The sequence below is a fragment of the Puntigrus tetrazona genome, chromosome 3 (assembly GCF_018831695.1).
Source record: "Puntigrus tetrazona isolate hp1 chromosome 3, ASM1883169v1, whole genome shotgun sequence".
NCBI classification, from domain to species: domain Eukaryota; kingdom Metazoa; phylum Chordata; class Actinopteri; order Cypriniformes; family Cyprinidae; genus Puntigrus; species Puntigrus tetrazona.
The window spans coordinates 21455929-21600107 of NC_056701.1; the positions used below are offsets into that span (position 1 = coordinate 21455929).

The 144179-nt window shown below is 37.0% G+C and overlaps 6 protein-coding genes across 8 annotated transcripts in view; all 6 read right to left on the minus strand.

Annotated features, from left to right (window-relative positions):
• The window catches only part of LOC122339981 (GTPase IMAP family member 8-like), a 6071-nt gene extending 4014 nt beyond the window's left edge, over positions 1 to 2057 (minus strand). Inside the window, exons 1-4 of one of the 2 annotated variants that reach the window (XM_043233989.1) lie at positions 1900 to 2057; positions 1281 to 1328; positions 425 to 1036; positions 193 to 261 (exon numbers count right to left, since the gene is read on the minus strand). In XM_043233989.1, the coding sequence (XP_043089924.1) occupies positions 193 to 261; positions 425 to 1036; positions 1281 to 1328; positions 1900 to 1915 (745 nt within the window). In that variant the 5' untranslated portion in view covers positions 1916 to 2057. The remainder of the gene's footprint in view (positions 1 to 192; positions 262 to 424; positions 1037 to 1280; positions 1329 to 1899) is intronic. The other variant, XM_043233990.1, reaches the window with a different exon arrangement.
• A 7948-nt stretch (positions 2058 to 10005) lies between these two features.
• On the minus strand, positions 10006 to 11526 carry LOC122330806 (titin-cap (telethonin)). Its single transcript, XM_043228133.1, has 2 exons — positions 11207 to 11526; positions 10006 to 10894 (listed from the first exon to the last, which is right to left on the minus strand). The coding sequence occupies exons 1-2, from the start codon at positions 11353 to 11355 to the stop codon at positions 10504 to 10506; spliced, it is 540 nt and encodes a 179-aa protein (XP_043084068.1). The 5' UTR covers positions 11356 to 11526; the 3' UTR covers positions 10006 to 10503.
• A 4041-nt stretch (positions 11527 to 15567) lies between these two features.
• Positions 15568 to 25872, minus strand: syngr1a (synaptogyrin 1a). Of its 2 annotated transcripts, none has more exons than XM_043231630.1 (4): positions 25731 to 25872; positions 18425 to 18662; positions 17917 to 18062; positions 15568 to 15929 (listed from the first exon to the last, which is right to left on the minus strand). In XM_043231630.1, exons 1-4 carry the CDS (start codon positions 25824 to 25826, stop codon positions 15738 to 15740), a joined length of 672 nt encoding a protein of 223 aa, XP_043087565.1. In that variant the 5' UTR covers positions 25827 to 25872; the 3' UTR covers positions 15568 to 15737. The 2 variants fall into 2 exon arrangements, with proteins under 2 accessions (XP_043087565.1, XP_043087573.1); XM_043231638.1 differs by lacking the exon at positions 15568 to 15929 and adding an exon at positions 17219 to 17389.
• Positions 25873 to 26847: 975 nt separating this feature from the next.
• fam171a2a (family with sequence similarity 171 member A2a) lies at positions 26848 to 55883 on the minus strand. Its single transcript, XM_043231621.1, is given in 12 exon segments — positions 26848 to 28648; positions 28650 to 28751; positions 28753 to 29794; positions 30079 to 30205; positions 30429 to 30542; positions 33092 to 33271; positions 33422 to 33453; positions 33455 to 33578; positions 41508 to 41600; positions 45915 to 46142; positions 55726 to 55852; positions 55854 to 55883. Coding segments are annotated over 12 exon segments (2574 nt in total). The 5' UTR covers positions 55869 to 55883; the 3' UTR covers positions 26848 to 28258.
• A 1029-nt stretch (positions 55884 to 56912) lies between these two features.
• itga2b (integrin, alpha 2b) lies at positions 56913 to 70913 on the minus strand. The gene is made up of 30 exons (XM_043231608.1): positions 70661 to 70913; positions 70087 to 70217; positions 69887 to 69984; positions 69141 to 69300; positions 68962 to 69011; positions 68711 to 68756; positions 68389 to 68511; positions 68235 to 68279; positions 68072 to 68115; positions 67892 to 67954; positions 67711 to 67763; positions 67415 to 67626; positions 66631 to 66816; positions 65723 to 65768; positions 64706 to 64813; positions 64344 to 64399; positions 62307 to 62458; positions 61904 to 62008; positions 61751 to 61818; positions 61530 to 61677; positions 60945 to 61037; positions 60767 to 60846; positions 60515 to 60595; positions 59533 to 59638; positions 59307 to 59459; positions 58867 to 58971; positions 58202 to 58318; positions 58008 to 58109; positions 57808 to 57930; positions 56913 to 57666 (listed from the first exon to the last, which is right to left on the minus strand). The coding sequence occupies exons 1-30, from the start codon at positions 70834 to 70836 to the stop codon at positions 57577 to 57579; spliced, it is 3120 nt and encodes a 1039-aa protein (XP_043087543.1). The 5' UTR covers positions 70837 to 70913; the 3' UTR covers positions 56913 to 57576.
• Positions 70914 to 72229: 1316 nt separating this feature from the next.
• LOC122341352 (aquaporin-1) lies at positions 72230 to 80626 on the minus strand. The gene is made up of 5 exons (XM_043234700.1): positions 80553 to 80626; positions 74716 to 75196; positions 73206 to 73367; positions 72776 to 72856; positions 72230 to 72578 (listed from the first exon to the last, which is right to left on the minus strand). The coding sequence occupies exons 1-5, from the start codon at positions 80624 to 80626 to the stop codon at positions 72408 to 72410; spliced, it is 969 nt and encodes a 322-aa protein (XP_043090635.1). The 3' UTR covers positions 72230 to 72407.
• Positions 80627 to 144179: the final 63553 nt, after the last annotated feature.

Here is a 144179-nt window from a genome sequence, read left to right on the forward strand (position 1 = left end):
CAAAAAAGCTGCATTGCAAAATTACTTGTGGACTTATTTAAAAGATTTATTTATTATATTTTAAAGACATCCCACATCTACCATAATGATATTATTTACATTCATAAATAAAGCGAGTAAAGAAATTCTGATTATTAAGTGCACAAGGGTCATGACTGAAGAATTAATACCATGAAAATAATAATCACTTACTTTCTTTGTTTCTTGTGCTCTGAGACGATGTTTGCACAATTGATGCAATTTTGTGTTTAAAGTCTGATGCTTGGAGATAAGATACAATATCATTAAAAAGCCTTTATTGTATACACATTCCTCAAAACATTATTACTGGATATGAGGCTAAATGAAAAACAACCGACACAGTAATTTAAAATTAATGTGCTGCAAATGTACAAAACAAAAGGTTGTTTTGTAAGTAACTTACAAAATCCTGCAAATTTCTCCATGGCTTTTTTCTTTTGTGGCATCTCTGGTGGTGATTCATATATTTCAAAGATGAGAGAATTCCATTCATTCTTCTTCACCAAGTTCATGATTTTGTCAAATAGTTCAGTGACTAAACTGTGTTGATCTGTCAATAATGCGTTTAATTTGTGGCATTTTTCTTTAAATAAATGTTGAAGCTTTTCCTCTTTAGAAGTACTGATTTTCTTCTCTCCCTCCATCACCACTACCAGAGTATGATTCATTGTGTGCTTTGACCAGGAGTTCATGGTGTTACTCATATAGTTCACCTTCTCTTTGGACGTTTCTGGTTGCAGAATTAGCAGAAGTATGTGTGGACCTGGAGCAGACATGGCCTCACATTTTTTTAGTTCATGAGTAATTGCATCTGCAAGAACATCTCTTTTAAACAGATTTGGTGTGATGACCACAGATATGCTTTGATCCTTAATCTGTCCTCTGCCTGATTCAGCACACGGATGAAGTAGGATTGAAGCTTCTCTTCCAAATTCATTTCTTCCCAAGAGCAAGTTTCCCACTGAACTCTTATCAGCACAGTCTTCTCCCAACAACCAAATCCTTAATTCAGACACTGAAAATAAATAAATAAATACAATAAAATGGTAGTATCAGTGTTTTTTTAACAGACCATGCTGTAATAATTTTTGTTGTTGTTGTTGTTGTTGTAAATAACTAGTAATACAATAATATGAACAAAGCTTAGTGAAAAAGTTGAAAAGTAAAAAGTTTTTCTTTCTCTGCAGCCCTGCATCTATTCTTTAGTGACAAATCAACTGCAAAATGTAAAATGCATTTCATGGCCATGTTACACTTACAGTTTGGAGGAGGACTCATGCTGCTTCTTTTCGTTGATATCTTCGTTTCTATACAAGATGGGGCTATTGGTTATTTACATGAAACTGGTTAAATCTAAAACAGTTTTTTTTTGTGGCTGAATTACTTGATAATGCACAAACGTTTATATAACCTTATAATTTCTTCAGAAATTTAGTGGGTAAAACATTTTTCAAAATTACTCTGTGACTCTTTCAGACAACAGCAATGATATTGTTGTCAATATATATTGATTGAAAAGTCAGCTGAGTGGAGCGCTCCTCTCCTCGAGAGACAGGTCTCTTTCCCCGTGCATGCACGCTGCTGTCCTCGTGGGTCCAGGAAGGGCGCGTGAGGGACTCCCCACCAGTTGCCCCGTTTATTTTGGACACTTTCCCTTCCGCTTGGACACTTTTTGTATTTTATTAATAAAAAGCCTCTCCGAGGACCAGTAACTAGGCTAACTGCTCAAACGTTGGACAAATCCTGTATGCTTTTACATATCTGTCAATCTGAGGCGTCACATGAGGTTTGCTCGACGGGTTCCTTAAAAGTTTTATTTTTAGAAGGTCTTATTTTCTGAGGATACGTAACATTTAAAATACAACGAATAATGCTTACCTTCTTGGGACGCCATTTGAAAGGTTGCGTTTCTCACGCGAAAGCGAAAGTCAATTGGACGGACAGAGCGGGACAGCTGTCGAGACGAGCCGGTCACATGGTCAGGATCCCAGTCACCCGATAACTAACCATCAACACCTGTAGCCACTTCATATACACGCGCTCACGTTCACTCGACGGCCGATCTCAAGGTTGAATCCCCATCCGTTCTCTGCCTGCCAGTCCGTCTGCTTACTCTCTTAATACCTACGTTTGGATTATTAAAGAAACCCTTACTTGGAATTTTCTCAGTGTCTGCCTCTCTATCAGAACGTGACGGTAGCAAAGTACAGCGAGAGCTACAGTATGATCGTTTCCAGGGGCATAGCCTATAGAGCATATGCCATATCATTAACATTATTTGTTATGTAAAATAACATGTGTTTTTAATTAAATTGACACTCTACCTTTGATTATTGATGAAAAAAAGTTTCAAATATTGTTTGATTAATTTTTTTCACAACTGTAAACGGTCTGTTTTTATTTGTGTGCAATCACAATGTCAACAAAACGTTGTGGTTTAAAAAAAAAAATGAAAGAAGAGGATACGTTTTATGTCGCCTCAGTCTAGAATAGGAGCGCTTCACAATGATGAACCGAAACTCAACTGACTCACAGATATAATAAATATATCTGTAGAAAGCTTTAAATACTACTTTCAAATTAGATTAATTAACTGAACAAACTGAACAAATGAACTGTAAGAGTTGAACTCTATTTCATGAATGTGCGCATAGCAAGGTTTTCTGTTTCTATTTGGCATAATATTTATTCACTTTGGTGTGCAAAAGACCAATAAATTCATAATTAATGGTATGGCTGGTTCAGTGGACAGAAATATGGGACCCACTGGTCTATAATTTACTGCTGACATGTTTGGGGGCAAATGTCAGGTCAGTCTGAGCACCCATGATAAGCACAGCGCCACCGCCTGTAGGCTATTTATATACATCTCAAATATGTAAATAAAACTTATGAATAAAATATCTGTACATTCTTTTAAACAATTATACTTTTTTCTATATCTTTGCTTCTGTATAAAGTGCATTAGGCCGATTTAATTTTCCATATTATTATAATATTCCATCTATGCTGTGTTATGTCTGCAGTAGGCTATATCACTTTTTTCCTACACTGGAAGCTTCTATCATCAAGTCAAATTCTATGTGTGTGTAAACATACTTGCTAATAAAGCTCTTTCTGACTTATGACATTTGTAATTGTCATGAATTCTGAATTCTTTTAGTCAGTTGTCCAGAGCAGACGTCACTCTTCCGCTATCGTCACTTTCACACCACACGGACTGTTGCAATCCACCCTGGACTGCATTTCCCATCAACCATTGCACTAATTGAGCAATATAATGCTTTGAGTAATGTATAGGTCAATTTGTTTTAATGTGCAAAAACTCTACATGGCAAAAAATAAATAGGAGAATCTTTTGTCTAACAATAAGCTGCAAAATGAACAATATGCATAACAATTACTTCTCTTTTATTTATATGAACATGCATGACAAAAAATAAAATTTTCGTCTCCCTGCCAGAGTTTGGCACCACACTGGATATTTATATTTTGGATATTTTCGGTTTGCGAGATTTTGAGTGTAAATCACTATTGAACTTATACTTTTAAAAACAAAATGTCCCATAATATCAAACTTCCACACCAACACAATGTCTACTTATCAAAATCTCGTCAAGGCCACAACACAGCCACCGATTAAAGCGTTATTAAGAATATATGTTTATCAAACTTTCTGATTTATAAATAATGTTGAATGTGTTTTTGTTATGAATGAAAATAGATTATCATTGATCATCATTGTGTATCATTCAGTTACAGCTCAAGAATAACAACAGAGAACAACATGAGTGTAGGTTTTTTTATTAGGCCACTGATATGGTGGAACATTTTCAAAGGCGAATGTCTCAACTGCTTCGGGCCTTTAGCTGTGTGATGTGTAAGGGAGATGACATTCTTGTCTTTGGCCTAGACAAACGTGAACATGAAAGCAGGACTCGTGCTGAATGAAAAATATTTATATTAAATATATAAATAAAATAAATATATTAATGTATAAAATGTTTTCTATCGGACACAAAAAAGGTTTAGAGGCAGACCCAAGCAAAGAAATGACTGGCTGTGGGATGAGCCACAGAGACAAGCATTTAACAGATCGTGACAGGAATTGAGTTCAACAAAATTTCTGGCCATATTAACCTGAAAGAGAGACAGTTGCTACAGATGCATCTTCCTATACGGCATAGGTGCTGTTGTTTCACAGAAACAGAAAGATAACACATCACTGACCATAAACCCCTCATACCTCTACCATACAGTGGTTAAATTAGTTTAGTTTAAGTTAGTGGGTTTTTTTCCCTTTAAACTTTAAACCTGCTTTGCCAGGTATTTGAGGAAATTAAAAGACAATAGTTCCACCATAGTTCTTTGATTATAAATTCCATTGTCGTCTGTGTGCAATGGATTGTGGGATAGGGAATGGTACAAAGTGCCCATCAGACGTACACTTAAATTCTCCTGGGAAATGCAGGGCACATTTGAAGTCACTTGCGGGCATGCAAAAAAATTAACAAGGATTTGAAACTTTGTTTTAATTTCGATATTCACATTTATGTTAAATATTCCCCTCTCATTAATGGGGATAAGCCTAATGAAAGCAAAAGGTAAAAGTGGTGAATTTGTGACCCATACATTGAAAATTAGTGCTGTGCATCTAACCCATCCAAAGTGCACACACACCTGAAACAGTGGGCAGCCAATGCTGCGGCGTCCAAGGGACAGTTACGGGTTTGGTGCCTTGCTCAAGGGTCTCACCTCAGTTGTGGTATTGAAGGTGAAGAGAGCACTGGTTATTCATTATCCCCATCTACAATCCCTGCCGGACCTGGGACTCAAAACCACGACCTTGGGGTTACAGGGCTGCCTCGTGATCCATTAGCCTACGACTGGCCCAAGTCATAAAGTCATTGCACAAAAGTTAAGTCAACAAAATGATATGGCTTTAGACATATTTGTAGTGGATGAATGCACTTGATCACTTTTCCTGTTGCACAGTTTTAATGACAGCGAGTGCTAATAGCGCACTGAAAATCTTTCCCTTTAGTTGCATTTTCTTATTTAACCACTAGAGGGCTTCAAGAGGGCTTCCTTTTAAGACGTGTTTTATACACAGCACTCTGATAAACAGAGCTTTAAGGCTTTTTCAACTCCTCTGGATACACTGTGGTTAAGTAGGCCTGTAACAGCAATCTTATTTGCTAAGGGGCAAAATGTGGTTGCTGCTTTTATGCTTTGGATTGGGAGTTTGATTGATGATTACCCTACTTATTGGATATTGTTTTAATGCTAACTGAGCTTTAATGTGGATTTATGACAAATTGCAGGATGTATAGTACAAACTCTTCTTGCACCAAAGTAAGTTAAATCCTGAGAGAAATTTTATCAAATGAATAATCTGAATAAATAATCTGCATCTTTTGTACTCTGATGTGGTGATGATTTCAATGGCAATATTTCTGTATGATCTTAAGTATCGGAGAAGATGTAGTGTCTTTGAATTTATATTTATGAGTGATAAATGCCTGTAAGTAATAATAAAACATGTTTATTGAGATTGTATTAGAGACGTTATAAGAAACAACACATTTTTATATAACAAAGTTTAAGACATGTCCAGAGTAGTAGCATTTGATATTTGTTTTTTAAGTAACATGTAAAACAAATAAGTAGAAAAAAACAAATAATAATTTAATTCTGCATATTTTTTTCTATGATTGTGGCATTTTGTCATTGTATTTCTGTTAAGCAACTGTCTATGTCAAAATAATCATTAACAAAATAATAAAAGAATACATTTATAAACATAAACAGGAGGAGAACTGGTAGCCATGAGATTTTTAGCTTCTGATAATAATTGATCAGTGCATGACAGCTAAAACGAGAAATAATGAACATATTTACATCCACATAATATAATGTATATGATTACAGTTTAAATGCAGCTGTGCAATGGAGAAGTGATTGCTGTGTAGAAATACCTAATCTTACCACAGGAGGGCATTGAGAGCTTTTAACTCAGTCGCATGCACTAGTCTTATGTGTCTGATGGAAGAATGAGTGTGTGTGTGTGTGTTCTGTAATGTAGTCCTTGCACTTTACTTGCAGAAATTGTGCACTGTCATCACTTAGACTCGTGCCCTGTGTATACACACACACACACACACACACACACACACACACACTCTTAATGTGGAAGAGCTGAGCAGTGGTGTGGATTACAGACTGTGTGTGTCTGTAAAGCCTGTTGCAGTGATGACTGATGTATCTCTATCTCTTATGCAATATAATTCTCCACGCAGCACCAATTAAACACATACAGTTTCCATTTGCAGTTATAAGCACGTGGAACATTTATTTAAAGGAGCAGAAGTCACGTTGATTTGTAGTGTCTTACAAACACTCGAAGAGAAATGGATATCTCTTTTAAATAGATAAACTTGCACTCTGGATTTTTAAAATACCTCATGCAGAAAGCATCACAACAACACTCATTCTCTGTATCTGTGTGTGTGTTGCCATGCAGTGACTCATAACACGTATTTGTTATGCGGGTTATCTGAGAGCCCAAGCACATTAATGATGCTGGCACATAATGGTGAAGATACTTCATGAGCTTCCAGGAGACAGACGGGGGTCAAAATCAGATCAGCTGACAAAACTGCACATGGACACACACGCTCTTCAAAACAAGATGAACAGCCATGCTACAGTCACTCCTAGAATCATAATATAAATACTTAAATAGACAAATTTAGTATAATTTAGTTTATAATTCAGTTTAAAATGTGTTCATGGATGGACCATGGCTGTATGAGGCCCTAGCTGCTTCTTCTTTTTTTTTTCTTCAAGCATGCAGCTAAAAATTCTCTTTGCACATTTATTTGCAATTTGTAAAATCCTTAGAATTACGTATCTCAGAAATTACATACTAGCCATACTAGCAATTTCTACAATATCATGCAATAAAATCATCATGCAACATATACCCCTGGTTTCACAGACAAGGCTTAAGCCTAGTTCTAGACTAAAATGTAAATCTGAGCTGTTTAAACCGAAAGCTGACTGATCTTATAACATTTCAGTGTCTTTTTTTGTGTTTCAAGACAATGCTTCCAGCAATGCTTTTTTTCTAAGGCACGTTTAATCCCGATCCCGACTCAGTCCTGTCTATGAAACGGGGCCGTTGTGTCTAATAATCAGAAATAAACTGCAAAGCTGAGTTTCCAAAGCTGGCATGTGGGGAAGAGTGTGGCGACATTTGGAGCAGCTGAAAAAACCAACAGCAGAAAGGACGAGAACACGCAGGATTAAAGGATCAGCCCCCCGTCACCACCGGCACCAGCACCTCTCGTCCCACTCGTCCTGTTAGTCTCTCGTCCTTTGGCTGTGTTCGTTTAGCTATAAATATCTAACAGCCCTCAGTGTGACGCCAGCACATGCTGAAAAGAAATGACCATAATTCTGACTGGAATAAAAGGAAATCTTTTAATTAGTGCGAGATCAGTGCGAGAGGGGAGAAGTAGAGAAAGAGAGAGAAACAGAGATACAGACGAATTCAAACAAGACATCGTGTCCTCCTGACGATGACATTTCTGGCACAAAGTCACGGGACGCTGAAGCAGACGGCATGTACCCGAGTAACAGCGCAGCTTCACCCTTCTGCTCTTTCTCAAGCGCTCACACTGAAGCTTCTGGAGGATTTCTCGTGACCATCACTAAATCTCAGCTCCCATTATTATGTATTTCAGGATTTTCTCAAGCAGAAAAGTACATTTTTAATTTATACATTGTAAAAATGACCAGGATTTGTTGTAATAAAATAAAGTAAATTGAGAGCAGAGCAGCTCTTACCAAAAAGTAGTATACTTCAAGTTCATTTTATTAAGTATACTTCAAGTTTCAAGCATATTTTTAAGTATATTTTATGTAGTAAGTATACAAATATCAGTGGACTGATATACTCGTAAAAGTGCTACTCCAGTACTTTTAAGTATACTTTAAGTATAACTTTGAGTACACAAGTTTTAAGCTTGTACTAAAACTATACTAAACGTGAAATTATAAGTGTACTGATAGTTTACTAATTAATACTTGTAGCAGCATTTTTGTTCACTTTGAAGTATAGTCTCAGTAAACTACTAGCTTAGTTGCTTTATATTGTAAGTAAACAGTTTTCTTTACATTCTTTTCTTTCTTTACATCATACTTTAAGTATACTACTATGTCTCTGTGTGTATATATTTTGTTATATTTGTTATATCAAAACATCAAAAGAAAGAACAGAGTATCTCCTTGTAAACAAAAACGTTTTATTGTAGTTCATGCATTCTTTTTAAACACTTGAATGGTAAGTTTACCATTGTTACCATTTACAAGTTTACCACTGAGTAAGTTTCGTGAATAAAAATAAAGAAATAAACAACATTTTGAACAAAAGATAAAAAAGACTATTATTGGGATTCAGAATGATTATGAGTTGATCAACACCCCAAAGCTTGCCAGTCATTATTTCCTCTTCATGGGTCGCAGTTATGATGCTGTTTTTGTCTGATTCTTCTTTTTGGTGCTGTTTTATGTCTTTCTGTACAAAAGATGCACACTAGTGCCCCTAACATTCAAGTTTAGCTCAAATATATTTAGACTTTTTCTAAGTATAAGTGTAGTTTCTGAGAAGTACATAAAGCTCATTTCTGAGAAGTACATAAAAAGTAGACTAAAAGTATGCTTTCCTATTTTAAATTTAAAAAGAAGTATACTGATAGCACACTTGAACAAACTTCTTTTTTTCGTAAGGGAGGTCGTTTTCCCTCATACCACTAAATGAAAACAGCCAGACGGCTAAAGCTGGAACACCCATAAACTGAAGTCTTGTCAGTGTTACTATAAAGGAAGTGTCAGAGATGCCAAAGCATTGCCCTACTGCCTCTTCACTTTCTCTTTCTCCCCTCTTTTCATTTCCCATCCCAAATCTGCAAGAACTGATAATCATATTACAGAACAAATGCACATACGCCTTGCTTTTAATAACCTAGGTGTAAAACAATGTAATATAAATGAACAAATTATCATAATCAGTGGCATATTAAGGGCACGTTGCAGCTGTAGTGCATATTTTCTTTAAATATTGTACTGCACTTTTTTGTGTTTCTGTGAGAAAAAAAATCTACTTGTGATGTAATATGTGTAAACTGTAAGCAGTTTTCTAGAACTTCTAAATGTGTGCCCTTATGTCTTGTAAAAGACGTCCTAACGTTTTCATACGGTATTTTCACTCAGAGTACGCACTTTAAAGCATTTGTCCAGTGAAAAGCTCTCAAGAAGCCTTATTTATAGACTTTGAGAATAGGGTTAGATTTGACAGGAAATTATTTTTCATTTCCTTCATTCTGTTGTGTTTACTTGATGTCCGTAAACAGAGACAGCGTATTACGTTACTTGTTCAGACTACATATTTTTCAGCTATTTGCCTTTCAGTGACTTTCTCATTGCTGGTAGTGGGGTCTCTTGGTCAAACTGGATTTCATATGTTTTTATGTATGACTGTGTAGACCTAAACACAACACAAATTAAGAACATTTATGTTCTATTGTGAATAAAATATTGCCTCATGTGGTTTGAAAGTTGTTTCGTTTGCATTTTATTCAAACATCCCAACATTTCTGTAATTGGGGTTGTACCTCAAGCCATCAGATTCCCTCACTGAACAACAGGGTGCTGGATTCAGATGGATTATAGTAGCCTGTTTGCTTTATCATTGAATAGGCAATCAGAAGAATTCCTTTGCAAAAAATAATCGGGCTAGTTTCATGTTTTGGCCACAGATCAAAAGATGCTCCAAATAGTGAACCTTTAAAGAAGAAAGTAGCGCCATGCTAATAAATTAATGTTGCCAATGTATTCTATTTCAGGGAAAATAGCATCCGTTCCTCCCAGAGTCTTTCTTTCTTTCTTTCTTTAATAGTAATACCAGCAAAACAAAACAGATTTTATACTATTAAACCTTTATTGAAGTCATTAAGGTAAACAGAAAATGTCACCTATCAAGGAATCCAACAACATATACCCACTGTCAATAAATAGTGCAATTGTCATTGGTTAAATAATTAAATTTGAACAAAAACGAAAGTTTCTTTTTTACTAAACTTGAACCATTTAGGTTGTAATTTTACTAATTGCACATTCACTTAATGGCGACTGAACAAAAAGTGCTTTGAACATACTCGATACAAAACAAGCAAATACTATTTACAACTCAGCTTCACTATACATAGCATTATTCTTGTCATCATCAGGACCATCATATGTCTTATTCCCATCATGAACATCATTTCATCATTTGAAACTTCACTCATTTGCACATGCCATTTGACTATCCCTAGAAACCCGTTTCTACTTGCTTACCCCCTCTGTTTCATCCCGCCTTTTGTCTCATTATTTAACAACGTCCATACAGTCTTTGACTTATATTTGTCTTTGTGCTTTTCAGCCCCTCTGGGCTTCCTGAGACATGGACCTTCCCAGGGCTCTGGGTGCTTTGGCGAACTCCATTCGCATGGGTTTGACGGGCGGCAGATCTCTGGTGATCTGTTCCACCGCTCTCTTGTCTGGACAGGCTCCGTCGGGAACCCTGGCAGGGGGCAGATCTTGCAGGGTGTGTGGGGCTCCACGGCCCAGGCGGACGCCCAGTTCAGCAGGCTTGAAGATGGGCAGGGGCAGGCTGTTCCTGTAGGGCAAGAGCTGGTGCTCCCTTACACCCGTCTCCACAGCGCCCACTCGGACAACACCCGATGGGCAGGTCTGATTCAGAGGACGCGCCTGCCAGTAACGGGACAGGGACTCCCGGCGAGAGTCGTCTGACATCAGCATCGATTGGCTGGAGAAAGAGAAAAATGTCGAATTAGTTTTGACATTTAATTCTGTTATTTCATGCAAAACCTCAATATTATTATAATAATAAACATTAATTACGACTATTTTTGTCAGTAAAAACATCTACAGATGTCTTAATAAAACGTGCAAGATACAAAGAGATTAAGATTTATTTTTAGCAAATTTTTTTATTGTTAAATAGTTTTTTGCCATATTAAGCACTGACAAAAATATTTACATAGTAATGTGTTTAATTTTTTTTTTTTTACTAATTATAAATTTAAAAAAGATTTAAAATCCTTTGAGTAGCTCTCACCGATCCTCATGTTGAGTCTTCATATTGATGCTGCGCCAGTTCGCGGTGTAACTCTCTCTCTTGGTTGGATTTTCCTCCCTCACGTTACAGCTGAGCTCTGCTCCGACCACACATCCACCTTTCTTCTCCAGGACAGTGCACATCTGCATCTTCGACTTCCGTTTGCGAGCGGCTTAAAAACTTAAATGTCAGTAAGTGATCTTAACTTTTTAACAATACTGTTTTAAAGCTTTGTAATTTTCTTTGCTCTTTATCCTGAGTTTGAGGGAGGACTCGTCCGTCTGTCTCCTGCTCCGTCTGGTCGTCTGTCTGTCTGGAGCGTGTGTCAGACTTTTATACAGCTCTGATTCTATTTCTGTCTGATGGAATCACTCCGTACTTTGTCTACAATGACACCTGACACTCGCACACCCACAGATCAAAACATTTACACACACACACACACACACACACACACACACCGTAGCACAGCACTGGAACACACATATAAGACCTAAGAAATCCCCAGCAACTCACATTTCCATGACACATTCTAAATACTATCTATCTATCTATCTATCTATCTATCTGTCTGTCTGTCTGTCTGTCTGTCTGTCTGTCAGATTTGGCTTAAACATGTTAGATTACTCTGAATGGATTCTGTTGCTGATGCTTGATCACACTGTATCAGCTTGACATTTGTTTCTCCATGGGCCTATTAAAAGACATCAAAAGGCTTTTAATGGAAAGTAAACAGTGTTCGGATCGGGAACCAGACAGGAGATTATGAACATGTGGCAGCAACTGTTCTTCTCTACTAATCTTCTTTCGCAAATATAATCTCGTAACAAAACATTGTTTAAATGTCACATCAATGAAAAAGACTACTATGCTGCTGTATTTATTTATGCATCCATCACATTTTTTTTCCTTCTCAAACAACCACTAAAATGTAGTTGATATGGAAAAGCATGGTCATAGCATGTGTTCAGTGACCGGCGGATGAGTATAGTGCTGCGTGGACAGTCATATTCTCATGTTACACATACATTCTGTCCCCTGTCTGTCATTGACCGCTCTCTCAGTGACGCACCGGGCGATTACAGGAACTGATCTCACCCTTGTGCCGTCCCTCTCCTGCGATGTGGCCACTCAGCATGCTATGGTATGGAAATGTAGCACCATGTAGCGTTACACAAGCATGAGAACCAGGAAATGTCACATCACTCCAGCAATGAAGCTGCTTCTGTAGAATATGACATGCACGCTAAATTTATTTCCTGTCATGCATATGACCACACATTATCTACAAAAACGTACGACTTATGAATTTCAATGCATTACCTTAGAAATGAGCGAAGTGACATTTACTTTAAAGTAGGATTCTTTTTATGCGTGGTTCAATAAATCAACAAATAGGAAATTAGGATTTTTACATAGTAGTATACAGTATAAATCGTTTTATAAGGTCGTATAGGCCTACAGTGTAAATTCTTACACTTCTTTATTCATAAACTGCAATCATTTGTGTATATTTATAATTCTAATTGTATTTTTCTTTGCAGTTGTTTTTTCATGAACTCTAAAAATCATAGTTTGTGTATTTATAAATGATAATAAAAAAAAAAAAAATTATAATAAAAATAAGCAACACTTTACAATAAGGTTCATTAGTTAACATGAACAACACTGTACTTCTACAGCATTTATTAATTTCAGTTAATGTTAATTTCAGAACTTACTAATGCATTATTAAACTCACAAGTTTTGTTTGTTAACAATGCACTAACAAGAAGAATTTTTGTAATGAACATGTATTGTACATTGTTTGCTCATGTTAACCAATATATTAACTAATATCAAATGACACCTTACAAAAAACATTCTTATATATATAAAAACGTTCTTATATATATAAGAACAATCAAATCAAATATTTTTTCTTAATGAACAGAAACAAGAATAGCCAACTATGTCCATCAGTCAATTTCTTTTATTTTCAGCTATATGAGACGTCTTACCAGACAAGCAACATACAAGACAGGACAAAATACACTGAGCCTTTTTAACCTAGTGATTCAGTTAATGGACAATCACCACATCAAAAGAATTTACACAATTTTTCCCCAGCTCCATAACTGCACATATATATTATATAAGAACACATCTGATACATCACCTATATAACATATTGATTGTATTGTAGCTTTTGTGTGTTTTTTTTTTTTTTTTTTTTTTTTGGAGTTACAACAAGAAATAAAATAAGAGAAAAAGCTTCCTGATTCAGAAAACAATGTCACGTCCTAAACAGAGAAAGGATAAATGTTATTCTACCACACCTTAAAATGCAAAATACACAATATTATTTTTTGACTGTTATTTTGGTAATAAATTTATAAAGATATTTTGTGTACTTGATTATATTACATCTTTGTCATTAAATAAAAATATGCTGGTTTTATATATTTAGGTACATAATTATGAACATTTGTTTATTTTTATTTTAAACTTCATTTAAAATAAAAATAATTTATCTGTAATGCACAACGCTGCTGCTCTAGTGCAAGAGATTTTACAGTAACTATGATCAAAAGTAAAAAAAAAATGAAAATGATAAAAAAAAAAAAGATTGCCAGAGAACAAAACTAGGGGTGCTACAAAGGAATTCATTATCATACATAATTATGAATAATATTTCCACAAGTGACAGACCATTATAATGACATTACCATTTGCTCTAAATATTTGACACATTAGCATTGAAATTAAGTCTATTAGTCTGTTCTTCCTAGCATAATTGTGAGGTATTGGCTGGGTTTTTCTTCTGTAGTCATTAGCACTAATTTGTCATATTTAGACAAGGCGCTAATTGTTCGTGCTGAGTGTCTCTGCCTCGTTTTTGTTCACATTTTAAAGCATTAATGTGAACGTCAGCCTGCCCGTTTCCCCTCTCCTAGTGCATTTGCGCCACTTTGTTTACATTCGTGATTAAAAGATATTAATGACAACGTCAAAGGTCATTATGTCTAGTCTAGATAAAAATGTAAACGTTTACCATGATGAAAACGACATGCACGGCGGCACTAAATCACATTTGAATGCATGAACGGACTCCGAGTTGATTGTAGTCTGTGTTGCCTAAATTCACACGTGCTGATTGAATTTGAGGTGCGTTCAATTTCAGCGGGAGAATTTTCGCGGGGGAAATTCAGTCGTTTGAAGAACAGTTGACGCGGATTCATGAAAATGCGTATGAAATAGCGCTCCAAATAAAAACGAACACTGTTGATACGCAAAAATTGACTTTGGCTTACATGACACTTGCACGTGCTTGGCGCAGTTTTCGCGCGCGTATGACGCGGTTTTTTGGCGTACATATGACACGCCACAACCCTATTTTTTTCCCCATCGCGTAGCACATACACGACAAAGCCCATTTTTTTGCGTAGGCCTATATATACCACGAGTTTTCATTTTTACTTGCTGTACTATTTGTTATGCACATTCATTCGACGCCTTAAATCTGGTAGTTAAAATGCCTTAAATGTGAAACGCTTCGCTTGAAAAGAGTACTTGTGATGCCTTTCTTTAAAATATCATTGATTTTTTTTGGCCAATTGAAATGATGCTTAAGAATCCAAATACTCAAATGTTTGAGTCCTCTGCGCTTATGAAATGTCACCTGTCTGTAAAGAAAATCTTAAATAATGCAATCATAGCTGCACAACTAAAACAAACAAACAAACAAACAACTTGCAGTTCAGCAGCTCTCGAAAATGTACCAGTTTTTTTCTCCATAATTTTTACTCTCTGTATTACATTATAGGCTATACCATTCAGTTCTCTTGGTATCTCTTGGTACAATGCAGAGACTGATTTAATCCCAAACATGATACTCTTAAAAGTGATCTTTTGAGATCCTTGGACATTGACAAAATGGCAGCAGAGAGCTATCAATGCAGTATCTGTATAGTGACAGGTTAAGGGTTACTATATACCATTGAAGCACCTACTCTTTACCAACAAAAAGACACTGTGGTCTTTAGAAATATTTAGTTTGGTCAGGTTTTCTCACACGTCTGACAAATATTACGCTATAGCTTCTATGACTGTTTTAGACACAAAGTTCCATTAGTTTAGTTTCGATTTCTGTTCACAAATCTGGATAAAGTGTACTAAACCAGGCTGGACACACATCTGTAGACCAATTGATCTGATCAAGCCCAAAACCAAAGGCATAAATTCCTGGTGGCACAAAACAAAACAATTCTAGCAATCCTGTGCCACAGTCTCTAAACTGCAAAATATCATATTTTATTATAGACTTAATAAAATTCTCATTAATCGTGTATTGTCACCAAAAGTTGATTCAACAAGGGTTCTTTTAGCACCAAACAAACCCCTGAATTCCTGTCAGCCTGCTTTGGTCCCCATATTCTACCCCCCAAAATAAGTTCCTGTTTGTCCTTTTCACCCTATATATTAAGTTTCCCCCATGTAACCCAGTCAGCCTAGCTTGTTAAGGCTGTTGTGTGCATCCTTACACTCGACCTTAGTAGTCTTGGTTCTGGTATCCCCCAGAGCCGTCATAATTAGCCTCCATGTCAGCGTTGTATCCAGTGTACTCTGTGCCTGCAGCAGGCACTCCGGCGGGATCCTGGCTGGGATCAGTGTAGTCCTGAGAGAAGAGGGACGAGCTCGCACCTAACTTGTACCTCTGGAAACCGAAAAAAGCTTGACCGGCCTTTAGGAAAATGAAGATGCCAGGAAGAGAGGTTTAGATGGTGGGATCAGGGGAAATTTTAACAAGAATTATAGGATATGGCAACAGGATAAGAGGAGTGTGGGTGAATAGTGAATGAAGTGGAATTAGTTAGGGAAACGAGGACGAATTAAATGAAAGGAGTTAGGAATGACAGGATAGACCAGAGAGGGAGAGAAAAAAGGAGAAAAGCGTTAGTTGGATTAAGAGAAAAGATTTAGATGGCTAGTCAGCTTTAAGCTTAACCGAGTCGTAAATATATTTAGCTATAACTTGTTCGAACTCTTCAAGCATATGTTCAAAAAACCTGAATCCGAAACAAAGCGTAAAACCGAAGATCGAGACAAACTTAAGACAATTTAATCAAACAACATCTGCGAGTATACATCACAATCACAGAGGATCGATATTCATCAAAGGTTTTAAGCAACAACAGCAGCTCAACTGTAAACAAACTGTATTAAAACGAGATCATGAAACGCCATGACCGCAACAGAGGTGAATGAGCGTGTAATGTTGTCAAAGAATCAGGCCACAAATCCTGCAAACAACTTTGCATAATGTTACAAAACAATTCTGTCAAGAGCTCAGCCAAACATTTAATGTACTACTGGTGCCCCCTAGTCAATTAAAAATGTAACTGCAATTAAAAAACAAACATTAAAAAAACCTAAACAAAACAATCAGCACAAAAGCATTGATTTTTGGGTTTGTGGTTGGTAGGATACGTTAATGTCTTTTGTAAGGAGGTCTCTTATGCTTAACAAGGCTGCATTTATTTGATCAAAAATATAGTAAAATTGTAATATTGTGAAATATTATTACAAGTTTGTCTAACTTATATTTTTATGCAATTTATTCTTGTGATGCAAATCTGAATTGCCAGCATCATAACTCTAATCTTCAGTGTCACATGATTCTTCAGAAATTGTCCTTATATGTTGATTTGAACAAGAAGCATTTCCTTTTATGATCAATGTTAAAAAACGGTGCTTTACCCACAGTAATGTAACAAGTAAAAAAGTATATATTTTTTAAAATCTTACTGACCCAAAACGTTTATAAAGTACTGTACCTTTAACCCCAAGTCTTTACTCGTATGATAAATGCTGGAATAGATCTAATTCCAGGTGGATATGTGTCATATGTTATTTAAAACTTTTCTCAATTGGTACAAGGAAGTTCAGGGCTTGATATGGCACTGTAACAAAAAACAAACCACACAGCACATCAAAAACATAACATCTTCAGTGGCAACCATAGCTGTTGGATTTTTGAGTGGTGCTTCTGTAGTTGGTGTCTATGGCATAGTAAACAAATAAGTATGTGTGCGGTAAATGCTAGACAAATGGAGGTGGCGTATGAGGGGTGAACAGTTTGTTGTATTCCTCTTCAAATGAGACTTTCTTTAGCCGCTCCAGGCCCAGGAATGTAAGAACACCCTAAAGAAAAATAGCCAGTGATCAACAGAAAGAAAAAAGGTAAAAAACATTTCACCAGCACTGGGTTAATCTTATTGATGCAGCTGGGTGGTTTCTGTAAGAGAAAGTGCTTCAAGGAATTAAAGGTTAAGAAGAAATCTGCAAACAGCGAAGCAAAGATTACTGGGGTAAATAGGTGAAATCTCTGAAAAACAAGCTAGAGAGCAAAGTACAGAAAGAAGATTAGTGAATGAAGCCATGTGGATCAGAAGCACAGGTCATGTACAGTGATTGAGGTTCACAGGTTCTTCATCAAGAAGAAAGCATGACATGCACGCACTCTAATAAAGTTTCATTAGAAGAATTTTTTAAAGTATTATCAGTGAAACTAACTCAAATAAATATGAACAAAAATGACTAAAACTACTGTAAATAAATAAAAAGTGACCCAGTCATTATTTACAATACAATTCTGACTGAAAAGAAAATGTAGACACTGGATCTCACAAAATTTACAGAAGAATACAAAATAATTAGTCAGTACAGACCCATGTGAATATGGAGAAGAAGGCGAAGGTGATGGCTGCTCTGGCTGCGTCTCCACCCTCTTTGAGGGGGTTATCTTCTGGTTTAGCCACCTGCCACTGATTGGCAAGGAAACAGAATCCCACAAACCACACGAAAGACCAGAAGGCTGGGGGGAAAAATGGAAATATGGAAAATTTCATATCAAAAGCATAATAATAAATGCCTTTGATAAAAAGCATAACAAAACAACAGCAAAGAGTGATGACATATTTTAATGTTGCTTTGATCAAAGCAGTCAAATTATATTAAGATATGCTATTGGACCACAAAATCAGCACAGCAAATCATTACGTTTATCAATACATTTTGCCAATAGAGGCAGTCTAGCTCAAGATAAAGCAGTAGTGAGAGTTCAGATTTAGACTCTAGGAGTGCTCTTGCGCCAAGAGTGCCTTAAAAACAATTGCATATGGGAAACACGACCTTCTTAGAGACACTTGAAAAAAGAGTGTAGTATCAGCAGTTTACCTGAAACGCCAATATCTGCTAACACAGCCTTCTTGCGGTCTTTAACGCTGCTTATCTGAGGAAAATAGACGTCCAGTGCCATAAAAGCAGCACAGCAGAGGAAGGCCAGGGATCCCATACCCACAGCATAGTTACAGGCATTCTGGTTGCGGTTAAAGATGCAATATTCCTCCACCTCATCCGGACGATTCACGTAGCCCTCGTTAGCAATGCAACCAAAGATCACAATGGAAAAGATCTGAGGAGGGAAATAAAAAGAAATGAAAATATAAGAATTTGTGTAAAGGTGATATGGACTTATAACACTTCATTTTATTTAGTCTTAGGTAGACAGGTTTAGAAATTCAAAATATATTAAGCAATAAGTCATGATAGCCAACGGTATCCATAGTATATACCAAGTTCTACGTGTAAGATAGATGAGTACTAAGTGGAGGTGAGGTGAAATGCAAGGTACTAGGTTAAGACAAGTGCTTTTGAGGAAGTACTAATCACTGGATTTGGAAAAGGTTCAGTTTAGTAGCATCAAATCTTTGAATGACAGACAGTGCTTTGTTTGAGCCACTTAACTAGATATCTACAAAGATATCTTTTCCTCTTGCTTTTCAAATTGAATTGCTGAAGTATTAGTAATTGAATCATAATTGAATTTTTAAAAAGCTGGGCAAATTCTTATACTGCTTAACTTCAGCTTTTTTAATGTTTGGTTATTTGTCAGCAAAAATTTGTGAGCACATCTTTAGTTCAGGGTTCAATCGAAACATTAAGCATTGTGTCGAAAGACCTACAGAGTCAATTGAAGTTGGTAAAATGCGATTTATGTCCACTGTAGTGCTGATTTCAGCTTTCCTAGTAAACAAACAAGCATTTTCTGCCACCGAATTAAATTGTTTCTTTGCACCCAACCACAAGGTCTTGCTAAAAATATTGTGTGCAGATGTAATCCATCACCACAAAAAGCACCAAACATGTGTATGTCTGTTTTTAATCTCACTTTCTTGCTGCTTGTTATCGAGTTTGTTTACTACAGGGAAGCTAGGGTATATACATATGACATGTTCATAATAATAAAGTGCCTTTTTTATTTCAGATGAGCCCGCGTTCGCTTTTTGGCTCCAGAGGAATAGACAAGAGAATGGAAGCAATTTTTGGCAAAGGCAGGGGTTTTAACAGCTGGCCTGTGCATCTGTACAATATGTCTGAATGTGTGAGAGTGAGAGAGACACTTCATTACTCCACTCATGCAATTAAGTTAAAATGCTCTTGGCTACCAGCAAACTGTTCCATAGTTGTTCCCTAATTGTCAGCTACGAGCCTATGATTTAATCCAGAGAATCAGCTTTATTTTAAAAGTAATGTTAAGGGGTTTGGCAACATCAAATCAAATAAACACAGAATCTCTAGCATACAGGTTCAATGGCTCATTCAAACCTTTATCTTTATCTTATCAAGCACATTTAAACGCGGCTGACTTACAGTTAAATTAAGGTAAAAGCAAGCCCTGCTTTATAATATAGGGCTGTTTATCACATTTTAACATTTAAAACCCATTTCATACTTTCAAAAACTCTGCACTTTATGGATTCTTACGAACCCAGTTCTTTTTATTGAATCAAAAAACACATGTACAGCACGGCCAAACTGATTCACGGAAGGAACAACAATGAATCAACATCTGATTTCAACATATCTTAATTCCTTTTCTTTTCCTTTTACATTTATTTTGTCCTTCCAGACACTTAAGTCAAAGAAAATAAGACTGTAAATGCAAACATGATTGTAAGGTTAGAGATGATAAAGCAGTATCATTGCTTTCTGATTGTAGATAAATAAAAGCGCTGCTAAAGGCACACAGGTTTTTTTGTAATACATATTTCTTGCTTGAGTCTGTGATTTCAAGTATGTGGTCTAGTGTTTTCCCAGCCTTTAATTAGCTCTCTGGATCACAAGGCCCCATGGCCAATGAGTGCATGAAAGCAAGCATTGTAACGGGGGCACGTGGGATCTGGATCTTGTGATTATCAGAGCAGAGCTCCTTACATGCTCCGTTTCAACCTGATTGGAGTGTTTTAGGCACATGTGTATATTTAAGTGGAAATTTGTAAAAACTAATTTATTCTTCCAAAAGTACAAAACAGTTCCTGTCCTAATTGTTTCTTTTTTTATAAATGCGACAGTGAGGTTTCTCTAATCTCCTTAAATGAAAGCATAAACTGACAAAACCATTCTTGTACATTTTTTATAATTTAAAATATACAGTGGTTTAAGTCAGTTATTTCATTTAGGTTGTTTAATTGGTATAATCCAGTGACATTTTTGTCAAATCAAACTCAGACAGGCTAAATTCATAAGAACTGTGTAAACGTCTCCAAGACGTTAAAGAAACCTACTAGCAAAGCTATCTGAAAATTATGTAAGTGCACCTATAGGGCAAAAGCTGCTTTAAACATAAAGGATGCTCACATCAAATGTGAGCTTTAATTTAGTTAATAGAAGTTAATTGATAAAGAAAACTTAATAGTACTGTGTTTCTTCATGTCATTCCATACAGACTGGATGATGATTAGATCAGATATCTGTGTGGAACACTGGCTGTTGTCAGACTCCTTGTGCAAATATCTCATTGGATCATTACAATTAATGCCAAAATAAAGGTATGGAAATAAAAAGTGATATTTCTTAATAACACAATACAGCAATTGGTACAAATAACTGACTTCTATCTGCTGAAAATACTAGTGTTCTAATGATTTTAGCCAGCACTGCACATTGATGCATTCACCAATTTCTTCTCTTTTTACCAGCTTGTCATGTTTGATATTAATAATACAATAACGTTTCCGTTTTGTATTGATATAAATTTCACTGTATTGTACTGAATTTACTTCCCATAGTGGATTAATAAGGTGCTACCGTATCCTAAATATTACATACACGTCACATTTTGAAGATTTTATCACATCCCACAAGGTCGATTGTGTCATATTTTATTGGCTTTCATTGGTCTTCACTGTAATTTACTGTTCTTCAATCACCCAGACACATCAGCTGGGGCTGCTTTGTGCTTGTACCATTTTAGAGCCAGCAACTATGGCTCACCCACCAATAAATCAATCAACACCTTGAAAGAAAGAGAAATACAGTGGAATAGAGCTGTCCAGCTATTCAACAGAGCTCTTTACACAAAACACAGCAGCCGCTTGTGTAATGTTAGATAGTAGGCAGGACAATGACAGGTTAAAGTAAACCTTCCTACTATAGAGTAAAATTAATCTACAGCTCATCAGTGACACTCTACCATCACTTAGTGTAAACAATGAAAAAAATTATCTTATGAACAAATCAATATTTTGAATGAATCATCTGGTCTAATTCAAATAAATCAGTGATGAATTCAAGCTCATCTGATTCTTGAGTGTATCAATTATTTTTTGGTGCACTTGATTTCACTTTGCACCCATTTATTTTAGTTGCATAGAAAAGAGCAACCATTCTACATCACTAATAGTCTGGATGGTGTAAGTTATTGTTAAAGGATGTCCACTAAAAAGACATGTCCCTCATCATTTTCTCAGTCTGTTACATGCCTACCGAGCTTTGCCTCTCTTTCTCTCTCTCTCTCTCTCTCTCTCCCCCCCCCTCCAATCCCTCGCTTTTAATCTCCCTGACCTTGTGTTCACTATGCGGGGAAAGAGAGATCACGAGAGAGGGAGAGAGACTGAGTCATAAGACTAGAGATGAAGACCACCTATACATCTGAAGTGCTCCCCCACAGAGTCAATATGACCACTGATTCACAGCATTCAGAAATCATGCATCCGTGATGGGAGAAACAAGATTAGGAAATTGGCAAACATCAGTCATATGTAGAGCAATAGGTCTGTTTTGCTATAAACAGAAAAAAAATTGAATTAAGCTGCACTGTAACTGCTCTGCTACGTTGGTAAATAGCATACTTCATGTCAGAGATATTTTAATAGCTCCTACGATAATAAAAAACTACAACATATAGTCTCATATGGGACCCTGATCCTCAAAAGCAGTGATAAGTAGCACAGGCATATTTCTAGCAATAGAGTCAAAATTATAATTTTTTTATTTTATGCCAAAAATCATTAGAATATTAAGTAAAAATCATGTCCCATGAAGATATTTTGTAAATTTTCTACCATAAATATATCACAACTTACATTTTGTTAAGTAATACTTTGGACAACTTTAAATGCATTTTTCCTCAATATTTAATGTTTTTTTTTTTTTTAAATAGTTGCATCTCAGCCAAATGTTGTTCTGTTCTAACAAACCACCCATTAAAGGAAAGCCTATTCAGCTTAAAAAGATGTCCGTTTTAAAAAACTGATTCATGACTTTGTATTATCACTCTATCATGTATTATTTTATATTACATTAGAACATTTATATGTATGTCTATTTTACCTATTAGTCTTCTTAATAAGAGTGCAAGATATAATATATTCGGATTAGATAGGAGACACGATGCAGGAGTTTACAGTGAGAATCCTTCCAGGAAATAAATGAATCACAAACTAGAATAATATCGTTAGAGGGATAAAAAGGCTCTGCAAACTATATTTTCCCTCTTGACGTAATGACTGTGCAGGAAAAAAGGTGGACATATGGAGAAGAGATGGAGAGTATGTTGCCCTGCAGCAGTATTCTGCTGTGCCATTAGTCCCAGAACGGACTACAGTAAAATGACCCTGCTATATTTAAAGCATCACATGCTCATTGTAAAGGACAGAACAGCCAGGGTTTTCACCATAATTCATATTCTCACAAATAAGGATAATTGCAACAGACGAGCTGGAAAATGATGTGGCAATTCTGTGTTTCAGAGAAACAGACTGCAGTTAGATGTTGGGTGGATACAGTGTGGCAGCTTGGGAAAGTAAATAAATGAACTGCTGATTCTTGCCTAGAGGTTTTTTAATGCCTGTGTTATCAAACTCTGTCTGTAAAATATGTGTCAGCGGGGGTTCCTGTGGGAAAAGAGACTGCTTACGTAAATCAGAGATCCAAAAGATCATCAATTTTAAAGCCAGACCCTGTTTACTAGCAAAAAACAAGGAAAGACTCAGGAAAATCCTGAATCAGACATATCATCAAGGTAGAACAGAAACATGACTAAGAAGTTTACTTCACACTAATGTTGAGATTCATAGAAAGAGCCAAAGAGATGATGCATGAAAGGTTCAAATCCTGAAATATTCTAGAGGCAATCCCATTATGCATTTTACTGTTTATCCATTTTCATTTTCCTCATCAGCCTGGTAGTATCCAGTCTGAGGTCTCAGATAGTTGTCATGCCAACGCAGAAGCAGCACTCACTCAGCCAATCAGAGTATGAATCAGACAAACACACCTCCAGTCCATCCTGAAGATTCCTCACAGCAGACTGCACACATGCAAATCAACAGTTGGCATGAAGGGTGGCATTTCTGTGCATATACAGGTATGGTGACAAACTGGATTCATTTATTAATGCACTATTGTATCTTATGCTCATTTGAACTGATTCACAATTTTCAAAAATTTTTACATTTAAACTAGTGCCGTCAAATGCTTTTGTTCGCCAAACGTGAACTGTTTCATTATTCTGCATTTAAAACATGTTATGCTTGTACATTAATATATATGGAAATGTATTTAAATATTTTAAAAAGCATACTGCATTCATTTGTAAGTATTTATTATATTGGATGTGACTGATCATTTGACAGCAATAATTTAAAAATTATGATTTAAATTTTTTTATTAATAATGTGATTTTTTTTTGGGGGAACAGAAAGCAGGACGGCACTCGGGCAGTTTATAGAGAACACACAGAGCAAACTTGCGACAGGAAAAGTGTTAGGAATGAGGCATGACCTAAGAAAAAAGAAGAATTCATTTTTAACCGAACTGTCACCTCAAGAACATCTTCTATATTGGATGGACAAAGAGGACATCCCATCTCAAAGTAGTGGATCTCAGGAGAGTCCAAAAAAAAACGGCAAAAGAAAAAGTAGCTCAGCTTTAATACTAACAATATCCATGATATATAAAAGACTTGGTCACGAGGATCAGTAATATATCACATTGCGTTTATCCAAAACACTAAACTTTCCCACTATATCCAACACAGCTAAAACCAATGAATTTCCAAGACTTTTTCAGATTACCGCAAATATTAAATGTAAATTCAGTGTAAATCAATGTAACTAACAGAAAAAAACTTCAAATACTATAATAGTATACAAATGTAATCATTCTGTAGAGCATAACCAGAGAAATGTTTTGCTACGTTTAGCTAATTTTTAGCTGGCAGTGAATGTCATTTTTTAATAAACGAGCACTGATCGAGTGTCAGTGCTCGTTTATGATATTACCAGTCCCTTGTATTTCGATTCCGATATGTACATCATTTCAGTTCTTGACTGATCACCAATTGCATAGTTGTGGCTTAATCAGCGATTCAGACACCTGCCCACCCTTCCCCCACCAGCCACCCTCTTCTAATCTCCCACCACCCCCTCACCATGTGTCTCTCCGCCAAACGTTTTTATCAGCAAATAGTGCACGCATGCAAGGGCCAAATGTTTAAACAAATCAGGAGCAACTCGATTGAATCGAGATTGAGGAAAACGGCCAAAGAAACTAAGTGTTAAACATTGTTTTGCTAGTTAACAGACCGAAACCTCCCCTGTAAATGAACAGGGCATTGCCAGGCTGCTTTATAAATATCGAGCATCTTAAGATACTGTCACAGCCTGGCTTTTGCTTTCCAAACCTCTGCATATTTATTAATATAAGATCCATTAATGGCGTGTTGTTTTTTTAAATAAATATATAGGCTACATTCAATTGCAATTACTATCATAACATGTATAGCTATTTAGGTATAAGATAAGATGTGTGGTCTGTGAGTGGTTTTAGCTAGTTAGACAGTGTTACCCTGGACAACAGTCATTACACAGCAGTATTTCTAACATTTCAATATTTCTACTGACCAGACATCAGATATTCCAGAAAACACAGTTTCAGAAAATCAGCCTGTATCAGTTAACGTCTCATATTAACAATACATATGTGACGCACATGCTACAGTACTCAAAGATAGTATTTTATCTCAATATTTCACGCGCACGTCTCTTTGCCAAAAAAAGAAGTAACAATACATCGCGAACGCGTACATTAGAGGGAGAGATTGTGCATTTAGGCGGCAAAGCTTTACTCGCCGTTAACGCGTCATCACATGACGCTCGGGCTCGCGCTTAAATTATGCAATTAGCAGAATGCCTCTCACCCATGACACTATTCGAAGAATAATCTGCGGCTGCTGAAAGAACGTGATTGGATCGAAGGTGCCGCCAGCCTTGCCAGCCCCGTATGCCTGCTCCATCCTCAGAGGTTCGTGATTTCTCCGTGTCTGAAGTTTTTTTATATAGAAAGATAATTGACCTTGGTCTCGAATCAATTTATCCACGCGCTACACCTCGACTCTTCTCGCTTCGCCCTCGCCTGTCGCCCGGTCTCGATCTCCGGATGTCCGTTCGTGGAGGTTTTCTTGTAAAACGATGTCCCTTCCACTCCGTACCTCTCTCATTTCCAAGGGTGGAGAGGAGACTGAGTAAACACGCATCCGGGGGAACACGGGAGCGCGCATTATGCTGTCAAGCTTGATGCGCGCTCTCGAGGATACTTAGGCGCGCCACCAACCACGTGCCCGCCAGACCCTGAGCAGATACTGTGTTTATGTGGCAGAAATAAAGTTGAACTAGGCGTTGATTACTTTAGTAAACATCAGCAGTGTAAAAAGCGATGTTGGAAAATTATAAAAATCCAATCGAAGGCAATTGCATTAAATTTTAAAATGATAAATCCTTGTAACATTGTGCCACCTAGTGATTGCCCATAGCCCACACCCAGAGGACAAATGCTTAGTCATGTGTAGACAGTATACATAAAATAAAAATGTTTTAGTTTATTAAAGGTCATTAAAAAAACGGATACGCCAAAAGGATAAGCCAAAGACTGCTATATAAAAAAATCTACTCTGCAGGTGGTGATAGATAAATCTAAACAAGATGTTTTTAATTAATATTAAACTATAACTTTTGTAATGAGATAAGAACATCTCTAAAGGAAAAATATACAGTAAGTTGAAGACGCTTGTGAAAATTCAGCAGTAAGAGGAATAGTGAGACTACTCTGGCAGATTCTCTTTAAATTTTAGGAATAATGTAGGCCTATTCAATAGAATTTCGTCATTGCTTCACATGCTATAAGGTAAAGTGAGTATTACAATAAAATGTCAACTACTGAATGAAAATAACAGGGACAGTGTGTTATGAACAATGTGGCTGGTAACCAGAGAGGACGATGGTGATTAGTAGTCAGAAATAAAATGCATAAGACTGAAGTGAGAGTGTAAATTTACTAAGGTGTTATTTACAAATAAGTGGTTCACAGAGTTTAGTAAGAGTGCTTAATCAAGCAATACTTGTTTTTAAAAAAATACTTGGTACAACATTTTTGTGTAAATTCATCCATGCACATCCATTTCAAGCACAATCTGTCTTCAATCACACACAAAAAGTCCATAAAAGAAAAAGGTTCAAAATTGTACTTCCACAGTTAACAGAGCAGAGTCGCAGTGTTTCTGATTTAAAGTTCTGATGCACTGCAGCAAAGATTAGTGCGAAAACATTATCACAGGTGTCCAAGGTAAGTCCCTCAAAACACAATTCCTATTGCTGCACTGACCCAACAGGAAAGGCTTATTCAGAGTACAAAACGAGTTCTGTAGAGCATATAAGCAGAACCTTTTATTCATATCTAAGAGCAGCTTTCCTAATCCAAACAGTCTCCTTAAAACATACTTAAAAACGGCAACACTGGTTTTAGATAAGTACAAAAGGGGAACTTTTACCAACAGTACAAAATACAGTGTCATTATGTGTCAACCACTAGGATTTGATAAGTCACATTGGAGTAAACACGCAAATTTATTCAGCAAATATTTCACTTCCGTTTGTGAAATGTAAGATTCCCACACATCTTAATGTTTCAGCTCTATATAGTAATATAAACAAATTAAACATTTGAGTAAACCACTATAATAAAAGTCATTCTAGACCGATAAAATCTTTCAAGCTCTCTTTTTCACCTATATCACATTAATGTTCATTTTCATTTATATTTCTTTTAAAAAGGAAAAGCTCTTTAAGGCTTATGGATTGCTTCCCAAAGTCTACCGTTTAAAATGGCTCATGGTCATTCTTACAAAAATGGGTATCACTTTAGGAAAGCGAGAAAACTGCTTGAGAAGAGTGCAGATTCAAAGTTATGGCCTCATGAACTGCTGTCAGAACTACAACAGATCTTTAAACCATCTGAAGGCCATCTAAAAGGGTGTGAGGACTTTAGATGCTTCTTTACAAGCGGAATTCAGCACTAATTCTTGGTACCTAGTCTTAATGGTTGGAACAGATGTGTATCACTCAGGTAAGTGCCATGTCTCTTATTGTGCTTATTGTGCTATTGTCATCTGACTATTTTCCAGCGCTGCATCTTCATCACTAGTAAGCGTCTAAGGCATTGGTCTCAAATTCAGTTCCTGGAGGATCACAGCTCTGTACAGTTTAGCTCCAGCCATAATCAAACACACCTGTCCCAGCTAATCAAGGTCTTCAGGAACATTAGAAACATCCAAGCAGGTGTAAGTTGGAGCTAAACTCGGCAGAGCTCTGGCCCTCAAGGAATTGATTTTGAGACCACTGATCTAAAGTATAGCCAAGATGGTGCCATAACCAGTCCTGGACAGCATGTGAGTTACTTGACGTTAAACACCATGAGGGGCCTCTCTTCACGCTTTTGCCAGGGGCTCTTCTTATTCTCTCCATCATCATCCTTGTCGTCGGCTTCATTGTCGTCATCAGGACTGGTGACAGAGTCTCTGTGGACCTCGCTGGCACTACTTCGGGTGCTGTTGTCCCGACTGCGACCTTTTACGAGGGAATGTCCTCCTCTGGATTCAGAGGTCTCATCAAGCAGTGGCGCCGTGGAGTTCTCCTCAGGTGAGTAGATGGCTGAATGGCTCTCGCTGCTCGAGTCTGGTGTTTCGATAACCGGAAGCTTGGAATAAATTTTTCCATGAGCTTTTCTTTCACCTCCCTCCTTCGCTTTGCCCTCCTCTTTCACTTTCCGGTGAGTAGATCTCGCTGAATTCATGGGAGTGCTTCAGAGCGGTGGTCCTGTGCTAGACTGCTGGGGCCACGGGTGCACGCAGGGCTTCATTGCTTAGCTCAATGTAGGAGTGTCTAACAAAGAGAGTTTGAGCGGCCGTCAAGGGAAACGAACCAGGCACGAGGGTGTGGCTTTACTCCAAGCTCCAGAAGCTTCTTCTCTGTCATTGCTTGCAGCTCTCCATTCATTTGCGCAATGGTGGAGTCATTGAAAAGGACAGGAATACGAACTGGGGCAGTGGACTGTTCAGATCCCCAGTTCTCCTCTGAAGGTCCCTCTGCTTTCTGGCTAGACTCTTCCTCTTCATTTTCTTGTCTGGCCTGCTGCTGCTGTTGTTGCTTTTGGTGCTGAGTTTGTTGCCGTGGCAGCGTCATGCTAACCTGGATGCCCTCCATATCATGCTGCAGTTGTTGCTGCCTTTCCATTGCCTGTTCCACAGCTGATAGGTCAGAGGACATATGCATATAATGAGCAGGGATGACCAACGTGGGCACCATGCTATGGTACATGCTCTCCTTCATCTGCTCCATGGAGTGACAGAAGATCAGCTGGCCAGGCTGGGTGTTAACGGAACTGGGTCGACTGAGGTGATCCCCTGCTGATGCATAATACTCTGGGGGCTTGCTATCCCGACTGTGATCCTTATAGTGGCCAGTAAATGGTGGCAAAAGTGGAGGTGGAGACGGTGGGTCTGATGAATAGCCCTGGTTGTCTTTAGCATTGTGTTGATGATATCTACGTTCATCAGAGTCCTCCGCAGAGCTGTAACCTTTGCTATAGTCATCCTGCAGGAGCGGGTCACGGGTTCCTGTGTTTGAAGAGCGAGTGGTCTTTAAAGGGAAGCACTCTCCTCGCTTTGTGTCTACGCTCATCCTGGAGTTCCGCTGTCTCTGGTTGAGGCCATGCCTGAAAAAGTCCTCTCTAGAGCTGTGAAGATCACGGTTGGAGGAAAGGTCAGATTTTATGCCGTCATGCTCGGCAGCTGAGGAAGCTGTTTCCATGTGTCCACCACTGATGAGATTTAAGTGGGAAGTGGATGTCCCCTGGTCTCTCTTTGAGCTTTCCAGAGTGGATGAAAGGTACATTTTACGGCGATGCTGCCTAGGTTTTAGACACCGCCTCCTGAAATAAAAATATCTTTTGTTAGATATATATGCCAAATTTACATATAAAGTTAAAGAAAACATTTTCTACTTGTTGACATAACTACTACAGTTTCGCTAAAATAACAACAAATTCAAATATAGTTTATTGTATTGCTCATTTAGCTCATGGAAGTGATCTTTAGCTCATGTGCTTGCCTATACAAAAGTCTTGCCATGACATGGGTTTTACAACTTGCTAAGGCCAAGCCTACAAGGATAAGCTAATAATCACTTTTTCAGGCACACACAGGGCAATGATACCTGCAGTAGTACAGCAACAAACACAGCAGAATAAGCACTAGCAGGGCCATGGCACCCAGAATCGCTAGCAGGAAAATAGTGTGATAGGTAGTGATGTCCCTTAGTCCAGAGGTGTTCAGGCCTGCTCCTTTAAGACAGAAATAAGTATTTTTGTTTTATCTACCCATCTCTTAAGCATTAAAAAAATAAACCAAATAAACCAGGCAGATTAAAATTAAGTAAGTGATGTTATTGCAAGATTAATATAGATAATAAACAACATTTTAAATTATTTTGATTCTGAAACCATTCTGTGTAATTTAATGGTTATTGATGATAAAAAATGTAAAAACTTCAACCGCTAGTCTCACCTGAGGTTGAGGGAAATGCTGCAAGCCAGTATCCTAAATTTGGAGCCACAAAACTCCATGTCATCTGAGTGCCTTCTTTTTTAATGTATCCAGCACCACTTCTGACCCACAGACCTGCAGCAAACCAGGACTTTATTACAAAATGAGCAGACAGTGATAAATGCAATGAATTCTTGCTTCAGCTTACAGAAAAAGCTCAATTAAATGTGAATGGGCAGTGCGCCAGGGACAGATTAGACCCAAACTGTGCCAAATCACACATTCAATAGCTTTTCTTCATTAAAATGTAATTTTAGGTCTAGGATCAGTCTAGGTTACCATTCAATATTCAATATCACACAGATAATGTAATATGGTGCACCAAAGCAGGACAGTAAGGGGCACAAATTTTGAATCAAGCCCTAAGGCCAAACAAAAGAGCACAGAGAGTTAATATGTTCTGACAGGGTGAACTCTGACAAATACGATTTCAAATGTCTCCCTCCACTAAAGATGAAATGCTCTCTCTGTGCTGGACTACACAAACTGGAGCATACAAAATGAACTTGTTACTATAAATAAATAGTATTTTACTGTATATAAAATCCCAAATAACACTAAACTGTTTTTACTAGAATCTGATGTTTTTATATTACCTTTTTAAATATTGCAATTTAGAATTGCATAGTTTGCAGCTTTGTACACCTTAAGCTCCACAGTAGAATCATAAGTACCAGCTACCTACAGCACAAAACTGCACAAGACCAACCCAGGCAGCTGCATGTGTGTGTGTAATTACGCACACTAGAAGGTGCTATATGTTCAGCTCAGCAGGGAGACCTGCTCTCCAAAGCAGGGGGCTTTCCCAATATAGTAAACCCCTCCTAGTACCATGTGTATAAGCATCGGCTGTCTCTGTATGGGCTGTTCTGTCTGTGATCTGTCTCCAAAGCAAACAGGGTCTTAGTAGCCACATGGCAAATTTCTGTGACACAATGAATGTTTTCATAATCTGAACACAGTGGGGTATTCAGGCCCCACCCTTTTTTTTAGATAAAACAGACGGCTGGGACTGAGTAGTCGGTGACATCATATATATTTATGCTGTGTTAGTAAAGACTCAGAGAGTGACTCAGGACTCTTAGCGGCTGCATTCTCACAGCACAGCTATCTCCACATTCATGTTTCTACAGTCTACAGAGCAAAGTCAGAGACAATACAGACTTTTGTAGTTTTCATCCATGTGCATCTATCACATGGTCAACCTCCACTCAGGAATACAGGCCCCTGTTTTCCCGAGCTGACTATTCTGTGAAACACAGTTCCTCTGACAACCCACACACTCTGAATATTCAGGGTTTTCTTTCTCTAAAGCTATCCAGCATTCTCTATCTAGATAGACGTATAATCCCGGTAACTGGTAGACACTGTTTGAGCAGCTTCAAGTATTAAGCTATAATATCCTCAAAAACCTTCTTGCTTTGGCTCTAAAACAAGCTCTTGCTTGCCTTATTACTTGTGTCAAAATTATTCTAATAAATGTCTCTCTTAGTTTAAAAGAGGACTGTGCAAATTATATAATCAGAATTGGGTTTGTTTGTAGAAATCAAAATATACATAATAATTAGGATTAAAGTGATATCCTATGACTTACATATTGAATTGCAAAATACTATATTTGTATCAATATCTGAACTATATCAAACAGAAAGTCCTGTAGGGGGCAATACACTGACAAAATATATCAAATCAAACGCTTCAAAAATAGGATACTGTTTAATAAAACAAACAGTACACAACAACTTCTTTAATGGCCATCTGTCAGAAAATTTTACAGTAGCAAACCAGCGAGTCTGTTTACATTCCCTGACCAATACTGCAATGGGTGGGTAAAAAGGGGAGTTGGGATTAGGTTGCTACAGACTAAGCTGCTTAGGTTAAAATCATTTGAGATTTCTCTTTGGAGCTAAGAGAGGCTAAATGATTCTTTAACCACACTTTAGGAGAGAGATCTAACAAGAAGCCCAGACATTGGGTTGAAGAGTTGCAAAAAAGTACAGAGATGTACTTGATAACCTGCAATGACGTGCAACTATATAAAGAGTAATCCATGGAAAAATAAGACTTGAATGTAAAGCCAGAAAGTGTGCCGATACCCTCTTTTAGTTCTATTGATTTTTCCACCAGAGCTGTTCTGTTTATTAAGCTGGCATCATGAAGGATCTAGGGAATTCTGTAAAGCTTGCCAGGCACTAAATCACATCCTGTTTTGGGAGCTATGTCATGACAGGGACAATGTCTGGAGATGATTTTTGCTTTATGAATTGGCAGGCCATTATCTCTTCAATGTGAGAAGACCTAACAGCTTTCTTTGATTTGCACTGCACACTCTCTTCACCTGCTGTCACTTTATTTGAACCTGCTTGAATGGCTCTCAGCTAGATTCTCTCAGTTAGAAATTTCTATATTTTTTCCACCTTCTCTCTGGCCTTCGCTCTGCTTCTTGTACACTTAAGGATTGGACACCCCTGACTGACTGTATATGGTACTGGGCTGCTTTAGAATCTGGATCAGTAAAAGTCTGAATAAAACAGTCAACAGTCATCCAAATGGGTGTTTGTGACCAACCTCTATTTGTGTACTGTTATTTAGGTTTACCCAACATTTTGTTAAAAGCTGTTTACCTGTCCTGTCTTCGAACCTCCATACTGGGACACTGGTGGCAGTCTTGAGAGGTGAATCAGAAGGAAGGGGGATGGAGATGTGGATGGGTTCTGATACTTGGACCTCAGTGCCGTTGGGCCCAGTGAGCTGAGCACACATTGCAGCTAGAGCAGTTAGCTCCATCCAGCTACTGTTGGATCCTTAATAATCAGAAATAGCAAAAATGGATTAACCTATATGGGTCTCTTTTAGTGCAGTATTTTATGAAATGATGGATGATTAATAAGACGGGGGAAATAGTAATGTTAGATTCATGAGTAACTCCATTAAAGGTGTTCAGATAAACTTACCTGTCGAGTTGTTCTCCAAGGCAAGGGGTAAGGAAAGCCCCAAGCTCATACTGACTGCGGGAAGAGGTGAGCATTGCAGAGAGGGTGATTTGGGAGGTGTTTAGGGGTGGACGAATGGCTCTTCTCTGTAGCTGTACCCACGGCTGTCTCCGGGATCCTAGGAAACAGGGATTTATAAAAAGACTTTAAAAATTTACAGGTACAGTGAATATGGATAAATCAGTTGTAAGGAATTTATGGTTTATGACAAAGAATGAAGTCATAACTATTTCCCAAATTGGACTACAATGTCTGTCCTGTATGACTGTTGTTATGAACAAGAACCAGCAATTGCTTTGCAAACCTAATAATGAGCTACCCTGGGGTTTGTTGTTTCCATGTGTTTAACTTGTGAATGCAGTTTTATAGGATTCTGTCAACAACCACTTCCTTTAACCAATGTTTCTATAATGAGCATTAGGGTGATTCAGTCTTTCTCTGCTGTAGCTGCTTTACTCTCTTCTCTTGCCCGACAGAGAGATAATTTTATCTGAAATATGTGAGGCAGGGCTAATAATTCTAAGAAACTGCTAAAAATATCTCCAGATTCCTAGTTTTCCAGAATGAAGGTAAGGTAAGTTTTTAAAAATTTTACAAGTAGAATACAGAGCTCAGAATCCACACTGCAGTAATCCCTTCCCCTCCTCCACTTGGCTTGCGAGAGGCAAATAGGAATAAGAGAGTAAGAAGGCCTAAAAATATAAGCGTGTATCTCTCACTGTAGGCTGTCTGCTCCGATTAGTGCTGGGTTAGCTGGTCACTGATCAGCCCAGACATCCAGGATAACGTGGCAGTGCTTGGGGACCAATGAAAGCAGGCAGGCTGTGACACTCCCTCCTGTATGCCAGTTATTCATTTATTTACTTGCCATATCCAGTTCCTGATGGGAGGATAAACTAATACATTCCAAATCATCCACAGGAATCTCTAAAATTAAAACAGATACCATTTGCCTAACCTCCTTTTGAGCAACAGAAACAAACATAAATACCAGCATTTAAGACAAGCATGAGATTCAATTAGGGCTATAAAAAGCCAGGCTAATGTGATAGCCTACTCACTGACTAATATCTTTAAGTTTCTGGCTCTTAGCCTAATTGCATACGGTGGCACTAGCAGTGATTTGCATCTTACATGATGACAAGTAGGGCTGCAACAGTGTCTGGCCAACAGAGCTTGCAATTCCTCTAGGATTGCACAAGGATTGGGCTGCAGATGGGATGATCCCCTGTAAACCTGACACTGAAAACTATGATTATGCAGTAAAAGAACGGAACAGTCTAGTTGGGACTGGTGCTTCGCCAACTGGCAAGCCTCATAAGGAGCTTGGGCATTTTGAATTGCATAGAGAATCCCCTTCATGTGCAGAATCATGTGGTTGGCGCGCCAAAGGGGCCGCCTTCTATCAGAGAGATGCTCAGTGATAAACATCACAAATGTCAACTGGCTTCATGAATAGCATAAATATAACTGCGTATAAAAACACATCACCTTAAAATTTACAGACTACAATTTAACATAACAATTAAATATTACATTTCTTATCCCCAAACTTTCCTTTATTCTCTTTTAGTTGGGCTACATGGCCTACTTTGAAATGCTACCAACATCGCCAATATTAGTTAAGCAAAGCCCCAAACCTTTCTGGTTCAAAGGGGAGTGTTCACTGACACATATCATTCTAAAGTCAGACAGAGAGCTAGATTGAGAAAATGAAAATCCCTGAGGGAGTCAGCTCACCAAAGAGACCACTCATGAAAAAAAATCACTAAAGTGCACTTCCCTCATAGGCACCAGCCAATTTATCACCATTTTCATGACAAAGCCATAGATGTTAGTAGTATCAGTGGGCCCTTTTGTACAGAGGGCTGTTGAATGCTGTAGATTAGTATTGCTGACCTTGAGGTCAAGCAGTCCGAGGAAGACAATCAGTTAATGCTGAGTGCCTGTTATCCACTCTGATATAGATACATTCAATTGTGGGAATGGTCAGCTTGGGGTTAGAGTTAAATGAATCTGTTTACAAATAATTATTAATATCAATGAGATTTATTAATTAGATGAATGATACATTTTTGTGAATGTGTCTGCTAAATAATTTAAGTAAGATAACTGTTACACAATATTACATTTTACCTCAGGCTAGTTAATCTTTATTATATTATTATCATATTATATTATATTATACATTTTATATACATTTGCAAGTATCTCATTCTCACTAGATTTTAATAGATTTTGTCACACAGTTGTTAATATAATTTTAACTGTCTGCATGTATATTTTTTGATACATATTATTACTGTGACCAATATTGTAATAAAAAGACTCCTATAAAATTAGATTTTGGTCACACCTCCCACCCCATACGGCAGCAGTCAGTTCATCCAAACAGGCACTTCTTATGTAACCTTTATCCGGTACTGGAGATTAGCTATCTATCAAAATGATTGGTGCACTTTCTGAGCATGTAGCAGTCACACTGGAAAACCACATTAAGTCACAGTAATTACCAACATCTGAATGATGTCAATTTTCAATGAAGATCACCTGCAGACTGCCATTTTGTCAATGGTTTGATTTGCAGCAGTAAGAATGACTCAATAGCTATCTGTATCTCAATAGGCCCTGTGCCTGGAAGCTGTTCGTGCAAGCAGGTCTCAGGAGATTTACATTCAACTCACACTCCCGCTTGATTCCCACCAGTTTATTCGCAGGAAAACACTTCCCTCCTCTTTCACCCTGCCTCTTTCTAGTCAAGGGAGCCGTTTCTCATCTCTCTCTTCACTGCACATGCTCTCAGTTACAGATGTGCTTGAGCTCTGTTGGGAGAGGAAGACATAATGCCCCTCTTGGCCAGAGAATAGAAAAAGAGAGGATGTTGGATGACTGATTTATGCATAGTTTTAAGGTAGATTTAACTAGAGATAGGGCTAACATAATAAATTGTTCTTTTGGTTTTGTAAAATGGTTGTAGCTATAGTAAATATTGACAAGTGTATCAAAAATTGCTGTTCAGTTACACAAAGCACAGCAATGACACACAACAATGCTTTTTCAAACATTCGCTTTCTGCATTTATATTTGCATGCTTCTAAACAAACCCTGAAGCCCAAATCAATAGAGTGACTTCTTTTCAGGCTGGCATGCTGTGAACACAAAAATCCTCCCACGCTTTGGCTCAGAGTTTAGGCTGTTTCTGTCTGTACATTCGCTTGACTCACAAAATGCGCTCCCGAAAACCATAACTCGACTCTGCAAACAAACACTCTGAAGTTGGATTAAGGCACTTTTTGTATTGTACATGAGTTCTCTCGATAGAGGAGAGTTTAACAAGATCTTTATAAAAGTGGTCAGCAGCAAACCTCAATGATAGACTAGCAGATCTTAGATCAGGTTTTACATGACACGTTCCTCCCACGAAACAGACAGAAATGCAACACTTTAATAATAACCCCTCCTGTTACAAAATGCACATTCTACTGCCTCTGCCAAAGTTGCCATGGTAATGGGTTTTGAGGCATGAAAAAAAATGTGCTAGTGTGAGTCTTGATATCCCTCTACTTCTTTCAGTAAGCATCATTTTGCACTCTGAGGGTGGATGGTGCAATAACCTAAACCAATGGATGCACAAACATACCTATTTATCTAATTTCATATATTAATATAGATCATTTCATGTCTATCAACAAAACATAATCTATTCCAAAAATATATAAAAAAACTTTATCTGCAATGTTATACTTAAACTTCTGCTCTAGTAAGAGTAATATTTAAAAATAGTATTTCTAGTATTTAAAACTGTAGAATAATATTTCCCTAGCTTTAGAAACATAGCTGTAGCCTTGATGCTTAAAAATTGTAAAGCAATGTTAGATTTAAAATTTCTCAGCACTAATCATCAGATATTAAACCAGTATACTGCAATTACCCGAGACTGATTTAAGTTACTATTAAAAAAATACTCATATTTAGTTTTTAGTCTATGAAATTAAGCTGAAAGAAAACATAAATTTTAGACCAAATAAATAAAACTAAATTAAAAATAAATTACAAATATTATTAAATTGTGTAATATTATATAAATACAACAGAAACAGTTTCAGAGTTGTGTGACTTTTCAATATAGTTGTTTATAGACAAACTTCAAATTTGTAAAAACTACTTAAATGTCCTAATTTAACAAAGGCCCAGTCCTGGCTTAATCTTATCCCTTTCCGAGAAACAGTTCCATACAATTTAATTTATCGTCTCTAACGTTTAAAATTAGATGAAAAGATTTAAAGGAATAAATAAAGCCACTTTTCACTCGCAATTTTCATGTATTCAGTTTCAGCATTACTCAAGCCTGGTACAGTAATGTACAATTACTCAAGGACTTTACATCCTTATTAAAATGTCTAAATCAGTCAGCGGGGCCTTTTGCTGTGCTGGGCCCAACAAGTTGCCCATTTATCTCAGGAACAGCTTGGAGACACTGATGGCATTCTAGAGCGAGAGCCTCTCTTACTAAATGTGTAGAGGGAACAAGAGCAAGCTGTTGGCTTGGCGGCAGAAGTGGGATTGTGAGGACACATCATTTTATTGCATGTAACTATAATCACTGAGCAATCAGGGATCCACACACACACCGCTGCATGCGGAGAGATTAAGCTCATTAAATTGATAAGGATCATGCAGAAAGAGCTGCGTCAGGATGCCTACACTCACAGAAAAAGAGCGAGGGTATGCAGGGCTTTAACAGTCAAGTTTGCATGATGCACATTACATCATACTTAATAGTCCATCAGGTAAAATCACTTCCCACCCAGAAAGCATTCAAATAAAAGTCACTTTCCCACAACCATAATTTGAGCCATAACACTCTCTATTAAACACTCTTAATGACATTTATTGCGCATGCAACGTGGTGAAACAGCTAGAAGGCACTGCATCCAGTCTCAGTTATATTGCGTCTGCTTATTGGCAGCTCGAGATACGACTATGGCGTTATCCTGATTATTAAACGACCAACTCAGCAGTTTCACACATCTGCACATGTAACCACCGCAGGATGTGTGTGAATCAATAAAGCTGCATTCAGATCTCAGATTCCAAGCTAACCATGTGGAACACAGCTTGGCCGAGCCTCCACAGAGTATCAGTAAGCCCGTATTAAAGATAGACATAAAGCGTCAGTGAAACCTACTCAAACATTGTGGTACTTATATGGGTATCGTAGGTATGAGCTCAGACTGTGATGTTCTGATCCCTTTCTCTCCCCGGTAATTCCCTTTCCCCTTTTCATAGCACTATAAATAAAAAAGATTAGGAGCGGTAAGAGTTGAGACTCGTACCTCGTTGAGACTCGTACCTCGTTTCCTCGTACCTGTTTACAAACAGAGGCTGAAACAGGAAGCCCCGGTACAGAGGGAGGTGTCACGCTGGACTGACCATTCGGTGGCCGCTCTGCAGGACGCTTTGGATGACGCAGACTGGGCCATGTTCAGGTGTAGCTCCGAGGACGTCAACGAGTTTACGGAAGCGGTGGTGGGATTCATCGGGAAACTAGCGGATGACACGGTAGAGAAAACCGTCATCAGGACGTTTCCCAACCAGAAGCCGTGGGTAGACAAAACTATCCGCGACTCTCTGAGATCCCGCTCCGCAGCCTATAACACGGGATAGTCACGGGGATATGTCTGAATACAAGGCTGCGTCGACGCGCGTGCAAAGCGGTAAAGGAGGCAAAGAGGCGCTACTGGTGGAAACTTGAGTCACAGTTTCAACACAGTGACTCTAGGAGCCTTTGGCAGGGACTGAGAAACATCACGGACTATAAAACGCCAACCTCCAGAGTGGAGAGCGCGGATGCTTCTCTGGCAGCGAGCTAAACACCTTTATGCTCGTTTCGAGGCTGCAGCTAATCACGCTAATCACGCTAGCGCCGCTAGCGCATGATTAACAGCACATACGCCGAGAGAGCCGGAGAGGAAATCGCGTTCACCATTTGAGCACGCAGCGTAAGGAGGGCATTCAGGAAAGTGAACACCAGGAAGGCAGCAGGACCTGACGGCATCACAGGTCGGGTTCTGAGAGCATGTGCTGACCAGCTAGCACGGTGTTCACTGAGATATTTAATCTCTCCCTGAAGCAGTCTATAGTCCCCTCATGTTTCAAAGAGTCCATCATTGTTCCTGTGCCGAAGAAACCTCAACCATCTTGCCTAAATGATTACCGCCCTGTAGCTCTGCGTCTGTAGTGATGAAGTGCTTGAGAGACTCGTCAGAGACTTCATCACCGCATCACTACCGGACACACTGGACCCACTTCAGTTTGCCTACCGCAAAACCGGTCTACGGAGGATGCCATCACACACCTCCTCCACACAACCACAAGCCACCTGGATTTTAGGAAGGGAACTATGTGAAAATGCTGTTCGTGGACTATAGTTCAGCGTTCAACACCATAGTTCCCTCCACGCTCACCTCAAAGTTGGAGGTCCTGGGACTCAGCCCATCCCTGCGTCACTGGATCACCAACTTCCTAACTGACAGACCACAAGCCGTACGGATGGGAAAACACACCTCATCCTCCCTCACTCTCAGCACTGGAGCCCCTCAGGGTTGTGTTCTGAGCCCCTGCTGTACTCGCTGTACACACATGACTGTGTGGCCACTACAAACTCCACCACCATCATTAAATTTGCTGACGACACTGTCGTGGTGTGCCTGATCTCCAACAACGATGAGATGGCCTACCTTCAGGAGATCAACAACCTGGAGAGATGGTGTCAGGAGAACAATCTGCTCCTGAACGTCAGCAAAACAAAGGAGTTAATAGTGGACTTCAGCACGAAGCAGGTGCGCTCTTACCATCCCATCAAGATCGCGGGACCCCAGTGGAGAGAGTGGACAGTTTCCGGTACCTGGGTGTTCACATCACGCAGGACCTGTCTTGGTCCTGTCACATCAACACCCTGGTGAAGAAGGCCCGGCAGCGTCTATACCATCTGAGGCGCTTAAGGGACTTCAGACTCCCATCTCAGGTGCTCAGGAACTTTTACACCTGCACCATCGAGAGTGTCCTGACGGAAACATCACCTCCTGGTTTGGAAACAGCACCATGCAGGACAGGCGAGCCCTTCAGAAGGTGGTGCGGTCAGCTGAGCGCACCATCCGCACTGAGCTCCCTGTGCTGCAGCACATCTACAACAAGCGGTGCTGTACCAGAGCCAGGAAGATCGTGGAAGACCTCAGCCATCCCAACAATGGACTCTTTTCTCTGCTGCGTTCAGGAAAGCGCTTTCGTTCCCTGAAGGCAAACACAGAGAGAATGAGGAGGAGCTTCTTCCCGCAGGCCATTCGGAGTCTGAACCAGAGAACACCCAGCACCTAATCACCGGGATTCCCATGTTTACCCCTCTTTCCCCAGATACTCACCACTTACTTTGGACAATTGCACTAGCCACTTTGCACTGGACATTCGCACAGACACTTTACATTTACACTTTATATTTTTATATTCTACACTTATTTACACTTTTTTTATTTTTAAACTTTGCACACTTTTTATACATTTTTATACATATATTTTATATTTATATATATTTAAATTCTGTTTTCTGTTTCTATTTTGATGCTGGACGGTTATAAAAAACATTTCACTGCATGTCGTACCATGTATGTATGTGTATGTGACAAATAAAATTTGAATTTGAATTTTGAATTTTTTTGACTATTTAAGGCTACGGTTAAAGGAACATTTATCATTTACACAACCTTATGTTGTTCTAAACCTTCTGTGAATCACAACAGAAATTTTGCAGAACTCTGGCATCCACTGAAAAAAAAAATCTCTTCTTGTATTTTCCACAGAATAACGTAAATATCTTAATGGAACTTGACCTTTATTTATTACCTTTGATTTGTGGCACAAAAGAAAAGGGAAAAAACTATTATTGCTACAAATATTCACTTGCTACTTATTATTGGTTTTGTGGTCCAGGTTCACAAATGCTGACAGAACTCTAATGGGTGACTTGTCCTTAAAACAGAAAAGAACTCACCTGGAGAACCCAACAGTAGCTGCACCACATCGTCATACAGCAGGAGAGTGGCTGGTCTCTGGGGAAGCAAGTACAGGCTTACGGAGGCATACACTGAAACACAAGTGAGAGAGAAACAAAAACAAAGGCATTAAATATTAAAAATAAATCATTTTTTATTCACAGGGATGCGTTTAATAGTATTAATAGACAGTAAACACATTTATAATATTATAAACATTTAATATAAATAAATGCTGTTCTTTTGAACTTTCCATTTATCTTCTTATTTGATGGCTTACAGCAGTGGTTCCCAACCCTGGCACAGGAGTACCTTAACTCTGCACATTTTATATTTTTCCCTTTTCAAAAATGTATGTTTTTCAGTCGATCAGATCTGGGCTGTAACCACCATATTGAAGCCCATTATTTGAAATTCTTGCACCGATCTACTGCCCTCCACTACAGTGCTATTTTTTAGGATGACAAAAGTTTACATTTTCATCCTGGTCTGCCTCAGAGGGCTAACAGAGCTCATCACTGTCAAAATGGCATAGCATCATTTGTATGCTATTGTTCTTCCTTGTCCATTTAGATCAGTAAACCGTCCAGCCTCTTTCATTTTCAGGGATCCTTGACCCTGGAGAATTCAAGGCTTTAGTTTTTTTTCCTTTGTAGGTAATCTACAGTAGTTCATCAGATGTAGCTGCTAACAGGTATGAGACATGATTCAGCACGCGAGAAACCTGTGATCTTGCTTAAAACAAGTCTTTAATAACAGTCAAACATCACCAGAACATCATCTCCTTTTAACCTTGTGGATCTCTGTTTTGGACAATATTGTTTATTGAGAGTTACGAGCATTAACTAAATTTCTTTCACATAAATCTTTTTTAGTTGTACATTTTCTTGCACTAAATCCACAGCACCAACAACATCTAAATGTACCTCACTCTCCAGTGCTCCTCTATGGCCAGGAGGACATATGCTGGCAGCGTTCCAGAAGACCGTTGCAAGCTGAGAGCAGAAATCCTCTGTGTCCATTTCCCATCTGCTATGGCACATTGAAATGTCCCCCCTGCCTACCCACACCTCATGTTTTCCAATGTTTATTTCATGATTTCAGTCTAATGGAAGCTTATTGACAAAAAAGTGTGATAAGATTCTATAGAGGTTGCCAGCTTAAATTATACAGGCCAACAGGGGATATTAAGATCCAAGGGATCAGTATACTACATTCATACTTCATTCCCCCATCTCTCAGATCAAAAAGCTTGAAGGTTGAAGGAGCAGACTGTGGGAAACGTGACACAGGCGATTCATGCACATTTACACCCGTGCAGTTCTGCATACAAGCACGCACACACATCACAGATGCCCTGAACAGAAGGGGCTCTGGTCTCTTTAATATTCTGCTTGGTAGGTGTGCGCACAAAACAGGGACAAGTGACAACAATACTGCCCACATTGCTTTAGCTAGAAGCTGAAAGAAAAGTGCGTATGAAGAGAGGGAGGGTACTACATTGGCATTGTGTGGTTTCATTTTACATCATTTGTAACCTTAGTTATCTTCTGCAGCATTGGGACAACACAATACACATTTATGCACCCCTGCTTTGATAATACAGAAATCAGCCAGAATGTACGGATGCACAATATATAATCTTTAAGATGCCAAAATATGTTTTATATATTACCCATCTCTAAATCCACAGATTTTGACTCATTAGAAAATGTTTCAGTTCAGATCAAAACTAATACATTACATAACCCCATAACTGTAAAGCAGTTTTCAGTTTTAATTATAATTTATTTTGACAAATACAGAATTGTTCTATTAGGTTTTAAAATTAAGATTTATTGGTCATAATTTTAAATAGGTGCGGCAAATTGGTGGCCTAAAAATTATTTCACGCAAAAATGAACACTTATTTCCCCCCTTATGTCGTTCTAAATTTATATGATCTTTTTTTCTAGGGAAATAAATACCTAACTTTGCGTTACAGAAAAAATAAATATAGAAAAAATTGATTTTGACTGTAGAAAGCTTTAAGCTAATATTAACGTGTTCTGAATGACATAAAATCCAATTCTGATATAGTGAGCTTTTTTAAAATAAGTAAAATGGATTTATTCAGTTAAACCATAATGGAATAAGAGAGATAGGCCAATGGAGGAAAGAACAAGTGTTCCCGACTTCAGTTGATTTAATCTGAGCCGCAAGCAACTGCTTCATCACTCCATGAGAATGACTCACTCTCTCTCTCTCAGAGTTCGCGTGACTCACTCAGATTATCAAAGTGCTGTGGGGACAGTTAAAACTCCACGACACTGTCAAGTTTTATTTAGAAACCCTTTTTCAGCATGGCTAAGAGACTAAAGGCAGGAGGAATGGGCTGCAGATGGCTTTGGTACCAATAGATTAAAAAAGATAACCTTCAGAAAGTGACGTATACAAAAAATGATGCCATTACTATAAAGATGTTCAGTGTGCAATCTGGGGCTGGAGTACAGTCCAATACACTGTCATCGGTCAAATGACTGGCATCCCATCACTTCTGCACAGCTGTCATACCCCTGCTAGTCATGTAATCCATCTGCCCTCTATTAAAACAACCTCCAGATGAAAACATTAATCTGCCGATTAAAAGGATTTTGTCAACTATTAGTACTATTACAGCCATCATTGGCAACTATATACATGTACATGCACAGAGCAAAAAAAAGTAATATTTATTTATTTAATATTCTACAAACAAAATGCAGAACCAGAGTAATCACAAATAAATTAAGTGATTAAAATATCCTAAAAATGAAACTGAATTAAAAAATTCTGACACTAGGTGGTGTTTATGGAACAGCAGTATTAGAGCAGTGTTAGGTTTCACTGTTACCTAAAAACTAAGAACACTGCTTTATTAGGTATTACAAGGAGTGAAGATAAAACAAAATGCTAGGAAATATTTTCTGAAGAGACTAAGAACCTTCAGAGGTACAACTGTTTTATTAATTCATGCATATATTCATGCACTTTTAAAACCTCCCAACTTTGCAACTAAACTACTCTGGGTGTATGTGACACTTAAAACTTTGCTTTATGCTGAGCAGTTTTAATTTATCCTGAGTTGTTCAAATATAGTTTTATTGATACTTAAAGTTGAAGCGGTAAATACTAACCGTGGGGATTCTTTTATCATGATTTATTACAAAACCGGTAATTGTTACCATCCATAATTAATGTATTGTTACAAATGTTTCAAATATTTTATTTATATATTATAAATATTCAATATCCCTCAGACCTCGGGCATAGTAACCGACATAAACTTTGTCCGATCTGTTATCATAATTCACTTCATTAAAAAAAACCTTCCTTTTATCTCTACAATCCTGGTCATCCACATTTCTGACAGCATTTCCTAATTTGGTGTGACTCAATGGGAATGTGTGTAATGCCCCCCCAAGATGCTAATGTCATACTAAAGATGCCTTTATGCACCAGCCCGGCTGGTCTGGCACGACATGGAGCCGCATTTGCTGGCTGCCTCCATATCTGTAACCCCAAAGGCTAAGTGGCTTCCAGCTGCTCGTACAGACAGCTTTATGCTGAAATACATGATTTCATTGCCTCCTCTCCCCAAGGGTCTGACCGCATAACTGGGTGGGGTTTTGGGTGGAGAGAGGGGCGGCGGAGAACACGCTGTTGTGCAAATAAATTAAACCAATCGTAGAGCGAGAGAGTCAAAAGAGGACATGACCGTCTGGGGCCCGACTCCGAACAGCTGCTAGGTATCACAACACGGGTCGGCACGATCCACACCCCAGTGAGTGTTGTTTAACATTCCTGTCCATTTCTGTGCAAAGCTCCATCTGGATTACAGATCTAGATGGTTCATCTAAATAATAGTACGTAGCCAATAGATTGCAAATCACTCATCAGATTTGGAAAGTTCACTGAGGCCTTAAGAAAAAATGTCATCATGCTAACAGTTGTAGTTAAACTGCAGTGTAATGGCTAATAACCAGTACTATGTTCACCTTAAATGCACTTTAAGATGCTTTGGATAAAAGCTTGTGCTAAATACGTAATATAAATCAGAGGTCATTGGAAACAGATTTTTGTGGTTCTTTTACTTAAAAACAACCTGATTAAATGGTCAAATTTGGGGCATCTAGACTGAAACCAGGGACCTTTTAATCTGCAGTCAAATGCTTAAGTTATACTCCTCATTTTTAATAAGGCGTTAACATGATTCTAGAGAAGCCTATAAACACCAACTGGTCTTGATCTAGCAGTTTTGACAGGAAGTTAATGTGTGTGAATTTCAGAATGAAACAGAATACTCTGTTTCTAATAATAATCTGCAGGCTTTCCCTGACACCATGTTCAGTGATGTTCAGTGTTATAGTAGTATAGGAAGCACTCACGCGGGATGCGGCTGGCATGCCAGGGCGCCGAGTTTGTGACAAATCCATGCTTTGATGCTGTGACGATGACCCATGTTCCGGGGCGGTACAGGAACGTAAGTGTGACAATCCCATCTCCCCCTGCAAGGCTGGATGCTAAGACCGTCTGGTTTCCACACACCTGAACTGTGGATTCCTTTAGAGGTGACAGGTCGCTGTTGTCAAATACCCGGACTTTAATCAGCACCTCTGTGGAAACAAGAATTAAAGGCTTTTTAAAAAAGCAGCATTTCTTTATATAAGAATATATTTTTAATACAAAAATGGACCAGACTTTGGTCTACAAGCTGTCTGTCATGGGTCTGCGCTGTGCTCATTCAAAAGGCCTACTAAGACAAAGTTTGAAGATGAATAATCCATTAAATATTATTCAAAGATGAAGAAGTCCAACACACACAGGGTATGGCTATATGAAGCCAAGGATCCGCAGCAAGTCAACGTCACAGCTGGTTAGCTGAGGGTGAGCGGAGAGGCTGATGGGATCTAGCAGAAAGGTTGTTGAGGAAGGGAAAAGGTCTATGAGAGGTGGTGAGAGAGGGAGGTTGGGTATATTGCCAATCCAACAGTTCAGTAGAAGGTTGAGGGAAGAGTATTTCCATATCAAAGTCAATTAACAGTCCAGAATCCAGAGGCAGGCTCTGGCTCTCCATCTGCGGTGAGCTCTGGCAGCTCTGCCCCGTGGGGGGGTGGATGACTAGGCTCTGGGTCTAGAGTGGGACCGGAGTCATTGTCCAACACACAGTTGGGGATGCAACGATTAGAGATTTTGTTGGTACGATTATTGTCTGAGGAATAATCATGGTTTTACGCATGAACACTTGAAATGAAAAGTGAAATGAAATGAAAGTGTTATTGCTGGCTTTTGAAACAAAAATAACACAGTAACCAACAATACAGCGCAAAATAATAATTTAAAAATAAATAACCTTTGCTCTGTAAACATTGGCAGTATTTCTCTTTTAAAAATAACAAATAGAAATAAATCACAAAAGTAGTTAATGTTTTAAAATTTTACATTCTTAAAATTTTTTTGAACCTGGGGTAGAGAGTTTTGAAACATGGTAAAAAAAATGGGCTCACCATGGTTTTTACTTATGAATAATACTACAACAGGGATAGTAAAAATAAATTTAATGAACTTTTATTAATATATGACTAATATTAACTTTATTTATCCACAAGCAATAAAAATGATGGAAAATTAATATAATCAACTGTCATCCATGGGCCTTTGTAGTCGTATAGTCCTATGTAGTATTCATTTTAATAAATGTTTTTGATAATTCATATGATTTTACATGTGGCATGAGAAGGTTTGTGGGATGATAGATAGCACTGTGCATGTATACAACCATTCAGGAGAACACAAACCTCTTGAGAACGCTGCCCCGTAACTTTTATTAATAAAATAAAGCCTACTGGAGAAATGCACAGACACAGGTAGACTAACTTACACAGGCAACAGTCACCTCTCTCTTACGCAATCAAATAATTAGATCAAGTAGATAATTAATTTAAGTACATGTGGACTTAGCGCACTTTCATCTCTTTCTTTTCCGAAGCTCACTCTTTAGCCGCAATTTTTTACAGCAATATTTATATGACACCATCTTGGTATACCTTAAATGGTCCCATTCTATCGACAGACATTTCTCTGGTGTAAATAAAGAATCTGTTTGGTCCCTCTGTCACAGTTAAAAATGTGTGAAATCTGTATTGTTAAAAGCGCTATATAAATAAAAGTGAAAAACCGGTTTATTGCTGCATCCCTACAAACAGTAAACAATAGCATAAGCAGTAACCGACAAACTAGAAATCAAAGAACAGGAACTAATATAGTGCATATAACGAGGGGTAGACAGGTGAACACATGCAGGTGACTAACTAGTAATAAGAGCAGGAACAGGAACAAATCCAAATATGGGCACAGAAGGAGAAAACACAACAAACAGTCCACGGGGGTGACAACATCCGTGTATGGAACTAGAATTTGTCAAGTCTCTTTTCATAACACACTTTGCTGAGAGTTTATGTTAGACTCCTCTAGAGCCAGTGGCCTACATTCAACAGATGAGATGACTATGTTTAGTTTTTGTCCTGATCCGACACGTTAAGTACTCTGGTTTGTTTACTTTAAAGACTCGAAAGTACGACGAGCCTTTGAGCCACTTTCAGTGAGCCAGAATGTCTGCCACCATGTTCGATTGACACTGGGCAAATGCAGCAAATCTGTCTAGTCGAGTTCCTGGACATGTGCTTACTGTTGGAAATGGATGACCTGGTTCATCGCCCCCAGAACTTTTGCAAGGGCACGTGTAAACAGGCCAGGAAGACAGCAAGTCTTTGCCCTGATTTTTTGGGGATCTGGATCTGGTGCTTCTTATGGGCTGATCAAATTGAATATCAAATTCAAAATTCAATATTTTTCTGTAAATACATTATAAAACCAGTTTTTAAGTTTTAGTGACCATTATGTTCTTGAAATATTTACATTTTACTTAATAAGGAAAGGTCTTGAGCAAGCCACGATTTCCCCACCAGAACCGTTTACTACTTACTACTAGTTCATGCAGTGTTTGCTTCGGGTCTTGTTCAAGCTCACATGCTGCAGTGTCCTTCAGAACCTCTCGTTCTTTTGATTCTAAATGGGTCAATTGATGCATGTTACCATGGTTACTAGGAGATGTCAGCAGGCTAACTGTGGGAAAAAAAATGGGTCCCTGCATTTCCTGGCGAGGGGGACACAAGTTCGCTTCAGAAAATAAGATCTTCTGAACCATTCATGCGCTTCAGATCTAATCGTATACGAATGATGATAATATTCAAGCAACCCGTATGAATCATACATAGGCAGAACCCACCTGCACAAACAGAAAAACTCATATTGCCTTACAGAAATGTTTGGCTGCCGTATTTTCATAATATCATGAAAAAAACTCAGTGAGACAAGAAGAACTGAAACAGAGAATAAATATCCAGAGAACAGCTGGCCTGAAAAAGACTTGTTCTTCACGTTTAAAGGACATGTCCATGTACGTACGATATAATATTACACATTCATGATCCCTAAGAGGAACATTAACAGAATTCAAAGAATCTTTACTTCCACTCAACCACCAGGATTTCCTGAACACAATTCCACTTCCTGTCTATTGTTTAAGCCGTAATGGAAGGCGCAAATAATCCAGGAAACTTTTCTGCGACATAAAAGTTCTCAGCCTCAGCGGAAAAATGAACTCACATGATAACTTTTATTTTACTAGAACTAAAGGTTTATTGAAAACTAAAACAAACGTTTGGCAAATATAAATATTTATCTGCTGTTGAGTGGAAGGTGAATGCGAAGCCTTTCCTCTCTCTCCTTTGCTTACTGCTTAAATCTCATCCACTCACTTCTCAACACAGTGGCAGTCAGGAGCAGCGTTTCTCCGCAGGCTGAGTATATGTTATAAGCCGAAGGGAGACCATAGCACTTCTGAGTGAAGCACTAAGGGACGTTTGCCAGAAGTTCACAAAGTTTCACTTCTGAATAATAAACATTTCGAACAACAACAAACATTTCTACCCTGCTGAAATCTCTTCTTTGCAGATTAGTAACAGCTAATGGACCATAAACATTTCAAATGGCAACATTGTCAATATTAGCCAAACAGTTTTGCATTTTTCTTTTGCCTCTATAGTCCCCAAAATGGTGCTGTTGCTACAGATTAACTGGAGGATTGCAAATCTCTTCCTTTCTCTATCTCTTGTAAGTGTGTTTCACCGCCAAACAATGACACCATTGGGTTTAAAATTAGAAAGCCTCATTGTTCAGGCAATGTGAATCTGTGGAAAAGTCAAGAGGGGAAATCCTACAAAACAAATATCTACTCTCTATCTCCATGTTAAACCAAACAAAAAGGGTGCAATTATTTCATTGACAGGTGGTCCTGGTGTCACTGATGGTTCCAGACCACCCTGTTGTTTTTTTCAGACAGGCAGATGATGTGTTAACAGCCAAGTAGGAATGTCTGTCTGTCAGGAGCCTTGTCAGCCAGAACCACTGGGATGCTTACAAAGCCGTAGACATATAAAGGTAGTATAGCCTTACTGTGAGGGCTGAATAAACAGCCACTGATGTATGTGTGGTAGCAGAGTCAAAAATTCCAAATGCAAGTAAAGATTTGGCCAGAACATAATACATTCATAAAGAATAATACAGAGATTCAGTTAATTTGTAAGAATAAAGCACTACTGTTGCTAAAGTCACGTGGACTATTCAAACTAATGTGTTCACATACTAAACCACCAAAACAAAAATATAAGAATCAAAATTATATGTTGTAAACATGATTTTATGAATGATTAATGTGGCAAGTGACAATTTTTTGTGCTATAAAAGGAAAAAACTGCAAAATAATTTACACAAAATAAAATGACATTATTAAAATGTTAATAAATAAATGAAATTAATAATAAAAATATACATGCATATACACATACATGCAGTAGTTTGTAAATTTAATATATTATATATATATATATATATATATATATATATATATATATATATATATACACAATATATATTTTCATCTGCCATAGGCAGGTGAGGCAAGGATCCCCACAATACCTTTGTGCGTTGTGAGGAGCAAATGCTGACCTCTCCACCTGTATAAGCAGGTTTGCAGAGTCCTGAATTAGAGATATAGAATAGCTCATAAATTATTGCCGAAAGCCTCACCCTCTCAAAAGCACCAGCTGGACAATGTCCTTAGTCCAGGAAAACAGTAACCCAGGTCCTGCTCAGTAGGACAAAATGTTATACAATAATCAAACAAAAACATCTAAAAAAATGCTGCAATTCATCCCCCTGCTAAAATTGGAACTCATTCACTCTTAATGTGATAACACTTGAGATGCATGAGGTCTCTGTCTCCTCTAGGCAACCTCATGAACCAAGATTCTGGCGCTTTAGTAGATATTTTCAGAATCTTGGATGTGGTGTGAGAAAAAATAACCAAGCAGCTAGGGGACGGTACTGCTAGGATCTGAGAAGAAACCAATGTAAGATCAAGTATCTCAAGGTCTACCTCTGTACACGTTTAGCTTGTACACTCTGGCATCTTTACAGGTTTAAAGGGCTGCAAAAACAAACCAGTCATCCAAAGTGCAAGATTTTGCTGGAAGGGAAAAAATAAACTTCTAAGGGCTCTAAAGGTGTTGATACAACCCTGGAGAGGAAAAGCACAGCAGAAATGTGTTGACTCAGCTCTAATGAAACCATTGTTGCTCAGGGAATTTATAGACTTCTGCACGGCTTGATGGCAGGAAATGTCTGAAATGTCGAGCCTAAAATTCACGAGACTGCTCACTTTATCTGTCAGTGGTGGGTACTAATAAATATAGACATATATATCTTGCCGGAGCTATATTTTATTTTTTCCACCCAAACATGCAAGCAAACGCAATGTATCGCGGTGTGACACAATCTTCTCATTACCGTATTTTATTTATTTGGACTAAAGAAGCTGCCAAACGGTAACTGTAACAGTCTGTTAAGAATATTGCATGACCAGAAGGATTACAAGCAAAATTAGGTACCCTTTCTAAAGCCTAATCCAGATTACGGTTTCAAAACATAGCTAAACTCTTATTACACACAATAAACTTAGCAAAACACAGACTTAACATTATAAACAAGCCTGGGCTGCTGCACTAGAAGATGTCTGGCTGGATTGTGTTTTATGGGCAATGGGCCATTTTGGGTTTAATGTAGATGACGTAATCTCCAATTTTTCATGCGTTCCTTTCCTAAAGCTTTTCACACCCACCAATCAAAATATGTGGACACACTGTGATGATGTGAAGCAGGATCTCCTCAGAGGTCAGGTTTACAGGGGCTCTGTTGCTGATAAATCTGCCGTTTCCTCTGAGCGTTAGGGTGTCTGGTGTCAACAAAGAAATTCCTACCTTTGAACAGCTGCCCGGGGAGTTCACGGTGGGCTAATGGCGAGACGCACACTCCTTAAAGTTGTGACGGCCCGCGTAACCGGAAAAACCTGCCAAGCTTTTCTGTACCCTTCCGCCCACAAAAAGTCCATGCTATAAAGAGCCTTAAATAAAAGATCTACTGTCAAAGCACATGACATCACCTCAGAAAGACCTTTCTATGACCTGCCAAACCACGTTCAGGTGCTTTGAATTTGCAAATTCACAGTAAAACTGAATTCAGTTCCCTTCAATGAGAAATGTAGCAGATACCATTAATGTTGTACGTGATTATTTACAACATTATTCAGTGGTCTGACTCAATGTATTCACTGCCTAGTCCGGACTGGACAAGAGGAGGAGCTGGGGATGGAGGTGGGTGATTAGTTCCTAATCACTTCGATAGCTGCTGAATAATGACCGAAGGGACCTTATGAAGGGTGTTATGATTGGTGTCGTGATCCTATAGATAGACGTGGATCACTGTCAGCTGATGCGAGCTTGACTTACATTACTTGCCAGATGCTCCATTTAATCATCTTAATCTGACCTTTTTTAAAGAACTGTGAAATTACACTGTAATGCAGGGCACTCATCTAAAAGGAAACCGTTGTTTAAAAGTGATAACATGCATGAACATAATGTTTCTACCATGCATCAGTACTGTGAATTCAATTATCACTTAAAAATATCATTAAAAGTCAATTCCTCTTTGGAGAAAATTAATGGGATACATTCTTCAAGAACTTGACTGTCGCACACTATTATAAACTGACCCACAATTGATATCACAGCTGACTTGATTCACTGGAGCTCTATGAAGTCATGCAGGTTCCAAAATTCAATGACATTTAATAAAAGCGTCATGCAGCACAATGCTGCAATTGTATCCCAAAGAAAAGCCTAGAGTGGCAAGCTGGGGCAGCACTCAAACAAGCGCTGTCATGGTAACATTTGCTTTTGCATGAGAGGAGGAGGATGTAATACCCCCTTAAGGGGAATCTCATGAAATCTCCTGGAAGTTGACAATGCAATGACTCATTTTGTGGTGACTGGACATTATCCTACACAATCGTGAAAGCAAGACAAAAGAGAAGAGCAAAACAGCTCTTTTCAAACGTTTCAATTAAACCACCCTGTTCTGACTTGAATATCAGCCCAAATCCATTATATGAGGAAACGTACAGCTGTTTTTCAAACTGTGCAAAACAGGCTGGGTCAACACCTGCCTAAAGGCACAGACGGACACACTAAAATCTCCAACAGTCAGTTTGTATTAGTGTCTTGGCTGGCCTTCCTTCGCCAGGCCTTTGTCCCAAATCAGAGGTGGCGGCTCTAGGTGTCAGCTTGATAAGGACGGTGAAGTGCATGCCGTGCCACTGCAAAAACCCATCAGGATAACAATTTTTCACGCTCTGGTTGATACTTTGCACCGTGTCAGTAGCAAACATCTGATGCCTCAATGCCATTCGCACAACCCTTTAGCTCACAGCTGTAAAGCGATGCAAGATCATAACAAATATATATCTATGTTCCTACAATCCTACATGTACACACAAATGTATGCTAAGATCAGTGTCAAAATTGCTGAACATCAAGATGAAACTGGAGAAGTAACAGGAAACTGCCCTGTCATCCTGCTATTGTGTTTAGACGCTGGGTTGACCACACTGGGATTGACTTAGATTCATAAATCTTGAACCTGAGAACAAAAGTATTTGATTCGTTTTAACATGGCAATATCACACTTTTTAAAAAGTATAGACTTTGGAGGAAAGAAGCAGGATACAGAAATTCTTAGAAAATAATGATGCTGGAAAATAAGTCATGTTGCGTTAATTAGCTGCTCTCTTCTCAGTCTAACTGCAAAAATGAATGTAATTATTCATAATAATTTGCATTACAGACTCTTCGCTCTTTGAAGCCTGGGACACTTTGATGTTGACATGATATAGATATACAGATAGATCGAGCGATAGATAGATATAGTGTGTTAAATAACATTATTTCTTACTGGTTAAGACAAATTCTGTCTGCTTCACAAGCAAATGCATTGAAAAAACAACTTATTAATATGTATGACTTGCTTAATATGTGCATAACAAGATCTCACTGGAAGGGGAATGATAATGCACTTTGGCACTTGGGGCCTTGACTCTATGATTGGCTAATAATTTCATTTCTTCATATGCCTAAAACTTTCAGGGAAACCATCACATGTTTTTGACTGACTCGGTCTTAAACGTTTCCTATCAGCACAATAAGGACAGCTTAGTCAGCAGAGCCTTTTCCAGTAGACTGCATTGCAATAAAACATGGATAAAAAGGATCCCAGACTTTTTAAAACGTCATCCCTGGCCCTTCTCAGCTCTACCACTGGGAACTCACACATGGTTTTATGATGTGGTTCACCTTTAGGTCTCTCTTCAAAGGGTCTCAGTAAAGACTGGAGTCCAGTAATGAACTTCTGATGTGGGTCAGAAAACCTCTAATGACTTCGCAGGATACAGATAACTAACCACGAAAATGTTTTACAAACATTTAGCACACAGACTTTCTTTAAATTTCTCTTTTTCAACAGTTCAGAGATAAGGAAGCACTCTTAGGCCTAAATATCTGTGGGTGATTTTGTGAGCAGCTTAGTGCAGGCACCAATGGAGTGCACGAGAGAAAAGAAGCTCCAAGCCCACATTAATATTCATTGGAAGTTGCTGAGGAAGAAAAAGGGGTTCACAAAAGAGTTTGCACAAACAGCTCCTAAAGATCCGCTTGGTCCTGGGGTGACAAAACTGTCCAGAACAAATCTAAATGTTCAATTTGCCTGTACTTTTTAGGATTGTAATTTAAAATAACACTAATGACAAACAAATAAGATTTTAATGTAAGTATAATATATATATATATATATATATATATATATATATATATATATATATATATATATATATATATATATATATATATATATATATACACACACACACACACACATATTCTCCTAAAATGGTATGTGTTGACCAAACCAATGTTTATATAGGCCGGACTATAATCTTTCTGTTTCATAATAGTAATAATAACAATAAGTCCATATTGTGCTGTGACAGGTTCCCAATCCAGCATGTTGTCACAAAAGGTTCCCCTTGGTGTAACAGTTAAGCAAAAGAAAAACAAAAGCCATTTTTCAGCAGCAAAGAGTTTAAAATAATACCTAATCAAATCTTACATTTTCAACCTACCCGAGAAACATTTACTGGGAAAGAAGTGAGACAACCTTCCCCAGTCTCCCCTATACATACATTTCCATAATAAACACATACTTATACAAATAAGTATGACCTGCCGAGGTTAAAGAGACCGGCAGTAGGTATCACTGTACCTCTCAGTGAACTTTTTTATGATAATAACAGTGTGGGTGGGCTTAAAATACGAAACGATGCTAGCTTTCCTAGCCTGGGGTTAGTTATTAGATAATGCGCGAAGTGTAAATCAAGATAGGACTGACGCATATTGATACACACAACTGTTTTTCTGTAGCTCGAGGCCCGTTTGAATAACTTGTTCACTTTACAGACACACCGCAGGGTCATCTGAGGGGCCGAACAGACTGAAATCCTTTGTTTCCAAACTGTAACTCCCATAAGATTCAAAAGTAAATGCGCACTAAAGCAACGGCGCGTAATAAATCGCAGCGAGAGCGAAATGCGGCAGTTACGTAATAAAGCGGCGTATAACGTCCCGTTCTTCTCGCGCTACACAAATATCACGTCCAAAGACGGATGCTACAGTCTCAAATCAAACTCACCGACTGCTCCCGGGGTCGGCAGGGATTTCGCCAGCGTCCTCCAAGAACTAGAGAGGAAAAGAAAAAGAAAAAAAGAGCGGGAGGTGTGCGGCGGACGCATTCTCACAGCGGCATCGTCAGATCCTCCTTAAGTAGCAGTTCATCCATGTTTCGTTGCGGGATGGCACAAGACCGACTGCTCCAAAGTGCGGTTGCCACGGGTGCCCACTCCCTTCCCAAGTATTGCTCCGCTTCTTTCAGCGCTGTTGTCCCAGATGGGAGGGGGAGATTTTGAAGCGCGGCGCTTCCACGCGCCCCCTGTCGGCCGAGGCTCGCGCGACTCGTAGGCCCTTTCCTCAGCCGTTTTACCCACCCGTAAATAAAAATGAGCTGAAAACGCAGCCGTCCACGATGCAGATGAGTTTGTTTCTTCATCAGAACAGACTTGAGAAATTTAGCGTTAGTATGCATCATTTTTTGCTCTGTTCCACACATAATCCACACAAATCCAGATCAGCGGTTAATGCCTTATCAAGTGAAAAGCGGCGCGTTTGTAAGAAACGAATCCATCAAGGCACGTGGTTTCTGGACAAAATATGTATCCGTAATACATTCTCACATCAAAATCTGTCAACATGTTTGTTTAGAACTATTTAGGACTGTTTTCATTGTGCGCACATATGCTCTCTTGAATCAGATGAAAAAACTTTTTCACCTAGCAATGCAATATTATGGATAGAGGACAGGTATTTCGGAACTGTTTACAGTTAAAATGCCTTATGATGAATTTGTTTATTACTAACACGCAAGATGTGTATTAATGGGCTGAAGTCACATGGATTACTCGTGGATTATTGTGAGGTCTTAATCAGTTATTTGGACGGCACCCATTCGTTGCACACATTTGATTTTAATCAGATTTTCATCAACATTTCTTATTTTTAATGTTATGCTTAATATTTTTTTATTTGCTAATAAATTAAGCTTTTCACAAATTAACAGCATGTTTTAGAAATATGACAAAACATAAAAACTGTCTCCAGATAAATGTAATCTACTGAGAAAGAGCCACCCTCCATAACTTTATGATAACCTGCGATCCTCATCTATACATGGTTCAATGTTTTGCCTCACTAGTCGTGTAAATGCACTCGCATCTTTAAACTGCTCACAAACAAAATTCAGATTTTTTACTCGAACCCAAAGCGTTGTGATCACACACTTCAGTGCAGACAAGACATTTTAATGACTGACAAAAACAACAAACACAACAACAATGAAAAAACAGCAGAAATGAAATGACTTGCAGTGAGTGAAACATATGCATAATGAATTTTGGTGGCGAAATGCTCATACGTTAGATTAAATGAATGCGACTGTTTACGTAACAATGCTTTATGAATAAGGCTCAGTGTTCATAGTCTGTTTGAAAGCTCAATGATCTGATTATAACTAACAATCAAAATGCATCATCAGCCATGTGATATAGATCAAATTCTACTAATAAGGCCGGTGGGTTGCAGACAATGCTCATTTATCTACATATTTATCTAAATTTCTTTAACATAAATTAAAATGCAAGCCACGAGCATGAGAGCACTTTTTTTTTAAAGCATATTAGAACGATTGTTGAATAACGTGACACCAAAGACCGGAAAAATAAAGCTAAAAATTCAGCTTTGCATCACAGGTATACAACTACACTTAAACAGTATTACAGTATTCACAATATTACTATTTTTACCGTATTTTAGGTCTAAATGTGGCTTTGGTGAGCATAAGCGATTTCTTTCGAATGATCCCAAAATGGTACCTTAACCATATGCAAAATTAATCTAATGCAAAAAAAAAAAAAAGGTTAGTGATGTCTCATCAAGATGTCTCGTTGTGCTCTCCACTCAGCTGCTGCATGTCATCGCCATCCTCGTCACACGGAGGACGCTTGCGTTTGAAAAACCCCACCTTAAAACATACGGCATTGTTTATTAAACCTAATGTAGATTTGTGGTAAGCACACATGTATCTCTTTTACAGCGAGGTGATTCGTTTGTTGCTGTCCTTTGTGGGACAAAGCACCCTCTACTGTTGACCATGTAGAAGTACCTTCCAGAAGATGGTGCTCAGAGCAGCCAGTAGAAGCAGTCCAGCGATGACTGACACCACTATCCACCACACAGGTACCTCCTCTTGTCCATCTGGCCTTCTCCATACTATATTTGTACGCGTCTGCATAGATTTACAAGGAGTTTTTAACGAGGAGTGGCATACATTTTACGATGCAAACCAAATAACCGACGTCTTACCTCTGCTTTTCCTCTGGGCAGCACATCTGGCTTGATTTTTGAGGGCACATCTGCCACCTCATACTGAGCGCTGGAGTGAAGGACGAAATTTACGTACGGTCTCTAGGCAGCGTAAAGAGACAGAAACAGAGGGAGAAAGAGCGATGAATATCAGATGATTTCATCTAATGCTAAGTGTGTGATCTTTTGCCCACCTTTAAAAAGGTTTGCACCCACAGTCTGCTCATCACTCTCACCACGGCCCTCTCATCTCTCTGCAGTCCTGCAGCCTCGCACTCAAACCGAAGACAACGCTCACCACCAGAGCAGTTCTGCACGGTAACACATATAACAAAATGTAACAGCAGAGATAGAGGCGCTTGTACGAGCTATGTGCTTAGACTGTTGAATTATCAACATTTCTGTGAATAAACAGCCACTGGTAGCAAGAGTGTCCAGTCTATAAAACAAAACCCTCTACTGGCAAAGAAGAATCACACATAGCAATAAATGACATTTATTTATTTATTATTATTATTTTTTTACAAAATATTGTTTTCATGTTTTGCAAATAAATAGTTTTTATTTTAAAATTTCATCACTATTCATCATATTATTCTGAAAAATAAAAATAAAAATTCTACAAAAATATTCATACTGTTTTCAACATTGAGAAAAATAAGACCTAAAAAGAAGACTGGAGTAATGGCCGCTTAAAATTCAGCTTTGCATCACAGGAATAAAATGCATTTTAAAATATATCAAAAATACAGAACAGATATTTTAAATTGCTATAATATTTGATTATATTACTGTTGATCAAACTAATAGTGAGCAAGAGAAACGTCCAATAGCAATAAAAAAATATTCCGAACCATACCACATGGACAGTATTTTGAAACTGCTGTTCATCTTCTGCTTTCTGTGACAAGTCACGTTTGTTGAAATGATGAACATGGTTACTGGAGGGCTCAGATTTTACAAACTGTGGACCAAGATGAATAGGAAAAGTGGCAGTTATTGCTATTGAATAAACTATATTATACTATGGTACCACTGTTATACCACAGTACGCTGGAATGATAAATAAATCCCATTAATTATGTTTACGAATATAGTATTAAATTCCATATCGTAATCAGTATCAATACTGTATGTATTAAAATAATAACAATTTATCACGTTACAAACAGAATAAATTGTTGTTAGGGTAAAATCCAATGGTTTTTAGTATAAAGTGTGTTAGGATTACATAAGATGTCATATTGCTGGTCCAGAGTGTTTAATTTAGAAATGACTGTCAGTAGGGGGCAGTCTCACCCCACGTGGGTCGATGTTGGAGTAGTCTGTCTGACAGGAGATGAGCTCTTCGGAGGCATTAGCAAACACGTACAGCAGATAGGACTCATTTTGTGAAACAGGAAACTCCAGTGTAAGTTTTACGTTGACTGGACTTGGGCCCAAGTTCCTTAGCTGAGACAGGAGATTAAAAAGGTAAGTAGTGAAGGTGAAGGTGTTAATTGTAATCTTAGACTGAGCATATTACCTCATATACATGCTCTACCAGTGGGCCTATTTCATCCAAGTCATCTGGATAATCCTTTGGCTGCCATTTGGCTATAGGCAGGACACAGTCTACCGGAGAAGAGACTCTGTGGTACAAATAATGTTAGTTTAAAGTACAGTTTTTTACCTTTTCAATAACTGTACCTTTAATGGTACAGTAATGACCTCTGATGATAATGTTTGGCACCTGTTTCATGCATGATTGGTTGCTGTTTTAACTATTAGACATAACAACAAGACTCTGATTGGTCAAAATTGCAGTGGCATTTACAGAACAGAGAGCGTGAAGAAGACTACTCCTGCCCTTTTATTGACAGAAAATGTCTTTGAGGGTGGATTTTAAGTGTTAATCTTAAAGGCGACGACATTTAAAGGTGAATTCTGACGATTTACGCTTATATTAAGTTCACAAGCTGTAAATGTTTTAGGAACTCAATGAGAAGCTAATGGCTTAAATTAGATCATGGAGCTGTGCGATCAATGGTTTTAGCCATTTGTGTAACTCTATATATAAATCTCTCTCTACATATATTTTAATGCAGTGAATGGATTTAGTAATAAATTATCATGCTCACATGTATGCCATTTCAAAACTGTCCATTGTAACTATTAATTATTAACGGTTAACTATTAGGCATCGCAACCGAAGACGGGATGGACCGAAGTCGCAGCAGAATTTTCAAACAGCGAAGAGCAGGTAGCGAAGCAGATATAACAAATATATAACAGATATTTTTACATGTTTTGTATTATGTGTTTTATTGTGTTTCATTGTGTTTGTTAGCTGGACTTTTTTTTAACCTCTTTTTCACTTCATCATAAACAAAAATGAGAATGTTGCTTTGATTCTACTTTTTAGTCGACAAATCATCCATCTCCCTTCAATTTCAGTTTAAATTTTTCATATTTTTTTTTTAAATGGGGGAAGCTAAATGATTTATGAAAATAGCAGCAGCACTAACCCACGCATCTCCAGGGAAGCTACAGCATTAACTTCAACCTGCAATTCGACCAGGTTACTGTCTGGGTTCTGGCTGTTCTTACTGAAAACAATAAGAGAGATCATTCAGAAGAAACAAAAGATAATGGTTGTTGTTATTATAAGCAAAATGTACCAGAACACTTTAGCGTTTATTATGGAGCAGACAAGCTAGCACAATGGAGACATCATTTTGTTCACAGCGCAGATGGTTTGTGTATATGAATGCTCACACCTTCGTATCTGCATTTGGAACGTGATGTGGTTGTCCACCTGCTCCAGTCCACCCATGCTGAAGTAAAGACCTGCTTTCAGCTGAATGAGAAAAAACAACGAGAGCAAAATGTTCTATAACAGGCTGAACACGAACGGTCGCCCAAGGTGGGTTATTACGTTGATTATGTCACCCTGACCTGATGTCCAGCCTCCATGGGGTTTCCCAGATCACAAACCACAATGACTGAGCCATTCTCCTTTTTCTGAGCGCACACCAAGTGACTGAAGTTCTGCACAACACATTTTACACTTTAATGTGACTCAAGCAGCAATAATGCTACTATTCACATGAACATAAAGGAAGTGTGATGACAGAAAGGGGACAGGCAGATGTTATTTGCTATGCTTGCTCTAGTTGTCTGGCCAGTGGAAGTTTTATAAAGCTTTTATCTGTTCGGAGATCTTGCGTTCATGAGGACTATATACACATATATATGCAAATGTTGTATGTATGTACATATATATTAGTGCTGCACACAAACACACTCACAGACAGACAGACAGATAGATAGATAAACATAAAAGCACATGAAATTGCTAAAGCTTACACTAAAACTAATCAAAAACGTAGAAACCCCACAAATATTGTTGCTTTTTGTCTAAGGAAACTGATAGTACAACAGCAACGGTCTCTTCACACGACAGCATGATTGGAATTGATGTGCTGTAACTTGTAACTTGTGATCCTGTCTGCAACAAACAGGAAGTGACTAAACCCTCACCTTCTGGTTGCTCACAACACCTTGATAATGCGTGTGTGCTGGTGGGATGATATACAGCTCCGTCTCATATGCTCCCTCTCCTTGATTCTCAGCCTCAATAATCAGCAGCGCTGGATTCTCATCTCCAATCAGGACTGGTTGTGTTGACCTGTTTTTTAAATGTTTACTGCTTTTTAACTGTTTTTTGACAATAACTTTAACAAGATAGCGAAGGAACTTACGCTACTGCCTTCAACTTCAGGTCTGGTATACAGATGTTATCTGGACCACAGTTTAGTATTATCCGTGTCTAGATAAAGCAAAAGCTTCCAACAGGTTCATATAAATGAGTAAACGTCACTGTAATGACAAAAGCAATATATTCCAGCCTTCACCTGTCCAACGGCGACGCTTTGTCCATGCAGCACTGCATCTTGGGAGTCAGCCAGACTGTAGTTCACTGAGATGAAGATTGGACTCAGCTTGTCCTTAAACTCAGGCTAAAAAGGAATAGAATGAGATGAAAGATTACTCACTGAAAATAAAAAAAACTGCTATGGCTTGCATTTTTAAGGAAAAAAAAAATGGTTACAACAAAAAAATCACAAAAGCATTTTGGTTTTGTACTTAGCACTAACTAGATCTAATATATGAGTGTATGTAGTCGTTGTACTCTCAACAGGACTCAATAACATTCAGTGTTTGCAACGTGAAGGACAGGACTTGTGCTTTTCATCCACAGGTCTCAGCTCCTGCACATCAATATTTTGAAAAATAGTTGAAGGGGATGAAACACACCAGTAGATAGGCTGTGAAGTTCCTGCAGACATCTGCTGAGTTTCTGTCCACTGACAGCTGGAAGAAAGAGTACGGCTGGTTGGAGTCCAGTAGGAGGGTTCGTCTGGCCATGCTCTGCTTCATCCTGTCCAGCTGAAGCTCTGTGTTTAGCACTAGAAGAAAATAGGTTGCAAACAGCTAAAAAAATATCTGTTATGACAACTCTCTGATGATTTTAGCATGGATATCACAAGGCAGACCTATACAGGTGGAACTGGGGAAGGTGGAGGCATGTTTCAGAGGACCTCTGAAAGTGTGCTGTGAAATGTTCAAGTGAATGCTAAACCAGGCATTTAAATGTAAAGCAGCAAGTTCATGGCTGTGCAAGCGACATAAACCAATCGCCTTCTGCGTTTAAATTTTTTCAAAGTTGCTTTGGTGCATTTCTCAGATCCTCCTTAATATTTGCACAAAAGTATGTTCATTTCTCAAAACAATTTGTACAAACAGCACCACATAATGGATTTCCTGCAAAAGCTTGTAACTTAAAATCTTAGTATTTATGTCAATGAACATCACCAGAATGAAAAGTCCTTGTGTCATTGTTGTCAATATAACAGTGCACACTGCTTTCTCAATTGCTTTGGCTTAATTTCCAAATGTTTTTTTTTTTTTTTCAAAAGAATAACTTTAAATCCTTGAACAAATACAATAAATGGACTGGCAAGATTTCATTTTCACAGTTGTTCAGAGATCTGAACTTATAGTTTTGAGAAACAAAATCCAAAGCAATTGTGAAAAAACCTTTTTATGTACTATTGACTATTCTCAACAAATATCTATATCTAATTATCTATATTTATAAAACCTTGATTTTCATGGTTGACTGTGAAAAAAACAACTAAACATTTTGACCAGGGTGGCTCACATGATGAAAAAAATACTTACTTACCCGATATTAAATATGTCAACAGTTTGGATGAAAGTTACTGTACTGAAATGCATAAAATTGCGCTTCTTATGTATACCATATATTCTTTCAAAAGTACAAATGTACACTTTACTCTATGTGTGATATTAATTACGGTAAAAGAGACTGTTTCAAATTGTTTGAATGACATGTGTTGAGAATATGGTTGACCTCCCACTATTTAGCTGTACTCATGAATACATTACAATACTCATGTAATGAAAAATACAGTCAACAATAGTGGTCCTTATTTTATCTGATATGTGCCTTGGCCTCTTCTGCTTCTTCCTCTGTTGTACTCTTCTTCTCGGCTATTGACCCTGATTGTTTTCCGCATGTTCATCCACTGTCAGAATTTATAACTTTTGATGCTTACGAATCGAAGATTACTTGATATACACCTTTCACAGAACTGGCTTATAATTTATATAATCATATATAATTGTTTAAGACTGACTTGCAGAATTCATGGCAATTTTATAAAAAGTCTGATAGAAAGTGTAGAAAATGTTTGACGGTTTATGACCACTAGATCAACCATTTTGAATTGAATTACGACGAGCTAATGAATAGATGTTTTGATGGGCAAGACTCTAGCACAGAGAACTATATACCACATTTTGAGAAACATAATGTTAGCAACTGAAAATGTGGAAAACCACAGACGAATGCACATAATCAGTTGTGTGAATGTACCAGCAATCACAATTTGTTCCCCAAAAAAATAGAAATTGTTATTATATGCACAAGTGACTAGATGATGTGGAGGCTGAACAAGGAGTTTTGAAAATGTCATTTCTGATCTGAGAACTGCTCCAAAGCATCTGAGAAAAAAAATGGTAACATGGTAATTATCATCATTTTGTGTTAAGGGGCTGATCAGCTGGTGTAATCTATATTTTCATGACAGAACTTGGCATAGATAGATAGATAGATAGATAGATAGATAGATAGATACTAACATCTTTAACCATTGCAACACGTCTAGCATTTTAAAGGTAAAAGCAGTTAACTTGCTCCAGGACACTTGCATTATTATGGTTGTTTATGACATTTATTAATATAATAATTTCATATATATCACATACCAATCTCCTTAGGAATCCTGTGGCCAGAAACACTGATGCATGCCATAATTACAAAGCTATGGAAAAGAGAAAACAAGAGCTTATTATAAATATTGAACAGAAATAATGCAACAATATGGGTCTGAATTCAAAGCATGTTGAAAATATGTATTACGTCACTGATCAGTGAAGGTCCTTAACGCATTGTGATTGTGCATTAGTCCTAAAATAAGATGTGGGTGCAATCAATAGCTTACTGTACCATTGCTGAACTCTGCCTATCCTTGAGAAGCTTTCTATGTCTGACTAATCAAGCATGAATGCCGGGCACTTGAATCATGATGACACGAAGCTGTCTCTTGTACTAAGTTCAGATGCATTACCAAGTAATGAAGGTGCTGCTCTGGTGGAGTTGACAGAATTTGTCTTCGGGGTTCAAAAGGTCTGGGAAGAATGAAACTCGAGCCTGTGTCCTCACTACAGCCTGTGCCCTGATAAAGTCAAACACATTATTGATCCAACATGCAGAATCACTTGAGTGGTTCTCAACTGGTGTGTCACAACTCACAGCAAGGTAAGATTGCTGCATATTATGGAATTTGTCATTATTATAATTTTTTTTTAAAATGTATATGTGACCTTGGACCACAAAACCAGTCTGTTTTAGCACAGGCATATTTGTAGCAATACTCAAAATAAGATTTTTTTTTAAAATTTATGTAAAAAGTCAAAGAGTAAAGATTATGTTCCATGAATATCTTTTGTTAATGTCCCCCCATGAATATATAAAAACATAATTTTTGATTAGTAATATGCTTTGTTAAGAACTTCATTTGGACAACAAGGGATTTTCTCAATAGTTACATTTTTTGAACCCTCAGATTCCAGATTTTCCAGATAATAGCTGTATCTTTTACAAATATTGCCCTAACCTAACAAACCATACATCAGTGGAAAGTTGTTTTTTTTTTTTGGTCCAGGGTCACAAATACAGACGTTGTACAAGTGGGCATATAATTTTATGGTGCATTTGTTATAGTATATGCGCATATGAATATTTTCATGGTAATATGAATGAATTAATCAATAAATATTATAAAATAAATAAATACATTATTAGTTGTAATTTATGAATATATTAATTATTGTTCATATTTTATTCAATCATTTTATTAATTAATGATATTTCTGTATCTTTCTCATTTAACAAAATATGAAAACTATATCAGTTTTCATTTGATACAGCAATTTTGGTACTGTGTTGGGTCACAACTTGATGTCAAATGCTAAATATAGATCCTGAATTAAAAACCAATATAATGATATTAATGAAATGTCTATGACCATATGATTACAATAAAGCACTTTTTGCAGTATTTTGGATTATTTTAAACTCTTACCTGTAGGTTGCCACTTTGCTCGCACCCCAAGCGCCAACAATGAGATCTAAAGGGGGGGGAACCAAAGCTTATAATATGCTTTGAAATCTACAATTGCTCCATCAGTGAGCACCAAAAAGTGAGTAAGAGAGGGACCGAGGTCCATGACAGTCATGTTAAACTGGAGGAAAGGAAGTGTGGGGATTACTTTGTCTGGCAGAAGTGACCTAAGAGATCAGCCACAGACAGAAAGTGAGATAAAGAGCGCCAAGAGTCCCTTTCAAAAGCTTGAGGTGCTGTGTGTCAAAAAGCATTGCCATGTCTACACTGGACCCCAGTGTAAGAGCCCATTTCCATTTATATCTGTACTAGGAGCGCTGTGGCACTGACTAAAGCATTCCTGTCTCATGGTGACTCTCTCGTGCCGTCCAGACAACCCTTCACTCCTCTCAAGGGATTGTGGGAAAGGCCTCTTAGTGGGGATTGTTCACAACAGGCATTCAAACTTTGAGGACAATATCTGTAGCTTATGGTTGGCTCTACCATTCGGTCATTTGTGGGTTTTGTACTCTAAGCATGACTCATAGGTGGCTATATGGGGTCATTGGGAAGGTTACAGTATTTTGATGCAGTGACCCAGATGAGGTTTGCTGGTCAGATTGTAATGGAAGGTAATGGGAGGAGCACAGTGATCCCAGGGCTCTGGTGAAAAGAGCTAGAATTTGCTAACATTGGTTGAAGACAAAAAAAAAAAAAAAAAACAAAATGAAACATACAGCAACAACAGTTTTCAGTTTAAAGGGATATTTCTCACAACTAATGATGGCTTTATGTGCTCTATGTATTTCATTGTATTGTTATTTTTCCTCTTTTCAGCTCTAAGGGAGAAATTACTGCTTTCCAGCAATTTCAAGTAATGCATCACATACCTGGATATCCATTATCATCAATATCTGTCCCTCCTCTCATGCTGAAGCCAAACATTGGAGGATCCTTGAGGGTTTTAAATGGGCTTTCAATGACCTGAACATACTGGTTAGTCAAACCATCACTCTGGCCCAGGTAAATAAACACTTGGCCCCCTTCACCAGAACCAGGTGCTCCAACAGCCACATCTGAGGACAAAGAAAATAATACATCAAGATAATAATAATAATAATATGCATAAAGACAACTGTTTGTTGTTGTTTTTTGAAAAGCCAGATCTTCGAACGATATAGTAATCATCAAATTACATGTTGATAAAACATAATTTTTCAATCCATGACATCTGAAACACTGTCATTATACTATTATGATAACTAATTGGATTTTTTTTCACAGTGTAATCTCACAGCAGTGCTTTCCTTAAGATAAGCACTAGAACGCAACAAGAATCTGAATTATATTGCGACAGCAGAACACCTGACCCATTTAGGTCAAATCACTTTCAGATGCTGCACTCATAACAGACAAAAATGAGATTACTTGAGCTCCTGCTGTTAATAAGTGACAAGCAAAATAGAACTTAAAGTAAAAACTCTAAAATGTTCTTTGGGTCTACTGCCTGATTTTTTTTTTAAATTGATTGTGTCTTCATCGAAACCATTTGATTGGTCGTTTTGATCTTGTGCTTATACACAGATGGGTTGTACTCAGAATTATCTATGAAAATGTTAAACCACATGTTATTTTCACTGCAAATCGTGCTCTGTAATGTCAGATTAGGCTTACCATTAAAGCTATCATGGTTGATGTCTCCCAATGGGGCTATAGCACTGCCAAAACGCCCATAGGCATACATCCCTGTCAGGATCTGGTTGGGTCTGGAGGAGAAGGAGAAGTCCTTTCTTTGCAGGTAAACATAGACTTGTCCCACTTCTCGAAATTTCTGAGTGGATAACTGCTCCATAAAAAGAGGTGCTCCGATCAGGATATCATCCCACCTGATGACCACAGAGAGGATATAATTCATTTTATAAAAACCTTTTTAATCAATTCTCATGAACTTCCAGAAAGAGAAGATTTACCCATCTCTGTTGATGTCCGTTACTGCCACAGTATGTCCAAAATAAGATGCTATCTACAGAAAAGTAAAATAGATAAAAAGTATCATTACTGCATTAAAAAAGTACCACATTCAACTTATTGAAATAAATATGATTGGTGTGTCTTATGCAATGCCTGCAATTATTTGATCAATTATTTGACCTGGATGCCACCAATTGTCTTCATGATTTCCAGGGGCACAGCTACTCCATTTATTATTTTAACCTAAAAACAAGCACAGTACAACAAATTACCCCGATCAAATCCATAACCAACTGTGTAACTGTACAAGAGGATAACTGAAGCGCATAATCATCCACGTGACAGTCTAGGAGTGCTTACAGAGCCTGCGGTGTGCAAATCATTTGGGACGCCAACAACATAATCTGCAATCATTGTGAAATAAAGGTGAAAAAAAAGCAGATAAGAGCAGAGCTATAGATCAAAAATAGTTGCATTTTTGAAATTGAAAAAAATTTAATGGATTGTTATTTACGCTTATCACCTGTGATTCCGTCTTTATTAAAATGCCCAACAGCAACGGAGTATCCTATGATACAGAACAATGACAAAACCTCACTGGATGATATATATATATATATATATATATATATATAATATATATATATATATAGATCATTTTAATCTCAGTTTCTTACCCAGATACAGGTCGTAGTAGTCACGTCTTTGTGTAGTTTTGGTTTCACCCCTCACTGAGTGAATGGGAGAGAACGTGCTGCCACTGCTCATGATGTTAGCAAGAGCTGCAGTGATGATCTGACCTGAAGTAAAGAGAAAACAAAAAAGATGCGCTGTAGACACAGCACACTTCACAAAGTCATATAAACCGCACTGAAAGTTCACTGTCAATTCGCATTTAAAACAAAAAAACATATTTATTTAAATCACTGTAGTAAAAACAGCCTTGCTGCAGACTAGAGGAAGCATTGTTTGTAAGACCGTCTCCTCTACATACATTACCTTGAAAATAATAGCCTCCTGGTGCACCAAGTACCGCTCTGCCATTCTGTCACAACCATCATTTTTAAATACATGAATAAAAAAAAGAGATGTTAAACCGTTTAATAAATATGTTTATGGTATCGCAGGTACTGCGTATGACGGCATTGCATTGGTTATTCATCATTTGTTCTGACTTCTTACAGGTGTACGAAAATGCAAATGGATTCAAAAATTCAAACTCCACTGTCATTAAAAGAGAAGCAAGTAACCTCTGTGATATCTGTGGTAAATCCAGCCTCACAGTAACGTCTGTCAGGATCTGCACATATGGATTGGGGCTTTATAGGTCAAAGTGCTTGAATCATTAGACACTGAAAGCATATATATAAACACAACTGTGATCATAGCGGCTGCACTGTATAGGACGGCAGTAAACGAAGCATCTCACAGCCACTGGAGTAAATGGCCTCTACGTGAAGTTCCCTGCAGGGGGCGTAGTTTGCCACCTCTCCTGTTTGCGTGTCCAAAAGCTGGCAGTTCCCAACAGGTGTGTTCATGGCTTCCTCTTTATCCGTAAGCACGTTCCAGTGGAACATGGGAGCACAGGCCTGCCGAGCAGGATAATATATATAAACCAGAGACATTCGTTTGAGTTTTCATCGCTTTCCTTTGGGTTTTAGCTACTTACGCTTTTACATTTGCGGCAATTCAACAACAAGCTGTTGCTTTTAGTTTGTTTGAGGTTTTTTATGCTTTTAAATAACCTAGTTAAATAGAACCGTGAACATTTTACTTTCCCTTTTTACGGCAATTTATCATTAACTGCTTAAATTCAATTCAATCAACAACAAAATAACTTACGCCTACACAACGTTTAAATAGGTATACAAATATTTTAACAAGTGCTTTTGCATTTCGTTTTGAAATTCTTCCATCATTTTATTATTATAAAAAATTAAAAACCACAGTGTGGAAAAGTGTCACCATGGCTTAACACCGGTATCACCGCCAACACCGTCTATCACGGCAAGCCCTTTGGGCAGATATGGGCGTCGTGTCAAAACAATTTTAGTATGATTACAAAACCAGACTAATTATGTCAAATGTAAAATAACTTGCATCTTTGTGTGAAGAAACAACATGGTTTAATCAACACTCTTTTGTGGGGCATGTTTGTGAACCGCGGTAACTCACCAAGATGTAGTTTTTGTAGGTTCGGACTGAAGCACCCAACCACTGGTTGGACTTGTGGGCCATTAGAAGCATTTTACCTAATTTTATGTTTTCATCACCTTTGATACATGGAGAAAGAGAAAAAGTGGTAGAATTTACCATTATATGACCATTTTCTCTGTGTGATATCATATACTGCATACTTGTATAACACACTACACCTTTTTGGTCAAAGTTTAAAGTTTGACACGATTCTCCACTTGATGTCCAGGGACACATGAAGACAGAACCACCACGAGAGATCCCCGGCTGGCTGGTGTTTGCTCTGGGTGCTCCAACCACCACACTTATACTGCATACAGCGTAATATGCAGGTTAGAATTGGATATATATATATATGCACACACACACATACATGTATTTTTTAAATAAATAATAATAAAAAAAAAAAAGAATATTCTGAGCACCAAATAATTAATAATAATTTCCGAAGAATCTGAACATTTAAGACTGGAGTAATGGCAGAAAATTCAACAATTTGTAATAATTTCACAATATTACAGTTTTACTCTAATTTTGATCTAATAAATGTAGCCTTCTTGGACATTTTTTAAAAACATTTAAAACTCTTACGATACCCAAACATTTAAAACTCTACAATATTTGAGTGAAGTTATAATTAGTGGGGGTAATTGAGGCATCAGTACAATGTGTTTGGGTGAAGGGTTTTAATAGATTCCGTAGCAGTCAACCAACATATAAATATGCAGAGATGTGGACACCACCATCACTCACCGTTTGCTGCTGGACTGATAAAAGTCAACTGAGAACCCAAAGTAGCTGTCCTCAGGCCCAGAGAAGACTGTGTAGTTGTTGAGATCCAGATTAAAGCCATTGATGGGATTGGAATAAACGAGTATGGCCAAAACCACAATAAAAAACAGCAGACTGACTTTGAGTCTCTGCTCCATTTTCTCTGAGATGCTTGTTATAGTTGCCTAAAGCCGTTCTGCACAGTTCTTCCTGCCACTAAGAAGAATGTAATGTTGTTCTGTTCCTTTGGGAGAACCACTTGTCATACTACTCTGCGGTTATTGAAGTTAACATGACACTTGTGGGCATGTTTCCGATGTGCTTCCTTCAGATAAAATGAGATACATGTCATGGGTTTCCTTGATGTTTGGTGAACATTTTTTTGGCATTTATTATTAGGAATTTACTAGTTTAAAGTCATTTTTAATCAAATTTGTATATTAGATGCCAGAATAGGAACACTTCACTACACTTTTCAATGCATCCATGTTAAAGCATAGAGAAACCAAAAATACTAATATTACTAATTTACCAAAAAACAAACAAACAAAAAGTATTAGAAAAGAACTTCTCAAAATAGTTAAAAAGGGAGTTATTTTTACGAGCAGATAAGTGACAGAAATGATGCCGAGGCCACAGTCAGAAAGTCTCACCCTAAGAGAATATGCAATTTCAACAAATATGGCTACTCATCTAAAAATGTAAAAATAATTATTATATTTTTCAGTTTCCCTTTCCCTAGATTTGTTGCAGATTTAGTCTGAGTGCACCCTGAAGCAATTCAGCTGCTCTTTAAGTATGAAAAATTGACCTGCTGTTCAACATGCCTTCCAATAAATGTATAAGTTGTTTATCTGGCTCTGGTGAATGTCTTTCCTACTCTGTTTATTGCATCCTACCCCTTGGGGATGTTTGGGTATTTTGCAAGTGTGATTTTCATTTCTCTGCTTTTTTCATGTCAGATGAGAAAACAACAACAACAACAACAACAACAACCATTTTTTGGGCAAGTGTCATTGTTAATTTTTTATTTACTGCAACAAACAAGACTAATGAAATAAAATTAAAATAAAAGAACCAACAATAAACTGACCTAAGCTAAATAATCACACTGTTGTTGTGTTTTAGATTTGCTTTGTCACATATAAACCACTATAGAAATAGTGGTGATTTAACATTAAAAGTCATTCATTTCAAAGGGGTGCAAGAATACGCAATATGTATTCTCTTATTATTTGTTTAAAGCCATATGCATTTCTATTAAGTCTCAAACCCAATCTATTTACAATAAAATCAGAAGTGTTAAATAATTACAAACCCAGAGTGAATTTCATCTCATTTTCTGACATTGACAACATTCTATACCGCACTGAATTTATTTGACAAAACTACACAAATATAATAAAGATAAGATGAGAAAACAAAAACAGCAGCACACAAAAGCAGCTAAACTAATAAAAAAAGAAGCTTATTTTAGCTGAACACAATGCAAAAGATAACACACAGACTGCTTGGCTACAGGTCCATGTGTTGCGCCAGTGGAGCGAGAGATTAGATGCTGTTTGGACCAGTCCTGAGTACATGGATTCATGAGGATCTAAGCTCAGAATTACATATCTGCAATCCACCAAACTCTGTCAGTAATAATAGATGGTCTTCTGTACAAACTGGAGAATCAACCGGTGACGCTCTAAAATATTGCATAGAGATGCAATGTTTATTCGAATGACTATGCTTCCATGCGGTTTTCAGGAACTCTGGACTGCTTGGAAAGATCTTTCAGGAGTGTCTCTTTACATTCTTTCACCCAGTCGCCAAGGCAGCTCCAGCGAGGATGGAGAACCAGGTCATGCAGCAGCCAGGCAAGGAGAGAGCCAGCACAAGGCCCCACCCAAAACACCTGCATCAGTATAAACCTTCCTATACATAAAACTCTTACATAAAGTCATTTTACGAGTAAGTTAATATATTACATTCGAGTTAATTATAAAATATAGAATTAAAACAATTTAAAAGTCATTTCTGAAATAATAATTTAGTATTAATACATAAATGTATTATAAAAGGGAATTTCGATCATGAGGTTTGTTTACTCACCCAGTGATTGTGGAAGTTCGTAGTTAGCACAGCTGGACCAAATGACCTGGCAGGATTCATCCCACAGCCTGTGAAGCCAATCTGCCGACCAAACACCAGAGGGCAACTATAAGGCTCCTGCCAAATTCAAACTTCTTGCCAGATCGCCCCTTTATTTGTGGCAAACAAGCAGTTAATCTATGTTTATTAAAAAATGCGGCAAAGGTCTACCAGAAGCTTTCAGCTGTTGATGGACTTGAATTACATTTCAGACAGAGAAAATACTTTAATAAATAAATATGAAATAAATATTATGTACAATATTATATATCTAAACATTGACTAAATTGAAAGATTTTATATAATAATATCGATAGCACCTGTTGTATAATGAACAATTTTATTCACATCTTTAAATGAAGTCCAAAGAAATCTCATCAGCCATCCTTACCGCCACAAGATGACCAAGAGTGACAGACAGGCCGATGACGGCAGGGGCCAAGGAGGAAAACGCTGATTTGGGATGAGTGGCAGCCTGGACACACAGCACTAGCTGGAATGTAACAGCCATCTCCACTAACAGAGCCTGATACAGATATACCCCCGGGGCCACCTGAAGGAGGGTAAGTGGAGTTTTATCTGTTATTGTTGGACACTATCTGTCTTTTCCAACTGCCTCTATCTCCTTTCCTCATTCGCTCCAATTACCTGCCAAACTATTTTCTCTTCCCTTCTCTCTCTTACTTTCTATCTCTCTCCATTCATCCATGCCCATCTGTTTCCTCACTTTCTCTGACACACGCAGGGCACATTTGCCATCAAATTTATATTTTTCTTGCACTTTCTTATTTTGACACTCTCTCACTGTTTCTTTCTAGACTCCTTCCCTAGACTCCTTTGTTGTTTCTGATTGTTCAAAGATTAGCAGTTTTCTATCTTTCTACCACAATGCCTCTGTATTTATGTTTACTATTACAACCTTTGGCAGATCTGTATTGTACTAAAAAGAATAAAACAGAAAACAGAATAAATTGTAGTGTTCCACTTTAACAGGTGCACTAGGATGTCATGTCATGCTAAGCAGGAATAAGAAAAGAAGATGAAATGGTTTCTTACATTTCTGTCTTTACAAACCAATTACTACATTTTGTTAACTAGCAACCAATGGTTAATCAAAATTACAAGGAGAATTGGCTAATTGGAGAATGAATGAGTACTCTGTATGTCACAATGAAATAAAGAATAATTTGCAAGAAATCGTCCAATTACATTGTGGAAAAAATGAGAATGGCTTAATCGCTTGGTAATTACCTAGTGTTAACATAATAATGGTGAATAAAAGCCTTGATTTTATTGAGCAAGCACATTAACTATAGACACAGAAATGTTGTAGATAAATTTAAATGGTCTCTTTTAAATAAGATTTTCACAGATCTTCAAGAGAAATCAAATGCTAATTAAACACCATTGCAATCATTTAACTATCTTTAATTTTGATTCTGACAAATTTGCCCACACTGATCACAGATAACAATACACAGGTATGAGAGGATCCAGACCAGACTAGAAAAGAACATGGAAAACAAAAGGGATATACAGAACAGATCAGAAAATCCAAAATTAGGATTATTATATGATTGGGTGCCTCCAAGAACAGAGGGTGGGAACATTTATGTAGAGAACAGATCAGAAGATCCAGAACACAGATATCACAATGCACAGAACTTAGATATAAAACAAAAGGGAACCTTATAGATCATTAAGTTCCAAATTAGTGCCAACCCTGATCAATCATACCCGAACAAGCTTAGCAACATCTTTAGGATTACTAGAAAATTACAGTCAGTTAAGTTTGATCAAGGCTGACGCTAAACTCCTTGAAAGTGAACCTTGAGGGACAAAGTTAAGGATCCCTGTTATAGACAGATTAAGAGAAACCTGTAGAGTCCAACACATCTCACCTCATTAACCCCCAGGTTGCTCTTTAAGGCAGACGGTGTGATGCCTAACAAGAGAGCAAATGCACTGAGCGCTCCGAGCAGCTGGGCTCCTACCAAGAGGACAGCCCGCCAGGGGGTTACCCTCAAGCCCGCAACCAGTGCCAGGGTTACAACTGGGTTGAGGTGCACCTCACCCAGGCAAACACAGGCCAGGGTTACAGATCCTCCGAAAGCTACAGAAACATGCAGTGGGTCAGGCGAGTATGCCAAAGAAGAGTCCGGCGTCGGGAGGGGTTCGTCCCATGACAGAGGCCCGGCATGTGGCCACAGCAAAACAGAAGAGAGGCTGATGAAGAGGAAAAGAACAGTCCCCAAAAACTCGCAGAACATGTCACGCAAAAACAAGCCAGACCATACGTCCCTCAGGATCAAGCTGAATGTGGACAAGGGTTTCATGGTACTTCTACAGCTCGTCTTCACTGTTTGTACTGCACCTTGTAATCTAGATCTCCCGAAGCAATGAACTTTGAATTAGCCGTTTTTATAGCCATTCTTATAGTTGGCCATCAGCATGGGAACCTGTGACGTCTTCAAATGGATTCCTAAGCTTTCACCCTGCCTTCTTTTGTCCGCTGGCCTGATCTTTCCTGAACAGTGTAACAGAAAAGGCTTGCAATTTCATCAGGTGTTAAGTGAAGAACCAAAAAGAACCAGGCACTGCTTTCAGACTCTCTGTATGCTAAACGTCTCCTTTCCAGCACCGATTGGATTTCCTTATCAAAAACCAGCAGTCCTCCCTCTGGGGTTTCACCTGCCAGAGGGGCTAAGCTTGAGGGTTGCACTTGATTCAGTCGCTTTATCAAAAAGTCTCTCATGTATTCCTCTGAGGCACTCACGACTGAAAGGGATTAAGACGTGTCAAATATCCAACGTTTCACTAAGTACCCAGAAAGTGTTAAGACGGAGAAAGATTAGATCTTAGTAGGCGATAAAAATCAGAGAGGAGCCAAGGCATACTGTAAAGATAGTAAAGAATACAGCAAAGAAAGCTGACTTTTGTGCTTTCATTCTGGGGTGACCAGACCCAAATACACACAAAACTCAATTTTAACCCACAAATGTAAGTAAATATGAGCTTTGTTCTAAAACATGGTCAATGTCTATATCTGCTTACGCCTTTCAGCAACAAGCTCTCTCAAAGTGACTTAGAAGAAAGAGTGGAAAGGAAAACTTTTGTGACTACAATGACTGTACAGTTTGAGACTGAGCTTCTGTGACATTCTATAGAGGTCATAGTATGAATGTAGGTCTAATCAGGATATGGTTGATATGAGTGAAACATGACTAGGAACTATAAGATTACCTTTTTAGGAGAAAAGAGAAGTCATTTGTATTTGACAAGACTTTTGATGAAAGGACACTTGGAGGATGTTTTGGAATGTATTTCATAAAACCTTTTGGTACAAAAAAAAAATTAAAGACATAAAAATGGTTTATATAGTGCATGTATTTGGCTTTATGTTTTTGATTTTACTTTTCACAATTTTTTATCAGTTGTTAATAGTCTGTATTACTATACTATACTACAAAATGACATTGTTTTCATAGGCATTATTTGAGATTCTGTGGGAACGAGATAAAAGCATACCAGAAAACTTCTGGAGCAGGGATGATGCCCTTTGATTTGTGCTTTACAAGTAGGTTAGAATGGTTGACCCACTTCTGTGAAGGGTCCAGAAACGTGAAACTCGTTGCTAATATTTGGAAAACAAGAAGGTAGATAATTAGTGTAGATTAGTGTCCATTAGTGTAGTGTTTGATCCGGGGTGACCGTGTATGACCTAAACCATGGGGATTTCACACAGTTTGATGCCCAGGACTCAAATATCTTTGAGTGACAAAGTGTATGTGTGTTAAGATGTAAAGCCAACTATAGGTCACACCATTAGAAGCCCCTTTAATTAATTTTATATATATATATATATATATATATATATATATATATATATATATATATATATATATATATATATATATATATATATAAATTGACATTCTGAAAACCTTTGACTTATATACTCATGGCTTTGACATTGTGTTCCAGGTTACCAAAAACCTCCCATTTTGTGAAATCCTAGCAAATATCTGATTTTGTAAAGAGAAGAAAAGTACACAAATGAGACCAATGACTCAAAATATTTTTAGCTGATGTCTAAGAAAAAGAGACTATCTAGGTCTTGCTAAGGTCAAAGCGGTATTAAGATTCCAGTTCAATATTCTTGTCTCAGTAGGTCTTATCTTACAACCTCAGTCTGCGGTTTTAGCCAGCTCCCAGATTTATGTTCATTTTGTTCAGTTTCTCCCCTGGACAGGGTTGGGTTTATATTCATTGTCCATCCTCAACCTGTGGCCATCTGTAAATCTTTTTCTGAGCTTCTGCAGAGCCTCAGAAGCAGGCACTAAATCTAATCAGGCCGCCCCTCCTGCTTTTGAAGATTACATTTGGTCACCCCACCAGCACAAGGGCTTTGTCATGTAAAAAGTGCAGAAGGGTATCATTTCGGATTGGATTCCACTGGAGGATTTTGGAAATTTACTCAGGCCTCAGGGGTATCACTTCGGTGCCTGTTCTTTTAGTGAAATTTCTCTGACACCAGAAGTCAAATATTTTTTTTTGCACTTTTCCGCTGACTTGCATGTCATGTCAAGAGCTGCAGTGCAATTCATACCAAAAAGTAAATCCCCATAACTTTTGTGAATATACCAGAAAAACGTAGTGAATGAATAATAATAATAATACGTTTTTTAGGCAATTTTGTCCATTGGGAGATAAATACAGTACCTCCAGCCAGGTCTGTCTTCAAATGACATCTTCTATAATTGCCTGCTACTTCAGCCGCCTGTATGTATTATTAATGACAAATCTAATAAAACTAAAACTGTCCGATTTTTGATAAGGTGAAAATGTAGGTGATTTCAGCCCTAAAGGAGAAATACATTTCAGCTAGTCACTTAGCTAGAATTTTCGGACTCACTCATTTTTAATGAATGAAGTTGGCGCAGTCATTGGATGATAAGTTCTTATTTCATTTTAGACACTTTTATTTCAAAGAACCATGAAAATGTTACTCAATGTTAGTGGGAAAACGGTTTAAAAAATATTACATACTTTGCCTTTAAAAAAACTACGATTTTTATTATGCATTATTTAAGCTGAACTTATTTGAATATTAAACCAACCTTCTTAAATCAGTCAAAAGCTCAACATAGACCATCTCCACCGCATAAACACTTAGACCTGTAGGCCTATACCTGTCCTTCACTCAGTAGTTTCATTCATCATCTGTACATTGAAGGCCCTAGAGACATCGGGTTACACCGGGCAAAGCAACTCTCTGCACACACCTCTAACTCTCTATAATCGAAGGCGATGACACATCCATTTTCACGCCCTGTCTTCCAGCCTGCCTCTCACCAGTGAGGGTGAAGCTGTGTGTCACGATCATCCAGCTGATAGCTGTGGTCTGCTGACTGCTAGCTGACCTTGAGTCATTGTAACACTCAGTGGTAAACCAAACTTCAAATTAGGGCTGGGTGATGTATATGTAAAAGTCATCATTTTGGACTTTTGGATTTGTTATTATGTTTCCTAAAGATTGTCAAATATTTTGTTCATACATTTAAATGAGTCAATTAAAAAAAGGTATATGGGTAGTTGACAATTTAAAACTGTATATACAAATAAAACTAGAAAAACGTATCTTCATTTGTAGAGTTACAAGTAGCACCATACGGACACATTCGTACTAAACATATGCATAAAGAATACTTTTCAAAAGTTTAGGGGTCAGTAAGATAAAAAAAAAAAGAAATTAAGGCTTTATTAGCAAATATGCATTCAATTGGTCAAAAGAGACAATAAAGACACCCCATTCCCGAAATAAATGTACTATTTGTTTTCTACTTTGATGATAAAAACAATTTTCATGAGCACAAAAGCATTACAGAATGTTCATTATATATTATGTTAGAATGTTAAGGATTAAATTACAATTTAAAATATAGTAAAATAGAAAATAGTTATGTTAAAGCCTTGGTAAGCATAAGACATTTTCAAAAATTCAATATATTCTTTCAAGTGGTTTATTAAGTTGTTAAATAATATTAGTCTTTGAAATATGAAATGATTTGAACTTTCCTATGTGAAACTCAATGAAATGAAAATTACATCTTATACAGAATTCATAATACAGAACTATAGACTTCTCGCTGGAATGTGATCTTTCCTTGGTTTGAGAAAAGCACCCAACACGTTTGTGTTGTCATGGTACTAAAATTTCAGCATTTTGTACCGATACCTTTGAAAATCCAAGGTTCTCGGTACTTACATTTTAAATTGTAACTGTCTCTTAATTAATGAAATTTAAAACATTTTATTTTTTGTTAAATAAAGGAGATTTACTATTAAAATTAAACAGAAGTATTGTGTGATTATCTCTCTAAAAAATGTGTCAGTTGTCACCTAAATGATTTTATAGCCTATCACATCTATTTACTACTCAAACCTTTATTTTCACCTGGATAGTATTTATATTTATGATTAGATGACCTCTGAAAAAATAAACTACTGTGATTGTATTCAGAGCAGAATATTATGAACTCTACCTTGAAAAAGTTTTAAAGCTGATGTTTGGAAAGTTCCTGATTCTCTCTCTGTCAGTTGTCACCTGCAAACTCTTTTCTTCTGCAAATGTTCATTCTTTAGTTGATTGTATCTCTGACTTCCATCTGGTCCTTCGGTCCTAACTGTAAATTCCTCTGTAATGTGTATTTTACTTGTCACGTCTAAAAAATCTTTTCAAAGTCATTTCAGAGCGAATAGCACCTGAGATGTATGACCACCTGAGATTCATGTATAGTCGTTTTAGAAGTTTTGGAGCAGAAACGTGCCATTTGTCCTTGATAGCCATTATGCAGAACTGTAGAGAATGCTGAAACGTGGAGATTTATTGAATCATAAAATGGCAGCCAGGCAAAGTAAGACTCAAGGGCACGCAGAAATATTCCCTTTTCAGGTGGTAGAAAAAACAAAAGGGATACGTTATTGATTGAGAGTTTTACCGTGAAAAGCAGACTTCAAAAGTCAAAAGCATTCTTGTTCGTGAACACTGAAAACCGTGCCTTTTTACCATTCTCTCACTAGATGGCAACATTACCATGTAGCACTTGCTCTCCACAGCAATTAGACAGCAGCTCCAAATCCCTCATTTAACCAGTAATGCTAGCATGTCAGATTTGTGCAAAGGTGTATTCAAAAATATTCTAACCCTCCAGCGATATAATTCATGAATTGCACGAACATGATATTAATGGCAGGGTAGAGGAGTAATGTGGGCAGGCCACTCTGAGACACTTGTCAGTTATTTTACGCACTCTCATTTATCTGTTTTGGCTGTGAATGATATTGCACACGGAGGTTTAGAGTGCTCCTCCTCCGCCAGCACCCTTGAAAGAGCACATTTCCATGTACCAGGGAAGCTGATATTTCAAATACCATGGCAACATTTGTGTCATTTTGCATTGAGCCTAATAGAAATCAGTGCGACACTAATCTGATATTCCAGGGCAAAACAAAATATTTGCTAGCGTCTCTTATCGGGGTTCATTATGCGATAACTCATTTATGGATTTCTATGTAACTTACAAGAAAGACAGTGCGGGGATGTAAGCAACCAAGCAAAAGGCATTTGTTCTGACACTGAGAGAGATTCGATTGGATTCATACAAAGAGATTCACAGCACCGGCGAATAACATTCAAGTTCTGTGTTCTTGTCATTCGGCAACCCCTGATGTTTACCGGGTGATAACCGCTTGAAAGGACTGAGGTCTGGGAGTACTGCCAGCTCTGCTCTCAGACAGCTGTAAACCCATAGGCACAACTGCTTTACACTTCTGACCATAACATAAAAGCCTTCAAAATTAAAGCTTCAAAGTCTCATTACAAACAAAGAAAACAAATAAAATAATCTCTGCAGCACTAACCTCACCAAACAAAAGCTGCAAAAACAATGATTTTTTCTTTCCAAAAACCCGCACATCTCTCAGATATCAAACTAAATCTCAAAAAACTGACTGACACCTGCATTTCTGCAACATTCTGGAAAACTGTATTAAACACAGTCGTATAAAGCAAAGAACCAAAGCGTATTTCCATTTCATATTTACCCTTTTAATTGGGAGAACTGCCATTTTTCTATCACTAAGCAGGTCCCTAAAAGGTTGCTAAATTTGTCATCAGTGTCGTCAATGTGGGCATGTTTTTGTGACTTTGGCATGCTGGGAAGTTCAAATTTTCAATATTTTTCTTCCAAACCTGTTGCTATGATACATTTCAGAGTGGTGTAGCCCTTGTTTCGTCAAACAGGTATTATTTAGAGCAATTGCTTTAAACAAGTGTTAAACCAATTTTCCTACAGTGTGTGTTTGAGAGTAGCATTGGCACAGGAGAACATATTTTACCATTTAAGAATTACACGTCACATCAAAAGATAAATGGAACTGGGTTGTGCATTAAGGAAACTACATCAAATATCACGTAATCACTGTTTTTCGAGCCTTTAGATTATAGGTCACAGATGCGGTTTAAAAAAATCCATGGCAACGGTTCGTACATTTGTTTAAAAAGTAACAGTTCAGCACAAACGCAAGTCATGCAATGCCTGATCGGCAAAGGCTAGCAAACATATCACTTCTTTCAAGTCGAGTGCTTTCCAGTGGCCGAGCAGACAGTGTACCAGGCACGACAATCTGCCGGAACAGAACTAAAATTACCCTGGCTGACAAAACAAAACCTTATGGCCAGTATTTTTCACAGTTTCTGTGACAATTTCGTGGTGATTGCACAAAATAAATGCTTTCAAATAATGACAAAGCATTCCATGTTATTTTTTTTACCAAGCATCACTTCATGATGCATTCAAGTCCTCCAGAGTAGTTCCTAAGAGTTCAGAAATTGCAATTGCTACATGCTTGAGACTCATTGCTGGGAAATTTTACATTTCTCTTGCTCTCCCATTTAACTTTCCAATAAAGATAGGGGATTGTTTTTTTATGTAACTGAAGTATATCATATACATATTAACACCATCAAAATAGATCAGGCTTTTAATTCAGTATTTTTGGATTGAAGTGCATGTTTATTTGCAATGAGACAAGACCAAATATTGCAATGTTGATAGACACATCAAGTAAATGTCCCCATGACCTCTTTGGCAGTTTATTTGAATAAAGCCATGAGATTTTTTCCTGGGAACCTTAATAACAAACCATTTAGACAGCCACTGTAACAAAACACCACACAAAGATGGAAAAGGTTGAAATCTGTTTTAATGAAGCAGTTCACAAATTTTTAAGAAACACACAAACATGACCATATCTAATTAACTATAGAGCATAAGTATAGATCAGGCATAAATCATAAGTCATAAATCTTTCAAAACATTTTTTATTTGAATCAAAATACTGCATGCATATTGCTTTAGATTGTTTTAAAAAATCTAGTTTACTATTGATATAAAAATTCAGTTACCATTGCATGGCATTAAATCTTACTTGCATATCATACTCAACATAATCCCCCATGATGTAAGCCTCTCCCAGGTTTATCACGAAAACTGTCTGCAATCCTACATAACTACATAACTTTTTAGCAATATTTCGCCATTGGCAGTCATCCTGCACCTCATGTTCTTATTACGTTTGTTTATTTCTTAAAGCAAAACAATGCTGAATAGTCGCCCAATTAGCATTTTAATTTGCCGTCACATTTTCCTTTCTGCTTATTTTCCATTAACGTTAACAGAAAACCGCATGATAACTAATTTTGAAGTTAAAATACCTGTTGACTATTATCTAAAGTCTGAGCCTACACAATGTGCCCTTTCCATTTTACTGTGTTTCTGTTGGTCATTTTGTTCCACTTTATTTCAACTTCTTTCTTAATATAAAGTCTGCTGTTTCACATGTGTTGCATTGCTGTATGTGTATGTGCTGTCTAAAGATTTGCTTTCAAGAACAATAAAGTAATATGCAATTATGCTTAATTTAATACGTTTGTTTTGATTTTAGCATGGCATTTTTGTTACCAAATATACAAAGCTTTTGAATCAATTTTCTGCTGTTCTGTCTAACTAAATTGACCTAGGTCTCCATTTATTGGCCTTGTTCAGTATCATCCTTGCAAGGTAACCATGCGTTTTGTGTAACATTCATTATTTACGCTATCCAGCTTATTTTTCAATGCAGAAGTAAGTCGTTTTTCTGTGAATGTGCGAGACTTCTGGTTCGTTAGCTGCTTCAGGGAAATAATGAAAAGAAGAACAAAGTAAATGGTAAAACTGTTTGCACTACAAACAAATGTGTTCATAATTAAGATACGTTGAAATAATATGGTAAGATTCACCAGTTTGCGATATCAAACAGCAATCAGCATTTTTACAGCAGTAAGAAGTAGTTGAGGTAGTAATTAATGTAACAGGTGGCTTTTGATTTATGATTTACTAAGCTCTCAGCGTTTTTTAGTTGGTTGTTCTATTGATGCATATGTGTTCAGCATTCGTAGGTCGGAGGTTTTGTGACATTGTCTCAGGCCTGGACAGGCATGGCTGCATAAATGGTTGGGGCGTTCTGACGAGAACAAAACCACAGTTCATACACATCATAATTGACAATCTGAAGCAATTCCGTTAATTTCATGTAAGTGGTCTTGGCTGAATTAGCGGATATAATTGAGTAGTTTTTTTGTTTACATTGTGGTCAAATGTGACTATTTGCACGGGTCTCAAATGGCGTATGTGGCCTAAAAGAATTCAAAGTATCTTTTATTTTCCCCAAAAGATGCTAAGTGTGTCTCGTATTTTCTTCTGCTGGAGTCTGGACTTGGCAACCCAAAACACAAGCTGACTTATTGAGCTGAGAGTATTAGCTGAGAGCTTGAAAATTGCTGGCTTATATGAACACAGGGTTCATCAACCTTTTCAATGGAACAGCTAAACAAAAAAAGCCACACACAGACGACTGGACATCTGTAGGATAGCGCCGGTACTGTCTCGCCTTCTGTTGGGCTCCATATGCTGTTTGACATCACTGTAGACAATTTCAGCCAAAATAAATAAATAAAAAGCAAACGAACTCTCACTTTTTTAGTTTGCATTTCCAAATAACGATGGCAAGTCAACTAGCTGTGGATTTACAACTCTGGCTGTTATATTAATATGCCTGTGTCATATTAAGAATGGCTTACAATAATAATAATAATAAAGTTAAATGACTTGGGTGGTTTCTTGAATGCAGTGTTGCACGCTAGATATATTTGTCTTCACGAGCATAAATGTATGAGCATAATTTGAGGCACAGTTTTGTTTCTGAATGACTTCCATCAAAATCTCCTTAGAATCACAGTGAATTAGCCTGTGTATTAAAAATAATTTTTGACACTGTACTGTTTTACCCGTAATGGTTTTGTGTTTAGATGGTACTAAGTTGAATTGCTCTAATGCTGCTTGCGCTGTGCTGAAAATCTTTTTACCAAAGAACATTTATTTTATTATTTTTATTCTATTATTTTCTTTCATTTGGCATAGGTTTTTCCTTTTTTTATGAACTCATTGATCATAAACTACACTGATCTGAAATGATGCACCTAATTTTTTGAGTAAAAAGAAAAAAAAAAAACATTATTTGTTGATAATTTGGCAATGTCCATTCAAAAACTTTGATGTGCTGAATGTGCTTTGATCAATGAGGCCTATGATCAATAAGAAAACAGCATGCTTATTAAAAGGAAACCAGTTGATATAAAGATTAAATTCAATATTTGGTAATAAAATACATAAGAGATACACATGCAATTTTTATAGGCTGGTTATTTTTGAGTATAAATGCCACAAGTGTAGAATTCTAAAACTGGACAACAATTATCCAGTTTTTAAGATAGTTATAACATGAAAATAGTCAGTACATTTTAGTCTAATGCCATAACATTAACATTATACAGAAAAAGAATATCCTGTTACATTTTGTATGCATTCTGTTCAATAAAAGACCAGAAAACACACTGTATTTTTAACAGAAATATTATTTTTTTTTAAGTTATGCGAACTATGTGTGAAGAAGCCATGGTATGCTCTTTCGTGCAAATTTATGTGCATTTATATCAGTGAACCACATATTTTTGGTTATCAAACCAGCACAAAATTCAGCAGAATCGTCAGTCCCGCAGCAGGATGGGGTCCGTGTTGATCCTGGAGAGAGATTTGTTGTTTTTGTGTTCAGTGTACTGCTAGTGAGTTTATCTTGGAAGTTCATCCCAGGAGATCCTCCAGATCTGTCACACAGGAGGTCCTTCACTGTTTTTCATCCAATCCCAAAAGGCACCGTGAATAAGTGAGGCACTGTGGGAAATAGGAAACTGACCAGAGAAGTGAATGTTCAGCTGATTGAGCACCAGCTTTCCACTCTTAAAGCCTCTAGCTATTATATTAGCTAGTTTGAAATCCATTTAAATATTACTTTAAAGGACCTAAATTAGACTTTAAATCAGAAGAGAGCGGCAGTGCTTATGTATACGTTTGCAATGATATAAGTATAAATATAAGACAATATAATTGCTATTATGTCTTTCTAAAAAAGAAAGCTGCTACTGATTTTTAACAAATACTTATAAATAAATAAACATTGTGATCTTTGTCTGATGGAAAACATACAGTATCCATGGATTCATTTGGAACAAACTTTATCTTACAGTGTCTTCAGCGCTTAGATTTTTTCCCCAGAAGACTTGAAATGGTTTTATTGGAATTTTGGAGAGAACACAGGACAGTTCAGAATACATATTGAGCTAGTTATCCTTAATGTAATGCACATGCAAAATCTATGATGCATCAAATGAAAGCTTAGAGTTTTCCTTCAGAGAACAATTTGATCCATCATAACCAGATGGTGCAGATCTTTAAAGATATTTGGATTCAGGTTTAAAGCCCCCCACAATGAAGAAGGCAATACTATGAGTGTATTTTAGATCTTTATAGCGGATTAATTTAAAACCTCAAATTTAGTTAGTCTTGCTTTATTTTTGCTTTATGTTGTTACTGTTAATATTATGGGATTCAAAGATATAGCACTTTATTGTTTGTTGCTGTACACCCAAACCACTTTATAATCATTTCATGAAATAATTAAGAGAGGACAGAATTTTTGAATTTTTAAATAATTTTTTTTAGATTGTAGTAACATTTCCCAACATTACTGTTTTACCGTGCTATGCAGCGTCGGTGATCCTAAAATACTACATTAATATCTTTTTGACCCTAAACCTTTAAACAGTAGTATAGTATCAGCATAATAATTTGTAAAAGCAGTTTTCTTTCTTTCTTTAGTATCTTTCTTTAGCATGTCTGTATCTTGCTTGCAACAGCTTTGAATAACATAGCATTTCTTAGATTTTTTTATTAGTTTGATTCAAAATCCTAGAACGTTTTGATTGTCCAGATTTAGATTTTGCATTCTAGACATTCAGTGTGCCCTCAGACATCTGTGCCCTGTTAAAAAAAAAGCCTTTATTTATCCTTGTTGTATTCCTTCAAACAGTGCTCATTCTACAAGACAGACGTAGTATCTGCTAAATTAACAGGCAGGTCCCTTTAGTCCGACATGTTGGGATATGATGAGAGACAAAACCAAAAGGTTTCCAATTACTGCTAGCTGAAACTCTGTAGCCCTATTTTGGTTTAGACTCAGACTTGGTACTGGGCATACGCACGTTTTTCTCCCCACATGCTCATTAATAAGACTTCTGACATGGGATGCTGTCTCCTTAGTCAAGCAGATCCCGCTGCATTTCATTACCGAAGGTTCAGCAGCGACCGCAAACAGACGCTTCATTGCCCACTGACATAATGGAATGACTTTGTGTTCCAAGTTAAGCTATATAAAATAAACAGCACTCTCGAGGCAGGCCTCTTAACAGTTTTATGTCACATGTGCTTTCACGGGCTCCTGTGTGATGATGTACAGGGCGTTGGATATTTAATGGGAATTCCAGAAATGGCTCCGGCCAATATGCGCAGCGTTTTAGTGGCTTGTCAGTTTTGATCGCTGTCTATGTGGATGCGATCTGGAATTCAAAACAAGTCCTAAACATCTTTCTTTGACGCGGTTGTCCTTAATTTAACCTCATCTCATTTGATTGAGGTGAGCTCTAATGGAATTAGTACATATAAATACATCTAACATTTCTGGAAGTGAAGATCATTGCAGCGAAGGTGCTTGTTTCATTATTAACCTTCTTTCCCACAATTCCTGCAGGCTTTTTAGTGTTTGTCATGCCAGACAAACATGCTTGAGGAATCAGCGCTGGTTCATGGAAATTCTTAAGCAAAAATCTATTGGGATTTCATCTAAGTTTAATATTCAGCACCGAACTCTGCTGAAGCATTAGATTTTAGAAGTAATAATCGGACAGTCTGACATCCCATTTATAATGCGGAGATGTGGAGCTAAACCAAGCCATGTCATTCCATTGTGAAATCTCATTTGTATTAGAGTACTCTCCGTTTTCCCCAAGCTGTCTCAAATGTGTTTCCTGTAATCTTATGAAATCGCATAAAAAGCTGTGTACCATTTTGGGATGCTTTGGAGAGTTTAGATAATCTCCTAAATTTTTTGCCATGACCTGATTGTCATTTTAAATATGTAAACAGAAAAGTCTCATTTCGTGTAATCTCTTTGACAGTCAGACTGCCCATCATGCATTGCCCTTTCTTTTAGTTAATCCGGCCTTAAGCCTGACTAGACAAATGATCTGCCATAATCTGTAACAATGCAACCCGGTGATGACTCTAGCTTCTCTGGTGAAATGGCAATGGCTCCTTAAAAAATTCCTATCTAAAATTTTTGCCCATATCATCCAGCTATAGTATGGACCGCTTTATGCTTTTATGGTGTTTATGCTTTGTTTTTGTAGCATGAAAGCTTCACAGCTTGAGGGTGAGCAAATAATGAGTGAATCTTAAAGACATTTTTCATCGGATTGCTATTATGATGATAATTTTAGTGAGCAATAGATAAACCTAACACTACGGGCATTATTCCATCTCAGTCGCTTTCCTCATCTCATTTATTCATCTCACTGCACAAATGTATGTAATTGCTCTTATTTCAGGATATTTGAAGCCCCTTTGATCCTACCTATTGTGGGACAATTCAATACATGCCACAGTAGATTAATTGGTAATCTCTCTGCAATCAGAAGAGATAATGATATATTGACAGCGTAAAGACAGAATAGATGAAAGCTCATGAAATAGAAGACATCAGGCCAGATTCATTGGGAATATCATCGGTTTTGGAGAGATAATGTGCAAACACGAAACGCTGATTTACAGTTATTCTGTAAATAATACCAACATTCCAGTTATTTTGAAGTTTGGACAACTTGTTCTTTACATTTATTTATTTTTCAAAGCAATTTGATAGCAGTCTGCAAAACTGATTTCAAGCATTCAAGCATAGACTCTTTTACAATCACCAGGGGCATACATTTTATGTGTCCAAACTAACTGCTGGTTTATAAAATAAAATGTTTTGCTGATGGAACATCATGCATACCCATTTTTGTTCTCTCTCTGAACATTATAAATCAGATTAATCCACAAAAATACACTATACTCATTGCATGTCATTTTATATTAATGGTAATGAATCTCTCTATAGTTGTAGACAGGAATCCCTGTAGTACTTTGCATTACCACACGGTGCTAAATTCCCAGTACTTGTCGCTGATATCCGGTATCACACCGCATACCGATTCAAGGGGAAAGTCTATAAATGAAAGCATATGTCTGAGTTGGTCCGCAAGTCTGCATACCTCCAAGTTAAACCAAAATCCTTTTGAAATACTTTCATTACTTCCTGGAGAGCCGTAGGCACGAGTAGAAACGGTGTTGCTTCAGACTGGGAAAGAGTCTTGTTTCTGATCCATTATTGCATTTGGAAGCAGAGCCCTGGACAGCATGTACTGTACTCGCTTCTGGTGTTTGCATTTCGATTCTGAAAAAAAGAGTCTCTGGTTTTTAATGCACCTCAAGAAGTCAAAAACATTGACTTTTACACATGTTAGAAAAACTGTTTAACTGCTGAGGTAAAACAATCTGAGGAGCAGAAAAACAGCGTGCAAGATTTATACTGTAAAACTTTCTTTAGAAGTAAAGGAACACAGAAGCATTCATTAGCATTTACGTGATGCATTGCTATACTAGCACATTTTGAGACATGTACAAAACTCGCATTGATTTACAGAGTAAGTCGGGGAGCAGTACATCACAGGCATATGGTTTTATTTGTTTACAGACCTTGAACTTGGTTTAGAGTTGTGTAATTTATTACAGAAGATAAACAACATGGAAGGAAGCCCTTTTTATTGCCCTGATGTAATGTTACTCTATGATGCAATGCTGGAATCCATTTGGAAGATGGATGAAAAAGAACAACAATCTGACATTTTAAAATATCAGAAATGCATAACCCATTGTATCATCCTGTATAAAATTTTCGTTAATTTAATAAAAATCAGATGTTGGATGTGCATGCTCAGTTGATTAAAGACTTTAAAACAGAATTGCGTTTCTACTATATGGCACTCCTAAATGGAATTAAATTGATTGTCTTCTATTGGTCCTACAATTTTTATTGGTAGCTGACAAAATTACCAATAGTGATGTGCATCAGTACTGTAATTAAACAATATCGCAATGGGCAACTGATTGTAAAAATTCACAACAAAAAATAACAGGTCAAATATGCAAATCAGACTTGACATCGATCACATTGATTTGATGTAAACTGAACGTCAATAATATCGGCCTACAGTTTCAGTCTGAGATTAACTTCCTTTTTTACTCAATAAATAGCATAAGTATGCCAACTCAGATAAACTGTAGCTGTGTATTTTTATGTTGTGTTGTGTGTGGTGGATGATAAGTTGTCAGTAACTATCAACTCAACCAAACAAAGTTTTTAACCAAATTAAGGTTTTGTGAAAAAAGAGAGGCCTACTAAAGTTAAACTAAAATGAACTATAAAGTTTAAAGTAATGCATATTCCCTGGTGCTTTTGCACTTTCTTCAAAGACTGCAGTCACTGTGTGGTTTTTGCAGCAGCTGAATGCTGATTCTTTTCCGACTCGTGCTCTTATAAAAAGCAAATGTAACAGCTCTTTTGAGAGCCAGCAACGCTGCTTTACTACAGTATAGCACCTCACGTCTCATTCACTGTCACACACCTACACAGTCTACATTCGCACACTGCATAACTTAAAAGCAAAATGATTTTTTTAAGGTCCTCGTCTGCTCACTTGCTTACGCACGTTCTCCTTCACCTCCGCTCTGTCTTTTCCATGACAGATTATAGCTTCTTACGAAAGCTCTGAATGCGAGTCGTACAAAGCGTCTCAGTCAGCAAGCTGCCAGGGTTACTAGGGACCTTCGGTTTAGCAATGCTAAATATGAATTCAGAGCGATTACGAGACACATGCATGCTATCAACCACCTCTGGTATCACAAAAACATTCTTGTTGGTGCTGCAGCATTTTTTGTTCTAATGATGGGGATATAGATTCAATTCATGCTATTTTTTTTTTCTCTGTAAGTCCATTGATTTCATTCGGTAATATACTAAATGGTTGCCTGTCTACTCTCTGCTGGTTTCTATAATAGGATTGTTCACCCAAAAATTAAAATACTATAATTTACTCACATGTCATTCCAAACCGGTACAATTTTTGTTATTTTGTTGGGTAAAAAAGAAGATATTTTGAAGAATTTGGGTAAAAAGCAATTGACAGTTGCAATAGTCACATAATAAAATAGTAGCCTATAACAGACAATAGATAGCATTTTTTCCCAAACTATGGAAGTAATTGGCTACTGTCAAGTGTGTGTAAAGTAAACTTTCAAAAAGTGATAAATTTAATGAATTTCTGCAAAATTATGTAGAGTTTAGCCTTTGACAGCAATAACAGAAGATATGGGAAGTGTTTCTCCTTCATGTTAATAAGCCCTTTTATTTTGCTGTCATGACTACACATGATTATATGGTAAGTTGCATTTTATTATTTGCATTCTACATTATTTGTTTATCAGAATGGACCCTGCGACCCATTTTCGGGGCATGACCCAGCACTGTAACGGTCCGTAGGCTGGCAGCGAGGACACTGGAACTTACACACAGATTTCCTCTAGCAATTGGTCATTCTGAAGCTATAGATGGGGGTCTTGTTGACAGGTCAGTATACTGTGGCCAACAAGTGCCAGGCCTGCAACCTGAATCCATCAGTCATTTGCTGTAAAGTCTGCCCTCAAACATTCATTTTCTGAGAGAGTTGTTTTATTGTTTTTGGATGAGCAAATACTCTGCTACAGCTGAAGGGGTTTAGCGCCATTCTTTGACTGATACTATTCACACATACACCCAGTGTGAGGCTCAGCGTATTATTTAGTGGCCTAGTTTCTTTTTTCGAGCTGTTTTGTTGTGATCTGCATTTTGTCTGCTGGAGGTTAGCTTCCTTGGTGTGTTTTTCTTTCATTGCATTGGTTCTTTTCTAGGAAGCTTATTTTACACATAGGTTCATTGCAAAAAACGTTCCTCTAGCTACATTTTTATCTCCTTTACATCATTTATTTTAAAAACAAATACAAAGGTGCTTCAAAAGGTTTTTCACAGTGGCGAACCATTTTTGGTTCCAATAAGAACAATTTAGTCAACGTTTTTTTAAAGAACTATCTCTTTCTTACATTTTTATAATTTGAAGAACCACAAACTTTTGTGGAAAAGAAATGTTTTTCATGGAACCATTATGGTTCTTTATGGAACCATTTAAGACAAAAAGGTTCTTCTATGGCATCGTGAAGCACCTTTATTCTTTCACTGTTCTTTGAAAGGCAACCTCTATGCAAACACTGTATGCGCAAACAAAAATAAAGTAAACTATGGGGTTAATAACATTTTGCAGGGATGTTTTATTTTGTGCGCCTGGGTTGCTTTTTTAAAACGAGAATCTGTCTATTTGAAAAAAATGTTGTTTCTACAATCTCAGTTTAAAAGGACAGTCAAACTTTTGTTCTTTCTGAGCTCAAAGTATTCAGCTCTGAAAGTGAAACTTTCGGATTACTCCACAAATATGCCTTTTTCAACAGAGAAGCAAGCAGAAGAATATTCACGCTTGTGAGCAAGAAGTGAAAAGGGGAGCGGAAGGATAAATAATAGAGAAACAGACAGCATGAAAGTGTGTGTAATGTGTGTGTGTGTGTGTGTGTTACAGGGAACGGGATATTAAATCACCCTGAATGATTTGTTATAGAGCATTGGTGCTTAAAATCGTTCTCAGACCTCCAATGGTACACTAACCACAGTCTCAGTGTCATTCAAGTTCATTGGCAGATCTAAAGTGAAAGAGAGCTTACACTGACCTCTAAAAATCTTGTATTTAATATTTTCAGTGAAAGACAAGAAGGATGAAGTTAATGTTAGACAGAGAATATAAAAAGTTTTAAAATGTTTTTGATTGAAAGATGTCTCCTGTACTCACCCTTTGATTATTCAAAAACACAGTAAAACCAATAATATTGTGAATTACTTAACTGTTCATCTGTGCTATAAATATTTATATTAGGGCTGGCCAATGATTAATTGAGTTTTTTGTCTACAAAATTTATGTTTGTGTGATGTACATATATTCATAAGATGAATATATACAGTATATTTTGTTTAAAAAGAATGCATTAATATAAACACATTTTTATTAAGATTATATATGTAATTATATCTTTATTAAATATATTAAATAATATATTATATATTAAATAGTAATGTTATATTTAGATGAAATATCTTTAACAAAAAAAAAAAAAAAAAAAAAAAAATATATATATATATATATATATATATATATATATATAAAGTATATCACTGTGATGGCAAAGCTGCTTGTCAGCAACCATTACAAGAGTCGGATGACATGATCTTTTTAGAAATCAGGGTTGAATTTAAATTTGAATTTAAATAAAAAAATAAAGTCTCTCTTTATGTTTTCCTATTTGAAATGGCAAGGCGTTAAAACCCAAACTACCTATTCTTCTCTGTAGCAATCTAAATTAGCCATGGGATATGAACAAATAAAAAGTGAATATAATTAGCTTCCGTTAATTGTGATTTTTATCAAGCTGTGGCAGTATGCTTAACTGGAATAATTACCAGGAAAGAGGATTAATTTGCACAGCCATGTCAATGCAAAATATTGTAATAAAGTCGAGTTTAGCGCTTGACTGAGAGCTGGCGAAGCTAATTAGCAAGATCTGGGTAATTGTAAAATTTGGTAAATTTGCTGCTTGTATGATTTTCTGCACGAGAATGTTGGTTAATTCATATCACTTCAGCTTTGGGTTTAATGTATTGTATGTATTTATTCAAATTCAAGTTTTCCAGGCCACATACTCTTCTCGGAGTCCTCTGACAATGAGCTGCATATATGCCATATAAGTGACCTTTTCAAGCAGAAAATGTCCTGTCTGAAAATTATAGGCTGATAATGTACAGACATTATTAGGGTGTAGAATTACAGGCAATTAGAAAGTATGATGTGTGAGGGGTCACTTTGCCCTCGAGGATATTAGTCTCATTAATGGCAGAGCATATCATGTCTCATAGTAAAATATGCACCATGTGCCCTGAACAAAGTCAATCCTAGAGTAAGTGACATTTTGTTTGCTGTAAGGGTTCGTTTATGATGTATTCAGGTGCATAATGTCTCATTATAAACCCTAAATTATCACTTAGCAACTATTTTTCTATATTTCTATATGAAATGGTTTCCGTGCAGCAATCGACTTCTACTTCAGATATTTTGGAGTCAGACAGCTCACTCAGATACGAAAATGTTTTTTCAGTCTAGTTCTGATTATTAATATATAGCTACAGTTTTATTTTGCCTAGGCCTTCATGTGAAAATGTTTGCCATTTAAAACATTTGTGAAGGTTCCATTTATTTTCACCGGACTTGCGAACAGATGTCCCAACAAAGTATCATTTTCCAAGTAAACATTTTTTGGGTAATCTTGGTGCAATTTTTCATCATTTGAATTTAATGACGGGAGGGGCTACTTGGTATGGTTCTGCTGAATCTGAAACCCAAATATCAGATGAAAGCAAAAACCTTTCCATTTCTATTTATATTGAAGACATGGCTTGTTTTATATTCATTTGGTTAGGACGCTATGTTACAGTTGAATAATGCATATGCATTTTCATATCAGCAATGTTCCAAATAAAATGTGTTCTCCGCCTCACCCACTTTGCCACGATTTGGAGGTTTCCCCATTAACTCTAAATTGCAATATACTTATATCATACTGAAAACTAGCCTAGAGAGTCACTAAATATGAAAGTGGTCATTTGTTGTATTCCAGCTAACAGCCTCCAGCAATTACAACCTTGTAGACAATTATAGACTCCATAGCTGTACCACTACCTACAGCAATTATACACCAGAAAAATGCATGTTTCACTGTGTTCAGACAGAATAGCCATTAACCCAATTCATAAAAAGCTTTTATGGTGTGTCCTAGATACAGTTTTATCTAGGGAAATGGGAATCCTGACTTGACTAGCCCATATCCAGATTAAGGCTGAATGACTTGTTGTCTTAGTAGAAGATGGAAAACCTTGAGTGGTTCGGTGTCTAATGGAAATGCATGCCTGTGATGTAGGAAAAGAAAATACAAAAGGCTGGAATAATGTATAGATGGAGGAAAAGGGTTAGCACCTCAATCTTTTCTCTGACACTCATCATTATTTGACTGTATGGTCACATTCTTTTCACACACACGCACTCACACACACACAAAATAGTGAACATTAGAGAATTATTTTTAAAAAAGACAGTGTTGTATAAATACACTTTTGGTATACAATAAAAATAGTGTACAACAGCTTACAACAATCCTTTTTATTTACAGTAACATTTAACCTTTATTATAGCATTATACATATAGTATACTACTTAGTAGAAAATTTTGCTATCTGCTATTTTGCTATTCGTCACAAAACTAATTTCTGATTTCTATATATCCCTAATATGCAAGATGACTTATATTTTGGTCTTTTCTCAAAACTGAATTGTACAATCCAATGTCCCATTTGCTAAAGAGTGCTGTGGTATTCTGTTCAAGTGATCAGACATGTAATTTTCACTTGGCTAAAAAAAAAAATTGTTGAACTCAACTAATCTAGATTCCAAGAGAAACATCTCTCTCTCTCTCTCTCTCTCTCTCTCTCTCTCTCTCTCTCTCTCTCTCTCTCTCTCTCTCTCTCTCTCTCTGACCAATTAGCAACAACATAACAACATGTTAACATTCAGTAATAACCTGGATTATTTGATTGATTATTTTATATATCTGATAAACTGGATTATAATTCTGATTCTCTCAGGTAAATGAAGTGATCCTGTTTAGTCAGATTCATTGCACAGGATGAACAACTGATGGCATGTGTATCTGAGGCTACTCAACAGTTATGTGTCACATTTCTTCAGCTAAGAGGAAAATTCACTCATAATGATTTGTTTGCAAATACACTGATGCTTAGCAGCAAATAAAATAATAAAATACGGGAGTACACATTTACAGCTTGTGGGGATTGCCTTTCTGGTACATTCTGTGCAGATTGTACTGCTGGACTATATTTTAGATTCTGTCAAACAAAATAGTCAGGAAGTTTGACTGGCCAATGCAAATATTTTACTGTAAAGATGTGATAATAATAATAAATCGCTTTGAACATTGATTCTAAATGTCACTTAGGATCAGCAGCATTTTTTAAAGTCTTTGTTTGTGCACATGCTTTTAATATATTATTTATTCCTGACGCAAAGCTGAATTTTCTGCATCATTACTCCAGTCTTCAGTGTCATATGATCCTTCAAAAATATTACTACTATGATGATTTGCTGTTCAAGAAACAATTATAATATTAGTATTGTCACTGTTCAAAACAGCTGTGCTGCTTAATAAATTTGTGGAAAAGTTTAGCTATTTTTTAATCAAACCTCTACTAATACCTTGGCAAATAAAATCACCTTTGTTTAGTAATTTCTTTTAGTTTGTTTGTTTAGTTTAGTTTAGTTTTAATGTTGGCAAAGTGACACAGAATATATATATATATAGTTCAAATATCCAAATCCAACATGTCATGAATTTACTCTACATTTAAAGTTCTTACTTTTATAGCTAAATGGGTGTGTTAGTATGCTGGCTATATAATTATCATAATCATGCACATAATCATCACATATTTACATGCATTAGCATCAGCTATGACTGATAAGGTTTTGCAAGTCCCTAAAACTTTAGCTGTGAGTCTAGGACGAACTCAGAATGCTTATTCTAAATATCGTGATTTAAATAGTGTCTCTGTACATCAGAAGCAACTTGGGGTATTTGGTTCCCGAATACCACTATGTACTTATTTACAGCTGAATGGCACTGCATGCCTCAGTCTCTTATGAGTCATACAGCTTATAGGGGCTTTTTCAATAAATAAAGACTGACACCGATTGAATCACGATAAACATGCTCTAAGTGGTTGTTTTCCTATAGGTCAGAAGATATGTCAGACGTAACGTTTAGCTTGAGTCTCATGAAATGCTCCTCAGCATGAAGTGGAGCATAACTGCACAGAAATAATTGTTTACTCTGCAGCTTGCGTGTGTTCGGCTGGGATTAGAGAGCTCTCCACAATTGCTGCGTCCAAGCGCCCGCTTCAGACTTGTTTTGCTTAGCTGTGCTGAATAAAGCCTCCTGTTGTCAGCAGAGTTACAGTATGATTCACGATCTTCACTCGATTCAGCATTTAAAGCCTTTATTTGTGTCGTTCATTGCGCCAGATTGCATTTTGGAGGGCCGGAGAGTGTCATAAATGTTGCTGAATTTTAAAATGTATCATTATGTTGGCAAAATGATGAGGAATGGACAGTTTGTGATAACTGAGGTTTATCTCTACTCATTTGTTATTTCTAATTGGTAGAAAGTAGCTGAAGCAGACTGACTTTTAAAGCTGAAATGTAGGAGAGATCACATTCCTGCCAAAAGGTACTAAATGGCCAAAAGCACTTAATTTACTCCATTATTTTTCATTCTCATTTATAAAAGAGGTGCTATACATATTTAATTGATTTCTCTCTCAATTTTAACAAAATAGGACAGTGTTTCTGACTTGATGATCTCTATTCTATTCTATTCTATTCTATTCTATTCTATTCTACCAAAACTTTGGGTTCAGTGACATTTGTTTTGAAATATCATATCTTCACCAAAAATTGCAAAGCTGAATTTTCAGCATCATTGCTGGGGGAGTGGCAGGCCCGCAGTAGCCTTTCCAGTGTCCGAAGTGCGGCGATGGGGCCCTGACCCTGGAGTTTGCACCATGTAGGTGGGAAGTGAAAGCGAGGAGGAAGGGAACCAGGAAACAACACCACTACAACAAACAGCTAAGGAGAGTAAGATATGCACACATTCAGAAACTATACAGACTAAAGAGGAGGGGCGTAGCCTACTCTGGATGGAATGTGGAGAGAAGCATGCAAAGAAGTGGGATGCAAAGTGAATGGAGTGGAGAAGCATTGTGCAAAGGTCTATGGGAAAAAAGAGAGCGATGGCAGGCTCTAGGAGCATCTTTCACGGATCCAAAAAGCACCAAATGGGAGCTGATCACTGCTGAAGAAGTGGAGAGAGAACTCCGATTGATGTGTAAGATGAATGGTGCTCACTTGAGATCAGCCATCACTGGCAGGACTTTTAAACCTTGTCCTAGCCACAGAAAGACTCTTTGGCAGCAGCCAGGGTCACTTTTGAAGGTAGAGTGACTTCAGGCTGATCGCCATCACTACAAGCTAGCCCGCCCCCTCTACAAAATCATTTAAAAATGGATGAGACAACAGTTTCACTTCTAACCCCTCCAATATGCCTTCCTGGAATGAGCTGGGTGTCTTGAGGCATCGGCACTACTTCATGCAGTTGAGAGACGTGCTCATGAAGAGACCAAACCATTATCTCTAGACCATAGGTGGTGGAGTACCAGTGGTGGTGTCCCAGCTTTCTCGTCTGCTTCAAGCACCGCTTTGTGGGACACCGTATCAAAGGAAGGTCTTTGATACGGTGAGAAATCCGGGACACCACAACTGGTACTCCACCACCTATTTGACATTTTCGAAGACAACAACATAAAAAAACATTATTTTTGTGGCTCTAACTTAACAGACAATGCAATAGAATCAATAACAACCGCTTAGTCCTAATATGGCACCGACTTTACTACTCATCTACTCATCATTAGCTGCGTTTGTAGCAAGCCGCACTAACCAGGACAATAAACACACCGAAATTTGTGCACCTAATAAAATGGTCTATATAAGAATGCTGAGACAGAAGTCAGAAAAGGTGATCCAATATCCCCAATACTCCAAGGTGGTTGCTAGAAGAAGCATTCCCTCAGATCGGCGTCATCTTGGAAGGACAGCGGATTGGATCTATATCGGATCTTATGTATTGGGTTGGATCTTATGCAGACGATCTAATCCTGCTATGTGAAGATCTGAGAGACCTCCAGAGGAAATTGGATTGTATTAGCCGAGATATACAACTGGCTGAAATGGCATTGAACATCAAAAAGTCAGCAACAGTAACCATCCTGAAAGATGGATGGAGGAAAGCACTGGCAGTAGCTCCATATACATACTGGACCAAGGATGGAAAAATCCCTTCTGTGGGTATAACATACACAAAACAGTACCTGGGAAGGGTAACAATGAAGCAAACTGCAAGGGTTAAATCCATGCTCCAAGAAATAACAACAGACCGCCTGAAGCCCTACCAACACATGGAACTAGTATGGGACTTCATGGTCCCTAGACTACTCCACGAAATGGTATTAGGATGTGCCCACAGGAATACTGTCAACAAAGTGGAAAGAATGATCAGGAGAGCCATTCAGGGCTCTGGGCTAAGAGCCGCACATCCAGGGGTGATGCTTATCTGACAATCCTTCTGACACTGTAAACAAAACTCCACCTTGCACTAAAGTGCTTTTGCGAGTGAGCAATCATTTTGCATCCCTTCACAGACTTACATTTTCAACAACTGCTTGACCATCACTACCCCTGCAGCTCAACAAGGATACCATTTCCCCTGTTTATTTTGGACACTTATTCCCCTGGATACTTTGTGTCTGTTAATAAAAGCCTTTCTGAGACCTGACGCCACACTCACGGTGTCTGTCGTTTACTTCTCCCATCACTATATATATTTATTTATTTATTCTTTCCAAATAACTAATTCAAAGGGAGAAACAAAAAGAATTTTGATGTGACAGTGTCAAAACATACTTGGATCCAAAGTACGCTTATAATGTGCGTTTGCTGTTTGATATTTAGCATGTTTGTTCCAGGTACATAGTTCTAAACACTTTTATTTTTCCATTTATTGGTTGATGGCTGCACAAGAACATGCGCACTCCCAAACCCTTCGCTAGCATCTGTCCTGACATGACCGGCAGCAAACAACCAAAAAGAAAAAAAAATCCATTTCACGCTTTTAAAAGCCCTCCAAAACAATTCAGCCTCCATTTAGAATTGTTTTCCCCTTGCTGTCCACGACTGTATTATAACTGACCTGCAACCTATTTTTGGTTCATGACCCCTCGGTTGAGAACCACTGCAATAGGACATTTGTAGCATGAACAATATGTTGCTGAGAAAAGAGCTTCATTTCATAGAGAAATAATATGCTTTTCATTATAGTAAACTGATAAAAAAATGTATGGCATAATAAACTTTACAGCAGAACAGATATGTAAACCTGACACATTAATGATGACATTCTAGTATATACAAATATTCTCTGTATTAAATTATATGATTTTTTCCTAACTAATGTTAGGATTTTTATATTTTAGGTTAGAAATATTAAGCAGCACACTCTCATTGAAGTACCCCAGCAAAGTATTATGAGCAACTGGTGTGCAGTATTTACTCTAATATGTCATAACTACTTTTAAGAAACCAAAAACATATCTGAATGTTATTATTTGGTTAGCTTAGCGTGAAACACATTACATTTTGTTATTTGGGTGTTTCAAGTGTAATTTGTATCCATTTGCATGACAAGCCCAGAGGTTTGATAGCCCACACCACTTGTGCTTGCCATTAGTTGTAAGAGCACTGCTTTGATTAATCTGCTTCAAAGAACATGGTGAAAAAGAAACCGTTATAAAAGAAATTCAGCATAGGCTCAGAGGGGTAATGGACCTTAGTATGGGTCAATGAGGTCTAATACACCAGGAGAGAGCTATCCCAAGCATTCCCATTTATCTCAATGGCCATAAATGCCACGTAACTGAATGCCATTTTAGAAGTCCTTTCAGCAGACACAGAAGAGCAACGTTTGCAAACAGTTGAGAAAGGTTTGATCTAGTTAGAAATTAAATTTAATAGCTTCTGTGATCTATACAATGCATGGAAAACAGACTAGATTTAGTATTACAATCTCAAAGGGTTAAGCTCCAAGATCTGTTTTAGCTGCAAAAATGAATTGTGTAACTTTACCGACATGCAAGCCTAAGGCTCGTTCTGTTCAGGTAATTTGTGCAGTTGTGTGACCAACCTGCAGGAAGCGCCAAGCCAAAATAAAAGAAGCCGAAGACTCTCTGTCTTCTCCATTGTTATGAGGGTAATGTAAATGACAGTGTCGACTTGAAGTACAAGACTGCACTTGATGAATTAACTCCATAACCTTACATTACCTTTATGAGAGTGCCGCCTTCTTTTTGACTATGTGCTAATGAGAAACCTCCACTCTGATGCATTAATATTCATTAATTCATAAGTGTCTCTCTTGCTCTACACGGAGACGTACTGAGTAACTAGATTTTTAAAAATGTCTGGAGAAAATGTACATGTACAGGATGGATTCTAGGTGCTTGCCTTTGCAAAGCTTCCTGCCACAATGCTGTAAAGTTACAGGTCATAGCTAAGGGATTGTGCGTTCTGGGTGGCTAGCAGTAACATGATTGATCGAAATAAACTGAAATAGTGATTACTGATTAGTGAGTTTCACTGTTCTTAAACACACAAGCAGCTCGTGATGTTCTCAGCATCTCAGAGCAGTTCAGTTAAAGGGAGAGTTGATGATAATGCGCTTTTGGGGACACGACATGCACAAAACCATCTCGCCAAATTTGTAATTCAGCCATGAAGTGCTTGATGGTTTGACATTTGAAAATATACAAATGAAGACACGCATAAATAATAATATTATACTTTTACAATTGTACAGAAAATTATTATTATTATTATTTCTTGGATTTTTTTTTTACACTGACACTATTACAACAGTAGTGTTTTTTTTTATCTTACTTTAAATCATTATTATTATATAGTCATATTGACATAATTTGTATAAATATATATATACGAGATCACCCAACATATAAAATGTCTTTGGCCCTTGAAAACCTCGAAGTGAACACACTTTCTCAAAAAAAAGTGCAGGATTGTAATAACACACATCTTCTCAGTACACCCCATGATTTAATTTGTACCCTGCTATTACTTTATTACAGCACTTTAATTCTTAGAGATGTTTTTTTCCCTCGAATCCCTAACTACATGCTTGAGCAATATTAATAGTGATGTCTGCAATAGCAAGCACCACTAATGAAACACACTAATAAGCCAGCACCCCAATGGCTATTATAGGTAAATCCTGCTGCCTGTCAAGCCGTTTGAGCTGATAGAAATGGATGTGACACAGTTAGTACGGTATGACATGAAGAATGAGCTAATTAATACTGGGTGTGCGTATGCGTGTGCGTGTGGTTGTCATTTTGACAACTTGTACAAATTGACAGATGCTGCTGTGGTCACCACAAACCGTTCACACACGCACACTCGAGGAGCACGAAAGCACATTCATGCGTGTGTCCTGGAGATCCCTCCTGCAGTGCTGGTGTTGTGGAGGTGAAGAGAGATGACAGGTTGGCCCCTGATTGCCACTCACTGTAATCACAATAATTACAAAGGCTCTTGGCCTTTCACCATGGCCCAAAGGTGCGCTCATTAAACAGTAAGCCCACTGTTGCGGAGGGGGACCACAGTAAAAACATGAGCATTGACGTTCCTGATGAGCCCATCAAGAGCGTACATGGATGACGCAAGCAGACAAACACTTTGTTGATTTCCATGATGTGGAGTGCTTGACATTGGAAGTACAAAATGGTTTTAAGTGCAAAATTGCTGTGTGGGAATACATGAGCGTGATGCATACGCAAAGCCCACTGTCATTGTTTCTTTGTTGTTATGTTTTGTAATCATCTTTCAAAAAAATGTAGCACAGCAGTTCTTTAACGCTATAGCTCTTATGCAAAAAAGTACATTTCTCCCTATGCCCCGAAGGGTCTTAAACACTAGGGGTCTTTTTATTCAAGATATCTATCTATCTATCTATCTATCTATCTATCTATCTATCTATCATTTTTTATTAAACATCCTTACTGCATATATAGCTCCTCCACAGACTTTCAGAACAAAAGGTTGGCTTTTCAAAGGTTTCACCATTGTGCCTATGGATCCTTATTGGTACCTTAAAGGTGCATATTAGTAACTATATTAGTACATATTAGTGCCTAAAAAGTAAGATACAGCTTTTGTACAGCGTTTTTCTGAAAGTGCAGCATTTTCAAAGTATTCTGAAGTCATGCAATAGTTGTGTGTGATGAAAAGACTAGATTTAATGTACAACTCTTCCTGTCTTTTGCAGCAGAAGAGATGACTTCTGGTTTTAGTTGTGCTTTTCCTCCTCAAAACTATACTATGGCTTTAGTATTCTTGTGTTTTTGTCATTTTTAGAGCTTAACAGACAATGTTTAACATTAACTTCTAATACACAAAAGAGCCCGTTTTAACTTATTTGTGCCCCCCTCCACCCAAAAAATCTAAAATTACAGTATCTGAACTCTCTGCATCTGAACTCTCTGTGAAGACCAATTCTTCTATTAAACACAGACAAGACAAAGAAAGAAAATCTGTCTGTGAGGCTCTTAGCTCATCTTCAGAAATGTCACCAAATCAATCAATCCCAGCTTTTCTTATTGCTGAAAGACTGATGTTTCATCCTCAAAGGAAATGTGAAAACCGATGCACTCATCGACTTTTCTCTGCCTTTGCAGGTGTGAGTGTAGGCGTACTTTGGCAATTTGGATTCCTCTAACAAGGCTTTTAAAATATCAGGAGAGCTCTTTTGATTAGAGGACTGATTTCAGGAATCAGCACATCAATCGCTTGTGATTTTCATAAATGGTTGACTTGACTAAATTGATTTGCATGTTTGTTTGTTTTTTTTAGATTTGTAATGGCAGAAAACGAAGAATTTTACAGGACGGTCACAATCTGGCAGTTTATTCCCGTGATTCAAAGCTGAATTTTCAGCATCGTTACTACAGTCTTCAGTGTCACAAGATCCTTCAAAAATCATTGTAATACGATGCAATGCTGCTCAAGAAATATTTATTGCTATTATCAATGCTAGAAACCATAGAAGCCTGTTTCCGGCGCTGAATAAAAAATAAAAAGGTAATTGCGACTTTTTATCTCACAGTTCAGACTTTTTTTCTCGCAATTGAGAGTATGCAGCTCACAATTGTGCATTTTTTTAAGAATTGTGAAAAAACGTTTGAATTGTGAGATAAGAAGTCACAATGACCTTTTTTAGTAGTCGCAATGGTGGGATACATCTTGTACGTATATTTACACTTTGATTTGTACAAACAGTATATTCTTTCATTGCATGTAAAAATGGCATTACGGTGATGTTCTATATCATTGAATAAAGGCATTATTTTTCTTCTTTCATAATGTTACATTTGAACCTCTTTTGGCAGATGGACAATTCTGACGATGTCTTTCATACTTTTCTGAACCTTGACACTCTATTTTGTTTGGCAGTCAATAGGACAGTCACAATCCTCCTGGTTTTCATCAGAAATATCTTAAATTGTATTCTGAAGACAAACAAAGCTTTTACGGGTTTAGAACAAAATGGTGATTAATGACTAAATGTTCATTTCTGGGTTGAGTAACCCTTTAACACCAATATATTAATGAACATGTTGCGCTGATTGCACTAAATTGGTGGAACATGTGTGAAAACTTTCAAAATTACTGTCTAGTGATTAAACAGTGAAATTGGATTACATGGCATAATGGAAGTAGAATAAAAAATAATCTGTTTTACAACAGAAGGAAGAAAAAAGCTGTGAGTCTGCACGACTTGCTGCTGTTGTGATAATGTGACTGTCTACCTGCCAAGACTTGCCACTGCTGTACAGAGCCGTGCTAATCGCGCTCGTGTGTGTGTGCTATCTCTGTGTTTCTGGCCCAGCTTGACTCAATAGCGCAACACTAATGGACTGACTCATTATACGTACCTGGACGGCTTGACCGAAAGGCTTAAATTGCTTGTGTCCTGCCTCATAATGCGTCCCCAGACTGGGATGGCCTAGAGCTCATTTAACTAGCCTAGCTTACCCATAAGCTTTATTTAAACAAATGACCTAAGATAGCCATGTGTGCATGAATCGGATTTGGCTAATGCTGAACTAGAAACACTCTGCTAATCTCGTTGTGGCTGACGTCCAAAACAAAAACCTGTGCAAAAGCATGTTGCATTTGGTATTTCAAACCTGAATTGTTTTCATGGCAGGAAAAAGTCTCTCAATTAAAATTATTCATTCGATACTACTGCGTCACTGTTTCCTTTGGAGATTGATGGTACGCTACTAATAGCTTGAAGTCAAATGTGCAGCTACGGCGAGTATGAGCGGTTATATCAAACCGCGCTTCTGATCGTCTGTGTAGTCGCTCCTATTTCAGCAGACTGCTTGAATCGCTCATCTTCCTAGCTTCCTCTGTCTTCTGTCATCCCACATCCTGCCATCCAGGTGCTGTCCAAAAATAAGTAATTGGTTTCCCCCTACAGGCTGCCAGCCTAAGACGCACAAAGGACTAATGAAATCACCTAAAACCAGAGAGGCCCCGGAGGTTGTTTCTATAAATACAAAGAAAAGGCGTACATGGTTGACATATTAATTTTCTACCGGCACATCTAGGACTGGCTGGAGTAGTTAAAAAAATTGTGCAGACAAGTGAGTGGGGGAGAGGAAGAGGAGGTCTTTATGGTAATGAGTTTGTATCATATTTTCAGGGTTGTATTAGGTTGGACAGTGTGCATGTTAGTTGGAGAGCACTAGTGAGACTGCTTTAATCCATGATTTGAAAATGCTTCAGTGAAAATAAAAACATCTGACACTTAGTAGGAGTTTCGCAGTATTGTTTATTTGATTAGTGCAAAATATTGAATATATATATATATATATATATATATATATATATATATATATTGACATTTATGTGTTTTTTATAAATAAAGTAAACTGTGTTGTCTGGGTTTAAATGAAAAAAATATTTTAGTGTGGTCTATGACTTTTGAACTCTTCTGTTTTTGTCTGAGGTTTAGAGGCTTCGAATCTTCTTTTTTAATCTGCTGTTAATAACCTTACGTTCCATTTTTTAAAGAGGTATTTCCATTTTTTAACGTGGTATTTAAAAAAAAATGATAATGATTAATTAATCAATAAAGTTTATTTGTTTTTCCTTATGTTGCATAGTTGTTAACACAATGTTATTTTTTTTAGACAGTTTATTTTTGGTGCAAACTTATGATAAGCTGTCTAATGGCAGGCTCCCAGTGTAACAAATGGACAAATATAGTGTGAAGGTCAATGCGTGTCTAGTGAACTGTGTATTTTTTTCACGACAGTAATGGTCTAAATATTCAGTTATTTTTTTTCTTCTGTAGCAAAGAGTCATGTCTGTACAGAAATTTAGCTAAAATTAAATTCTAAACGAGTCATTGTAGTAAAGCTTGACATCCAGCCACAGTCTCTTGTATACTTAGTGTAAAAGAAAGGCATCACACAGGGTCTGGTTTGCTCAGCTGGAGATCGCAAATGTTATACACGCTCAAACAAGCACAGACACAAATCATACGCACACACACAGGCACTCACAAACATCTTTGTTAATTATCACCAATGTCCTGTCCTGTCATAATTTTGTTTACTTGTGTTCCTGTGAAACAAAGCCTTGACCTATAAAGGTCATTGTTGCCACTGGTCAGAGTAATTAGAAGAAACAAATGTTTCACAGTGAGGGAGAGGCACAGGTTTCTGTGAGTGATGACTGAGCAGAAGACCAGCTTCTGGAGCTGAATCTTCCCATAGAGGTCTGGAGAAAGCAGTCTCTTAGTATTCCCATCATGAATCTATCTCATATATATTTTTAATGTATGTAAATGTCAAGTAATTAAGTCTACCTGGTCACTTGGCATAAAGGTACCTTGGTGCACTTTTTAGCGAGACTGTACCAACAAATACATATCACTGCAGTTTCCACTAGAAATAAACACTAGAGGCATTCAAACTTTTTATTCCTTTTCACACAAATTGAACACAATTTAATTAATAAAGCTGAATTTTCAAACAATTAATTTAAGAATATCATGTTATGACTTCAATCAAATATCAGTATGCTGGCCAGTGATGCACTGACTTTCAGCGACTGGCTATTTTATTTAGAAGGCAGTGCTTCTTGTGATTGATTGGCAATTTTAAGTGTTGCATTTATCAAAACTATACGTCTTGTTAGTGTCACGTTTGGATTTTACATAGTCTTTGACGGAGTACAGTGACATACTTGAGAGACGAGACGCTCTAGTTCAAATCCCGTATAATCCTATCTACAGTTCGACGAAATTGTTCAAGTCTGTGTAAAAGGACAGTTGAAATGGCACGGTTACATCAGCATACATGTTTTTCTATAAGTTAACACAGGTTTTGGGTTGGATATTTCCAACATATTAGAGAATTAACTTTGCAGCTTTTAATTGTGTGTGTGTTTTTGTAGTTGTTGATAGTTTCCTCTGTAGCAGGTAAACGGCATGTTCTATAGGGTTTAAGTGTAGAGATGAACTTGACCAGACTAAAACCTTCCACCTCTTCGTCCTGATGAATTCCTTTATTGTTTTGGCAGTGTATTTTTGTTTATTATCTTGCTGCATGATGAAGGATTGATGTAACAGGTGATGGCAGCAGCAAAATGAACTTAATAAACATTATGCCTGCCAATTTAAAGAAAGATGCAGCCAAACTTATTGGGATCTGTTTGGTTGCGTCTTTTTTTAAATTGAGATTCAACAATCTTTTGATGTCAAAAATTTCAGTGTAAGACCGCTAAAGACAGCTAAATAATTTTTTCAGCAGGAAAACCCTAGCAGTATTTATAAACGCTGGTCTAATTGACCTGTCGCGCATTCACCCTAATTGCTAATCAATCAGCTGCAAGGTGTGCAAATCTGAAAATGCAGCCTGCTCCTTGCTGATAAAACTCATCCATTATGGTGTATCGCATACCCTGACTGTTAATGTCACACAGTGCACAACTGATATTCTTTTTTATTTCATAAGGCCTGCTGTTAATTGTAAAATGATATGGTCAAAGGAGACATTTACTTCTGAATGCTCCTATACCTCAGCTCAATGAATGCCGTTATATGTCATTGTATATTTAGTAAATGTACCATTTTTCATTCTGCTCACACAGCAAATCAATCCACAGACCTCACCTGAGAATAGGAAAAAGTGATGGTTTATTGTATCATTTTAATGTTAAGCAGCCAGCAAGCTGTGGCATCAGTGCTCTACGTCACATGCACACACCAGCGCTGGAAAGACATGTGAAATAATAAAATGCAAATGGGCCTCACTTGGCATTTCCAAATTCATTTCAATGTATGTGTTTATTGAAAGCATGATTGACAGGAACCAGCCAAGCATGCTGGTAATTGTATTCCTGGAGCATGTATGCATAGTTTTGCCCAACAGGGAGAAATGTGAAAGGCTATTACATTCAGCATTTAACTCCTGTGGGAGATGAAAATAAGCTATTTTTTGCATGCAAACAGAAATCTGCCATACCCTTTCTGATGGCACATCAATCCAACATTAGATACAGAAATTGCATAAACCATAGGCTTAAATTACTTTGCTTCTCGAACTCTAGACCTAGCAAGAAAAGTATCATAGTTATCATTGTCTAAATAATGGTGTCTTCTGCAATTGAAATAAAATACTTTCTAATGTTAATTCTTTTTCATTTCGCGCTTTATGTAAACATGAAAAGACGGTTCATGTGTTTGAACTGAAGCAATACAGTGATCTGTCACAACACATTAAAGCGCCACAAAATGGCATTGGTTTGAATTTATTTAAAAATTACACAATTTAAAAGTTGAGCATGCTGAGACCTTGTTTAATTTTAGAAGTAACCTGATCTGTCTTATCTGTCAGTGTATTGTAGTTTTCTCTTTGCTCGGCAATGTATTTTTTCACTGCGTGAGAAATGTGTCAAACAGACATCTATTAGATGTCTTCAAGATGTTTATGATTTAGAATGTATTTAAAAACTGACATTTGAAAGACGTCTGTCAGACATATGTAGCTAGCAGAAGCTCCAGATCAAGATATCTTTAACAGACATCTTGTACATGTGCTTTTTGGCAACATGCTAATCATGCTAGCAATATGCTGTGTTGTAAATATTCTAGCGATATGCTAGTCATGCTACTAACATACTAATATGCTAGCAAAAGGCTAATTTGTGATAAAAAAAAAATGCTTATTATGCCAAAAACATGTTATCAACATCTATCTAATTTTGAAACTTCAGGTTTCTATCTATAGGTGATCTTTTCTTTCTAAAGGAAGCATTGATCTGGAAGAATGAAAGGGACTAATCATAGTTCACAAAAGCTTATTTTGTGCAAAAATATTTACCAATACTGTAAAGTGAACAGTGCAGAAGCACCATACTGCGTTTTCATACAGCAGACGAAAGGAACAACTGAAAATTGGTTTAGCAACTCACAGACTGACTTGCTATGAGAGATTAATCCGATGCCTTCAGGGAATCAAACAAACAAACTTGACTTTGTACTTAGTTGCGGTAGGACATGAAAACAAAAGAAAATAAATTAATAAAAATCAAAGGTAGGGCTGAAATAGATGTACGTTCGGATATTCTAACACAAAGGCCTTTTGGTATTTCCCTGACATTTTCTTCCTAATGAATTCTGGAAAATGCGGTGTTCTTTTTGAACATGTTTTGACATGGTCTATAGTGCACCATGGATTAAGAAAAGATAAGACAGTATGAATATAAAGACTGACAAACTATTAAATATTTCCAATGCTTAAACACCCTGCTTTAAAAACAGCATTTGCTGGTTAGGTACGTTTTGAAACTGGGATGCTGGTTTAAGCTTGTTTACTCTGGTCCTTTTCTGGCTTAAGCGGGTACTTTGCTGGTTTATGCTAGTCCTTTTGCTGGTTTCTGCCGGTCCTTTGCCAGCATATGACCAGAATAAACCAACAGGACCAACTTAAACCATCATCCTAGCTTCAAAACATACCTAACCAGCATATGCTATTTTTTCAGCAGGGCACCAGCTTCTCAGTACAGCTATGTTATGTTATACTAATTGGGGAAATGTAAAGTCAACTTCTCAATCCACTGTAGGTCTGCCATGTGGCATTGGAAATATATTGAGAAGAAAATGTAGAGACTTGTTTTTATCCATATTATTTTTGTATGATACTGACCACAAATCTTTGAATAGTAGTGCAAATGTAAATGTTGTTTTTTTAAAGATGAAACTGCTGAAACTATATACCTTAAAGTAAAATGTAAAATCTGTTTTTGCTGTTCTGCTTCACGTGTAGTTTCTGTTTATGCTGTTGGTGTTTGATTTTCAGTAACTGCAACTCAGAATCAAGTATTCCAGAGAACTGTACAGACTTATTTAGATGTTTTAAATCTGGTGCCAAGGGCTTGTTTTTCTCAAAATGAACAAAATGCACAATATACCTTATGGCTGGCAGACCAGATAGACCCAAACCAGGTAATAGCCTATTTTTGATGACATTTTCTCTGAAAACTGTACAATTTCATGAACACTATACTTTTTTTCAGCAGAAAACCCAGTAAGCCACCTAAAAGCCTTAAAGGAACACTCCAACACTCCATAAATTAGAAAATAGACTAGATTCGATAGATAGATTCTTGAACTCCGAAAAAAAAAAAAAAAAAAAAAAAAAAGTAAAAATATATGGAGTTTAACCGTTTTTGAATCCATTCAGATCTTCTGGTCTGGCAATAGCACTTTTAGCATAGCTTAGGATAGATAATTGAATCTGATTAGACCAGAAGCACCTAGTTTAAAAATGATAAAAAAAAAATGTAGATTACAAACATATGGAAACTCTTTGGGTGATTTTTAAATGAGATGCTTTTAGTCAGATTAAATTCCTTTAATGATTGCTGAGTACAAAAATCAACTTTCTCTTGGAGCTGCATTTAATGCAAATCTCACACTGTTTATCCCAAAGTACTTGGAGTATTTTGAATGACATTCATTTATTTATTTTTATCTTAACACATTATTATCGGTGGTATTTTCAAAAGTAGGGTATGAATTATCAACCTTTGTCGCTACTGGAAAACCTCAACGAATTAGTGCCCTTTGACTATAGAACAGGGATTTTAGGTTGGTAAAATTGGGATGCAATTGGCTTTATAGAAATTCAGTTCTAGTAACAACAAAGGAGGTTGACCCAGGAACATCTCCTACTAGCTTGTGCGTCTGATTTTCATTACCCGCCATCCATATCTGAGCAAGCTTTCACACTGATGCACAAGCAGGCAGTTATTCTGTCTTTTATACTTACTTTATTAACAACGGAGCTCTCGAGCTGTAAAGACATGGCGTGCTGGAGAGGCATACAGTAGATGAGGAGTCACTCTTTGAATGATACCTCAAGTGATTACTGCGTAACTCTGCCCACAACAGCCACACAATCTTATTGTCTGGTGCTCTTCGCAGCCAAAGTCGTGTTTAACATCTAAGTGAATTTGATGTTATTAATCACTGGACCTCTACAGACTGCTGAAGTTATCTGCAGAGACTTCAATCTTCATCAACCGAGGTCATAAAATAATGGGCTACATTCAAGGATTATTGCTGCAGTGAAATGTCTTTGAAGTTGCCCTTTGTAGAAGCCAACTTGTAAAAAGGTTTGGTATCAGTTGGAGAAAGAGGAGTCAGTTTCAGACTTTACCTTTCAGTTTTACATTTAGACCCAAAAACTGGAAATCAGAAAACTTGCATTTCCATTTTGGGTAAATTGAATGTTATTGATTTATTTATTGAGGCAAGGATGAGAGCGAATTAATCACGCTTAGTGCCAAACTTACTTCAGTGTGACATTTTCAAAAGGATAGGGGGGTGAAATGTGCCCTTTATGTTTAAAATAAAAGGTTGAGAATCAGTTCTGGTACAATAAAGTTGCCAATGACTGAAATCTTACAGATATGTAGCTATCCTGTTGTGAACTGCTGTATACAGCTGAAGTTATTTTATTCTCAGTTTTTAATATAAAAATATTAATGTATTTGCAATTGGTAAATTCTAAGTTTTGAAACAGAGCTTGTGGCCAACTCCTATAAACCACCTTTTGATAAAATATGCAGAATATATATCAAATATTAAGCCGCACACAAAGAAATGTCTGAGCAAATCAGCATATTAGAATGAATTCTGAAGGGTTATGTAAAGAGGTTAAATGTAAACAGTAATAAATTACACATATATTAAATAGTTATTTTTAAATAATACACTGTATATTTAAATTTGTTACCCTGAGTTATTGCCTCAGATACTAAGGTTACTTAGTGTAGGTCTATTTAAGTTTTCATAAATTTGTTTGGCGTGAACTTAAACTGAGCAACCATAGTTTTTTTTTTAAGCAAAATGTTTGCAAGATTTTGTTTCACAGTGTAGTTATATTTATTATTATAAAAGTTATAATAGTTATAATTGTAAAATTGCAGTTAATTAAAAAATATTATAATTACAGTTCATCTAAAATTATAGTTAATCATATTAAGAAGAAATATTCCAAGGATCATGTGGTAAAAGTAAAAAGCCTTTCATTTACTGGGCTAAATCATTAAAATAGTTTGTGATTCAGCTAAATAGAGTAGTCTTCTTCAGGGCAAACATAAAATACATCTTCTTAAACAATAAATAAGCAATCATCAAAGACAGCTGACTGGAGAATATGCTGAAGTATTTTTTATCATTTTAATGAGCTGTCCAAATACTTTTTGGGACCACTGTATAAATGCAGTATGTATGTACATGTATAAGTTCTGCAGAGCAAAAGCACACAGTGAATGCTGGTTCCTTCTCTTTCAAGCAGCATCTCATTAAATGTAAATAGCAGGTGTCCTCTGGTGTGCTGCCTTTAGTAATCCCATACTGATTGATCGTCTCCATCTTGATGTGGGCTGCGATAGGGAAGCTCTCATGGATTTATCATGAAGCACAAGGCACCCGAAAGGAATGAGGGTCACTTGGGAAGCTACACAAGTGGATTTTAACCTCTTTCATGGAGGGGGGTGATGACAACAATGGGATGGTGAACCCATTTGGCCTTCAAGACATTATTTCTATGATACTGGCATTGGACTCACAAGAGAGACAAAGAGAGAGAGAGAGAGAGAGATAGAGAGAGAGAGAGAGAGAGAGAGAGAGAGAGAGAGAGAGAGAGAGAGAGAGAGAGAGAGAGAGAGAGAGAGAGAGAGAGAGAGAGAGAGAGAGAGAGAGAGAATTACAGGCAGAAATAAGTAATAAAAAGCATTCAGAGTGGATTACATTTCATACACGAAGAAGCATCTGGAGGACATTCAGATTGATAAACTTGTTAATTTACCTTTTTTCGACCACTTCCAACCCTCTGACAGTCCCAAATATGTACGTATGACATTCATTTATTTATGTTGTTATGATTGATACTGCACTTTTGGAATTTTAGGTACATTTATATGCAATAAGCTTCATGAAATATATAAGTACTTCCTTCTAAGAAATTGTTCTTTTGAATATTGGATCTTTTACTGAATAGAATATATATATATATATATATATATATATATATATATATATATATATATATATATATATATATATAGTTTTGTTTACTAATTGACTGATAAGTTCAACTCATTGACTTCATAAAGTTGCTTTAGGTAGACATTTTTATTGTATAATGATTTAACAGAGGAAACCATAACCTGTATTTAAGTTTATGCAAAAATGGGCTGTACAAAACAAAATTGTAAGGTTAAATAAAGCAAAAAAACTAAAAAACAAATCTCTTATACTAAACCTCACTAAAACCCCCCATAAAAGATTTTCTGTGCTTCCATTCTTAGTTTTAACTAATTTTGCTGTAAATATTTCTCATTTGTTTCTATTTCTATTTCTCCTAAGGAATTTTAGAGGAAACAACTGAAATGATGTTGATACTAAATGAGAGATATACTGTAGGTGAATGTCACTGAATGTCTCCCGAGTTTAGGAACAGCAACCACTGAGCAATACCTTTTTCTTCTGCGTTGGGATGACTACATTTCATTTCTACACCAGATCTTATCTGGATCTCTTTAATTTGATTCTTGTTCAGCAAGTCTTGCTCAGTCTGGTTATTGTTGGCTGCAATTTCAAAACACTTTAGATATTCTTGACAAAGATCAAAGATGGAGGAGGAGCACTAAAATAGAAAGGGTTCACTCGTGGTCAAAACTAATGACAGCAGTTCAAAGTTCTGTGAAGGGGCTGTCGGGTCCTCATCGTCTCATTCTCTCATTATAACGTGTCACGTACTCGTAAACTGGCATCTCACAGTACAAATGTGTCACGGAGTGATGCATTACGCACACACATACACTCCAGTTCAACTCCTGAACCACCGATAACCTAAAAAGCTGCAAATAGCCACGTCTGCTATCTAAAAGAATGGTCCGTAGAATGTTATTACAAGTCAATATTAATATGCATTAATATGGGAGGCTCTTCACCCCGATTAAACCTTAAATCTCATTCATACAAAATCCAATAAAATGTTAATTAGAAAAAGAAGGATGCTGTGACAGGACGGTCCAGCCTTTGTAATGAGAAAAGATCATTAAATGCAAATAGGTTTGTATTTAACCTCCACACAGGCCATGGGGGAAAATGACTCTGTATCTCATGTTATGACACTTAAAGGGAAAAAGTTTTAAAGGAATATGTAATTTAACAAACCACCCACAGTGTCACAAGTACTGGTTCATCCGGCTTTAAGTATGAAAACCGAAGGTGTGAAAATAAATTGCATTAAATTATAGGTTATTTTTATAATGGTTTTAATTGCTTATTAAACCTTTCGAATGTTTCTCAAGACATACAAGAGTCATTCAATATGGAAAGTAAAACGCCACACTCTTGTTTATCTTAGGCATTAAATTATTTACTCTGCTTAGAAATCGTGCAGATGTTACATTATGTCTGAAAATACACATATACCGTAATGGGTCTGCAACATGCACACAAACCAAAAACAGACCACAAGTTCATGTAGCTACATGGCACATTGGCACAACGTGAAAAGGCACCATGGCGTACTTAAATCTTAGTCTTTGAATTTTGTTTAGTTTCAGGGCATTGTCTTAAACAACAATCTCTCCATGGCAACCAGCGTCTGGCTCTGTCCTCCACTGTGTTGTCGCATACCAAAATCACAATTATTGTGTGAATGCTTTCTTGACATTTGATCAACATATTGCAGCATGTAATCATAGCTGTTGTCGTGGCTGTAAATCTCTGTGGAAACAAAGATGGATGACAGAAACCATTAATTAGAGAATGAGAACATATCTTATCTAAAGGATTATTGTAATAAGGCACTAAAGCATGTCATCACTCAACATGCATTCACTTTTTTATTCTCTTGATTTTATCCAAGACAGTGATTCCCAACTAAGGAAAGCAGTGGGAGACTTTTTTACCCATAGAATTGAGTTTTTTGTGAGTCATTAACATACTAAAAGCTGTTTTACAAACGTTCTTTATAATGCTAAACAATTTCCAGTGAGCTTAAACTTCATCACGTGATGCGACTTTGTTTTAAAACCAGCAGATATTTTATATCAATATTGAGCAATATGCATTTTAGACATAATATTGCCAGTTTATTTTTTTTCACCATTAACACATTATTTCCAAACTAAGCAAAAACAGAACATTCGTTCTTGACGTAAAAACACACACAAACATTGTTCCAGTTTTACAGTGTTCCAATTTTACACCAATCATCCACAACGATGAAGTATAAAACCACACACCTCACCCTCATCACTTGTCGGTTCTTGTATCTGTGAGGTGGGCTCACTATCATTGTGTTGCTTCTGAATATGCATACTTCTCTACCATAGAGATGAAAAACAGTACGTCTAAATTCACAACATTTATATACTAGGTGAAAAGTACCTGTATGATTTACTACATTGTTTCTAAAATGTGATGGACACTTTACTATCCCTTGAGGCCACAAGGGAGGACTTGTAATTGGTAGTGAAGTGACACAACTAGGGGTCACATGGTTCACAATGGTGAATATACTATGTCAGGATTGCATTGGATTGCGAGAAGAGGATGGATGATAATAATAATCTTTAATAATCCACACAGGGTTAGTTCAACACAAAAGATCAGGAACCACATGTATGCATAGACAAGACCAGACGAAGAAACACTGAACTGAAAGGAACTTATATGATGATGGTACATAAGGATAATTAATGACACACCTGAACATAATCATACAATCAACACAAGACAGATACTAGGTCCCATATGGCACGAGTTGTTACAATGTGTTGTTTTTAAAAGTAAAGAACATGCTTTTTTTTTTTTAAATTGCAAAGTTGGTTTGTTCCTGAATAAATCAGTGTTTTGCACAAATGGTTGAATGAATAATTTACTCATATAGGCATTTGTCGCCACCTACTGGTGTAAAGGTGTGACATTCAGATAAATGTACTGAGAAAGAGCTGTTATGTTTGAACATTTCTCTGTTGTGATGTCAGTAAAAGAGTACTTAAGCCTTACCGACCTTTGAGGGTGCATTAGAACAAAAACTAGTCTACAACATAGTTAAACCCTCAGGGCCTTTCTGCTATTTTGTAGTTGTATTCATCTGGAAAAGTATCTCTAGTAGTGGAAACTCTTATTCATACATCTTTTTGTAGTTAATTATATATGGTCAGTATGCTAGGTAAAACAGTCAGGGAAACTTTATTAGGTGTGTGGGATATTAGCTCCAGATTCTAAGCTATGGAAATGCATTTTTGGTTTTTGTTTCCCTTCAGGGGAACAGAGGAGACACATCGGGGAGGTCTAAATTCTTTTAACATGGAATTGCAATCACTCTATTTTGTTCCAGTTATAGAGCTATGCTGTTTTATGCTAGCACAGTGACTGGATGCCGTTAGGCTACTTTCTCAATGTCAGAGTGAAAATTCTGATTCTCGAGGACTGTGGTGGTGGTATGACTAAGAAACTTTCATATAAGTATTTCTATAAGTGTTTTGAATGATTCAGAATGTGTGAGTGCAGAGTGAGTCGAAAGTGTGATCAGGCCTCGCCGCTAACAAGTGCTAATTCACGTCTCTGCTGCTAATTAATGTTCTCAACTATAGCCAAATGTGACAGTGAGGACGTTTGGAATATGTTGTGTAAGGAAACAAAACGGCAATGCTACCATCAGCAGGTGTTTGATGTCTCCTAACAAGCCAATTGTTATTTTAGACTAGCATTTATTCTGCAGGTGTGTGATTATCATCAGAAAGAATTTTCATTTATTGCACTCTCTGCAAGATTTTTGCTAGTAGATTGTCTTGTAATGTAGGAATCTTGACTTACTGATTCATTATATTTGCTTAATCACCCACAAATAAATATTCTGCCTTCATTTACTTGCCCTTATGCAGTAATAATGCATAGTTACATGCTATATTTCAATTGAACCGATGGCAAAATATTTTAAGCGTGCAGTCCTGAGCTGAAAGCTTAAGAGTGAAGTTGCATTTATGATGGTTTGAATTAATCTCACTTGAGCTGTCAGTTTAAAAGAACCCACGCTCAAAGAATGTTTTCATCTCTGTGTAAAAGGCACTAAGAAGCAAGCAAGAGAATAAAAATGGTGAAAACAGTGGGTCCCAGCTCTCTTCAAAGATTTAGTGTCACTTGTCAATCAAGTTCGGCCATTATCTCAAAACTTTAGAGTTCAGTGCCTCCAAGCTATTTATCTGTCCGTAGGGATTTTTTAAGGCTCATTGTGTTTTTGCTGGAGTAAAATTCTAGAGAAAGCACGCAAAATATTCAGCTTTTTCTGGATGGGAGGGGGAGAGGTTTGGGAATCAAGAAGATCGATGAAAGGATCGATAAGAAGATCAATGAGAAGTTCGGGCCAGGTTTCTTTACAGAGCACTGATCTTGGGTTGGATTACATTACTCAAATCCTAAACATATCCATTGTAGCTATCTCAGAGCAGCAAAGAGACATGTCAGCTTTCTATGATAACAGATACTTTGTTATTCAGGCTGGTTTGATTTGGTATGCTATATCTTTCTATCTGATCTGACTTACGATTTTCAATGAACAGACCAAATTAAATAAACTACTATTATTGAGGGCATCAAAACATTTGTAGTTTTGCAGCTGGTCCTTTGCTGGTCTTAAGATGGTCGGACCATAGGACCAGCAAAGGACCAGCACAAACCAGCAAAGGATCTCCTTAAACGAGCTCAAACCAACTTCAAAACATACCCAACCAGCAAAAGGGAAATCATGCTATCGCCATGCTAAATAATCCTAGTGCTAAAACATGGTAGCAGCATGATAATTTGAGTTAGCAGCACATTAAATGATGTTTACAAATTGCTTAAACATTTTAGCAAAGTACTAAAACATATGAATTACACTTTGACTTAAAGCTAGTTATTCCAAACTTTCAAACAAGGCTTTGTCAAGCTAACTGATTTTTACAAACATCTCCCATTTAATTTCAATGCTATCCCACCATGCTTAGATGACTAATGCAATTGCCAGTAGTGCTTCTTAGCCTCATGGGAACTTTGAAGAAAACTAATGGAAACTGTGGCATTCTGTGCGTTTTGGCCAGGTACTGAGAATAGCTTGATTAAAAAAATAATGCTTGAGACCTCCTCTGGCATAATGCACAAACTGGAAGTGGTCCACAGTAATAAACTACACAGATGTTACCTCTCCTTCTATTTTAATCTAGAAGGTTTCTGTTAAAATTTTTCTGTTGACTAATGATCTATTGCAATTCTCTTTCAGCAGTGTTCTTTTCAAGGGTCAAATCCACAGTTTAGCCATGCTGGATTTGATCAAGTTCAGAACGAGGTCAATAAAGTAGCACACCTCACACAAATCCAAAGTAAGTCCTTGGTTATGTGTTTTAGGAGCTTTTGTTGCAGATCAGGTTATGCGGGCAACCTACGCCCAGGGTAAAAGCTCCCACAGGGGTCCTTAAACATTTGCTGGCAGTTTGCATAACAGAAAACTAGGGCTTGAGTTCACTTGGCACAATTCATCACGAACCAAATAGGTCACTTCACTTGGGGTGACAGAGCTGGATCTCAGGGAGAGGCTTCTTTTTCTAGTCGGCTCAATTTGCACCATAACAAAATCTCTGCGAATTTGTGTTCCTAATAATAATGTTCAATAATGTGTCAAAAATGAGAGCTTTCTTAAAATGAATTGATCACCCAAAAAATAAACAATTTGCAATAACCTATTACATCTCAATAGTTTGTTTGTTCATTGAAACAGACGTAGAGAAATTTAGCATTTCATCACTTGCTCACCATTGGATCACCTTGCTCTGAAGTGAATGGGTGCCATCAGAATGAGAGTCCAAACAGTTGCTGAAAATAACACAATAAAGTTGACACATTTCACATTTCAAATTCCTTCCACATCAAAATTGGAAATATATTTGTTTTGAATGCTTTCACTCATACAAATGAATACTTGATATGTGCATATTTCTCTCCTGATCCACATGAAGTGAATTTTTTTAATGGAGCTACGGTATTATGACCTCAATCAAAATTGTCTAAATTAATTTATTTATTATGTTAATGTATGGACTAAAATCTTGTGATTATTGTGATGTTTTTTCAGCTGTTTGGATTCTGACAGCACCCATTCACTAGAGGATCCATTGCTGCGCAACTGATGTAATGCTAAATGTCATCAAATGTGTTCTGATGAAGAAACAAACTCGTCTACATCTTGAATGACCCTAGGGTGAGTAAAGTTTGAGCAAATGTTCATTTTTAGGTGATCTATTCCTTTAAACATTATCACCTTGTGCTGTGTTTCTGCTATGCTTCACACCAGTGGCCTATTTAATGGAAGCATTTATATTCGCACACTAATGTAATGAGTTGCATTTGCCATCAGATGGATCACTTGGCATTAATACTCCCTTTAATGTAGCAGCAAGGTGCAGTTACAGTAAATGGCTGCTAAATGGTCATTATATACTCAGCCAAGATTTGCTTCGAAATTAATTTATTGTGTAGGTGTTATATTGCCCTTTTTAGGCAATATTGCAGTATATACCATCCATTTATTTCCTACAGCACTTCTCAAGTGCGTGTGTTCCTGGAAAGTCCTTGACCTCTTTCATGAAGTCGAATGTTATGCTGAGCAAGGCAAAAGGAAAGCATCTCTTTTTTGTAAGTTTAGACTAATTTAAAGGCACTTACTCCACCTTGCCGGCTTAAGCCATGGAATATTTCATCTAATTATGCAAGCAACATTTGTTTCGGTTGAGAGATGCATTAAAGTGCGTTGCCCTTTACAAGTGCAATCATATTTCTCCACAATCTTTTGGTTGGCTGCTCCGCTCACACAGACTGTTAGCTGATATGATTGTGGTAGATCCAGCTCCACTCAGGGGTCCGTTTGTGATGAGTGTCTTTGTGAAAGGCATAATATTGATATCAAAGATATAATTAATTACAGCACCTTCATCTCGGCTTCTCATCACACATTTTATCAAGTACATTCGGTGTTTAGATGTTGATTCTGAACTTGAATTGCTTTGAAATGAAAAGACATGAGACATGCTCCTAATCTCACTGTTTCACTATCAAAGCTAAATATAATCCAATTTCAACAGTCCTCAAGCTTTCTGCCCAAAACTCTGTGCCAGCATACATAATTTTTATTAACATAACTTTTTATTTCCTGTCTTTTCTTTGTCTTTCCTTTGCCCTTTCTTCCATCCGTTTTGTTCTTTTTGTTTCTAATACACATATAAACAGTATATGTGTGTGTGTATATATTAAATTATAAAACCATATAATTAAATATGTTTTTGTAATGTTTTTAATTTCTCTTTTTTTTTCTTTCTTAAAATAATGTGCATAACTTTTTGTCATATCTTAAATTATATTATATATAAAATTATATTAATCTTATGTAATATTTTCTTTTGGAATTCTCCTTATTCTTTCTCCATTTCTTTTCTTTTCCTTTTTTCCCTACTTATTTCTGTATTTTGTCCCTTGAACAAACAAGATAGTCAGTGTATGCCAGTCAATGGATTTTACAATATTTAGTGATTTGGCAAAATCTGAATTGAGCTGTGTTATATGTTGCTTATTGTTGATGCTTGATTAAATGTTTTGTCTTGGGAGAAATGCAGTATGACCCTGCTTTCATCTGAACTCTCCTAATGTGTGTTTGCTTTAAGATATTTTACCTGTTCCTGTCTCGGCTCTCAGTATGGGATGAGAGAAATTATCTGAGAAGTTCCCAGCTCTATTATGCTACATCCTGAAGGTTTTTTTTTTTTTTTTTTTTTCCTGGGGCGAGAACCTGAGGTGTATCTCACAGTGAGAATAAATCAGAGTCGAGGCCAAATTCGCTGTGCTGTGCTGTCTCACACGCATGCTGAACGGATAGGTTTTACAGCATCTTCTATCATGCCAAAAGTCCTCACCACATCCATCCGCTGCTCCTATCTTTTTTATAGCCATGGCATCATACCAAGTGTCTGGAGCTATGAGATGTAATGTGCCACTGTGGAATTCAAACAAGCCCAGCATAAAAGATCCTAAATGGTCTGTGATGCATATATAATAATCTGTTACAGGCTTTATGTGGGTGAGGCAATTATAGTAGTAAAGTTTGTGTAGTGCATCACAGAGATTAATATCAGACCAGAGTATAATAAATAAAAAGACATTTATGAAAAAAAAAAAATAATAATTAATAATAAAAAAAAAAAAAAAAAAAAATATATATATATATATATATATATATATATATATATATATATATATATATATATATATATATATATATATATATATATATATATATATATATATATACATAATTAATTTATTTATATATATAATGTTCTCTCTATTAGTCTCTCTATATTTATCCTTCTTTGAGAGCAGACGTGAGCTCAGTGTAAGGGAAACAATCTGGAATGTGCTCATGCCAAACAAGTAAAGCCTTTATGATTGATTACTTTTCCAGTAGCCTTTAAATGAGCGTATTAATCATGTAGAATCTGATGCAAGTTGATTAATGAACATAGTTTTAGCATTTCATGAAGACTGTATGGAGTTTAGCGGACAAGTGCCATTAAATGTAAAAAATATAATAACTTTATAGCAATATAATAACAGATTTTCTGTGCGTGTGTCCAAAATTATTTAACCCCTAAAAGTAATTTTGTATAGAATGCTTTATTCCAATAAACTCTGTCTCTACATACCTTTTTACTATCCCAAAGTTATCCCATGTCCATTCTGTTAATCTTTAGTTTTCGTGTCACCATTTCTTTCTTGAAATCCCACCAAATATTTCAATGAGATTCAAAAAAGACTGAACAGGCCACTCAAGAACGTTCTGTGACCTATCCCTGAACCAAGCTTCAGTAGATTTGGATGTATATTTTAGGATGATTGCCCTACTGGAAAGTTCAGTGATCATCAAGCTTCAATCTCTGCACTGAAGGCACTGCAATCTTTGCCAAAATGCCCTGATACTTCAAAGAATCTGTTGTCTCTTTCATAGTCAGAGTTTTCACTTGTTGCATCTGCAAAGCACACCCATAACAAGTTTTCAGCCTCTGTGTTTGATCATGGAGATTCTCGATTGGATGGTCTTAATATCTATAATCCTTGCTCTTTTTGGACCATATATACTGCTGATCCATGGGTCCAGAAATTCTGGTTCCATTACATTACTCCATAAAACATTATTTTAAAACTCCAAAAGATCTATCCAACTGAATTTTTACATTTTTAAGTCTGCCTTTTAAGTTCTTCTTCATTAAGAGCGGCATTCAGCAAAATGTCCTAACATGAAGGCCATGTTTATCTACTGTTGATCCTATCTGCATTAAAATGTTTTCTCTTCTTTTCATCAGGTCATCTTGCAAGTCGTTGGCAGTAAAATTGAGGATTTTTCTCCATTTCTCTGATCAAACATTTTATTCCCCTTGATGATAATGTGCTTTTTCTTCAACGCCCTCAAAGGTTTTTTTTGGTACAAGACATTTTACATCTATGAATAAGGCTGCCAGCTGTGTCTTTAGGCGCTTTTAGTGTCTTGCAAATAATCTTGCAGCCACAGACTTAAAGGAATTTCTTTTGGGAGGTTAAATAATTTCATGGCATCTTGTTGGCATCTTTTGTGTTTGCTATGCTAGTTTTGTGTGGCGGTTGCTGTTTGCAGCAGACAGGCTGCTGAAGTGGTTTGGCTATTTTTATTTATTTTGTTTGGTTATTTTCCCTATCCATGCTGTCAAATTGAAGTCTGCTGAGGAAGGATGATGAATCATTCACAATAATCCCAGCGACATGCATTAAGAAAGCAAGGGCCAGTTTTTATTTCATATTGACTTTAGTGTGTGCCAAATCAATTATACCAGCGGATAAAAGCTTAACATGCCTCTACGACAGATGCATTGTGTTTCAGCTGTAACAATTGTAATATCTGCTAGATCATGTTTGTTGGAAGCATGTAGTCGCAATTCCCTGCTGTCCAGCTGGTTTTGTGTTCCAGTAAAGGCTGATTGCTCACCTCCTACATGCACACATGCGCACACACACAGTCCATCTCAATACTGAGCAAAAAAAACTAAAAAATTGGTACAGTTGCTGATATTTATGTTGCCAAAAAGTAACAGTAAATTGCACAAAAACATCAGTTGTCACTCTGTAACCCAATATAACATGTCTTAGTAAGATGAGATTTAAATGTTTTGTTGAGTTATAAATAAGTACAGATTTTAAAGTAAGAAGACCACGTATACCACAACCTGAAGAGATTCCATTGTAGCAAAAAAAAAAAGCCTTCCAGCTATTTTTTCAAACTTGCCAACAATATAAGAGTTATAAATTTTTGAAGCTGGCAGCGTCTGTTTTATATTATAGTCCTATGGAGTAAACAGTGTTTTTTTTTTTTTTTTTTTTTTTTTTTAAATAGTCTTTTCGAGTTCAAAAAAGGTCAACCTTTTGGGAAAAAAACCCACCTTACGTCAAGTGGCTCTTTGATAGTTGACCAATGATTCATTCCCTTGGGAATGGAATCTCACTTATGATGTCAGAATACCCTGTGAAGTCCACTTAAGTTCAAATGGAACGCACCTTAAGAGAGTAGCGAGACCTGTCGTTTCCACGACAACAAGAAAAAAAAAAATGGAGAAGCTGCCGATAGATAAACTGATCGTACTAGTCTCGGAGCACAAGGAACTGTATGAAATAAGCACAAAACTCTGTTGCAATGATTTGTAGCAAGTCTTTAAATTGCCGCAAACTGTGCATCATCTTCCCATCTTCCAGCTCCTGCATTCATTTGTTGAAATATAATGTTGTTTATCCACAGACATCATTGTGAATTAACATAATTCTTTCTGTTAACTTCAAAAGCGATGCAAAAGCAACTTTTTATTCTTTCTTGACATTGCAGCAAAGCGCGGTAGGTACTGTTGCCGCCGTTGCTATAGCAACAAAAGACGCTCGGCTGCTTTTTGTAGCAGACGCTGGAGGTGTTTTATTTTTCTAAAAAAGCATTCATGAACTTTTTCTTGTCAAAAAAGATGCCAAGTGTGAACATGGTTTTAGGTTATATAGGGTTAAATGGACAAAATGATCTGCCCACATGACAGAGATACATGGGTTGTTCTTCTGGTTCCATAGATACATTTTCTATAATCTTTGGGAAAACAGCCTCTTAGTTATGCATAAACTTCTCAGTTCAATATCTGATGGCAAAAATAAAGCCTAGTTGATTTAAAATTTATCATGACATGGTCTAGACTAATATTAGCTGTAGGAGATTGATTCAAACTTTGAAAGAAAGCATCTACAGAGCAAAACCCCAAGAACGTCCAATACATACAAGCCTCAAAAGCAGAAATAATCAATAAAACCATCAGGCCATCTATCTCCAAAAGCAGGGAAAAGCTGGAAAAGGTGCGAGAGATGAATGATCGCATTTCAGCGAGCTGAAAAGAAGTGATTGTGTTCTGAGGTTTCTTTTTCAAATAACATGAAGGGAGAGTCACAAAAGGTACTCCGGTGACTGAGAGAGTCTGAGTATGATTCATTGTGGAGGGAAAACTTCAAATAATTTTAGAAAAGTAGGAGAAAAGAGAGCAGTGGCACTGAGAAGTGTCTGAAAGCTGCCCTATAATCATATCTGCCCTCCAGGGGGCCCAGTGAATTTTTTCCTATTGTTTCACATGCTATATCTTTATTAGAACTGGAAGCCTGAAAGAGAGGTCAATCGTGAAAAAAGTGTCTAAAATTATATTTCAGTATGTTGTACCAAAGCATGACCTGAACCTCATTGAAAACCTCTGATGTGATCAAGAGGAAGATGGATGCTCACAAGCCATTAAACATAGCCAAGCTGTTTGAATTTGCAATCTATCTATCTATCTATCTATCTATCTATCTATCTATCTATCTATCTATCTATCTATATTCTAGTGTTTATTTCAACTGGAAACACCAGCAATTTGTATGTATAAATTTGTGTTTTTTTTTTCTGCAAATAAATTTTTGATTTTATTTTATTTCACCTTCTTTTATTTTTAATAAATTTACTTGTTGTTTTTTTTGGAATTTGGGAAAAATGTCTGTGGTGATGAATCTCACAATGCAATATGAATATGAACAAATATTTTGATTCATGTTGACTTTCATGTTGAAAGAAATGTCCACAACACTTTAAAAATCATCTGTCGCGTCATAATAGTTGTGAGGAATCTTTGTGATGTTATGATTTGCATTAATGTTTAAACCAGCAGACAGCATCTCTCTTTCACGAGTGCAATATTCCTGATTTGCGATTGTGAGCCGTATGTCTAGGCAAATGATCCAAGAGATTAGCGGTTACGCTTTCCATCTATGGAACATAAATAAGTAAACACGCTGTCTCGTTTCTACCACGTAGACCTGCCAGACTGAAATGAAAAATGTTGCAGGATGAAATTACGCTGTTGTTGACACAAAGTGGGCATGAAAGCATATTCCAGTAGTTTCCATACTGCAGGGCTAAATCCTGACAGTCGGTTTTATACGAAATTTGAGCTCCTGGTCGTGACTGAATCCAGGAATAATGAGAGCGAGAAAAAAAAATCCAATACTGAAAAATTATACATTTTTTGTGGATGTAATACTTTTGAGGGAAAAATAAAAAAGCCTGAAGCAAAAAAAAGAAAAAAAGAAAAACATGTAGCTAATATAAGAGACAGAATTCCTGAATTAATATAGCATAGCATAGCATTGTGGCATAGCATTTTTACAGCTTATTAAACAAACAACTTCAATTAATTATAGGCACAAAATAATTGTCTATTTCATTTTGCTAACAAAAGAGATCACAAAACAAAGTCACAATCAACTCTTTTCATAACGAATGATCAAGTTTGTGTTTTAGAACAAATCGGTTGAGTGAACAATTAACTGACTCACTCAAAGAGAGTCACTTGTTTGGTTTCAGAATGAATCAGTGGGTCTGAACGAATTGGTTCACTGAAGGATTACGTGACTTTTAAACTGACTTATAAATTGAATAAATGAAAAATCCCCTTCACTAATCCTCTCTTTAGTATGCAAACAAAGCAGCATAAATCTTTTTTTTTTTTTTTTTTTTTTTTTTTCAAGCTTTTCAGAACAAATTAAAATCACATGAAATAGGTCTGTTAACGAAACTATCATATCTATTTTTTTTCCATAGTTAATAAAATCAGATTAAGCTGTTTCTCGTGGTCCAAAATGATCAGCTAAGAGACAAAAGGAATTGCCTCAAGAAAATAATTCATCTAGTTAACATCTTTCTTTCTTTCTGTTATTGCAGCAAGTTTCTCCCTATAACTTGCCTCTGGCTGAATTACTTTACAGACCATCCTCATTGATCTTGTCACTTGGGAGCATTAGCAGACTGATATAAAATGTTTTACTATTTTCCCTTTATTTTTTCAGCCTAAGAGCAATTTACTCGCTGCAGCTTTGTGTAGGAAGCAAGCATTTAGAGATACAGCATTATGATCAAGAGCAGGCGTAGGTGGACATGCAGTCAAGTCAGACACTAGCTGGGGAAAATCTGATTTTAAAGGTTAATAAATATATAAATCTATAGGCGCATGTAAAAAAAGTTTCACAGGGCTCACAACTTCCTGCATTCACGGATAAGCAGTTCTAGTGTCCTTCTATTTCTATTATGTCTGATAGTCATTTGTTTTAAATGCCATTCATGAAGTGTAATTATTTAATAATGTGGAGGTATATATATGAATGTGTGACTCATTTCATCTCAAAGTGTGCTTTGAAGACAACTTTCACATTTTCTGACCCAATACCCCCTTTCTTATTAATGAAAAATCATATTCAAATAAAACTTTGTTTCCCTATGAAATATTGATAATGTTCACTGGGGTGGCTAAGGTGTGTTGATGCCGTTTCAGTACATCCCTTAGGCGTTTTCTGACCTTATTTAATTCAGTTTCAGCCACTTTTATCTCCACTTAAAATGAGCAATTAATTCAGCTGTCAACACCCTTAAAATCAGCTGCAGTAAACTGAATATATTTCACTCTTAATCCTTCCCTTACCAGTAGTTATAAAATCAGTAAGGCTGGGTACACACCACAAGATAATCAGGCCGATTTTGGGTGAATTTCTGCTCTTCTGACAATCGTAGGTAATGTCCTGATAAACGAAGGCCCCCGATATTTGACATGCTGAATATTTACGATCAGAAATCCTGATGTGTGGGGGAAACCCAGAGGACAAATGCGCATATGATCTGAAGATTATCAAGTGAAACGAAACAATATCCAATCAGAGGTGGAGGATTAGCTTGTCGATTTGTGGCAACAGCGTTCTGTAAAAAAATATTTATTCTCAAGTCTCGAGAGATTTTGCGAGATTTCCCGTGTTTACAGTCAGGGCTCTAGGCGAAAATCTGTTTGCGTGCTGCGTGATGACTTTGTCGTATTGTGGCACACATCACTATAGAAGCAAAAAGGTTAAAAAAATCTTTTAATGTGTACCCAGCCTTAGGCAGTTCTAATGTGAAATACAGTAGCATTACAATTCCGTTGTAATATTTTTAAAAACTGAATTCATTCCTGTGATTGCATGAATTTAATCAGACATTACTCCAGTTTTCATTGTCACGTGATTCTTTAGAAATCATTATAATATGCTGATCTCATGTATATATCTTAAAGTATTATTTTTTAAGTATTATTATAGGTGAAAACAGCTTTTCAAAAGTGTGAAAAACTATTTTTGTAATGTTACCAACGATTTCACTGTCAATTAAATAGTTAACTTTTTCAGAAAAAAGAATTCAGAAAAAAATGTAGAGGTAACAAAAAAAAATCTGAAAAAGCTGTTTTCAACACTGAAAATAATAATAAAAGACATTGCATTAGCTTTTGGTTTTTAGACGGAAAAACGTCTGTGTTTTGAGGTGTCCTCATATTTACCCAGGCTTCTGTGGTATGTCTCATCATGCAATATTCACCAGAATGCTCCTCCCAATATTTGGAGTGTCAGGATGGTGAGAGAAGGAGTAATGAAGTCCCAGGGCAGGACAGAGCACCTCAGCTGTCGCCATGGCAGACGCCACTGGCTGCTGATCGCATCTCTTCTCGCTGGTTAAATATATCTTGAAAGTGATTCTTAGCTCCATTTTCAACTCAGAAAATAATATTATGCATTATTAAAAATCAAGTATATAAATAGTTCTTGAAAAAGCAGGGGTGGTGTAAAAGCTACTGGAGACTGAATTACGCCTTTGAGTTAGCAGGCAAACATAATATTTCTTGTTAGGCTTAACTTGTGTTTTACAAGGAAACTAAAAGAAATACACTTTAGTTCATCTTTGAGCTTAATTTAACAAGTGATATCTGTATTTTATGATATAGTTGTGTTAATTAAGTATTCTCTGTAAATAAAGTGAGATATTCCTACATAGTTATTAATAACAACAGAATGGTAAAATTTTTGTATGCCTACCAAAGCTGTGATTACAAAAATATATTACAATGTAAACGTCAATCTTCAGAAATCATTCTAACATCAGTGCTGAAGATAATGCACTGCTCGGCATTTTTGTGGAAACTGAATTTTTTTCTCAAGATTCTTTGATTAATAGAAAGGTAAAAAAACTGCATTTATTTACTGCAATTTTGTAAACTCTTCATGTTAATTTAATGCTTTCTTGCTGAATAACATTATCAATTTGAAGGGTATAAATGTCCAGCCTAATTCTAATCACCTCAAGCATTAATTATTTATTTATTCTTTAACAAAAAAACTAAAAACATTTTTTTTTTCAATGAACATGGACCGGTTCAGAAATAGCACTGAATGATTAATTTGTGAATTGAACAGATTCTCAGTTTCTTCTGTTGTTGAACTAAAAAAGTAATTAATGATACAGTTAATATATTAACATATTTTTTGTCCTAAATTTGCACTTACTTACATTTACTTGAATATGATAATTTCTTCAGACTATAAGTACAAGATTTGTATATGGAGTACCACTGAATATACCATCACTTTACCACAGCATTTGTTTCTTTATTTTTTGGTTAACATCTCTCTAGCTAGGCTTTCTGTTTCCCACATGTGTTATTTAGCTTGTGTAAACAAAATGGAAGAGCTGCTGTTCTCTAGTGGCTTCTGTGAAACCACCATCTCAGATGTCATATTAAATGCGATCAACTCATGTGTCCGCTGATAAAAAAGCAAAGCCGGAATGGACTGTGAAGAAACTAGACCGAGAGAAGCAAGGAGAAAATGAATGATAGCTTCTTTGTGAGGGTTTAAGTGCAGTATGTGATCTAATCCTGTTGTGGTGGCGGTCCTAACCCATGCATGGGAGGCTGTGGGAGAATGATAGATGTGGAAGCCAGAGCTGCTGTCTATCTGTCAGCCAGAAACGCTCGGCACATCTGCTCACATAATACCACGGAGACCGCTCTGGCACGAAGGAAGCAGGGGGGGGTTAAGAAAAATATTTCAGGGGCAGGAGACTACAAGGGGTAGCAAAGGAGGTGGTGATGAATCAGTAAAATGTCAGAGCCAAAGCCCTTGATTGATTATTGAGTGAATTAGCATGGCAGCGCTAGCACCGGAGACCCCTAGAGGTCAATTCCAGACTGGCGTATGCAATTATCTCTGCTTTTGCCAGGAATTATTATCAGTTCTGAGTAAACAGACTGACTGTGCTAGCCTGTGCGCTCAAAATGTTATGTCCAGGCCCACAAAAATGCACCGGATCCATCAGGTAGAGTGTGCTGGCAGGTTTAGTTGTAAAGCTGTCAGAAGATCCACTCACTTTATAAATCTACAAAGCAGCATAAGGTGTGCAACTCTGTTATTCTGTAGCATAGTATGCTAACCAGAAGCATATCATGCTAACCATAATCTCTTCCTGCTGGCTAAATATATCTTGAAATTGATGCGTGGCTTCTACTTTTTTTTTAAGTACATCAACACATTTAAGATGTGCTACTTTGCAGGGTGGTAGATGCCAAGCTAACAAAAAAACAATTTAAGAGTTTAAAATAATGTGGATCTTTGTCAGAGTACTTCTGGGTTCGTACAAGTTTCTTTTGCATTTTGGTTTTCCGGGGGAGTAACAAGTGTTTTTGTGGACTAACACCCAGTTCGTCTATGCATTTCCACATCATTTGATACTGAAAGATGGAGAGGTCGAGGCTATAAAAGAAGCTGATTAAGATTCAGAACTGGAGACGGTAAGTGAAATGTCATCAAATGTCTGTGTTTTGTTGCTATCGGCGATATAAAAGGTTGCAGTAATACTCTATAGGTCCTCAAGATTAACATGTTATTGGGGGAAATTGTGTGTGTTATGTACACTTTAAGAATGTTAACGTTACCATTAAGTTATAAAAATCATTATTACTGCACGATTGCTAAACGTTTCAGTGTTTTTTTCTCTTGGTTATGCAAATACAAGGGGAACATTACGCATAGAAAAGTTTTTGAAAAGTTGTATCTCTAAATATTGTTCTTTATTAACAAATGATGCATCAATAGAAATCTTATTGATTCAGCTTTCAGATTATGTATGCATCTCAGTTTAGAAAAATTCACCCTTATGACTGGTTTTGTGGTCCTGGGTCACATTTCATGTCAACTTATTAATGTCAGTCTTATTTAAAAAATATAATATCAGCCAATAATGACCAGTATTGGTACAGCACTACTATGACTTCCCTACTTACAACAAGTCCCATCAAATACCTCATGTCTGTAGCACTCTTGTATTTGACAGAAATATATGGGATGTAATCTTCCAATAAACCACAGGTCCCCTCCAGCCTAGCAGCACCCCAGCCCCACATAGCCACCAGCAGGTAATTGTCAGAGTGCAGGTGAATTCATCTTGTCAGAAGATGATGGACAGATAGGGGTGACCAGGCTGGCACCATTGATTTTGCAATTTGTAACATCGCGCCAGCGTTTTTGCGCGCTGTCACGCAGCTCCACCATGCTGGCTGGTTAATTTACTCAGGCCAGACCAGAACGAGAGGAGAGGGGAGGGGAAGACAGAGAAAGATGCAAAGACACAGACATGCTCATTCATCTCATACAACACGACTGCTGGATGGGCGAATTAAACCCTTAGAGCAAAACAGGACATGACATGTCCAGGTCATCTTGGTGAGACGCCCCAGTCGTGGTGATGTACTGCGAGTGGGGACAGAGTCATCAGCAATCTTTTTCATCCACTCACTTCATCATGACTTTTTGGCACTCGCTTCTGGTTAGCATGCTATGCTATAGAATGGCAGAGCTGTGCGCTACATGTTGCTTTGTAGATTTATTAGGTAATGGAAGGAGAGTGGATCTTTCGACAGTTTTACGACAAGACCTGCCAGAACACTCCACCTGATGGATCCGCTAGCCTTGAGCAACTCGGATACATTTTTTTTTTTTGTGGACTTGGACACAACATTTGCACAGTAAATAAACTGGAATAATTATACTCTTCAGGGTGTTGTTTTCTCAAGTGATACATTAAGCCAGGTCTCAGAAGTTATTCAGGAACATTCTGCATCTAGATATTTCCGTCAAATTTTCTGTATTGCTACTTTAGTACACGCTCCAATAAACAATGATAGTCAAAATGCGTCGTCAGAGAAGTTCTGTCAATGATTATGGCTAAAACCCAAGATTCATCCTTTTGTTTCCCCAAATGTTGGTCCATCATTTGTCATCTTATCACGATTGGCCAGAATTTGCGTGTTTACTTTTTAGACTGCTAGGTTTTGACACTTTTGCTTTCGGCTGTTTGCTATAGACGGTTTCAACGACAACAGCATAAACACACATTACTGTGCATGCATGCGTTTGTGGCCCTAACTTAACTTCCTGTACATTGCAATAGAATCAATAACAGCTAAGTCCTTTTAGAGTAGATTTTCTTAGTAACAAGCTAAATATATACTAAATATACAGACAGATTTATAAAAAATGGTAATTTATTCTCTTCCAGCAGGAGGTGTTTCCCTGATAACACACATACATTTTGGAGACGTCTATTTGACATCTGCATTTACATCTGTAAGACGTATTATTTAGGTTGTTTGCTCATCTGCGTCTATTGGATGTCTCCTGTTAGATGTCAAATAGATGCCTATTAGATGTCTTTATGATGTAGAATGTATATAAAAATGACATTTGAAAGGGGTCTACCAGACATTTGTAGACAGCATATGCTTTCTAGATTAAGAGATCTTTAACAGTCATCTTGCATACGTACGTACGCTATCTGGCTTCAAGATCGAGAAATGGAGGTTTCCCTTGTAACGGCTGTAGACAAAAGCAGCTCTGAGTTTACAAACGCTGAGCCTACAAAACATACAAAAAATATAATTTCAGTCTTCCTTTAGAATTACAGTGATATAAAAACACCCTACGCCTCAGTTTTGATTTTTAAACATACATTATGTGCTCACGTTAATTCAATAAAGCCTTTTTAAAAAACGTTCAGTTTTGATATCGTGGCAGGTCTCTACAAATAAATATCGTAAACGCATCCCACAGCACAATAATCGTTTTTCATAATCTTTTGCAAATTGTGTGTTTAAAATGTAAACAGCGCAGGGGAAAACACACTGCATTTAGTAACTAGACTTGTATTTGTCTGCAAGTTAACTCGCCTCTGACTCTTAAGTGTCTGCTTTGTGTTCTGTGACATAAATCGTGTTGCATTGGATCTTGTTCTGGCCTCTTGAGTGTGAGTGTGTCAGATTAAGTGCTCAGTGCTTCAACGTGTTCTGTCTCTATTGTCTGCCTTTATACTTCCCTCAAACTGAGAGAAAATAATGTGCCATGGTTCCAGATAGAAAACAGAGCCTTGGTAAAGGAGATAAACGATTTGATGCCATTGCATCTGTTAGTTTAACAAACAGTTATTGCATGCAGACAATGTGTGTGAGTTTGGGAAAACCTCACAATCCATTCAGTTATGTATCATCTGTTTTGAAAGTGTTGTTGGAACCAATCGCTTGCAATGACTATCAAGAAGACAGCAGGTGAGGAAAATCTTTGCTTGATCTTTCAGAGAGAAAGGCATTTTTGAAAAAAAAAGGTTTTGAAAGTGCTGTCTCAATCAGTAGGTTCTCAAGGAGACACCAGGTGAGCAAATTGCTTGATCCTTTTAGACGGTGCAAAGAAAGGGATATTAAAAAAAGATAGGAAAGGATGCTTTCAAGTTACACGGGGGCTTTAGGAGACAATGCAGGTTTACTGAGGAAGAGAGCGATACAGTCAAATATGCAAAGTAGATTCTTCAGTGAAGTGGGGATTTTAGTGATGAATGATGGACGTACCTTGCTTAGGCATAGTAATTTTTGATTCTAATATATGCAATATTTAAGAGAGAAAATTAGACTGAATATTAGATTTTAAATAAGTGTCCTAGTTATAAGAAATCACCCTGGAGGCAGATACTGCTTGTTTTAGGTAGATATGGATGTGTAGTGTTGTGATAGGTTTGTAATGGTCCTAGTATGGATTTTATGTTAAGTAGAAAATGATCTTGAATTGCGTATCTCATAAATTAAGTTCCATCACAAATTCTCAAGGTGTTCCATCAAGCTCTCAGCATCCAACAGCTACCGCAACGGCAATATGAGTACTAGAAATGTGTGTCCCCTTAGAGCAAGCCCCCATTGCCCAATTGATATTTCCACTGACGCTGCTTGATTTCATCTTATTATTGTATTTTATTTCAAGGAGTGTCAGCCTATTACATTATAAATATTTTACCTTTTTTTGGTTCTAATACATATTAGAAAATAAAAAGTATGTACAACAGTTAATACTTATTAACAATTAAATAAAACAATATAATGTTTTCTTTAGTATCTATATGATAAAAAAAAAAAAAAAAATATATATATATATATATATATATATATATATATATATATATATATATATATATATATATATATATAACATTAAATTATTTAAGATTTTCTACAATTTCCTAAAGAAAAAAATAAATAATCCAGACACTCCTCCCAATTGCAGTTTTTCAACCTAATAAAGTAGACAGAAGAGACAGCATAGCCAATTATCCTGAGGTCTAAATTGGTTTCACCCATCAGATGAGGTTTTTGAGTCCACAATCAACAGGGCACAAATGGCAGGAACCTGGCTTTCCAGGCTGCCTCTTTGTCCCAAAAAGGTACTTATATTGTGTTGCTGGGTCTTCTCCTCGTAATAGCTAATTACTTTTGCCATCTTTTTTCTTTGGTCATACATCTTGATGGATTTTGTCACTGAGGTGAACGGCGTAATCATGATGGTGGACAGATTTCCCAAGGCCTGTCGTTTTGTCTCTAGTCATTACGCTACTGCATAAAGAAGTTGTTTGATTGTCTAATACCATTAATTGTAACACAGTGATTCATGAGTCCGGAATCCAGTCTTTGCAAATGATGCTTGAATATTGAACGCTAATTGTGATGCAATAATGGTTCGTTGTAGATGTTGACAGGTGTCAAAAGTTGCCCTTGGGAGCTGTCAAATTCCAAACTGGAACAGCATTACTTGCCTGATTAAACACCGATGTGAACAGCGGTGCATCGCGAGCAGCTCATGATTTATAAAAATAACTTCACATGCGGGCAGCCTTTAGAAAAAAGGAGTTATCTGAGCACTGAGCACGACCTATGTGTGTACGTGCCTGCCACTAACCAAGGACTCATTTGTTTGATTAAGTGTCTTGTGTGCACAACCGTTTTGCTGAGACCTCCACTGCATGATCTCTGAGCATAATCTCTGTTATGGCCTCATTGCCTGAGAGAAGGATGTTTTCTGTAAAATTTAAGTGGTTTGTTTAATCAGAGACTGTTGACTGTTCCACTACATACAACAATATAAAAAAATTTCATTGCTCAATATGGCAGCCATATAGTCCCGACTTATATTTAAAAAGCCAGTTGTCTTGTTGTTAGTTAGAGTCATTGCAATGTTTAAAATGGAGGTCCTGCCTTAGTTAATAGAGCGTACATATGTTGCGAAAATTAGTACAAATTTATGTTTTTGTTTTATTGATTTGTCATGTTACAATCAAGCTTACATTCTCTTAAAGGCCGGGTAGGCGATTAGATTCAAAAACATTTTTTGTTGTGCTGGTTGAAATTCTCTTCACATCCAGCCAGGATTAGGCCACAGTTCAATTAGGACATTTATAGGGTTAGTTCACCCCAAAATGGAAATTCTGTCATTAATTACTCACCCTCATGTCGTTTTAAACCTATAAGACCTCAGTTCGTCTTCGGAACACAAATTCAAATATTTTTGATAAAATCAGAGAGCTCTCTGAACATCCATAGACAGCAACACTTAGTATGCATTGGTTAATACATCAGTAAAACAGTCCATGTGTTGAATCCCAGTGGCTCAACAGTTTTGCGATGCTACGATAATACTTTATTTTTGCCCAAAGAAAAAAAACAACAACAATTTAACCAACCATTCTTTTTCACTTTTATGTCTTCCACCATTTTAGAGAGTAACACAAGGCAACACATGCACACTTTAATGTATTGTTTACACCTAGAGCATCCATATGCATACTCTCTAAAACGGCAAAAGACGTAACTCCAGGCAAAAGAGTAAATTCTTATTTTTGTTTTCTCTGCACAAAAAAAGTATTCTCTTAGCATCGCAAATCTCAAATTGAGCTACTGTTGTCACATGGACTGTTTTACCGATGTATTTACTACGTTTCTTGATCTAGGAACATTTCAGTTGTATTGCTGTCTATGTAGGGTCAGATGGCTCTCCAATTTAATAAAAAATAAAAAATAAATCTTAATTTGTGTTCCGAAGATGAACAAAGGTCTTATGCATTTGGAACGACATGAAGGTTAGGTATCAATGACAGAATTTTCATTTTGGGGTATACTAACCCTTTAAATCATTTTTATAAACATGCCTTAAAAAACATTATTATATTAAGACAAAACAAAGGCACTGACATGTCTTAAAACCAGTCAGTGCAAGATTCTTTCTATTGAAACAGCTCAGATTTACATAAGACTAGGCTTAAGCATTGTCTGGAGGTAAATGTGTTTATTTATATTTATATAATCTGTGGAAAGGAGTAAGACCATTTATGCCCTTTAAAAATCACGAGAACAACTACCACTGTAAGCCACTAATAGCACCATTAATTCTGACCAGAGGAGCTTGCCTCCTGTGAACATATTAATGATTAAAATCTGGTTTTAATGTTTAGTTGGTACCCAACCAGTTTGCCCCAGTGTTTCACTGCCTCTGGGGGCCTAAAGCACTTATATTGAGTTCCTTTATTTTGTATTTCTGCTGTTGTTTGGTAATGCTATCATGTGATGCAGTTAGAATTTGATTGTTTTCTAAATTTTCCCATGGTAATTTTTTTTTCTGTTACGGTCTGGGTTACAGCCATTGTTCTTTTGCTTTACTTGTGCATCCCGTCATCAGTCTAACAATATGCAATCAAACAATTGCCGTGATGAATAAGATTTAAAAATTAGATGTCATTTGAATCTATGAAAAAAAAAAACTGCACACTGCGCAAGAAGCTGGACTCATATGTTCAGTTACATCATCATGTACTTACTTCCTCAGCTCAATCTCATGGAAAACTAGAAAAGTACACCATCTGTTAAACACCCAAGCACTGTTTTCCCAACAGACAAATACTCTGTAAAGGTCAAACCTTCTTTCTAGTGTACTGTAGTGCTGATAGACTCTCTCCTATCAACTTATGCAATCAAATGTAAATTTTAACCTCTCTTTGTGAGTATTTCCATAAAAAGCGTATCAGTAAACCCTCTTCACATATGCATATAGCATCCACTCTCCCATGTAGCCGTTTTGTGGAGAGGATGAGATCTCAGAGTTCTTTTACACACTTTTGCTCTCTTGACTATAATGTTTCTGTGAAAGACAATGTCACGCCAAGGAAAATGTTGCTTAGCAATTCTTCTCTCAACAGGATTGCTTTAATTTCTCTCTACAGTACATCTCCTCTAATATTATTTGCTCAAATAATCTAAACAGTGTTCCTGAAAAGCCCTGATACTCTGGACCCAAGTACCTGTGAATAAGACTTCATTAACATTGACTGCTAGAGATAACGGTAACAAAAGCTTCCTTTTCAGGCTCTTCAGCATTTATTAACAACCAGGAAAAAAGAAAGAAGGTTGACCTCCTCGCTTACATAATTATATGTGCTCAGTTCAATAAAATTGGATTTAGTACCTTACCTGAACTTACCGTTACCTTCTCCAAAGCAGGCTGAATAGCAGTCTTACACAGTCACGTCAATAGCTGTTATCCGGCTTTCCAATGATAAATGCCAGCATTGTATTGACTTTACTGGGGGGTCACTGCTTAGCTCTCCACACCTGTTTTACTTTGACAAATAACCAACGAACTTCCAGTTCTTTTAACCCTGTCAGATAACCGTGCCTAGTGACTTCTGCTAAATGCTTCTGCTTGCAAATATGCTAAAACCCTGGAAATCCTAAGCAACTCAATTTCTCTCTATATAGTAGAAAATGAACTGTTTACATAATGCAATTTATCCCTGTGATGTAAAGCTGAATATTCAGAAGGCATTACTGTAGTTTTCAGTGTAACATGATCCTTCAGATGTCATTCTAATATTCCGATCTGGTGCTCACGAAACATTTCATCTTATCAATGTTAAAAAACTGTACTGGTTAACATATTTTGTGAAAAATGTGAATTTTGGGGGGATTTTTTGAACAAAAAGTAAATTCTTTTACAGCAATTCTTTGAAAAATAAATGTTTTAGCAGTATAAAATTATTAAAGTGATGCTTTTCAGATAGGTCTATTGCAGATCAGCTCATTTTTAAATACTGCGCTGAATTCTCACTGAGTTTAAATGACTTTAATTTTAAATGTCAGGCAAATGTCTGTATAAAGAAGAGGGTTAAAGCTGTTAATTCACCCCCAAAACACAATGACTGGCATTATGTTCATTTACATAAAAACAAGGGTGTTGCTTGAGGATTGGAAACTATTTCCTTAAGCCAACAACAGTAAACATCTAGAAAGAAGTTTAGCACGCAGTACACTTTTATTTACTCAACAGACATAAAAAGGCTTTCAATCACCCAACCTATCATAATGTTTAATATAAACAAAGTTTGTTGACTCCTATAATTACATGCCTTCAAAGTGGCACGTATGTCACACTATGTCTTAATAATCATTTACAGCAAATCAACTTACAAAGAACCATCCCATATCTAATTATGCATAATATTAATCTTATTTCGAACTTGACTGCCTCAGATGTACTTTCTGGGTTTGGCATGTACTTTTTGGAAGTAAAAAAAAGAAAAAGAAACCTGCAATGTATTATTTTAAAGACATGTATAGGCGTCATTGTAATGCACAAGAGTTTGTTACTTGTAAATGAAACCTCTCATTAGGATTTCTAGAAAAAGACAGCTACTCAGCTCAAGAAATTCTAAATGGTTGTGTGGAAAAGGAAACTGGATGTTTTTTTATTCATTTTATAATAAATGTATAAACCTAATGCTAATAAATGCATTAATTGTTTACAATAACATCGCTGTCTGTTTTTGATCAGTATGATTTTGAAATCAATATAATTTTCACTGAATGTCTTTGAACTTTCACTTTCACCTTTTAAGGTAGAGGTAGACTTAGGGTCTGTTCTGACAGGTTTTTGTCACTTGTTCATCCATGTACCATGCTTAATACAAAATTTGTATTGTAAGTTGTAGAGTATTAGAGGTGTATTTTGCACCACTGAATTTTTGGTGATTAGAAGAAAGCTGTAGATTCATCTTTGACATCATTTTACCGTAATGAGTGAATGAAAGCATATTCTAGTGCCAGAACTACAAGAGTGATGAATTCTAAATGACCTTAGAGGTTTCACAGGGAGCTTTGTGCCTATCTTGAGTGGCACATGACAGACTGGGATCAAAAATGACCCAATCTAAGTCTGTCTCTTTGTTCGTGTGATGTATTATTCACACTTGCTGACACTTCATCAGCGGTTTAAGACATTGATATTACAGCTGTTCAAAAGTCAGTACTCTTAGAAAGAGGCGTTTAAGTTAAACATTCATCCAAACTCATTTCCATTTCAAACCTGCCACTCAAAATTCTTGTTGTGATTCTGTGCTACGTTAAAAAGATATTGCTTTATCTGTCTCCTCTGAATTGCTCAATTTTTACACCTGCGAGAGCACTAGCAACTTTAATTTGCTATGCATATGCATGTGATGACTTTTCAAGTTTAAGGTTAGATTTTTAAAAAGCCGTTACATTTGATTAGCCAAAAAAAAAGTAAAAAGCGAGATGGTTCCTAAGAGGACTAAACAATGGTAATGGCCAAAACAGTGAAGTCATAAAAAAAAAAAAAACAACTCTTTATGACTTGAAATTACTTGAAAAATAAACAAGTTTACAAGCCAACAATTTGCTTGAATGTAAGAAATGGAAGTCTACTGAGCGTGTGGGCGGAGTCAGAGACTGCATTCTTTTCAGAACCTATTCATAATTTAGGAAATAGCTGAAAATTAAACCTGAACATTTGTTTGACTTTATAAGGGTGTCAGTAAAGCAAGATGCAGCTGAAGTAAGTTTTCCACACATTATTTGATATGTTGTGTATTTACTCTGCAGTTAGAGGGAAAACAGAATCAAATCTAGAGAGAATATCATCCGTCATGGCAGGGAACTAATGACACACAGCGTGCTGCATGCACATCCCCATAAAAACGTTTACCAAGGAAGTGACATTTAACATGTAAATCTCTTTATGCCTCAACTCTCACTTCTAATGTAGTCTCATTAGAGAGAGCGTCGTGACTCTGCACTGGGCGATAAATAGATTACGTCAAATATGGTGAGGGAATGAATGAGCCGCTGCTCACAATACCCTCTGCAGACACTTACACGGATTCACTCTTCGGTTCATGTGGAACAAGAGTAAAAGGAAAAACACTGAAGGCAGAGATGAGTGAGAGCCGAGAAAGTACATAATACCTGGAGAATGCTGTTTGCTTTCATTCACGACAGTCAACAACAATTACTTGGCTGCGATGCAGGACTACAGAAGTACAGAATATGACATTTGCACTTAAAAATTTAGGTTCTTTATTAGTGACTACAATTCGGTTTCCGAATCCTTAACATCTGGTGACTGTGGAGGCCATTTGTGTAAAGTGAACTTATTGTCATGTTCAAAAAACCAGTCTGACGTGATTTGAGCTTTTTGACATGGCGCATTATCCTGCTGGAAGTAGCCATCAGAAGATGGGTACACTGTAGTCATAAAGGCGTGGACATGGTCAGCAACAATACTGATAGGCTGTGGTCTTTTAACAATGCTCAGTTGGTACTAGGAGGACCAAAGTGTGCCAAGAAAATATCCCCCGCACCATTACACCACCATCAGCAGCCTGAATCTTTGAGAGAAGGCAGGATGGATTCACATTTTCATGTTCCTTAAGCCAAATTCTGACCCTACCATCTGAATGTTTCAGCAAAAATCGAGACTAGGCAATTTTTCCAATCTTCTATTGTGCAGTTTTGGTGAGCCTGTGCAAATTGTATCCTCCGTTTCCTGTTCTTAGCCGACACGAGCAGCGCCCGGTGTGGTCTTCTGCTTCAGGGTTAGACGTGTTCTGCGTTTAGAGATGCTCTTCTGAATACCTTGGTTGTAACGAGTTGTTATTTGAGTTACTGTTGCCTTTCTATCATCTCTAACCAGTCTGCCTATTCTCCTCTGACAACATCCACACAACTACAGCTCAATGGATATTTCCATTCTCTGTAAACCCTAGAGAAAATTGAGCATGAAAATCCCAGTAGATCAGCAGTTGTTGAAATACTCAGACCAGGCTGTCTGGCACGACAACCATTCCATGTTCAAAGTCACTTAAATCCCCCATTTCTTCCCCATTCTGATGCTGGGTTTGAGCTTCAGCAAGTCGTCTTTACCACAACTGAGTTTCTGCCACATGATTGACCGACTAGCAATTTTTGTTACCAAGCAATTGAAGAGGTTTACCTTGTTCTGATTAATAGCTTAAACAAATACGTTAATTGAAAATGTGTTTTTGCATAGGCCAATTAGCCTTACTGTTTCATAGCAAAAGCAAACTTCATGTTTTAGAGTTACAAAAACACATATACAAATATTCCCTCACTGTGTAGTAGATCACAACTAACAATCTTAAATAATCCACAGAAGTGGAAAGTCAGGCAGCCAGCAACCACACGCATACATCAACAAGACTGGGCAAACTTACACTGAATGAACATCAACTTATAATGGGAAGGTAACGACCTAATTAAACGACACACACCTGAACATAATGACATGATTAACAGAGAACAGAAACTGGGTCACACAGAGCACATGGGGAATGCAAACAAACACAAAACAGTCCAAGGGTTGTTGTTGTTGTTTTGATTATACTGTATGGATGTGATTACATGCAATACAGTTGACAATGAGTTTTTCCCTCATCATTCTAACACACTGCTTATGCAAGGTTCTTTGAAAACGTTTCAGCTTTTATTTTCCTTTTACGCCCTGAAAAAGATATCACAGGTTCATCGATCCATCGTGTCCTTGATCGCTTTTAGTCAGCTTTGACAAAACTCTCAGCTAGCTCATCTTTTTAAAGGGAAAGTAGCCTTGTCACCTGACCTGAAAACAGAGCACTGATTCCCTAACAGAATAATATAGACAATATAGATATATGACAATAAAAATAGATGAAGGGTGTTATCTAACACTTTTTGTACTTGATTTCAAAATAAAATAAATATTTCATTGAAATATTTAATTTTCAATGAAAATGGTAAACAGTGGATCAAACTGACCCAAACAAAACAGGGAGGGTTCAAATAAAATTTATTTAATCAGAATACATAGTTACTTTTGGATGGTCATCAATGGACAAAGATCATTTTTGGTGATAGTAATGGGACTAACCAGGACAATATTTGCTAGTAATACAATGCAGTTATATTAGACTAGCCAGTGGAGATATCCTTGTTTTAAATATGTATTATTTTGTGCATAATATTAATATACATTTTTTCTCTGTAACCAAAAGAAGATTGTGCCGGGTCAGGTGAACAGATTTGAAAAAATCCAAATGCTTGAACATTTGTTTTTGCTAAACAACACAAATTACAACCAGTTTCCAATAGCTACCAGTTGCGCTCTATATGACTTCCAGGCACATTTTGTACACTGAATCTTCACCATTTAAAACAAGCTTCAATGACTGTTCTTCATTCTCCCTTATGATGGTATTGTTTTTTATGAGTTAAATGTCTGTCCTGAGGTAGGTGTGTGGATAAAGCAATATGAAACAACATTTTTTAATCATTCTCTTGAAATATCAGCATGGTGCAATGCCAGCAGGTGGTCTGCATGTACAAAGATGTGAACATCGTGTCCTGCTGGTCTAGACATGCATAATGAATGCCATAATTGCATTTTTCTTTGCTTAAAAGAATGAATCATTCAAAAACGGAAGCAGCTTCAGATATTGCTATAAATAATGTGAATAAATGATGACAGAATTGTCAGTTTTGAGTGAAGTAACCATTAAAGTGGGAAAAATGGTAGCAGATCACATTATAACATCCTGCTGTTGTCTTCTTGCACATGTACAAGGCTTTCTGTAGAAGCATGCAGACCGCCTGCTGTAGTTTAAGCATCCTGATATTTCAGAAAATAAAATTCGAATTGAACATTCAGGACGTGTATTTTTGGAGGTTTAGGCTTGTTCTAGTTTCATTGCGTGTTCCGCTGGGACGTCTGTTTAGCATCAGGAGCTGTTAAAGAAGATTGAGAAAGTCCAGTGGGACTCACTCCAGTGTTCCAACACAAGCCAAGATGTGTATTGAAAAAACAACCATTTGTGGCTGTGGTGTTAAGGGATTTATTTGTTTACCCTGTTGTCACAGTGTCTTAAAATAACTATTTTTATTGCATGTAATGCTAAAAATTTGCTACTGTGAAAAAACCCTGGGAAAGTGTTGTGAGGCTGCACAAGCTGACGAATGACTAGCGTCCCAGATTCAATACGTTTGTGTGGGTGTGTATCTGTTTGGGTAGTTGTGTGTGTGAGAGAGAGAGTGTGCATTTCCATGCATGACTGTCTTGAACAGAGATTATGACGTCACCGGATTGCCTTTCCATCAGTGTGTCTTGGACAGTGTGTGTGTGCTTTGGTTTGTATTTTTATAGCATTCCGTTCTCTCTGTTCCATGACTATCTCTAGAGTGTGTTTGTGCTCAGCGTGATCTCATTAGCCGGTGATTCATCAATTAAGGCAACTATTCAGTCGCCAAAGTTGTCTGAAAAGACAGTTCAGTGTTGTTATATTATATTATATTAGATTATATTACATATTAAATCCATTTCATAATTTCAACATTTTTATACTGCATTTTTCTGTGACTGCTTTTTTGCCATCATACATACACCTTATTTTCAAAGGTTTTGTTCTCTGTAAACAAGTTTTGCTCTCCTTTTTTTAGCACAGCTTCATATCAATAAAACCACCACTGATTCACACAAGGGGTGACAATCAAACATCCCTGGCAACAAACGATGTCCTCGGCAGCAAAGAGAGCAACATTGTTACAGATTGTCCAGACTACAGATTCTGTCTTGGTTGAGTATGTAATATTTAAATATTTGTGCAGCAACTGGTTCTCAAAGTGCTTGAGCCAAGTTCCACATCTGAATCAGAACATTCTCGTACCGCTTAATCGCATCAATGTTGCCCCCCTATTATTTCAAAGCAGTAAATATAGGGGAAAATTCTTAATTCTTTCATTCTTTGATGCATTTTCCAACCCGTTTTCTTTTATTTGGATGACATGCAAATTTTGCAGTCCAATTCAAACGTAAACTCTAAATATAATTTTGGTCAACATTATGTTTTAAAATGTTAGCCTTTCTAGAAACAACTGGAACTGCTCGACCGCTATACATTGTAGTATTACAGTATTCCTGAATCAGCTTGTATTCATGAAAATGAGCTTCTAGTCTCTGCTCACAGATTTGTAAGGCAATAGGAGTAATATCATACTTCTATTCAGCTCTGCAACTTGAGAAAGGTCATTCTGTTCATATCACGCCAAAAAAAACAACACCACTGAAAA

Excerpts from the sequence above, each read along its gene's own strand:
- LOC122341352 (XM_043234700.1), bottom strand. The coding sequence starts at position 80,626 with ATGGGTTTACAGCTGTCTGAGAGCAGAGCTGGCAGTACTCCCAGACCT. Across the intron at positions 75,197-80,552 it reads TTTCAAGCGGTTATCACCCG|ATTACAAGGTGCAGTACAAA; the intron begins GTAAACATCAGG and ends CGGGAGATCTAG. Across the intron at positions 72,579-72,775 it reads CGAACTTCCACAATCACTGG|GTGTTTTGGGTGGGGCCTTG; the intron begins GTGAGTAAACAA and ends ATACTGATGCAG.
- LOC122330806 (XM_043228133.1), bottom strand. The coding sequence starts at position 11,355 with ATGCAGATGTGCACTGTCCTGGAGAAGAAAGGTGGATGTGTGGTCGGA. Across the intron at positions 10,895-11,206 it reads AAGACTCAACATGAGGATCG|CCAATCGATGCTGATGTCAG; the intron begins GTGAGAGCTACT and ends CTCTTTCTCCAG.
- syngr1a (XM_043231630.1), bottom strand. The coding sequence starts at position 25,826 with ATGGAGCAGGCATACGGGGCTGGCAAGGCTGGCGGCACCTTCGATCCA. Across the intron at positions 18,663-25,730 it reads TTCTTCGAATAGTGTCATGG|ATCTTTTCCATTGTGATCTT; the intron begins GTGAGAGGCATT and ends TTCCCTCCTCAG. Across the intron at positions 15,930-17,916 it reads TCTTCTCCATATTCACATGG|GCCGGTCAAGCTTTTTTCGG; the intron begins GTCTGTACTGAC and ends ATTTTCCTAAAG.
- itga2b (XM_043231608.1), bottom strand. The coding sequence starts at position 70,836 with ATGGAGCAGAGACTCAAAGTCAGTCTGCTGTTTTTTATTGTGGTTTTG. Across the intron at positions 62,009-62,306 it reads ACTTCACAGCCTATCTACTG|CCTGAGTTTAAGGACAAGCT; the intron begins GTGTGTTTCATC and ends ATTCCTTTTTAG. Across the intron at positions 57,931-58,007 it reads TGCCCAGAGGAAAAGCAGAG|ACGCGTACAAATATAGTATG; the intron begins GTAAGACGTCGG and ends AAATCTATGCAG.